This window comes from Setaria italica, chromosome VII (assembly GCF_000263155.2).
Source record: "Setaria italica strain Yugu1 chromosome VII, Setaria_italica_v2.0, whole genome shotgun sequence".
Classification (NCBI taxonomy): Eukaryota; Viridiplantae; Streptophyta; class Magnoliopsida; order Poales; family Poaceae; genus Setaria; species Setaria italica.
Genome location: NC_028456.1, coordinates 17356866 through 17497030, shown reverse-complemented (window position 1 = coordinate 17497030; position 140165 = coordinate 17356866). Strand labels below are relative to the sequence as shown.

The following is a 140165-nucleotide window of genomic DNA, read 5'->3' as shown; positions in this document are numbered from 1 at the left end:
CCCAGCTCATTATTCTTGCTTACAGCCTTTATCGAATACACAATTTCGTTTGAGAAGAGAATGATAAAACTTTTTATAATGCATAGTATCATGATGTTGTTTGTTAGGAGTCACAAGTCAATTAATTATTATATGAACTCTTTCGTGAAAAAAAAAACAAATTTATTGTATGAATTATGTCTATGACAATGGGCCCAAAATGTGTGGGGTCTACAATAAGTTATTTTCGTACTCAAGCTATATATCTATCAAGATACCACTTTCATCTCTCTTCTTTAACTACTTGGCATATCATCAAATGTTCTAGGTGGCACCTAATAATTAATGCTAATGATACTATTCACCGAGAGTGACCTAATCTATCTATAGGTGCCGCCCATCCCAGTCAAAGTTCCCTATGCACCAAAATTGCAGGCAGCTGCAATAAAGTCAGCTTAGTTATAATCGATTGGAAGCGATTTGTTCAAACCCTCCCCCCTCACAACGGAAATTTCAAATGGTGGAACAATTTTTTTGCAATATATATTAACTTTATTGTTCGGGTAACAAACTGGGTTTCTTGATAGCACTTTTTAGATGACTTGTGCAACAGTTTTGCATTGCTTGAATGATATGATGAAATTTTATTGTCTAATAATACAATTCAATTGTTCTTCTTGATTTCCTTGAAGTTTTCATGTCAATTCTTTTTCCATTGAAGTACTATTGGACACATAAATATGAATCAATGGAATATTGACCATGAGCTACTTGAACATTGTTAATAAACAACTGTAGCATTTACCTCATACCATTGGTACATGGTACATCAATGATGGATTAGCTAAACATTAGTAGAATGTAGAAAAATATTTTTCCTTTGTCCACTTATGATTTTGCGGCAATATGGTATTCCTGTGTTATTTGGATCGTGTCATCGTGATATGCCATGCAAATGGCTCAAAAGCATAGTCCAGTATGTACCATATGAGTTCTTTACGTGGACGAGGAAATTAGGTTTGTAGAGGACGAGGAAATTAACCACGAGCCCACGACGGCACGACCCACAGAATAGTACAAAGTACAAACAACAGCTTCATCAGGCCAACTAGGCCTAGTAGGGTGAGTGAGGAGGGTGTGGGGCTAAAGTGCACGAGCCTAATTTTGTGGGCAGCCCAAGTAGAGCCCAGTCGCCACCAAAATATTGAATTTTTAAAACTTTTTATATGCCGCTTTAAAATATTAATAAATACTAGATCCTAAGGCTAGTCCCAGTGCAAGGTTTCATTGCACTGTTTCCAAGGATGCCACATCATCCCATGAGGTGTATTCTCATGAATGAAACAGAGAGTCCCAGTGCACAGTTTCATTTCACGATTTCATAGGATGCCCATAACATTTAATTGTGAGGCATGTGATTGGATATGGTTAGATGAAATGAAACTCTATAGCCCCCAATGCAAGTTTCAATAGGTTTCATAGTCTTGGAAACAGTGTATACACAATTTCATCCTGATGAAACTCCTTCCCTCTCTCACTTCATAACTACCATGCCATGTCATCACATATGCTGATGTGTCACCTTATTTAATATGCATGAAACCTCTATGAAACTACCACTGGGATTAGCCTAAGGTTGCCGTCACGTGGACGATCTATATAAATATCCTACCAAGAGGATAATCTTTCCTTCTGCGTCAATAATTTATCTCTTTTCTATGAGCACATCTTAAAAAATCGTAACTTTCACATATATAAGTGGATCGAGAGTATTTTTTTTATCTATTTTTGAAGAGTCGAAGGTGTATAGTGTCTGATTTTAGAGTTGAGGGAAATAAACCAGATTTTGGCGATTACTAAAGGAGTCAAAATGGACTAGAAATCTCACAAAGTTGGCAAACTATTCTTTGTGATTTTAGTTCAGCCCTGCACATCGACTGTAACACACATACAGGACGTAAAAACCATGGAACTGAACATGAATACACCAGCCCCATAACCCCAACTTTCAAGAGCACAAGACATTTACCAGAGGAAACTCATCCACAAAGAACCTTGACTATATATATATGCTGTCTTGAACACTTCGATCTAGCATCAAACAGCGATCCATATGACACAGCACTATTAAATTTGTGTTCATTTTCATTTATGTTACAAGCCACAGTACTCCCTTTCATCATTTTCTCTACCCTGTGACAGGATGAACCCTGATCCAGCCAGCATCTGCTCCCTTAGATTCTTGATTGCTTGATACCTCTCCTCATCATGCTCAAAGTTCAGCATCCCGTTGCTACACCCTTCTGCCCAGTCTCCCTCCAATTCGTCATCCATGTCCCGAAAGCTTCGCTCTAAGCGGCACGAATTGGCACCATCCATCCCTCTATCTGAAAAGGATTCATGCCTCTGCCTGCCTTTTGAGGAAGGAGTGTAGCTCCAGGTGTAAGTCTTGCCAATGCCATCGACATTCAGCTCAATCGAGTGCATTTCACTGCCTTCTGATGCATCGTCTGTGCTGCCTTCGCTGCAGTTTCCACCATTTCTGCAAGCAACTGCATCAGCTGCAGCTGCGCTAGTTTCAGATGCATGGGACAATTGCATTGGATCAGTTACTGGTTCCTGCTCTTGCCTAGTATCCAGATACGCTTGGAGCTCGTCGCGCAGCTGATTAACAGCTGCATTCTTCTCCTCAAACTGTAGCCGTGCTTCCAGCAGCTTCATCTGAACTCTTTGTTCGCGCCACTCATCCGCTAACTGAAGCATCTCACGCTCTTTCTGAAGCTCTTCTTGTGCCTTCTCAGTTTCTCTCTTCAATGCCTCCACCTCGGCCTTGTCCTCGTCGATTCCTCTGATGAGCTCGCTGCAGATCTTCTCAACCCTTTCTTTAGATTTCCTCTCCCTTTCAAGTTCTTTTGTCACTGCCTGCAGTGAGGTTTCAGTGTTGGCTAAGGCAACGCTTAGTTTCTTGTTTGCCTTCTCTGCTCTTTTCCTTGACTTCTTCTCACTGTCCAGCTCCGAAACTATGAATTGAAGAGCATTTGCAGCCTTTTCCTTTTGTTTGACCTTCCAAGATTCCATTTCTTCTGTTAGTTGCTTTTTTAAGCCCTTGATTTCGTGGGCATCTGATTTTTGTTCTCTCATAAGCCTCCTCACATGAGCACGAGCAACATCAAGCTCAGAACGCAATGCAGAAATGAGTGATACAGTTGACGGATTCAGTTCTCCAGGTCCCCAGATGTGGGCTAGTACTTTCACAAGTTCTTTAGATGCAATCAAGCTGTTCTGCAGATCCTGCAGGTTGAATGTTTTCTCCTCAGGACATCTTGAAACATCATCTTGGGAGCATGTACCTACCTGAAAAACATTAACAAATATTTGTAACTTCAGTGACAAGTGCTATCATTATTAGAGAACAATGAATTTACTAATATGAAATGAACAAATTCAGCAGTTTTTCCTAAACCACCAACTAGTGACTGTCATTTTACAATGTCTAGATTGTACTAAGCAAGAAGAAATACATCATATTCGAGAAAGTTTGTTAGACTTTTAAAGCCTCATAAACTCACTTATGGTAGATAAACAGTGTGATACTGTACATCTAGTAAAAGTAATATACCGGTATACCGTATACCAATATTATGTCTTCAGTAGTATTCGTAGTTGATATAAAAACACCAAGTAAGCACAAATCAGACGCATACTGATATCCTTTATCAAAAAAAGGAAAAGGCAGCATGACTGAAATTTAATTCCCTGCCCCGGAGAAGGGAAAAAAAACTAAAAATGAAACACATGTTAACCACATAATCAAAGATCTCTGAGATTGTCCTGGTCCTCAAGCATCAGGTTGGATTATTTTTAATTGAATATTAGCTTCAACCAACCTTGCAACCCCATCCAATTTGCTTTCTCAAGTTCCAACTTCCAAGGTTGTTCAACTCTTAACCAATGTGTTTACACCCCATATACCTAAAAGGCAACTACTGCTCAATAACTAATCCTCATTCCTCCCTAACAGCCTAGCCATGAACAAAGTATCATTGACTCGTGCTGAGCCACTTCATCAGTATAATAAACAATTAAGCTGGTACAAGCTAGCTCATAGCCAGTTGCAGAAGTGGACAAGATGCATGTGCATATCAAAATGCCTCCTTGGAGACGCGCCTCACATTTCCACTGCTTTCATGCTTACAGAATCAACTTGCACTTAAAGGTGTCCTATGTCTGAATGAGGCGCCAAAAGTTTTCACCTTTCTGAAGTGAAACATTCCTTTTTACATGGAACTAGGTCGCTGTTCTCTAAATTTTTAAGTAGCTTCAGAACTCAAAGTCGGCACCTATGCAGTGCACTATCCAGAGAGCAACTATTAGGAAGTCACAAACAAGATTTCTTGGAACCTGGGAATAGCATATTGAACTTATGGAAACTAACTTTGGTGTCAAAAGATATATTACCTTTTTCGAGTGGAAGATATCTTATTCTTACAACTAGCAAGGTTTATATTAAATACCATGAGTAGCTTGATAACTCAGACTCAGAACCTATTCAGACACAGCACCTTTATCTTCTTTGGTTAAGTTACTTCAAATTTGTAGTAATCACTTCAATACTGACTGAATCAAGAAAATATATAGCTTTGGAAGCTGGCTAAGCATTCATCTTCAGAATAAACTTGCCCCTGATGGTGTACGGCTATGAATGATGTGTGAAAAGTTTTAGCCATTCTGAAGTAATACACTCCTTTCCTTTTACTTAAATCCAGGTTGGCATTGCTCAAATTCATAAGTAGCTTCGGAACTCAACAGTTAGCAGTTTAGCACCTTCCTACGAAGCCTACTATTCTCGGGTGGTCAAAATAATGCTTCCTTAGAGCATTGGAATAGAGCACAACAAAATTATCAAAACCAACTAGTGTACTACATTGGGATAGAGTGTTAAAAGCTATCACCTTTCCAAAGCTAGAGATTACTTTTCTTCCAATTAGTTGTTTTTTTATGCATCATAGGAAGCTCGAGGACTTCACTTTTTTTAGATCATAGCTGGAGAACTCAGAGCCTATGCAGACACTCCATCCTTTACCATTTTGGTTAAATTAGTGAAAAAATAGTCACTTCAATAATGACTGAATCAAGAAAGTAGCTTTGGAACTTAGCGGTGTTGTTCATCCAAACAAAACCATTTTCACAACATGACGCAGAGTAGCATAATGCATAGAAGTTTTCACGATTTTTCAGGCGACAATTTTCAGCTGAATTGACCAAATTGTGATTTTGCAAATTGTAATTGCACTACAGTCAGAGCTTTGCAAATTGTAATTTCTGGTTTTGTTACCTCCATCGTACTGCCGTTGCTCATCATATCGGCCGAAAACCACCGGCCATAGCCGCTGCGCCGGCTACCCTTGCCATCTGCCTCCAAAATCTTGCTCCGGCTTCTTGACCTCTTGGACATCTGAATCACAAGACAGAAAATACCAACTGGTGGTCACTCACAAATGCCCCCAAATAGCGCGACGAAATCATCAATTTGCTGAACCGATTCGATTCGCCACCGCTCACCTCCGTGGACCCGCCGCTCCAGGGAACCAAGCTCCGGCGCGCCCCCGCGGCGTCCGCTTCAAGCAGCATACCCCTGTCCATATTCTGCCAGAACGCGTCGACGAGCCTCCTTGCCGACGTCGACGCCGGCGGCGGCCGCGCCCCGTCGGCACCGCCACGGCAATGCCGGCTCCGGGACGACTCTGACATGTCCCCGGCGCCGGCCCGGCGCCGCGGCAGCAGCACCGCGGGCCGCCTGGACCGCAGCCTCCTCCCGGCCGCCGGGTCCGAAGCCCCCGACGACGACACCGCGCGGCGCTTCCGGATCTTGTGGGCCAGCCTCACCGCAGCCGCCGCGGCAGCCTCGTCGCCGGCAGCTCCCTCCCCCGAACCCCGCCTCGGCATTGCAATCTCCCAAGGTTCTTCTCACCTCCTCCTGCGCAGCAGCCAAAAACAAGCAGAGCGCAATGCGGCTGGTGTCAATCAGTGCTCAGTCTCGCTGGCCACTACTGATGCGGTCAAGAAGATGGGGAGATGCTCATGATGAGAGACTGTCACATCAGTCAGAACGATCAAAGCGGAAAGAGGGACAGCGAAAGCAAAAGCGGTAAAAGGATGGAATCGATGCAGCTTTTTTAAAAGAAGGAATAAGAAGCAAGCAGGGGAGCAAGAACTGGCGAGCGAAAGCGGTCGATGTGACCGTCACACACAGAGAGGAACACACCTTTGTTAAGCTAAGCACAGGAGGCCATTGGGATTTGGGAACCAAGATTCGTCCTTCCTCCCCCGTCCCGGCTTTGAACCGACGACGACTGAAGATGCGGCTGAATCGTCTCGAAAATGCGCGAAAAAGGAACCGAAAATCACAGGGGCGGGCGGGGGATGCTATGGATTAAAATGTGGAGCTGAAAATGGCAAAGAGATAAAGAAAAGGGTGAGGGAAACAGCTTTCGCGGAGGCCGAGGAACACACAGTTCCAAGGGCCAAGAACCAAACCAAGCGAATACGCGATGGAAGGCAATGTGTGGTGCCCCCCAAAGAATGGCAGCAGGACTGAGCAAGAACCTCGAGATCGCAGGGGGAAAAGCAGGGGAACGCAAAAGAAAAGGCGGAAGAAGGAAGGAGGAGGAGAAGAGAGGAGGCAGGAGAGGTGAGCCCCGAGTGGCGTACCCATTGATGAGCTGCCTGGCGTGCCTGCCCGCCTGTCCGCCCGAGCTCGGCCGATCAGCCGCTGCTGCTGGCTCTGGCTGGTGCCGCCATCATGAGGGCTTTGGAGCTTCTGCTCAGCTCGCACGGGTGGGGGTGATGGAATGGAACGGACGGAGGGGACAGGGATGATGGGTCAGTGCGCTCGGCCGGGGCGTGTACGCTGTGGTGTGTGGCGTACGCGTGCGTGTATGTGTCGACGCTGCTCGAGGCCAGGGGCGGGCAGCGCGCGTGAGCTGTCGTCCCGGCCCGGGGTGGGTGCCTCGTATGATTGGGGCTTGTCGGGAACGGCTGGCCGGCCGGCCGGCCGGCCGATGGTGGTGGTGGAGCGTGGGCGTACGCGACGCTACGGCCGCCGAGGTGCGGGGCACGAGTAGGAGGAGTAGGGCGGCGGCGTGCGGCGGGGATCCTGGTGCACTGTACGCTTCCAAACCAGGGGGGCCAGAGGAAGAAGATGGGGGCCGGCCGTGGCTCCGTGGCTGGCAGGCTGAGCACATGCGCCGTGCCGTTGCAGTTGCGGTCCTTGTGTTCTTGGTTTTTTTTCCCCTTTTCCACCCACTGCGCTATGCACGTGTAAAGATGCTTTTACGTAATATTTTTACAGATATGCATATTATGACGTAGTGTGTATGGGTATGAATTTCAACAATTGTCAAGTGGCATCTCTCAGTGAGATTACATTGATCGGTAAGACGGTAACGCTCAACACAAGCTGGTGATATGCGTTCCTTTAGTAATCTGCTGGGTTGCTCCTGAGCCAATGTATTTCTCAAGTAAAATTAGCTTTTTAATTCACATATAAACCATGAAGTTAGATTTATTACAAGAGGCACAGCACCCCCTTTTGATTGATTCCGGCTCCGCTCCTGCCTCTAGTTGATAAAAGAATTCAATTCTAAAATTATCCTAAGTCAAACTATACTTCATGAATACTGACATTATAAACATTGGTATCTTTTTTACATAAACTTAGTCGTTCTTTAGATAGTGTGACTTAGGATAAAGTTATATAGTTTTATTTCAGTTCACAATCTTATCCATCTATCCGTCATCTAATTGTTCAGCTTATTACATACTTAAGGGCGTGCTTGTAAAAGTGTAAAACCATCTATTTTGTTGCTTCCTGACATGCCACAGCTCAAGATTTTCTCGCTACACTAATAAAGATTATTTTGTTGCTTTCCAATATGCCACAGCTCAAGATTTTCTTGCCACACATTTGGTGCTGGATTTTTGTGCCATGGTTTTGGTGCCACCGTGTGGCGTGGCTGGATGCCGCCAGAGACCAAGCACGCCCTACATCTCCCTCAGGATGGCCAAATACTATACATTGGCTTTCCTAGGCAGTCGTGTTCCGCCAATGCATGCATATGAATACCCATACTAGCACCATCCAGCCACAGATGATCCTAGATCTTCTACCATACCCCTGTGTCCCAGTCTCCAATCCATAGTGTTTTCTTTTTCCCGGTACATACTTTTAGTTTCATTCCAGTGCAACATCTCCATGTTCTGATAGGGCCAGCAGTAGTTGAGGCTTTGATCACGGTTCAGATGAATCTTGCAAGAATGCAACGCAAAGAAAGGACTTTTTCAGTAGCGCGTTACGGACCAAGGGGGAACACCCAAACGTGTGACCCTGTGGCCGGCGTACTTCCAGCACATGCCCTACTCTGCGTTCTGTAGCAGGGGCAATCAAGCTGCAACTGCAAATAGTAACTCAGGAATGTTCAGGGTTCACATGGCAGTAAGGCCACATGCGGAATGAAGCCAGGGAGAGCTACGAGTACCATGGCTAAAGTTTGAAGAGCCAAAGCTAATTGTAACGTAGGCCTTGTTTAGTTGGGGAATTTGGGAGGTGCCAAATTACTGTTACAGCACTGTAGCACACTGTAGCGTTTCGTTTGTATTTGTGAATTATTGTCCAAATATTGACTAATTAGGCTTAAAAGATTCGTCTCGCAAAGTACAACAAAACTGTGCAATTAGTTTTTAATTTCATCTACATTTAGTACTCCATGCATGTACCGCAAGTTTGATGTGATGGGGAATCTTCTTTTTGCATAGTGTCAAAGTTGGGAGTTAGGAGTAACTAAACATGGCCGTAGCATAGCAAGCAAATATGTTCCGGAGTTCAATCTTTTTTAAAAGAATGCAAGTACATGAGAGATGCTCCACCCGCCCCCGCATTGCTCGAGCCGGGCGACTTGGGCGCCCACCGCACCTCCCTGCCGCTAGGCCCGCCTCCACCGCTCCCTGTCGGATACATCCCCAATACCCGCAAGGAAGGAAGAAGTCAGACTCCTACTAGGATTCCCCTGTAATCCTACTAGGACTCATCCCGTGTAATCCTACTAGAACTCCTTGTAATTCGACTAGTACTCTGCCCCCTGGAGTATATAAAGGAGGGCAGGGCTACCTAGCTCGGCAGGTCACACCTCAACACCCAAGCGCAGGTCGCCATATACGGGCACCTCCAAACAGGACGTAGGGTATTACGCTACTCCGGCGGCCCGAACCTGTCTAAATCCGTGTCTCGTGTCCTCGCTTTTACCTTCAAGTTCCAGGTCCGGCGATCCCCCGCTAGACATTCTGCTACCTCGGGTACCCCTTGGTAGACGGCCGGTATAAAACACCGACATTGGCGCCCACCGTGGGGGAGATCGTCGAGATCACCGAGCGAGCTTGAAGGACCTCATCTTCAAGCCGGCGTTCGCTTTCAAAGCAGGCGCAACCTTCGTCTTCGACTCCTGACTTTGCATCACCGACGACACTGGGTCCTTCCAATGCTACATCATCGACAACCAGGAGAAGAAGCGCCTTGACGGGAACTCTCTTCCACAAGAAGCAGAAAATCTCGTCGAGAAAATCGACAAATTAAACCTCGGATCAAGGTTCGACTGCAAACTCGTACTCCGATGGCGACTTCGGGTTCGACCGCGATTCGAACTTGAACTCCGACGGCGGCTACGGGTTCGACCACGACTTGAACTCGGAGTCCGACGGCGACTCCGGGTTCGACTACAACTCGGAGTCCGACAGCGATTCCGGGTCCGACTATAACTCGAAGTCCGACGGTGACTCCGGGTCCGACTACAACTTGGAGTCCGACAGCGACTCCGGGTCTGGCTACAATTCCGAGTCCGACGGCGACTCCAGGTTCGACCGCAACGCGGAGTCCGACGGCGACTCCAGCTTCAACTCTAACTCGAAGTCTGACAGCGACTCTGAGTTCGACTACAACTCGAAAGTCCGACTACATCGCGAGCTCGCCAACGACTACGGGCGGCTCGCCGATGATTTCTTTGACTATGTCGCGGGCACGCCGACGACCACGGTCGGCTTGACGACGACTCCGTCGACTACGGGCAACTCGTCGACGACTTCAACTACATTGTGAGCTCACCGACGACTACGGGCGGCTCGGCAACGACTTCGACTACTCTCCTCGACTACTTCGCTCGGCAACACACTGACGACTACTTCGTCATGACACTCACCGACGACTTCTCCGAGTAAGTCGCGGCATTCGCCGACTACTACGGGCGGCTTACCGACGACTACTCCGACCATATCGCGACACTCGCTGACGACTACTTCTACTACTCGTCTCGACTACAAGGCTAGTCGAGGGCGAACTACTCCAATTCATCGTCTCGACTAAAAGATTAGTCGGGGCAAACTTCGCATCATCGACAACTAGTCAGAATCTCCTCCGACTAGTCGACTTCGTCAACAACCATTACGGCTTCATCAATGACCATCACGGCTTCGTCAACAATCATCCACGAATCAAGCTAAGTTACTTTTCTAATTATTTTCCGGCTTACTTTCCGCTTGCACGCGACATGCGCTCTACTCGCCGCAAACTCTCACGTACAACACGCGCTCTATTCGCCGAAGGGCAGCAAACTCTTTTCGCGCTACCGCGCTCTCTTTTTATCGCAACAGCGACTACTCCTTTTTGTCTTCTCTTAAGGTCACTACTCTTCTCGAGCAGAACACGCCTTAACTCGTGAAAGCCTCGGGTGCACCTGTGACGCCAAATGCTAGCACACATACACGTGCAAACAGCAATGCCCATACGCGTACACGAGACACAGCTCTCATACACGCAGCGGCTACGGCTAAACGGGGACTGAGAGCCTAAAACGTAACAGGCTAACTACTCGGGAAGAGTATGACTGGAACAAGAGCATGACACACAATGTTTACATTGATTGCTGAATAAATTTCAGCAGTTTCAATATCCTACAAATATGCTACATAATGTACGCATCTTTTCTTTCAGGACAAGCTTTGGCGACGACGCTCGTTGCGACACCAAGCGTGCCTCCAGAGGCACAGACTAGTTCCCGAACTCGGGGGCTAAGCACCAATCACTACTCAGAATATCTCCAGTGGCTCAGCTAGCTCCCAAGCTCGAGGGCTGAACGCTGCAAAGCTACTCGACGTGGCTCCTACGGTTCACTTGGCGCATAATCTCGGGGGCTGGACGCCGCAAGACTACTTGGATGATGACTTCCATGAAGATTCAAGACCCTCGGGTTGATTATTCAATCAATCCAAGGCTCGAGGGCTGATAAGCTACACCCAACAATCAATTTTTTCAAGTCAAAAGAGGAAGATTCAAGATTTTGACCCTTAGCCTGATTCTACGATTCAACCTAAGGCTCAGGGGCTACTCCATATGGAGTGCGACTTTTATCGCCCTCCATACATGAAGACTACAATATCATATTGATCAAGACTTTGAGCACACCATAGCCTCATGGCAGCTTTAAGAAGCATTGAAAGATTCAGCCTGACAAAGTACTCGAAGAGCACCAAGACTAGTCGGCGAATATCTCAAAACTACTCGAAGATTGCTGCATTCGACTATGAAGTGCTTGGGGGCTTGTCGGGGATACATCCCCAATACCCGCAAGGAAGGAAGAAGTCAGACTCCTACTAGGATTCCCCTGTAATCCTACTACGACTCATCTTGTGTAATCCTACTAGCACTCCTCCTTGTAATCCTACTAGCACTCCCCCTAGACTATATAAAGGAGGGCAGGGCTATCTAGCTCGGCAGGTCACACCTCAACACCCAAGCACAGGGCGTAATATACGGGCACCTTTAAACAGGACATAGGGTATTACGCTACCCCGGCGGCCCGAACCTGTCTAAATCCGTGTCTCGTGTCCTTGCTTTTACCTTCAAGTTCCAGGTCCGGTGATCCCTTGCTACACATTCTGCTATCTCGGGTACCCCTTGGTAGACGGCTGGTATAAAACACCGACACTCCCTGCCTCCACCACCGCCGAAGCCGCGAGTTGGAAGTCCGGTGAGCGGCGAGAAGGGTGGTGGCAGGGCCACCTCTGTCTCTCCCGAATCCCACTCCTAACCCTAGATCCCGTGGCTGCCACCACTGTCGTCGTGGCTCGGAGCATTGCTCCCCCCTCCGCCGCGCCATTGGCCCTACCACCTGCCGCCGCCTGGATGCCCTCCGGATCCCAATCGTGCGGGCTGACCTGGCGCGGCGGCATAGGACGCCGCATGGGGGCGCTGCTACCGCGGCACGAGGAGGACACGGGGGGTGCGGCGGCTTGGGCGGCCGCGGCCAAGTCCGCCCTCCCAGCTTCCTGCCTCCACCGTCGACGGGCAATGCTCGGCGGTCGGATTCCGGTGGGGCCTTGCCTCCGCCTCCCTCTCCCCCTCCATCGTCGCTACCGCCGTGGGGTGGCTCGCAGGCACAGGAACCGCCTGCCCCTCCTCCGCCACCATGCCTGGGGCCGGTGGTGGGCCATGGGACGCGTGTGTGGCGTGCTGCGGGTTCGGGAACCCGTACACCATCGCGGCCGCCTCTGCAAGGCTCAGCCTTTTCTTGGGCGTGTTGCCGGATGGTCGTAGGAGTCGCCATTGGTGGAGGTCGCGGGGGTCGCCGGGCGGCCACACGCGGGTATGGAGGCAACGCCCTTGGTGGGGTCATGCTCCGCCCCTAGATCTGGTGCGGCGGGACTCACAGGCATAGTCAATCTACGCAGTGTGCTCGTCGGTGGAAGACGTCCCCTCACCCCACACCATGGTTGTTGGTCGCTCTTCGCCGGCTTAGGCTCCTACCTGCCACACGCGATCCTAACCCCTTTGCCCTACCCTTCCCTTCCTTTCCCCCGTCCCTTCACCCCACCTCACCCTCGTCGTGCTCTGATCGCTCTTCATGGATGGCCCATGGATGAACCACTTGCTGCCGGAGCCTCTGCCCTATTGCAGTGGGTCGCTTGCTCTTCTGCCGATGGTTGTCATCGAGATGGCGGTCGTTGACATGTTCCCCATTGTTGTCGTCGTGGATTGCTCGCTGCCATCCCATCGATTTGCCTCTCATCCAGGCCTTGGCAGTCCACTGCGTGGAGTTGGTTTTGGAGGCCTTAGTGAAAGATTTGCCCGGCATTTGCTGGTGCTGATAATGGTTGCGTTCCTTAATGTAGATCACCTCGCTGGGGGCGTTGTTGCGGCCACCAAATCCATTTGGTTTTGCCAGGTGAAGACTTGGTCTACTCCTCCGTGGGCAGACGAACGATGGCGGCGTTGGCATCGCTTCCCCCTTGGAGGCATCGTCTTGCATGACATTCGATGCCTCGCATGACATTCTTTCTCTACCTCCGCTAGCTCCGGGTTGTTAGGCTATCGGTGATGTGCGTGTGTTCATGGTGTCCTTATCTCCTGCAAGTTTCAGTCGTCTTAGGTCATGTTTAGTGTAGTGGCAATGTTGTGGTCTCCTTTTAGTATTGTTGTTTGTCGCAGGTGGTGGTTCTTGTAACTCTGCGCTTTGGGGTCTCTCCTAAAGTTGCATCGTTGTAATTCTCTTCTTAATGAAAAATATGATATACACATCTTAAAAAAAAAGAATGCAAGAATGCAAGCACAGATCTGGTACAGATTTAATCTCACAAAACTTGTATTGCAAGGGAGTATCTATGGGCAACCCTAGCATGGATACATAAGGTTGCAAAAACCAAACTGACGTGATATCTGCTGAAACATACAAAAGCATGATCTGTGTGATACTTCTGTTGTCAAACAATGAGGGCATAAACTAAACACATCAAAACTCATGCTGGAAGGTGCAGCACGGTCTAAGCAACATTTGCCCGGAAAAATGGGCTGCCGGACACTGAGTATTTACAATGCCATGTCAACAAAAACTCACAGCATGGATGAAATAGGCAAGATAGGATGACCCGGTACATGAGGGAAACTTGCTATCTGTACCTCGACCTGCTATAACTGATGGACGCAGGAGCGCACTCGCACATCATCAATCGTCGAAGAAAGGGAGAGAACACCATACAATTGCTGTACGAGGCGAAGCAGTACAAGTGGTCCTTCCCTATCGGCGGTTCTCAGGCGGTACGGTTGTCTGGCTCACTATGCCCTTGCTAAAATAGTCTGCGATCACGGAAAACCCATCCTTCGAACCCCTCAACTGCCTGAAAAATAGCTTCTGCTTTGTTCTAGCTTCTGCTTTGCCTCCATAACAGATCTATATTCAGGTGCACATTCCGGGCATTCTTTTTCATTGTCCCCAAGGCAGCGGAGGTGGAATGAATGCATGCACATGAAATGGACAGCTGGAAGATCAAGGGTGAAAGTACAAGCAGTACACTTGCTGAGTTGGAAAACTTTCGCATTTGTCTTGAGATCTTCAATCTCCCTTTTCATCAATTCCGTCTCCTCCTGTAAAAAAGTATTGTTTGAGAGCATGTTCGATTTCAATCATTGTAGACTAATTCTTGCTTATCACAAATCATGCTACATCTGAGAATGATTATGATAATCCCTCTTTTATACACGAGAAATATAAAAGATTTACTTGTGCATGTGCTTGATATAGGACTATTAATCTTTAGACATGCTCAAATTGCTGTATCAATAGGACATTCTTCTATTCAAGATTTCAAGTGAAACTTTGGAGTGGGTCATCATTAATTTCAAGAATTTCAATGCTACAATGCAAGCAAATTTTTAATCACATATTCTGATTTCAATGTCATACTGCCAAAACTAAAAGAAAGGGGAAACTCAACCATCGGGAGAAAATGCCCCCCTTTGTCTCAAGAAAGGGGAGTACCGAACCATTTAGGGAGGTACTCACGTCACAATAAAGGGGAGTAGTGAACCACTTAGGGAGGGATACTCACAATAATGCAAGCACCCAGGTTCGATTCAACCCCTAACCATTTAGGGAGGTACTAACACACCTGCGAGCACCCAGGTTTCACGCTACATCAACCGGAGCCCTACCTCGTCCGCTTCGACAACGCAGCCCACACGGCGGAGGCGCGCTGCCACGGACGCTTCACCGGTGGGGGCATCGACATCTACCTCCGCCCGTGGTGCAGCCTCATGCACGCCCTCGGCTTCCGCATTTTTTACAGGTTACGTCTCTATCTCAACAGTATTCCGTCCCACGCATGGACGCTGGAAATCGTTGAGAGAGTCATCGGCCATAAGTGCGCTCTGCAGCACATCATCACCGACCTCATCCAACCGGCAGACTCCAGGCACATTGAGCTTTGGGCATGGACGGTGGACCCGAGCGAGATCCCAAAGAAGGTCTGGCTCGCCTTCACGCACAGTTCGGCGGCCAAATCCTCCATCTTCTCCGTGTCGGCCGAGCCTCCATCGGCATATTGGCAACAAGGCACTCGTTACGAGGTCTTCATACATATGCCTCTACTGGAGGGCTACACGGCTGCTGCATGCAATCTCCAGCAGACCGTCCCACGCTCTGCTTTCAGCCCAAGAGGCGGACGCCACAATGGGGGCCTGGCTAGGCCTGCTGGCACACGCCGCCTAGCCACGCAGGCCCACGTCCGACACCCAGGCCATGACCAGCGAGGCCAACACGGCCCTTGCAGCCGATGAAGCCCAGCAGGAGGGGCAGGGTGGCGGAGACCAGGACCTGAGAGAGATAAACTCTCTGTTTTGCACCCCTTCTCCGCCACTGCTCCAGGAACCAGGACAGCGTCGCCAACATCACAGACACACTTTTGACATGACAGTTGTAAGAAGTGCGTGGCTAGCGAAGAAATCGTCCATCCCGACGTCCAAAAAAGCGCAAAGGAATTTATGGCGCAAGCTGGGGATCTCCAACGACGAGATGGCACCCATCGATGAGGTTCTGCGTGACTTCCTCTCCATGTTCCGCGGACCCCTCCTGGAGAACATCATGGCAGCCATGACGGCCATCTTTCACCTCGATGACGAAGGAGCGAACATGCTGGATGAAGCACTAATGCATCATGCAAGTATAGCCGCGGTGGAGATACAATAGGTAAATGGGGAGGCTACAACATAGAGATGTGACGACGACTTCGAGCGTAAACCGGTACTACATGTATCAATTCCTTTCATCTTTATCATCAGCTGTACTCCAAAGCTCTGCTGGCTGCGACCTTCGGGCTCGTAAACCTACACGCCCTGCTAGCTTCGACCTTCGTGCATCTATGTGTACCGTGAACCTACGAACCACTATGCAATTAGGACGACCTACTGCCAACGTCAAACAAACGCTACAAATAGCAACCGCCAACGACTACGAACGTACAGCCGCCAACGACTACGAACGTACAGATGAACTAAGCGGTGTGTAAGATGGGAGACAAAACACTGCATCATGTCGAACGGCAACATAGATATTTTATCATGGAATGTCCGAGGTCTAAACACGGCAGCCCGATGCCTAACCGTACACGAAATAATGAATTCAATGCCGTGCCAAATCACGTGCCTACAAGAGACGAAATTACAATCGGTCAACTCCACTTAGGCTACCTTTCTGGGAGCCTACAAACTAAACTGTTGCGTATAAACCGGCGACAGGCACGAAAGGAGGAATCCTCCTGCTATGGAATGACACGACAGTACACATTTAGAACGTAACGATCGGACATTATTCAATTCGGCAAACGTAACAATTCGACATTGCATGACAACCTTCATGCTAACCACTGTATACGGCCTGGCGAGACGACCCGAAAAAGAAGCGTTCCTACGACACATGCGGACGCTCAAACCACCTAACGACACAAAATGGATAATACTAGGGGATTTCAACTTAATCTACTGCGCAAGAGATAAGAACAATATGAATCTCAATCGGAGGCTAATGAATAGATTCAAAAATGCCATCAACTACAGCGGTCTAAAGGAGATAAGCCTGCAAAATAGAAAATTCACATGGAGCAATGAGCGAAGGACACCCACGCTAGTTCGTCTTGATAGTGTTTTGCAACCAAAGTTGGGACGTCCAATTCGACAATTGCCTCCTCCACGCGCTATCATCATCCCACTCCGACCACTGCCCCCTACTACTAACCACCCATGTCACCCTCAGATGCCCTACACCTTTCAAATTCGAAAATTTTTGGGTACGACTGCCCCATTTCCAACAGGTGGTTTCCACGGCTTGGAATGCCCCGACACATCACACGGAACCTTTCCACAAGCTGGGCCATAAGCTATATGTAACATCGAAGGCGCTAAAGCAATGGAGCACGTCAATGCTATCCGACGCAAGAATGAAGATGCACATGGCTCAGGAGGTAATATTGCATCTCGATGAGGCACAAGATGTCAGGACGTTGTCCACTGCAGAAACACGACTAAGGGGAAAATTAAAACAGCGACTTATGGGATGGGCAGTCATCGAGAAGGCCCAGAAAAAGCAATGCTCCAGGATCACATACCTAAAAGATGGAGACGCCAATAGAAGGTTCTTCCACTTAAAGGCAAATGGAAGAAGAAGAAAGAACTTCATACAAAGACTACGGTTTCTGGGTCTTTTCCCATAACAACAAACAACGAGTTGTGTAGGAACATTTTGACAGTATCATGCAGGAACTGCCACTCAGAACGCTCGATTTAAACTGGCCAACACTAAATTACCCACGGTCGACCTCTCTTCACTCGACAACCCTTTTACAGAAGAGGAAGTCCCGCATGCCATCACACAAATGCCAAAAAACAAAGCACCGGGACCTGACGGCTACACAGGTATCTTCTTCAACACCTGCTGGGAGACGATCAAGTACGACCTCATGGCAGCAATCAACTCCCTACACAACTCTCACTGCGCAGACTTAAAACTTGCTAAACAAGGCCACAATCATCCTAATCCCCAAAAAGGATGGCGCGGAGGACATCGCAGACTTCAGACCCATTAGCCTAATTCACACTATTACGAAGATCATAACAAAGATCCTAGCCCTACGCCTAGCTGCATTCATGCACCAACTGATCTCACCCTATCAAAGCGCCTTCATCAAAGGAAGAAGCATCCATGACAACTTCCTCTACTACGAAACATGGCACACCGATTCCACCGAAACAAAGAACCGGCTTTGCTCATGAAGCTTGACATATCCAAGGCTTTCGACTCAATACGGTGGGACTACCTACTCACGATGATGCAACACAGAGGATTCCCATAGAAATGGAGGGACTGGATCACGGCCATCCTGACCACATCAACATCGTGAATTTTGCTGAATGGGATCCCCTTGGACCATATACAACATGGAAGAGGACTTCGACAAGGTGACCTGCTCTCACCGCTACTTTTCATCCTAGCGATAGACCCGCTACAACGCCTCTTGACGGTCGCCACGGAGAAAGGCCTGCTTAACAAGATGAACAGCCAAGCGTCAAGAATGAGAACATCCATGTACGCTGACGACGCGGTAATTTCATCAAACCCACCACACGAGACGTCACGAATTTGAAGAACCTACTACAAAATTTCAGGGAAGCGACCAGCCTCAAGACAAACATCCAAAAAAAACAAGCGCCGCACCGATAAGCTGCACCAACATTCACATACACGAAGTGCTACGCAACCTCCCGGTCGCGCGGAGGAACTTCCCGATAAAATACCTGGGCCTACCTCTAACGGTCACACGCCTACTTCCCGACAAAGCTTCAGAAGGGTGTTATGAATTTCTGTTTGCGCAGGCGAGTCCTTGACCGCTTTGATATAATTTTCCAGAAATTCCATCAGATATTGTGGGCTGTGCACAAATATATTCACGAAATCCATGGGCGACGGTATCATAAGCAAGTGCATGCTGTTTGAACCTCTTCTTGTCGTAGGATCTCCAACATCCGTGCAGAGCCTTAACAGTATTTCAACTGTTTCAGCAGGTCTATGTTCCACAAAAATTTTCCCATATTCTTTTACAGTAAGACCTGCTTGATTTGCCTCAAGGCTAGATATATATTGCAGTGCCTCATCATATCTACCCAGATCCTCAAGTAAAATCTTCAAGTACAACTCATGCCTCCCAGCCTTTTTTGCCACAAAGCATGTTCATGATATCCAGCAGCACGGCATACTCTTATGGCAGTTTCCACATCAAACTTGATTTCACCTATCCCATCTTCATCTTTGATGAAATCATTAAGTTTCTCCACATCTTTCAATTTGGTATAGCAGTTCAACAGAAGGGTGGTGTGGTCTTTGGATGCTAACCCTCTATCATGTAACTTCTCTAAATAATTTGTCAAGTTGTAGATGCGCTTTGCATCAAGGAACTTCTGCATAACATATGATGGCTCAAGATGACCAATAGTGTGGATATACTGGGACATAGCCTCATCATATTCCTGTTTCCCATACAGATGGTCTTCCGCAGCACCTCAGCAGTTGAAGCAGGATCTGCCTGCTGATTTTGTACAAGATTGATTGCAACTGTATAAAGATTTTTCTTGAACAACATATCAAGCTTACTTTCCATGTCTTTTTCTCCAATGCACAGAATTTTGTTGTCAGCCATAATAAGGATAATATAACCCCATTCACAGACCAAGTGCGAAACATCCCCCACAGGCATGCAACGTGCAATAAGCCGATTCTTAAGATCATAAACATTAAGGGTACCCTTCTGAGTCCTCTGATCTTCCATAATGCAAAGTAAATAACCTCGAAACCAACCTACAAACTTCTTCTCACCATCAAATGCCCAGCAAGGACCCCTACCATCGACTTCATAGAAATACACAGCTTCAGGTCTACCAATAATCAGATCCTGTTGATTGAATATGGAATAGATAAGGTTTGCAGCTAAAAAGATCAAATTATAGTAACAAATGTATTAGAATAACACAGGTATGATGGATAAAGAAGTACATGAGCAACAAAATAACTGATTGCCCGAAACTATAAAACCAGCCTAAAGTTTTCTAAATTTGTTGTATACATTGTCTTATGGACAAAACCACATGGCCAACGTCTGTAACCAACTGGATAGTGATTTTGTGGATTAGGACCCCGTTTTTAGTACTGAGCCTATTTGGACAATGCACACACGTTACCCGCCAAGGGTTTGTTGTTGCTGCAACAGCGTTGTAGTTGGCAGGTTACAGCAAATTCAAGGCTAGACAAATTAACCACAAAGTTCCTGCTAGTAAAACATCTTTTGGTCATGAACTGCACCCTAGTCTGTCTAAATTATTTGCAAGTCAAGCAACTGACCAAATAAGTCCTAAAGCATATTAAATTGCACAAAAGTTTGCAAAATGAACCGGTAAAGCTACATGATTAGAAAATTAGCAGAGGAACATGTGCAAACCCCTACCATTCGGTCACTCATTGCCACAGCATTGGTCTGGCAACCAATCTGATCAAGTGTTTGCCTCCTTGGTGGTTGAACATGCAAGCTGAACAAGGATACAGAGCTAGGAGTTACAGCAAAGAGCTGATGTGCTTGCCCCTCAACTCGGAAACCAAGACCAGTGATAGGCAAACTAGTGCTGCCATCAGCCTCAACCTGCAACTTGAAGCGTGTAACACGCTCACGTGCGATGTCTCCTTTGATGCAATAAATGAAACCATTGTCCAGTCCAATGGCAATCAACACTATAGTGGTGCTTCTTCTAGAACCATAAACGATGTAATCTGCAAAAGTCAGCAAAATAGCCAATTAAACTAGAATCGTATGCAAACATACATACGTATAATCCATACAAATCCAGTAAAGATCATCTGAAATGCATTACACTGCGGTCAGAATGAACTAGGACAATTTACCTTTGCTTGAGGAAATTGGTCAGTGAAGACGCGCAGAATTTGAACACAGAAAGGAGTTGTTGTACTTGATCCCTCTTCTTGTACTTTATCAGGGATATTTACATATTTGCCACCGTTGCAAATGGCACTCCTTCATTTGCCACTTTTACGGGAGCTTCTACGTTTTTGTCATCGCGAACGAAACGAAGCAACAGACCGCGACAGCATGTAAAAGGGGTGCCAAAAGACCTGTGTGCCCTCGCCTTTCTCCTCCGTTAACCTCCTGCTAACAGACCCGACGCCATCCATCTACCCTTCCCCATCTCCACTTCTCCCCCAGGCCTCCCTCCTTCCTGCCTCCCCGACGACAAACCCTAGGTCAGAGCGGCGGCGGCGGAGGCCATCAATCTCCCCTTCCCCATCTCCCCCGTTCCCCATCTCTGTGGTCTCCGTGTGCAGCGGGTCAACAATGGAGCCTCCTCCCTGGTAAGCCGCAAACCATCCCCTCTTCATTGAGTATAGTGTTTGCCACAAAGGAGTTGGATGTTTCTAACTCCGTATTTTCATTATTATACCAGGATTGATCCTGGAAATGCGTTTAGAATAGTGGTTAAGGTTAAAAAGTATAAGGCATTTGCGGAGTCTGGTATTGTAGAAATTGATGAACAAGAACATGTGCTGTGGTTTGATAGATGCAGTGGCTATAATCTGGATAGTTTTGTTATTGAAATGGCTAGCAAGATATACCGGGGATCTAGTCAGACAATTTCAGTGTGGTCTGTGGATGTTGACAGTGAAGCTGAGTGGAAGGTTAGGAAAAATGAGCATTTTGAGTCAATGATTAAGCACAGATGGAATGTTGGATCGGAACCACGCCCGTTGCTCGTCCCTTCTTCCCCCATCCGCCACACGCAAGCCATGTCGCTACTCCAACATTCCATCTGTGCATAATCATTGACTTAAAATGCTTATTTTTCCTAACCTTCCACTCAGCTTCCCTGTCAACATCCACAGACCACACTGAAATTGTTTGACTAGATCCTCGGTATATCTTGCTAGCCATTTCAACAACAAAACTATCCAGATTATAGCCACTGCATCTATCAAACCACAGCACATGTTCTTGTTCATCAATTTCTACAATACCAGACTCCGCAAATGCCTTATACTTTTCAACCTTAACCACTATTCTAAACGCATTTCCAAGATCAATCCTGGTATAATAATGAAAATAAGAAAATACAGAGTTAGAAACATCCAACTCCTCTGAGGCAAACACTACACTCAATGAAGAGGGGATGGTTTGCGGCTTACCAGGGAGGAGGCTCCATTGTTGACCCGCTGCGCACGGAGACCACGGAGATGGGGAATGGGGGAGATGGATGGCCTCCGCCGCCACCACCGCTCTGACCTAGGGTTTGTCGTCGGGGAGGCAGGGAGGAGGGAGGCCTGGGGGAGAAGTGGAGATGGGGAAGGGGAGACGGATGGCATCGGGTTTGTTAGCGGGAGGTTAACGGAAGAGAAAGGTGAGGGCACACAGGTCTTTTGGCACCCCTTTTACACGCTGTCACGGGGACGTGGCGTGCCGCGTCAGCAAAAGTGGCAAATCTGTTGCTTCATTTCGTTCGCGATGGTAAAACGTAGAAGCTCCCGTAAAAGTGGCAAATGAAGGAGTGCCATTTGCAACGGTGGCAAATATGTAAATATCCCACTTTATCAAGGTCGAAAACCTTGAGACATATAGCCGATGACTGCGAAGATGACTGATCATCATCTCCAACCGTGACAAGAACATTTTTTTGCTGATCACACAGACAGATAAGTTGTTGATTAAGTATATGATGTAGCTGTAGGCTCACAATAAAACAGTGAATAAATGTTTCACAGAGCAGGAACAGGTCGTACCTAGTAAATGATCTATGGTACTGGCACCAATACTGAACCAAATGGTAGTTTTACCCCGAGAATAGGGAATTCGATAGGCCAAAACAAATGAAATCACTGATGATAACTGTTGATGCAATCAACTAATTCAACAAAGGTACTGTCCAATTTCAGACACGATTTTCTGGCAAGCTCAGTCACAATGCAAGACCATAGAGGATTGGCAAGCCTCACGTCAGTTGGACATACTGAACAGCTAATTCCAAGTAGTAAGAAGAAACATACCATCTTTTCTTTTTTGTTTTTAATGCACCCTAATTACACATGACCCAGGAGTAGACGACACTAACTAGTACAGTAACAAGAAACCTATCAACAAATTCAACAACTTTCCGAAGCGGAGAAGAACCCCGCCGCATCAGATCGAGTCCGAGCGCCCATACCTTGAGCTGCTGGAGGAAGAGGACGGAGGAGGCGTGGGCCTGAAAGCCGTAGGAGAGTCGGAACCCGCGGTCGAGGAGGCCCACGGTGCCATCATCGCACCCCACCACGACGCGGCCGCGGCCGCCCGAGGAGCAAGTGACGCGGCCCGTGATCTCGGCCAGCACGGCAGCGGACGACGATCCCCGCCACCCCGCCACCGCGGCTGACCGCCTTCTCCTTCAAAAACTCGAACTTGCACCACTGGTACATGCCGGGCCGATGCAAGGCGGGCGGATCGGGCTCGGCGACGGACAGTAGGGGGAAGCAGGAGGGGAGGGGAGGGAGGCCGCGCGGTCGGGTGCGACTGCACCGGGTGCCTACTGCCTACGCCTACACGTGCGGCGTGGCGGTGCGACCAGACCAGGAGAGGTTCGGGTCGGACCCGAGCGCGACACCGGACACGCACGTAGTAGGCTACTTCCTCCGTTTTAAATTGAAAAGGTCGTTTTCACTTTTGTAGGTTCAATATTTGTATGCATGTAGATATACTCCCTCTGTCAAAAAAAAGAACAAATTAACAAAGAAGACAAATAACCATGCAACCCTGCTGTTAGGCAGTGGCGGAGCTAGCGAATTCTCACGCTAGGGCCACTATCTAAGCACGTAAACCACCCAAAACAAGCCACATAAGCATCGTAATAGCATATAATATATGATTAAGAGTATATCTCAATTTCAAACCTAAGTGTACAACAGGCTCAATAAAAACTTGAAGCGGTACAAAAAGAAATACATAAGTTGTGCCGATTTAGTTCATCTCCACCAATTTAGAAGCATGTGAACATGAACCTACGTATACAAATTGGAGTATTGGACTATTTCATACTGTGCCATTGTCTTTAATTGTGGTTGAATATTGAAGAGTAGGTTGCCTTGGTGGAATTATAAGCGTTAGAGAAAGGGAACAAAACGATTTCGATGTCTTGGTGGTCCTCTCCATTGTGTAATTCTAGTAGAAGTCTACAAATTGCAGCATAAATAATCAATGAATTCAATTTGTTCAACTAAAGTAGAGAAAGGATTGGGACTGCCGGATTGTGGAATGAAGAGGGACGATCTCCCTCCTGCATCTCACGCACGGCCGCGGGCCGCACCGGCACCCGCTCGCTCCTCGCCTCGTCGAACCCGGCAGCACGGCATAGAGGCGCATTGGCCGCCGATCTGAGAGCCGGGAGCGCCGTGCGCCGCCGCTTGCCGATGGGTTTGCTGAGAGGGAGCGCGTGAGCGCAACCGCGCAGGGCAGGGCGTCGGGCGGTCGATCAGGCAGTCAGGACGATGTGCATGGTGCGCCTGCCCTTTTGCCCCGCAGGGCTACTGCTGTGCTGCCCTCTGCTGGGCCACGTCTGCCTAGGGCCAGTCCTTAGAAATACAACTGGGCCAAGGAAAATGAAGTTGTGGGTACAAGGGATAATCTGGGCCACGCCTAGGGTGGTGGCCCTAGTGGCCCTAGGCCCTAATCCACCCCTGCTGTTAGGAGTCACTTTCAATAAAAACGTTTACGTTAGATTCACGATAGCACTAATCAAGGAGCATGGCGGCATGCAGATTAGTTGCCCCTGATATTTTTCTTGGGCTATGAAGAGTAGTTGCCGCTGGGATTAGGCTGGGTCATTTGGATCTGGATTTTCTCTATCATTTGGATGCTTCAATACCATAGAATAATCCTAAATACCATAGCTTGGTTACTTAAATATTATAGCTTGAATGCTCGAATATCATGACTTGGATACTTGAATACCATGACTTGGATACTCAAATACCATAACTTGGATGTCAAAAATACCATCATTTGGATCTTGCCATGATTTGGTTTGCATTCTTGGAACCTAGAAAACCTACAAAGGTACATGCTAGACAAAGCATTAGTCCTAATGATTACGTTATCACTCAATCATCAAAATCACAAATTATGGCTTAATGAGACCATGCTCGCTACATATGCTTATCATCATGATCTATGGGTCCATGCATGAATTAAATAGTTTGTGGACATTGTATGTACTTAACGTGACACAACAGTCGTCTACACTAGCTCGAAGGTAGTAGGTTGTTTCCCACTATTTTCTAAGACAAAGACGAGTTCGAATAGTTAACGGTGTATTTAGTTTGTTGGGTGGATATGGATACGGAATCATCAGAACCTAGTGGCGGCGTTTGGCGTTTGGTTTGTATCACATGACCAGCCCATCTATTGTCAATCTATTTTGTGTGGTGTTAATAACAAGCAGTAGTAGGATCAATCGATTCCACGACAAATCATCATATGACCCGTGCGCTTTACATATGGGATAGACCTCATCCGTCAAATCAAACGCGTCGTTATATATCATGTCTCAAAAAACATTACAACAATGATATATGTAAGGGGTACTACTTTCTTACAGCATCTAAGACAGATGACTCCTATCCATCACCAATACAAAAAAAACTATTGTTTTGATGATATAAGTGCTCCAGCGGATTACCAAACCTATCCCATTACCAATTTTTTTTTGCAATCACCAAAAACACTCTCCCACTCACCCAAATGAAGGTGATGCATATCCCCTATTCCCCTTACCCATCCACCATTATTCTTGGCGCCAGGACATTTCACCACCGCTCCGCACTGTCGCTTGGCCACATGGAGGATGCCTCCCTCATGTACCCTACTTCGTTTCACCACCACGCTCTACTAGAGGCCATGGACGACGACACTGGTCGGTGAATCAAGCTCCAACATGGCCGGATCAAGCAACGTCTGCGCAGCCCATAATGTCACGATGCTGCTGGTGAAAGCTGAACCCAAGCCTGAACCCAAGCCACTGTATGTCAACCGCCTGCTTGAGCTCTTCATCCCTGTCGGTTGACGCATCCACTGCCGGCCTCAAGTCCCAAGGGCCAACACCAAGAAGCCCCACCTTCAACTCCTCGCTTCCCCCAGCCTCCGCGCTTGCGCTCCTTGTCCTTAACCTCAGCCAAGCTCGTGTGCTGCCAAGAAGCACCCCGTCTTACTGCGACCTTCGCCACCTCCATGTCCCTCCACCTGCCCTGACTCAGCAGGTGAGACCGGCCATGGAGGCTCGAGGCCCACGTGGCGTCAACAAGCTCAAGGAGGAAAGGTGGGGCTGCGCTAGAATTTGAGGAAGGGAGGGGGCAACGCCGGAATATGATGGAGGGGCATCACCAGAATCTGATGGAGGGGTGGCATCGGAATATGAGAGCGGAGAAGGAAGAATCAGCTATGCCGACATGTAGGATCCACAGGTTGGGCAAGATTTTGCGTATGCGTTTTTGGTAGCCTACGGCAGTGATCACCGAAAATGCAAGACTAGTACTCTCCCCATTTAATTTCAAATTATAGGTCGTTTTTATATTTCTACATGCATAACTTTCACTATGTATCTAGACATAATATATATCTAGATGAATAGCAAAATCTTTGAATATCCAAATGCTAAAATGATCACAATTTGGGACGGAGGGAGTATTGGGTACGGAGAGAAACTATTTTGGCTATGAGGCATGAGGACTCTGCTACAGATGCTCTTATTTAGTACCTTTTAGGGTGTGATTAGTTGTCTTTGAGGGCGTCATTCTGTCTGGTGTCTTGCTACATACCATCCCAGGCTAGAATAACATCACACAAATAGTCATATATCTGGTTTTGTTTTCTGTTTTGGGCTTGTATACCAATTTGCATGTGTTTGATTACAGCGCCAAAACTTTGGGTGAATGACAACTTTGGGTGAATGACACATGGACCCTTACACCCGATGGATCTCCCACACCGCATTGCATCATGCTAGCCCATGAAGAGAAGATTTCGCATACCACTCGGGGCTTAGTAAAAGTGATATTAAATACCAGAGTACATGGACCGGCCCCATTAACATCCGGTCAAGCTCCGCCTCTCGAAATGGGGGATGCTTAATCACTAGTTTGTGATTTTTCTTATCTACTACACCAACACACATGCTATCCATGCTATTTTACTCATCAATCCATTGCTAAGCAAACCTACCTCCTGATAATCTCGATATTTTTGAAAAGCCGGAAGCAATCAATAATCATACCTCTTCCAAAAACCATATGTTCATATTGATTTTTTTCGTTAACCATAAGTAATGATGGTTTGGTATGATTGAGTATAATAAGCGTGATGTGCATGCAGTTAAAAACCTATAAAGTACGAAGTACATTCTTTTAAAACATAGCTCGTAACTGAAATTTGAACTAGCCACTGCCATAATATCATGAATTCAATTCTTTTCTAGAATAGCTATTCTTCATTATCCTTTTCCTACATATTTTCAGGACCACTCTAAACACCCATACGATGTTGGTGCAAATATATAGTCGCCTCTCGCTATCCTAAGCAGCAGCATCGGAAGTAGGCTGCGACACGACAACATCGTAAAAAAAATGAGATCTGGTTTGGGGGCTTAGAATTTCGCTAAAACGATCTAGGGATTTCACTAGAAAAACCCTTTCATTGGAGATAATATGCAGTGGTGGAGGCAGAACCGAGCACGCACCGGGGGGGGGGGAGATGCACCTGCGGAGCATGGGTTAAAGTACCCCGACTCAAGTGCTATATTATCCAAAGCTAAACTAATTATTTGCATTGAAAAGTATGCATAACGCACGAAGTTGTAAATGAATTGCCGACAGGCATAAACTACCTTGCATACCAGCAGACTAACCGTGAAGGGAGAGAGATTCTGTATGTATGTGTTATGTTCCAGCCTCTGGTTAGGGCGGACGGGGCAGCCGCTTTGTACAATGTGCAAAATGGTCCCCACGTACATATACGAAAAGTGGTATATGTATTTCATACGGCCTGACAGAAAGTACCATACTGACGGGACATAGGCCCCCTTTCGCAGGGCTTCTTGAGCGGCTTCTCCACCGACTTCTCACAAAACCCTGCCCAACAGGTAGAAACGAAATGGCTCCGCTCGAGAAACCTCACGATTCCCGCTGAGAGGAGCCAGGAGAGGAAGGAGAAGCCTAAAAAACGGGCTTCCCGCGGCTTCGCCCCCGTCGTGGGGCCAAAGTCCCCATCTTGCCCATGGGCGCACGGGGGCCAAAGGATGGCGCGGGCGCGGGTGCAGGGAGGTCGGAGGACACCGTCGGTGGCGGCGCTGGTGCGGGGAGGGCGGAGGGTGGCAGCGGCGTGGATGCGCGGGGACCAAGGGAGGCAGCGGCGGGGGGTGTGGGGGCCAAGGACAGCGGCGGCGCGGGGCGCGCGGTGGAGGACGGCTGGCGGCGGCAGGCGCGGAGCGGAGGGGGTCAACAGCGTGCGCTGGGGCGCAAGGCAAGATGGAGATGGAGGGCGATGGAGTAGAGGCGCGGGGCGGTGGTGGCCACGGGTGAATATGGATAAGAAAGAGAGGAAGGGAAGGAAAGGGGGAAGAATAGGAAGAGAAGAGAAAAGGAGAAAGGAAAAGGAAAAAAAAAGAAAAGGGAGAGAATGGGAAATAAAGAGAGGAGAAAAAATAGGAAGAAAAGAGAAAACTGAAAAATAAAAAGGACAAGGCTATTATAGACATTTTCTCATTTTTATCCATGTTACACAGCTACGAGAAACCGTTTTGCCAAACACTTTTCCATCCAGACAAGCTGAAGTCAAAAAAAGCTGCTTCACTGAAGAAATCGCAGCCGTTTCAGCCACAGCCGTAGCCCTATATATGCACGGCCCGCCTATGACCTACAATAGCGAGATGGCGAGCAAGTGTGAGACGGTGAAGTTTCATGACAGCTAGTAGTTACTTGTAACTTATGCCCTTGTCTGAGAAAGAGAAGCCAAGCAGTGCTCAATCCAAACCTTAAAAACGCGGCTAATTAGACCAACAATCAGCCGTGGGTGTGAGAGTATAGATATGCATGCATGTTGCCTTGAAAATTTATTGCAGCTCTGAGTAAGCATGCAGTAGCTTCTTCACCTCTTCAGAACTTTCCATGATAATATGCGTGGGCATGTGTTTAATTCTTTGCAAGATGGCAATTTTTGTATAACCCCTCCTGTACTACAAAGAGTTAAATGCAATGCATTAAAACTTTTCTTCAATGGAGCACACTTTTTAAAGAGGAACTAGATCAGCATCAGTAACAAAATTCTTAACTTTTTAAAGAGGAACTAGATCAGCATCAGCAACAAAAATTTTGCAATTGGTCAAGGACTAGGGGCTACCTCAAATCCAGCCATCGCCAAAGCGTAGGGTCGAGTCTCGTCTAGCACTAGTAGAGAACTGACTTTCGATCCACCTCCTTTTATCCCGGTTTAAAGTTGGCCCAGGACAAAAGGGGGTGCGGGGGGTGCGGAAATTTGGAGGGGAGCATTAGTCCCGGTTGGTAATTGCAACCGGGACTAAAGGCCCCTTTAGTCCCGGTTGCAACGGCTAGCTGGGGGGCGTCGGTGGCCGGACCCTTTTATCCCGGTTGGATCCTCCAACCGGGATAAACTTCCAACCGGGACAAAAGGTGTTTCCTTTTGTCTCGGTTGGAGTTTTTAACCGGGATAAAAACTCATCCCCTAACATATCCCGAGACAGAGACTTTCTTCTTCCTCCAGCCCGAGCCAGTCCAGCACATTGGTAGAGAGCTGAGCTTCACCTACTCTCCGGTGGTGCCCAAGCAAGGGAGGTGCTGCCCGAAGTTTTTTCCCTCATTTTCGTGGGAATTTGACTCAGCCAACAAGTGCTGCGAAGGTTTGCTACTTCATCCTTGTGTTATGCTTTGATTTATGCTTTGGAGATGGAAAGATTATTTGCTACAATGTGATGATGAAGTAGAAAAATGGAGAGGTATTTTGAGCTAGAATGTGAGGGAGATTGATGTGTCATATATAGTATGCATTATTTCAGTGGTTTAAAAATGATGCTACCTTGTCTAGACGGTTTATCTTATCAAATTCAATATGGTTTTTTAAATCCATATACTTGTTGAACTTGCATACCGTGTTCATTTCTGCGACGATGTTCTCCGCCGAGTAGCAACGTATGTCAAGAAGGAGGTTCGATTCTACGAGAAAGAGTGGATACGGACATCGTGACCGTGTCCCCTTTTCCGTAGCATCTAACCTCTTTCATGACGAAGTGCGGTGCCGCCTAGCTGAGGACATCCTCGCGAAATGAACACGGTCTTCAAGTTCAACAACTTCTGTAGTGGTAAGGAAAGAATTTTTGTACATAGATGACTTCTGCTACTTGTTGAACTTGCATACCGTGTTCATCTCGCCGAGGATGTTCTCCGCCGAGCAGCAATGTATGTCAAGAAGGAGGTTCGATTCTACGAGAAAGAGTGGATACGGACATCGTGACCGTGTCCCCTTTTCCGTAGCATCTAACCTCTTTAATGACGAAGTGCGGTGCCGCCCAGTTGAGGACATCCTCGCGAGATGATCACGGTCTTCAAGTTGAACAACTTATGCAGTGTTAAGATAATAATTTAAATATGTGTATTTGAATGTTCATGTTGTTGTATTGTACCATGTTGTTTGGATCTTTAATCGATTTTCACACGTAATCCATTGTCAAGTGTAATCCATTTTCATGCGTAATACGATGCAGATGGACCGGCAATGGATGTATAATGCAGACAGGCGGAGCAAGGTGTTTATTGATGGCTTGCATTATTTTCTCGAAGTGGCAAAAGCGAACAAGCCAGAGAATGGGTTCGTATGTTGTCCATACTTCCAATGCAATAACAGGAAGGAGTATTCAAAGGATTCCTGGGGGACTATTCACAGCCACTTGTTTAAATACGGTTTCATGCCTAACTATTTGGTTTGGACCAAGCACGGTGAACTAGGGGTTGTAATGGAAGATGGCGAGGAGGAGGAGGAAGATGACACCATTCCGGACTGGGTTGCAGGCCAAGCTTTTGCAGGTACTACAATGGGCGAGGCTGATGAAGATGAGTTTGCAGAAAATGACCCTACTGATGACCTTGGTCAGGTGATACGAGATGCATACAGAGATTGTGAAACTGAGAAGGAAGCAGCAAAGTTGCAGCGCATGATAGATGATCACCAAAAATTGTTGTACCTAGGTTGCCAGCAGGGCCATAAAAAACTAGGTACGACACTAGAATTTGTGCAATGGAAGGCAAAAAATGGTGTGTCCGATAAGGCATTTCAGGGGATGTTGAACATTGTCAAGAAGATTCTCCCCGAGAATAATGAATTACCGTCCACAACATATGAAGCTAAACAGATTATTTGCCCTCTCGGATTGGATGTTCAGAAGATACACGCATGCCCTAATGACTGTATCCTCTATCGTGGTGATGAATACGAGAAATTGGATGCTTGTCCCGTCTGCGAAGCCCTGCGGTATAAGATCAGGCGAGATGATCCTGGTGATGTCGAGGGGCAGTCTCCCAAGAAGAGAGTTCCTGCGAAGGTGATGTGGTATTTCCCTATAATACCACGCTTGAAGCGCTTGTTCAGGAACAAGGCGAATGCTAAGTTGATGCGATGGCACAAAGAAGACCATAAGGAAGATGAGATGCTGAGACACCCCGCAGATGGGGCACAGTGGAGATCAATTGATAGAACGTTCCCAGACTTTGAAAGTGAAGCAAGGAACATAAGGTTTGGTTTAAGCACTGATGGATTCAATCCATTCGGTGAGTTGAGTAGTGGTCATAGTACTTAGCCTGTGACCCTTTGTATGTTCAACCTTCCTCCTTGGCTGTGCATGAAGCGAAAGTTCATTATGATGCCGGCGCTTATCCAAGGCCCAAAACAACCCGGCAACGACATTGACGTGTACCTAAGGCCGTTGGTTGATGACCTTTTACAGCTCTGGAAGGAAGAAGGTGTACGTGTGTGGGATGAGGATAGACAAGAGATCTTTAATCTACGAGCACTGTTGTTCGTAACCATCAACGATTGGCCTGCATTGAGTAACCTTTCAGGACAGACAAATAAGGGATATCGGGCATGCACCCACTGTTTAGATGACACAGACAGCATGTACTTGAAGCACTGTAAGAAGGTCGTCTATATGGGTCATCGTCGATTTCTCCCTGCTCACCACCAGCTGAGAAAGAGCGGGATGCATTTTCAAAGGGACGCCAGACCATCATAAAAAACCTGCACACCGTAATGGAAAGCGTGTGTTCGAGATGATGAAGGATGTATATGGAGTCTTCGGAAAGGGACTTGGTAGCCAACCTGTTCCGAACGACGATAACGGACATGCACCCATGTGGAAGAAAAAGTCAATATTTTGGGAGCTACCTTATTGGGAAATCCTAGAGGTTCGCAACACAATAGACGTGATGCACCTGACAAAGAATCTTTGCGTGAACGTGCTAGGCTTCATGGGTGTTTATGGAACCTCAAAAGATACATTAGAAGCACGACAGGACCTGAAAGCCATGGAACAATGAGATAACCTACATCCGGAAAAGAGAGATAATGGACAGCACTACTTACGTCCTGCCAGTTACACTCTCAGCAAGGAGGAGAAGGATAGCATGTTTGAATGCTTGAATAGTATGAAGGTCCCGTCTGGGTACTTCTCGAATATAAAGGGAATAATAAATATGAAACAAAAGAAGTTTACAAATCTCAAGGCTCATGACTGCCACATGTTGATGACCCAGTTGCTTCCGGTTGCACTGAGGGGTGTTCTACCAGAAAATGTCCAGTTGCCGCTCGTAAAGCTATGCGCGTTTCTCAATGCGATTTCGCAGAAGGCAATCGATCCATCCAAGCTATCAAAGCTACAGAACGATGTGGTGCAATGTCTTGTCAGTTTTGAGTTGTTATTTCCACCATCCTTCTTCAATATTATGACGCACTTACTGGTTCACCTAGTAAAAGAGATTGGTATTCTCGGACCTGTATACCTGCACAATATGTGGCCTTTCGAGAGGTTCATGGCAGTCCTAAAAAACTATGTTCGTAATCGTGCCCGTCCAGAAGGAAGCATCGCCAGGGGATATGGAACAGAGGAGGTGATCGAGTTTTGTGTTGACTTTATTGATTCAATTGACTCGATTGGGGTTCCAACTTCACGCCACGAGGGGAGGCTCCGAGGAATGGGCACCCTTGGAAGGAAATCAAGTTTGAGCAATGATACTAATTTGTTCGACAAGGCACACTACACTGTTCTACAACAGTCATCCTTTGTGTCTCCGTATATCGAGCAGCACAGGCAGATGGTAGCTTCCAAAAACCCGACCAAATCCGATGCTTGGCTTACCCGTCATCACATGGAAACTTTTCCCTCCTGGTTACGCCAACAACTTATGGGTAACTCTGAGATTCACCCACAGCTTGCCTGGTTAGCCAGGGGACCTGCTACCACAATCGTCAAATTCCAAGGCTATGAGATAAATGGTTACACATTTTACACGAGAGCCCAGGACCAGAAAAGCACGAACCAGAATAGTGGTGTCCGCATAGATGCCATGGACAGAAATAATAGCAAGGAGTCGTATTATGGTTTCATACAGGAGATATGGGAACTCAAATACGGACCGCTGTACATCCCTCTATTTCTTTGCAATTGGGTGAAGCTAACTGCCGTCACCAAAGATCAGTACGGAATGACAATAGTAGATCTGAGCAAGATTGGATACAGTGATGACCCATTCGTACTTGCCAATGATGTGCATCAGGTGTTCTATGTGAAGGACATGTGCAGCAAACCCAAGAGGAATCCAGAAGAGATATGGGAGCCAAAGTGCCACATAGTTCTTCCAGGTAAAAGAAAAATCGTGGGAGTCGAGGATAAAACAGACCAATCAGATGATTATGATCAGTTTGATGGCATGCCTCCATTCGCCGTTGAAGTTGATCCAAGCATCCTGCTATCCAAAGAAGAGGCTCCGTACTTACGCCGCGATCATGATCAAGGAACTTTCGTGAAGAAGAAATTTTACAACGTTGTATTGTAATGCGTTAAATGTACATGACCTTTGTGTATTAATTGATACAATTTGTAATTTACCCTATGTATGATTTCATGTGTTATTAAATTTGTTAGGTGAAGATTTTTTAGATATACATGAACATTGTTAACCACATACTAACATGGATTTTTTTGCGCATTCAAATAATTTAATTGAATAATTTATTGATCACAGCAATGCAGTAAAATAAATATTTTACAGGCTACATGAGTTGGTATAGAAATAATGATTACTTCATACTTATTGTCAATTAACTCATTAATTAAATATATTTTTGCATGTACAAAATCTGAGAAGGTTTTGTTTTTCATCCTGGAATGCAGTGAAAAGGTAAAAAAAATCCATTTCCAAAAAACAGGCGGGAGAAGAAAAATAGGAAAAAAGACCTTTTGTCCCGGGTGCTAACAGCAACCGGAACAAAAGGCCCCCCTTTTATCCCGGTTGCAACGACGAAACGTACCCTTTTATCCCGGTTGCCGTTTGCAACCGGGATAAAAGGCCCCTCCATTTTATCCTGGTTGGTGACGAGACCCGGGATAAAAGGGTACGCTCCCAGCCCCACCTGGCGGGGGCACCCTTTTGTCCCGGGTCCCATTACGAACCAGGATAAAAGGATGGGGTTAAAAGGCACTGTACTCCCTTCTACCCCCCGCCAGTTCCACACTTAGCGAAAATTTCGCAAGTCCCGCGCTCTCCGCCGTCGCCGCCCGTCCGCCTCCCTCGCCGGCCGCCGCCGTCGTCGTCCCCCATTGCGCCGTCGACGTCCCGCATTGCGCCGTCGTCGTCCCCCGGCCGGCCCTCCTCGATCCCCTCCTCGTCCGTCGACGGGCCCAGCCCCCGGCCACCTCGTCGCCGGCTGCATCCTCGTCGCCCCTCGTCGCCGTCCCTTGTAGCCGCCGTCGTCGTCTTCGCCTCGGCCGCCGTCGTCCCGCTGTCGTCGTCTTCGTCCTCGTCGCCGCCCCGGCCGCCGCTGTCCCGCACGCCGCCCGGCCGCCGCCGCCCCGGCCGCCGCCGTCCCGCCGACCCGGCCGCCGTCCCGCGCACGAGAGGTCTGCCGCGCCGGCCAGTGCGCCGGGAGAGGGTTTTCTTTTAATTTTGTTTTTTTTAGATAGAATTGTAATTTTGTTAAGTTAGATTTTTAGATTCCTAATTTTGTTAAGTTAGAATTTTAGATTTCTAGTTAGTTTGTTAAGTTAGATTTCTAGTTAGCTTGTTAAGTTAGAGTTGATACAGAGATCGCCGAGTAGCCGTCGTGATCGCCGCCGTCCCGCCGAGTAGCTACCGTGATCGCCGCCTTGTAGCCGTCGTGATCGCCGCCGAGTAGCCGCCGTGATCGCCGCCATCCTGCCGCCCATCACAACGTAGTAGGCACCGCCCGTGGTTCCGGTGAACCGCCTCCGCCGTATCGCCGCCCGACCGTCGCCGTCCCGCCTCCGCCGCCCTTATCGCCGCCGTAGAAATTCGTCAAAATTCGTAGAAATTCGTCAAAATTTGTAGAAATTCGTCAAAATTCGTAGAAATTCGTAGAAATTTGTAGAAATTCATAGAAATTCGTAAAAATTTGTAGAAATTCATAGAAAATCGTAGAAATTTGTAGAAATTCATAGAAATTCGTAGAAATTTGTAGAAATTCATACAAATTCGTAAAATTCATCAAAATTCATAGAAATTTGTAGAAATTCGTAGAAATTCGTAGAAATTCATAAAAATTTGTAGAAATTTGTCAAAATTCATCAAAATTTGTATAAATTCATAGAAATTTGTATAAATTCATAGAAATTCATAGAAATTTATAGAAATTTGTAGAAATTCATAGAAATTTGTAGAAATTTGTCAAAATTCGTAGAAATTTGTAGAAATTCGTCAAAATTCATAGAAATTTGTATAAATATTCCGAACTTTGTACGATTCATGTTATTTTATGATTTCATTATATACATGTATGATTCTGGACTTTGTAGGACTTTGTACAAATTTGTATTAAGACGATTTCTATGACTGTCATGTATGATTCCATGTATGTTTCCAGCAATAGTTGAAATGGCAGACGATGAGACCGCAAGGTATATCATGGAGCAGATAATCGCTGGTGATGGTAGTGGCGACAACGTTCCACTATCATACACGGATGAAGAGGGCACCCAGGCGGACATGTTCCTCAACATGTCTGCCGATGGGAATGAAGAGCAACAGCCGCAGCAACAACTTGCCGTGGCGGAAGGTTCCGGCGAGGTATATACAACCATTCTTGTATTGTTTCACGCCACCGCTACTACTACGTACTAATTAACGAACCTTGAACTGTTAGCCCTCCGGATCGACACAAGGGCAGAAGACCCGAGGTCGTACAAAGGTGATGGAAGGGAGGCTTGTCATCACCGAAGTTACAGAAGAAGGCAGGCCGGTTGCTCCTGAGAAAGTAGCAAAGAAGTACGTTAGTCAAATCGGGGCAATCGTCCGGGACAACGTGCCTATCAGCATCAGAGAATGGAAGGGCAGAAGCGATAATCCGTACGCCCTTCCAGAGACAGAAAAGAATATGCTGTGGGAAGACGTGAAGAGACATTTCACATTCCCCGAAGGATATAGCGAGAAGGATGTCAAAGCGTGGACGCTTAAGAAGATGGCTACTCAATTCCAGACATTCAAGAAGATGCTGGACACCCACTATATCAAGAAGGGCAAAACTCCAGACTTCAACGCGTGGCCAAAGTTGAGGGACCACTGGGATGCATTTGTTGAATACAAGAGGAGTGAAGAAGGTGTGAAAAAGATCACGACCAACGTTGCAAATGCTAGTCAGAAGGGCTACCACCATCATTTGGGGTGAGGTGGGTATGGCTCAGCAATTCCCAAGTGGAGAAAGATGGAACAAGATCTGATCGAACAGGGAATCATATCTGCAACTATTGAATGGCCCGAACGATCAAAGAACTGGTACTACGCTCATGGAGGCTCCCTAAGCCAAGAGGATGGGACGCTGATTTTCAATGACACAATACGTGAGAAGGCCGAACATCTCATGAAGAACATTGAAGATTCCAAGGCTGGGAGGTTGAGGGTGGACCGAGAAAATGATGAGCTCACATTGGCCCTCGGTAATCCAGAGCACCCAGGACGTTGCCGAGGGTTCGGGGTGGTTCCGTGGAAGTTCGCTTTCCGAGGCGACAGCGCCTCTTACAGAAGCCGGAAGCGAAGAAAGGAACAGATGGAGGAGAGCTGGCGGCAGATGCTAGAACAAAGAATGATGGATGAAATCAATCAGCGGGTGGCCGACGCAGTTGCGGAGTTGGCGCAATCTGGAGCAATGCCGAATCCTCACACCGCCAGCCCTTCTCAACGCCTCGGGAGCAGTTGTGCTTCTACAGGGGTCCCCGATGCGCAGACGCCCAGGTTACCCGTGGAGGAGCAACGGTTCCCCGTGGATGCCATCACGCAACGGACCTCATGTGAGATGCATGCACCGGTCGGCAACCTCACTATTAAGGTATACTTATACATAATATTTATGCAATCTTGTCAATTGATCCAGGCCTCGAGATCGGAGTTCAACTTGTTTACTTCTGCTATATGTACAGGTAGCGTACGGGAGTGCGTTACCAACCCTGGCAGGGCAGAGCAGTCATGGCATGGACATTCCAACAGGCTACGCCAGCGTCTGCGTCGAGCAAATAGTAGATGCCCAGTATGAAGGTCTAGAGCTCGACTTCCCGGGAGGCGACGGGGAAAAGACATTGGCAGATGCGCTTCATGGGATCATTCTATGGAAGAAACGCTACATCATTATTCCCCGCACGGAGCCATCTCCTCAGACCTCAAGACCGCTCCCCGTAGATCCCGAGCAGCGACCTTCTCCTCATACCTCGAGACCGGCATCTCCTGCTCCAGGACCGTCTCTTCCATCTATATCAAGGTCTCCATCTCCACCACATCCTGGTGCTAGGAGCGACGACGACAATAACAACACCCCTCCCCGATCACCGTCGCCGGCACCAAGAGCGGCCCCCTCGAAGGAACCTGCAGCACCACTCAAGAAGTCACGAGCACCGCCTCCCAAGCAAAGACAGCAGAGAAAGAAGAAAACAAAGGTCGACCCTGAAGTGGCTCGCAAGGAACGCTTTGAGGCAATGTCTCATGCGGAACAGTGGGCAGAAATCCAACGAGAGCCAGTGAGTGGTTCAAGAAACAAGCCGAATTAAAAAAGGCAAGGGAGATGGAGCCACCGCCAGTAAGTCGGCGAGATTTAAACTTTTTTATCAGGATGGAGGAAGGAGCCAATAAAAGGATACCACTCTTGTCAAACTATGAACGGGCTCTAGTAAGGCTGATGAAAAGGATAAAAGAAAAGGAAAATCATCCTCCAGCGGTCCAGTCCCCGACCTCAGGCATTTATCAAAAAAAGATGCTCAACGGGTAAAAGCAATGCCCTTGGATCAACAAGCAAATATATTGAAGTTCATGGAAGAAACAGGTCTGGGACTTGATGAATGCATAGGGCAAGTCGAGACGCCAACTGCACCGCCCCCTGAGCCGAGATGGCCTTATGAGCTAGGCAAACCTCTAGTAAAGCCTTTAATGCTACGGAAGCTATCAATAAAGATGTACGAATTCCATCAATGGTACATGACGGCATCCGCCAACTCGAGGGAGATGATCGGCATGAAGGTAAAACCGATAGATTTTCACGGTGAAGGGGAGAAAGTGCTGTGGCTAGACTTCAAGGATATATACGAAGTGTACCATCATGATGCCCTGGACGTCTCTCTGATCAGCGCTTGGATTCTGTAAGTGTCCGTTTATTATCTCTACATGTAAATTTTGGCGTGCGTCACCGTACTAACTTCATCTTCCATTTCATGTAGGATGCTAATTCAGACATGCCGCCGAGAGGCGTACCTACATGTAGGCTTCATAGATCCATCTGTAGTTAACCAACAACAGATACAATTAGCGCTGGAAAAAACCTTTGCGGAAATATACAATTTCCTACACAAACAAACATTCAAGGATTTCATACTACTTCCATACAACTTCAAGTAAGTGTGTGTATACCGTCTATTTTCGATGTCTTTTTCCTTATCTCTACATGTTAGTTAGCTCTAATATGCATGAACATTTTACGCACGCAGCTTCCACTGGATACTTATTACAATTGAGCCTGAAAGAAGCCACGTCACTGTCTTTGATTCGTTAAGGAAAGATCCGGTGGACTACCAAGAATTGCAAGACATGCTAGGCTTGTAATAATTCTGGACCTTTATCTCTATGCAAAAATTTATTTCCTAAATTTTATCCCTGTTACACTATGTCATTCATTATTCTAATCCGCAACGCATGGAAACAATTCATAAGGACACACAAAGGTCCATTCAAAGAAAATCTTACATGGAACACAGACTTCCCGGTACGTATGAAGTCTGCACATTTATTACATTGTATAACACGAATAGTTCATAACTTATTTTTTTCCGCACTGAAGTGCTTAAGACATGAACCCGGGAATAATCTATGTGGCTACTACATCTGTGAGCACATGCACAGTTTTTTGGGACCCAAGGGACCGAAGATGACGCCGCACAACTTTAAAGTACGTAAAATAAATATATTACTAGTTAATTATTTTCTAGCTCCTTATATGTATTTGTTCATGTAACATTCACAAATTTCCAAATTATAGATGTTAAATATTCAACAAGGACTCTTGAAGGAAGAAAGAGTAGCGGCAATATGTGAAGGTCTCATTGGATTCATAATGGATGAGGTGGTAGATCCAAGAGGAGAATTTTATTACGATGGACGACAATTAGACACTCCGATCAGCAACACCACGACAGGAAGATCGTAGGAAGATACTTTGATTTATTTGTATATATAATACGCGCTAATTATGATCGATTTGTACTAAGCTAGTTGAATTGTGTATATGAATTGTGTATAAGGATTGTGTATATATATAGTAATTGTATAATTACAAATCCCATTCATTTAAATACTAGTTGATTTCGTTCTAAAAAAATCTCAACTACAAGGTTAACAAATTAAAAGGGCCGCGGTACTACTATACGTATACGTGATGCATGCATGAAAAATTCAGGCGTCACGGCAGTGCCATGCAAGCGCCATTTAGTCCCGGTTGGAATCGAGCCGGGACTAAAGGGGACCCCTTTAGTCCCGGTTGGGAAATCCAACCGGGACTAAAGGGACCCCCTTTAGTCCCGGTTGGATTTATCAACCGGGACTAAAGGGCCTGTCCCGCGCCTGGCGTGGCAAAGGGGGTCCTTTACTCCCGGTTGGTGACACCAACCGGGACTAAAGGGGGTCCTTTACTCCCAGTTAAAAGACCCGGGACTAAAGACCCCCCTTTTGTCCCAGTTGGTTTATCCCGGATGGATATCCGAGAGATATGCACCCTACCAACCGGGACTAAAGGTCAATTCTCTACCAGTGTAGGCAGCATGTTGCGCCTTGTTGTGGTGTTGTCCGATGTTTTATAGGGGTAGGGCAGCAGCCACCTGTGGCCGCAGCTGAAGGAGAAAAGGGCATAGAGCAAGCTAGAGCAAGCTGCAGTAGCGGTAAGAGGTGAGATCTAGCGCAAGAATAACTTGGAGGAGTCCTCATTCTGACACATGGGACACCTGTGATGAGTTTTAAAATCTAAAAATTACATTTTGAAAGTTTGGGAGTCGGATGACACCCGGGACAAATTCAGGAACCTAAAATAATTGCGAGAGTTTAAGGACATTGGTGACATACCAGGTATAAATTTAGGGTCCTAAAAATGCATTTTGAAAGTTTAGAAATCTAAGTTTTGGGACCCCGGTGCAATTTACTCTTCTTCTTAATTTGTCAAATACATGAGGAATACTTGATAACCACATGATGATTACTACCATAAAATATGAATTTTATTATATGGAGAGAAAAAAAGGGTCAAAAGGTAAATCAATCTGGTAGCTAGTAACAAATAAATACAATCCCTAATTTGGCGGCATCATCACGGCCCATGCATGCCAAGCTAGCTTCTCTTCCACTATTTAAGCCTCTGGACGATTTGCTTCACAGAGCTGTAAGTCCCTAGCACAACAATGGCCGTTCCGACCACAGCAATAATCACGCAGGCCGCCGTCTCGAGCCACGGCTTCTTGTACCCGACCTTGGCGCGGACCCGGAGGTAACACAGGCTCGGCAGGAGCATTGTCGCCGTGCAGCTGAGGAGCGCGCCGGTGAGCGCGACGACGTCGGCGAAGAAGGGCACGGCGAGCGCGATGACGGCGGTGCCGACGACGAGCGCCGTTCTGACGAGGGCGCGGAGGAGCCGGCTCTTGCGGACGCCGAGCGTCGCCTCGATGGCCTCGGCGATGGGGGCCATAACCAGCGCGTACTTGGTCAGCGGGTTCACCAGCGTCGTGTAGATGGCGACCTTGGAGCTCACCTTCCCTGACGGGAGGTTGAGGGTGACCTGCGACATGAGCTTGTCGCCGTACATGAGGTACCCGATGATGCCCATGAAGCCGTAGCTCAGCGTGCTCACGGCGAAGCAGATGAACAACACCTGCATGCACACGTGCAAATCCATTCATCAGAAAATGAAGATCCTTCATTATACAGAAGGCTGCTGTTAATTAGAAAGTTGATGAGACCTACCATTGGGAATCTTTTCCTGTCTTTCATGCCATTGTAGATCATGGGGAAGACGGCATGGCCACTGAAGCAGAAGGAGTAGAGGCTGACGGCGCTGGGCATGCCGGCCCAGTGCACGAGCCTGCCCCGCTCGTGGAATCCGACGCCGTCGAACACGGCGACCCACATGACGGCGGCGATGAGGACGACGGACGCCAGCGCGCCGCCGGCGGCGACGTACGCGAGAACGCTCAGGTTGCTGAACCACGTGGTCGGGAGCACGGCGAGCGTGGCGGCGAGGACGAACCCCTGCTTGGCGCTGACGCGGAGGCTGCCGAGCCGGAAGTCGGCGGCCGGGAACAGCTTGTGCAGGTTGTCGCCCTCGAGGATGAGGAAGTCGACGGCGACGAGGTAGAGCTCGAGGTACATGAAGGCGGCGACGGCGAGGCGGCCCCGGCGGCCGAACGCTAGAGCGCCGACGTCCGGGTAGGTGGCCACGACCGGGCTTGCGTCCATGCAGCGCTGCAGGAGGATGCCCGTGTAGCAGCAGATGGCGGCGATGGCGAGGAAGACGGCCAAGCTGGACCAGCCGCCCTGCGACAGCGCGTAGGGGATGGACAGCAGCCCAATCCCTGCAGCATATATACAGTTAAAGAACATCAAGCAATCATCCGATCTAAATCGTTACATGTGTTCATGCATGGCAAATTAGGGCTGATGATGATGCAGCCATGATGTGTGTCGTACCTGAGAGAGCATTGATGCCATTGAAGCAGGTCTTGAGAAAGCCCGTCTTGGCACTTGAAGACGACGACGACGGAGGAGGATCGATATCGGTGTTGCTGGTGCCGGTGGTAGTGGCCATTGTTGAATGCAAGGCTTGCAGTTTCTCGAACGAACACGAAGCTAGTCACGTAAGGGAGAGCTAGGTATCGTTGGCCACATGCACATGTACTAGAACCTGTTGGATCACCAGCTAAGCTTCGCCCTCCTTTTATAGGCGAGAGAAGGGAGATCTGGAAAGGTGACGGATGCGGTCAAATTCTGCGACCATTCGTCGTAGCATCGCCGCCGTTGAAACGAACCTCAGCTCAGCTGACGAGCGAATGCGATCGCCACCTGCAAGAGAATGGTATCGCCAACGGTCGGTATCGTATGTGCAGTAGTAGTGGTGAGCTGCTCTTTTTAACCGAAGCGATCGATTCGTCGAGATATGGTCGTAAAGGTGTGTGGTAGCTGAGAGTGAGAATCTGGGATCGCAAGAAACCAAGTCATGGTGCTGAGGTGCGACGACTGGGCCAAGCGCGTGTGTTTGGTGAGCCATGTTGCTAGTCACTGCAACTGTCTAGAACGTTGCTGGTTTCATCTCTGTGCCACGGCAGGGGGCATGAATCTGCAGAAACATAGCAACAGCATATTTAGGGCGAAACAGATTCGAACAAGCTAGCGGAGTCGAATTGAAAATGACTCGAACCTGCGAGCTGGTCGAGCTGAGTGTGTGTAATGGTTGTTGGTTTCCTCGATATCATCCTGTAGAGCTGCTGACTAAAGCAGTCAAGTCCTCCCAGTTTGCTGATTCAAACTTGATCAACCATGGATTCGAAGTGACAAGCACACATGTTATAGCTGTGCATCTGACGAATTCATCAAAGAAAAACCGAAAGAGTGAGCTACACGCCCGTCTATACATCGCTGTCACGTTGTGGGAAAAAAAATATGTGTGCAGGGAAAATTAAGAAGCCACGTCTTGGCCACTACGTACTGATTGATGATCGAATGTTAATGAGGGAAAATCTCACCACCGTTAATTTTTTATATACATTTTCCTTGTTAACGAAATGATAGGGTCATTTTTGTCTTTTTCTTGTTTTGCATTCGGCGAGGAATTTCTTCTTCTTGCGCTACTTTTGTTTTGTAGCAAAGGTTCCACACGGCTAGCTGCACGAGCGGTCGAATTTTCTTTGATTGGACAAGGGACTCACGTTGATGATGTAATGGCGTCATTGACGAGTAATTACGCGTGCACGCAAAGTCCGAAATTACCGTCAGTTGATACCTGAACAAGTAAACACACTTGTCTTGCGTTGGCTGATGAGTGGCTCCTGTCGTCCTTGACTAGCTTCCATACTATGGAGGCTTCTTTTGATCTCTTCCAAGGGCAAAAAAGAAGGAAGAAAAAACAAACAGCTTTCGGAAGGGGAAAAAAAAAACAAAGTGTGTGCGTGCGTGTTGTGGTGTGCTTGTGCATAAGAGTCTGCTTCTGTACTACATTTCTAAAAGAGACTTAAATGCATCCATTATACATGAAGTTGTATCTTTTTTTTCACTTTGTTCTAACAAGTTGCTAACATTGTCCCCACCATACACAAAGTTGTTCGCTACGTGCATATACAGTCCACTATACACCAATTATGTGTATTCCGCTGATGTGGCATAGTAACAGCTGACAAGGACATGGAAGGGTTTAGCGTATGCCGAAAGCACATGAGGGGTTAACACAAAAATTGGCATGTTGCAAAGAAACACATGCCCATATTATCACTGGCGGAGCTAGGTGTCAGGCTGTCAGCCAACCTGAGGCCATGCTCCAGTGAAAGTTATAAAGAGGTGAAGAGCTCAGGAACTAAGCTACTGCATGCTTACTCATTGGACTACGGGAGTATATATACTCCCATTCTCTACGAACCAAGGTGTCACATCCTGAATTTTTTGAATTTCAGGATGTGATTAAAAAGGAATAATTAAACAACAATTTTCTTATAATTTTAAATTTTTCCCAACAATTATTTTTCTTTACAGGAAATTTAGTGTAGAAAAAATAATTATTTACTTTTCGGAATTTAATAATGTTGTTCTGTGTCTGCGCATTCATGCTGATGCATCTTGGTATTTCTTGAGTGAAAAAGATTTTAATATGCGTTTAGACGATGTCCAAACTCTTCTGAGAATTTTTCAACTTTTTATAGAATTTGTTCTCCTTTTTCTTAGAGCTAAATCTATTTATTAGAAAGCTCTAGATTCTTTTTCATGGGTTCCAAGTATTTTATTTGGACTCCCCATATCCCAATATATCTCTATCTCTAGGAATTTTCATGAAAGTTTTGGGATTTCAGAATATTTTTTGCGGATTTATGAATTATCTAAATTTTTCTGGATTTTTCCTTTCATGAAAAATTATTTCTGAAAATAATCTAACATATCCTATCCTACCGGGCCGAGCCCATGGGCCGACCCGCTCCGACCGGCCAAGCCGCAAGCCCGCCTAGCCCATCCGAGCCAAGCCGCAAGCCCGAGCCATCCCTGACTCGGACTCGGCCATGCGCCGCCGTCGCCGATTTTTTCGGCGTGCGCGCCATGCTGCGCCGCCCGTGCCCTGCCCTCGCCATCTGCGCAAGCCGCGGTTGCCGTCCGCCTCGCCCAGCCATGCGCCGCACCCCGCCGCTTGCGCCGCCAGCTGCGCCGCACCGCCGGCCGCGCCACCGCCCGCCTAACTGCTTCCTGGCCGAGCCGCGTCGCGCGCCGCACCGCCCGCACTCCGGCGCCCTGCCTCGCGCCGTCCTCACCCGCTGCCGCCTCGTTGCCGCGCCGCCGCCGCCCGCGAGCCGCCGGGGGACTGGAGCATCGCCGCCGCCCCTGTTCACCGCCAGAGACGCCCTCGGGATGAAGGCGATCCCTTCTGGAGCTTCGGGATGTCGCCCCGCACGCCCGTCGCTGCACCCCGTCGCCGTTTGACCGCCGGAGCGTCTCCGAGACGAGAGGCCCGAGCTGCCGCCGTCCATCGCCCGCCTCCGAATCCGGCCACTCCGGTTCGTCTCCGCCCCTGGTGAGCACATCTTCCTGACCCCCTCGACCTCCTCTATCGTTTCCCTGCCTCGTCCAAGACACACACCGCCCGGAGCCCCAGCGACTGGAGCGCCAGGACCGCCCGGCCGCCATGGGAGGAAAAACTCCAAGCTTTTGCGCTTAGCCCCTGAGAGCAACTCCAAGAGGCTGCTAATCTTACCCCCAGTACCTTTTTAAGGAAAAAAGAGAGAAAAAATAAACTCCAACAATCCACCTAAACTTTCCTAATTTTTTAGCGACGCTAAAAACAGCCTGCCACCGCGTATATTTTAGCGTTGACGTTCCTCCCCCAATTCTGATTCCCGCACGCCCGCACGTCCCTTCCGATGGGTCCAATACGATGACGTGGCCTGTGTTTGAAATATTGGGGGCTATTTATTAGCGATCTGCTGTGGACTGATATGTTTTTGGGGGAAATTTTTTTTGGAGAACCCCCAATATATAGTTTTTGGGAATAATTTTTTAGCATACTCTTGGAGTTGCTCTGAAAGGCCCTGTAATCTTTAGTAGTACTAGTAAATATGCCCGTGCGTTGCAACGGGAACAAACACTAAGTCAGTAGTAAGTTAAACAAATCGTGGGCTCAGGTGTAAAGTACAAGTACTCCCTTCGTTTCAAATTGTAGGTCGTTATAGCTTTTCTAAGTATATAGGGCTTGTTTGGCAGTGTTGTAGCTGCGGTTGAAGTGACTCTGGCCGTGGCTTCTTTGGTGGAGCACAGTATATCATTTCTACATATATAACCACTTAACACCAAATTTGTTACCTCGGGAACCACCTATCCAGCAACAATTGTTTGTGACACATGAACTCATTACTGGTAGCAGCACACTGCAGGTAAAAATAAAGATCTAGGGGGAAACATGAAAAAACATAGCAACTTGATGGGTAGAAAATACAGTCACAAACCAGATATGACAGCAGCCTGAAATCTAAATGGCAGATAGTATAGAATGCATGTTAGAAACATCACCAGGCAACTTAATTGGCAGCACAGCATTGCCTTCTATTCATTGAAAGCAGCAGTTGTTCTATCTAATCTGAAAAGTGGGAATAAGTTATTCCAAAGATAGTTCCTGTATTAAAGCATGTTACTTCTGACTGATCCCTTTAACATTTAGTATTTTTGCTTATGCTCTTTTTTCTCAACTATGACTTTCTCTCATAGTTATGCTTCAAAACTGTAGTAGGACCCTACTACACCTTATTGTGGAAGCCTGTATAGCCAGGAACTTATTTTTCTCTAGTTCATATATCACTTTCACCTTGTCATAGCTGGAAACAACTTTGTTTTTGTCTATAGAAGGCAATGCAGGGGACATTGATTTTGCAACAGCTGCAATTGCGTCTCCACAGGTCACCACTTTGCACACCGCTGATCTAGATACAGTAACTTGTTCTACCTTACACTGCTGCTCTTATGCATCAAGCATAGATAAATTGCTGGACTCAAGTGAACTTTGCAAATGCAGAAAATATCGGTATCAGAATTTGCTTAACACAAAAAAGCAGTTAAAACAAGAAATAGGTAGTCAATCTTTTGTTCAGGCAATACAACAAGCAACTGGTGTGCATCAGAGCTGAAGTAGAAGGAAGGGCATGGACCTATGAGCTTTCTCCATGGTAGGCTCATCCTGATACCCTTAGTTCACCCGATAAATCTCGTTGTCCCAGGATAAACTTGACGAATCAGCTTTCTCATCACCAAATCAAGCACCTACAATGACCAAATCGAAACAAAACAAACCAAAATGGAATACATATTCACAAAATCAAACTGCAGATCAACCAAATCAATCTATGGATGCATCAAATTGAGGGGGCTGCGATAACCTGGAAGGGAGGGCTCTGGGAGGTGAGGATGCCGGAAGGTGCGGCCCATGGATGTGAGGAGATGCTGCAGTCGTGCCGCATCTTGCCCTTGCACTGCCATCTCCCTTACTGGGAGCACTGAGAAGAGCATCATAGAGGACGTACGCGAGGGAGAGATGGTAGGGCAGCGCTGCGATGGGAGGAGAGGCGGCAGTCCACCGCTAGCGTCTCTGCTCCACCGCCACCTCCAGAGCTTCCTCCCTCCACCAGCCCCTACTGCTTCCGCTCCCGACGCCACAGTCCGCTAGCCCCACCACCACCTCCCTCCATCTCACGTCCCATGGCCCCAACACCGCACGGTGGCCCGCACCTCCGTCCCGCGCCGTTGTTGCCATACGCCCCAGGCCGGCCAGCCTCGTCCACGCTGCCGGTCCCCTCGAGTCTGCTCATCAGCGCATGCCGTTGGCCCGTGCCCCAGCGTTGCTGCTTGCAAGCCTCGTATTCGTTCTCTACCCCCTCCCGCACCGCCAAGCACCCGGCCGACCTCATCGCCGAGGCCGCGCGCAGGGGCAGCACGTGGTAGCGGCGGGACGTCCCGCTCCGGCCGCTGCCCGCGCCTAATCCCCTTCGTCGCCTCTTAAGAAAGGAGAAGCTTTTTCTCATTTAACCCCCTCTCTTCCCTTCTTTTTCCACCTGAGCTCCCCTCTCTTCAGAATTGGACTACGGGTTGATTACTAAAAACTTGAGGGGGGTTTTCGCAAAATGATCATGATGGTTGAAGGATTGAAAGAAACATCCTCTCTTTAATATTAGGTATAGATTCTTGTGTCATGCATGTTCCCAGAAAACCCCCTAGATATTACCAGATCTTTGCAAACCAGTCCTAGCCCTATCCTTTAACATATCTAACCTTGACATTTACCTCTTTCGCGAGAACTATTCCATGTGTCTCGGGAATTTTCCTTGCTAGCCCCTGTTGTCTAGGGTTAATCACGTTAGGTCCTTACAACCTTGTTTAATCCATATCTTTCATGTTTTAGCTCCGTTTCTATCCGTTCAAGTTGCGTTAGATTCATAACAACATAAATTGCACGTTAGTGGTGATATTGTCCATCATTGCGTATCTTTGAAAATAAATTTAATATTAATTTGATTAATGCTTACTCACATATACTTTTCTAAATAAAAGCTAATTAGAATCTACACCTCGCCTTTTCATGAACTAAATGTTAATTTGCTTAATGTTCAACATTAGATCAACTTCCCTAAATAATAGTTGATTAGGATTCTACCCCGACTTTGATAAATAAATATTAACTTGATAAATATCAACATGAATATGTTTTCAATAACAATTTGACCGACTTGAATCATAAAGCATACGTTTAGATGTTTCATATAGTTTAGCCTTTATAAAGTCAAATGTTAAATGGTATAATCTATACTTCAATATTTGTAATTAAAATATTGTTAAGTTATAACTCGGTTTTTCTTAATTGTTGATAAAATGACTATGTCAATATGAAATGTGTTTTCTAAATAAAGTTGTTTAGTCAACATGATATATGTGTTTATTCGAGTAGTTGTTCTCACCTTTCTAAATTTAAGTGTGTAATTGGTATAATTTATACATAAACATTTATGAATAAAACTTGACTAGGATTTACCTCAGTCTTTGCAAATAAAATATAATTTGCATTAATTCCAACTTAGGGTATTTTCTTTCTGTAATATCCTTTACATATGATAAACCTAGCTTACAGTCTTTTGTGCTCTCATAATTGCAAATCGTTCGATAGCCGTTCTTTGTCAGCTTTACCCTAGAATCTCTTCTGTAGATCTAATCTTCTATAAAGATTTAGATCTTTCCAGTTTCAGTTCAAGTTCAGAGCCTGTTTCTTTCATAAATCTAACGAAGCCTTTCCCTTTCGAGCAAGGTTTGTGTGCCTTAGTAAACCAAATAGTTTTTCTTAGAGTTTCTATTCTGCCTAGTAGGTCTCTATCTTCTTGAGTAGTTTGGTGCTGCTCATTTTTCCCTATCTGAGTAATCTCATCATGCTTGTTTCATGTTCCTCTAAGAATCTTGTTTCATCGCTATCATGTCTCAGTTGTCTCTTTGTGAGTCAACTATGTTCTTTTAGTTCTTTATGCCCCAAATCTTTCGCAACCATCTGTTCAGAGCCAATCTTGTTAATTTGTTTCTCCGCCAACTTGTTCAATTTAGCTTTGACTAGTTTGTTGTCCCTGCAACCTAGTTGTTCTCTTCGTAGACTAGTCTTTCCTAAACCATAGTTTACGCTTTTCTTCTACGCTCTAGAGTAGTCTATTTTGTTGTTCTCATTCATTTCACCTTAACTTATGCGCTAGCAATGTGAGTTTGCCAGTTGCTAGTTTTTAACATCAAAGTTAAATGTGAACTTGACTAATTCTTATTCAATTAGTTTTCTAAATAAAAATTGGTTAGGTTCTATCTCGTTTTTCATAAACTAAGATTTAATTGGTTAATTTCTAATTATAACTAGCTTTCAAAATAAAAGATATATAGTGTTAAACATCGGTTTTCATGAATAAAGTTATATATGCTTAATAATATTATAAATGCTTTTTCCACATTAACATGTCTAGTTGAACCTGAAATACAAAGTTATTCGATTAGATGTCTTATACATGCTCTGAGTTTCTAAAGTTAATTGTTAAATTCGCATAACTTGTACTTGAATATTTACAAATAAGATATGATTAAGTTTATCGTGTTTTCAATGATTAAATATAAATTGATTAATTCCAAATAGGGTATTTCTCTTAAATAACCTATGCGCATATTTTATTTAATTAAAATGGATCAAGCATATAGTCTTTTTATTTCTTTTATAAATCAAACCTCTCGATAGTTTTGCCTTGTCGATCATAGTTTCGTTCTCTGCGTTTCTTGCGTTCGCATAATCCTAGAATCGAGCTCTATCCTTTAGTACATTTTTTAAAGTCTTTCTTTTGTTTTGGTGTATTGTTCTTAGTTGTACTTGTTTGCTTGCTTGTATGTTTGTACCGATGCTTGCTTCGAATAGAAGGATCGCTGTTCGAAAGATTTGAAGAGTAAAGGTTTCAAGAGAGCAAGAGCCGAAGAGTAGTAAGAGTACCTTTTCGTTGGAGAAAGGCAAGCGTGTGTCCTTGTGCTTTTTTCCCAATAACTTTATTTAATCACTATTGCATATACTTGCATACAATTTGATGGGTCCTATTAAGGTTTACCTTATTTTTATGATCATTTATTGTCAACCTGGGTTCATCTTTCTGTTGGGTAGCTATGCTTAGCTGCTATACTTGGGTTATGGTGGTTTTAATGAACTCAATCATTACACTTGTTTTATTTATGCTATATCTTTCATTAATACAAGATCACAATGCTTAATTGGAACATGGAGAACCACCTAGGAAAATAGTGCAACCACAATGACTATCATGGCTTTGGTCTTGGCTAATTAATTAGAAACCTTAGTCTTGGGTAACCTTACCGAAACGGCAAGAGGGGTGGTGGCAAATGGGGTATAGCCCGGTCCTCTTCGGAAGTGGGCTTGGCTAAGACACTAAACCCACTAGGGAGGGCTATGCTCTCCTACTGATCCAGAAAATCTTAGCGGGTTACCACTTACTAGGGAATCTTTGTAAAGGCCTCGTAACGTCCCTATGCAATCACACCTCGAAAGTGTGGTATTGTGCCCGATCAGCACAGCATGATTGGGTCCAAAGTTCTTTGAACTTTTACGCGATTTGTGGGTAAAGTTGTGCGACCTCTGCAAAGATGTAAAACTGATCAATCAGCCGTGCTCATAGTCAAGAGTGGCATGGGCCCTCACATGATTAACATACTTGAAAATGGACTTAAATCGTGGTTATGGTTGTGCCATATGCTTATGGCTAATGTTTATGTTAAATGTGGATTGGTATACACTTATTCCTTAGTAATCAGGTGCTAATAAAATTGACCAACTAAAATTGCTTATCGCAGTAAACCAGTAAACTTTTCCTTGTTTAAGCCTTGCATACATATTTTCTCCACACTTGCTGAGTACAACATGTGCTCATCCTTGCTATAACCAACGTTGCTCAGAAGAAGAAGCTGCTATGAAGTTGTTGTGAAGATGGTGCTGAGTTCTAGGTGTACGCAACCTCCAGTCGACTGCTTGTGAAGTTTGGAGCCTTCGTTTCCAGGATTAAGCGTAAATCTCTGATATGTTCTCTTATTCCTTTACGTGATCCTGTTACTGTTATTCACTTATGATGTCACTATATGTATGAAATTGGATCCTGACATACATATAGGTAGCACTTGGTTTTGTTTTAAAACTGGGTGTGACACAAGGGAGTCCATTCGCAGCAGAAGTCGAGGAGCTTGTGGGACAACCATCTACAGAGAGCTGAGGACCGCACAATTGTCTGAAGGCTAGCTTGGGCTAGGCTCTGGTCGGTGTGATCACCCTGCGAGGAAGATCCACGCTGGAATTCTGGAGCTAGGAGTCACAAGTCATAGGTATGGTCTTGGTGGAGATCTTGTGATAGACAATCATTCATGGTAAAGTAATAGACGTGTTCCAATTCAATAGTGATCCATGTTTCTCCTTTTATAAGTTTCTACTACGAGTTTGCTTATTCCAATCTATAGTCGACATAGATTGTATAGGGTGTTCTTGTAGTCGCAGTGACTAGAATTGCATACCCAATCTTTCATAATAGCTAGACGTGTGGCTTGTGTTCATGCCCTTAAACTTACACTGAACGGTATGTAGGATCGTGACAGGGTCTTATGCCTAGTAAGGTACAGTTTTCAGGAGTCAGACCGGAGGTGGAGATATAAAGATGATTTGAATCATGTGTTGCTTACTATCTAGCTAGAACTATAACATATGCATAGTACAGGCTCTGCTATAGAGGAGTTACCTCTTCATATACATACATACATACATACATACATACATACATACATACATACATACATACATACATATATATATGCTCATATCTGTTCATGTCTATTCACATGTCTTTCAACCTAAATCATGATTTCCAGTCCTTCGTTAGTTTAGAGCTTATGATCTTATTTCCGCGGATTGATAAACCTTGGTGGAATACTTTAAACAAAGAGCTACAATGAATCCATGTGCTTGCGGTTCACAAACTGGTGGCTAACTGCTGCTAATAATTGACAAGTAATATTTTCAATACAAAAATATGGGAATGAAAGAGTACGATTTCCACATGTAATTATTAACACTTGCAGAAGTATTACTAATTTGTACAGCTAACCTCGGCACAACACATTTGTATAAGCTAGTACACTATGGGGACTATCGGTAGGTTGGGCTAGGTGTTGACGCTCATTATTGACACACTTTTAGTACCATTTGAAGAGCTTTTTCATGCATATTCTTATACTAACCCACCACTTGGCACCTGAAATAACCCCATATTCACATATGTATTGTGCTTTGGACCATATTGCAAAATTACAGGAAATACGATATAAATGAAGGGTTTTTGTATAAGTTGGATTTGGACCTGGACTTTGGACAATACAAGAAATCTACACGAGAAAGACGAGGACCAGCGGAGACCAAAAGAGGGTAGGCCGATTGGGGACCAATTCATCGTCCAAATGCGTCCACATTCAATGAACCATCATTTTAGATGACTTAGAGGCGAAGCACGTGGTGATTTGGCAAGTCAATCTCGTACCCAAGCCCGTCTTTTTTGTTTTTGGCCCTTTTTGTGAAAGATTCTCACAAATATGTCCCTGGTAGAACCATTTCAAAATCTGGACCCTCAGCTTGGCGCCATCCACGCTGACGCCAAGCTTACATGTCTCAACGCCAGCCATCCTAGCGCCAAGATCCATGCGCAGCTGCTGATGCGGATGCCGACGTGGCGGGGGCTTGGCGTCATCCTTAGCGTCGTGGATCTTGGTGCCAAGCTTGGCGCCGAGCAATTTACCCCATACCTCTTGGGTTTCGAATGAAACATGTATAATTGTTCCGAGAAGTATGCAACAAACTATGCTGCGGTTCAACTGGTTAGAATGTGGACTTCTTATCTTAGAGACCTAAGTTCAAACCTTTGTGTTGAATCTTTTTTTCTACATTTTATTTTTTTCTCCCTCCCAGATCGTGCGGCCCAGTCTTCGGCTCCGGCGGCCAACACCTGTGCGGCGGCCGTGGCCGAACCAATGGCGACCGGTCGTCGTCACACACAGCCCGGATCGAACTGCTGCTGCTCACTTTTGGCACCTCGTTGCTTTCTTTTTCTAGGACCTTCGTTGCTTTACTAGTCATGCGGTTCTTCACCTGTGCGGCGGCCGTGGCCGAACCAATGGCGACCGGTCGTCGTCACACACAGCCCGGATCGAACTGCTGCTGCTCACTTTTGGCACCTCGTTGCTTTCTTTTTTTTTAGGACCTTCGTTGCTTTACTAGTCATGCGGTTCTTTTTATTTTTCTCCTTTTAAACACAATTATTAACGCATGCATGTTCTAAGAAAAAGTGCGGTGTCTGTACGTACCTACCTGCTGCATCAATCCGGAGGGGTTCAAACTTAGGTCTTTGAGATAAGAAGTCCACATCCTAGCTAGTTGAACCACAATGTAGTTTGTTGCATACTCCTCGGAATAATTATACTTGTTTCATTAAAATAAAAGGTACGAGGTAAATTGCTCGGCGCCAAGATCCACGGCGCCAAGGCTTGGCGCCATGATGGATGGCGTCAAGCTCCCGCCACGTCGGCATCCGCGTCAGCAGCTGCGTATGGACCTTGGCACCAGGATGGCTGGTGTCGAGACGTGTAAGCTTGGCGCTAGCGTGGATGGTGCCAAGCTGAGGGTCTAGATTTGAAATGGTTCTACTAGGGGCGTATTTATGAGAATCTTTCACAAAAAGGGTCAAAAAAACAAAAAAGACGGTGCCCAAGCTAAGGAAACTTAAGATTAGAAGGTCAGAAGGCCCGCAGAAGCAGCATACCTTGCATAAAGCATATCTCCCTCGTCTGTTCTCCGATTGGAGCAAATTTGGTATCTAAATTGCATGGCTCAAAAAGATCTACAACTTTCGTATAGAAAGTTTTGACGTTTGAGATCGGGAAGGTGGTGAAATTGTCTAGGCTGATCGGCCCTCCAATTTTCACTTCAAACCACTTGTATTGGGACTTTGGAAGAGAGTGGAAGTCCTAATCGGGAAATTTTGGTACCACCCAACCTTACCTTACCATTATGTCCACCCAGCCATGACATCCGCAAAAGCTTACACGGCAACAAAAATGATAAATCCTCACAAAAGTGCACTTTTGTCAAAGAAATTATAAACCTTTGGTGCTATAACACTCTAGTATTGCCACGACAGCATTCAAAAGCGTGGCAAGGCAGTCGTGCCGCATTTTTGTCCCAATAATGTGACAGTGTTGAATTGGCCAGCAACAGGAGCTCACAGAGTGGTGAAAATGATTCAAATATGGAAACATAAGATACCGGTGAGCTTATTTTTGCATACCATAATTACCCATATGCACACAGACATAATAAGGTCCCTCAATTAATATAATGGTATATTAGAGCCCTAGTACCTCAAGGAAGCATGGCCCATGAGAACAAAATGCACGGAAAAAAAAAAGAAAAGATCCCCACGTACGGCACTGTGGAATCCTGGCTTGATCACACTATGCTTGAGCGGCGGTCCAGTCATGATGAGTCATGGTGCTTGGGCCTTGTTTAGTTGCCCAAAGTTTGGAGGTGCAAAATTACTGTAGCACACTGTAGCGTTTCGTTTGTATTTGTGAATTATTATCCAAATATTGACTAATTAGGCTCAAAAGATTCGTCTCGCAAAGTACAACAAAGCTGTGCAATTAGTTTTTAATTTCATCTACATTTAGTACTCCATGCATGTACCGCAAGTTTGATGTGATGGGGAATTTTCTTTTTACATAGTGTCAAAGTCGGGAGTTTTGAGGGAACTTAAACATGGCCTTGATCAGAATATCCAAAAAAAAAAAAAGGGGAGGTCTGAACTGCGTGCGTGCACGGGACTTCTGCTACGTGCGCACGCAAGTATGCCTTTTTTTCTTAATATATATGCTCCATATATTAGATAGACCATGCATGCGCACGCACATATATGGCTCTAATGAAGCGTGTGTATGTAATAGGCCCTGAACAACGTACTCGATCAATCAGCTGCATGCTTTTGTAGATGTGTTCGTACGTACGACCAGCATCTACAGTCTGCCTGCGACAGTGAACATTTTATCTGTTTTCCCTCTGGGAAAGTGATTGTTATTCGCTAGAACTTCGAGTCAGCGAAGCATGTGCCTACGAAACAGAATTGTTGCAAATGTGTGCCATGCTTTGAGTCCCAAATCCAACAAACCTATGCATTACGCTTACGCCCTACTGTCATGAAAAAAAATGCGAAGATAATTCCTAGATAGCACGTATTTAATTTCTATCGTCTTGAGTTTTCCGGCCTGCCTGTTATATTATATTATTGAAACACACGAAAAATGTAGAGGTAAATATAAATCCTAATAAAGGTACTATTGTATTGTCCCAAGCGATGAGTACTAACATGGATTTTTGTATTTTTCACTCGGTTAGCAAGTTCACATGGAGTAATAAAAAGATTCGCATCTGCTCTTTCGCAAGGGTAGGCTCTCTGATCGCTTTATTCGCATCCACAGAAACTATGGCCTTTTCCTGCTCCGGGATGCTCCCAAATGGGCACTGGGCCACTGGCCGGCCATTTGGCGCGGTGGAGTGGGAAAAGGCGCGCGCGCGCCGCGCCGCTGCGTGCGTGACCACGGACGGAGGGCAGCGGCTGCGTGGGGCTTTCCGATGATCTGAGCAGCGTTGGCTGGCTGGCTGGCCGGCTGCCCACAGGAGCCTTAGCGGCGAAGGCTTTCCCTATGCGTGGAGTAGTGACGCTAAGCTAGTCCGGCCATCCAGTGCCACTGGCACTAGACGTTGGGTACCACTAGTGCCTTTTCTTTCTTTTTTTTTTTGAAACCACTAGTGCCTTTTCTGTTTGTTATTTTATTTAACAGCCAGATCAAAGCTAGGGAGGGCCAAGTTACTGGTTCATTTCACCTGCACAGTCCAGTTAGTTTCTGAAGCATTTCACCCCTGCAGTTTCCAGAGCAGGATGGCTCCATCTCCATCTGAATTGTTTTCTGCTTCATTTTCTCTGAAATTCGCACTAAGACGAAAGGCTATTTTGTTCCTTCTTGCCAATGCAAGGAATTTACGTACCATGCATATCCTCGGGAAGAAAAAAACACACGCATATCGCGCGTGTGAAACTATCGAAGCAAGACACAGTCCTGCGATGGCATTTGCATCAAAGTAGAGGTGCTAAATATAATAGTAGATACCTCACCGAAATTGCCAAGAACAAACCAAACATGGAAACCAGAAAGGATAAAAGAAACTCTCTTGCCCGCTTTCCTTGCCAACTGTTGCGCACGAGCTGGCCGCCGCCGCCACCGGCCGGCCGGCCGTCCGCATCACAGGGCCAGGATGAAATCGGCCGGCGACCCCACGGCTGGGGATCGGCTAGCTTAGCTTCTGGTCCTCCGATATTTTCTCACAACACAACAACGTGCAGGCACCACGCATCCATCAACCTTAGCTTTTCCCATGCATGCACGCGTAGGTGCCCACAGCCACCTTTAGTTACGGCTGCCTTTTGCTTTCGCGAGTTTTTGCCAGCGCCTTTCCTCGATTTGCCCGTTCCTTAGCCGCCCTGTAAACCTCCCTGCTGGCTGCTGCCGCTTTCGTCTTCCTTCGCGTGACGATGAAGCTTCTGGAGCACATGCAACGCAACCCTACTTGCTGACCTCCTCCTCCTGGCTCTCCTGCTCACCGGCCACCACACCGCCACCCTCCTCTATATAAACCCCTGGCGCCCCACAGGCCAAACTCCATGCCCAACCATCCAGCAACGCTCACCTAGAAAACTGTTACCCACCTATTAATTTGAAGATCATTTGTAGACACCACCACACTCCTCTGCTGTTTCTTAACAGCTGCAATTGCAACCTGCATATACCCAGTGTGAGATTCTGAGCGAGCGGCGTCGATCGCTCGCATCGCATCGCAAGCAAGCGAGCAATCAAGATGAAGACGAAGGCCTCGGCGTTCTTGAAGCAGATGGTGTCGACCATCGTGGCGGCGGTGAAGGCCAAGTCCACGGCGGTGCGCGTCAAGACCAGCGCCCTCAAGACGCGCCTCCTCATCCTCGGCATCCTCCGCAACAAGAAGATGCTCATGGCCGCTATCAACCACAAGATCCACGCCATCATGGGCAACCAGCACCAGCAGCAGCTGGCGGACAAGGACGCCGCCACCGGCGACGGCGACGACAGCGCCAAGAAGGCCATCGTGCTGTACGCCGCGCCGAGCTTCTCCGACGCGGAGCTCGTCGCGCACGAGGTGGAGGCCCAGGACGAGGAGGACAGCGACGACTACCTGACGCACACGCTGTTCGCGGAGGAGGAGGACGAGCTGGTGAGCGCGCCGGGGTCGGTCATCGACGTGATGCGCGACGCCAGGGAGAGGGAGGACGGCGAGGGCGCCGAGTTCCGCCTCGAGGACGAGATCGACCACGTCGCCGACGTCTTCATCCGCCGCATCCACCGCCAGCTCAAGCTCCAGAAGCTCGACTCATTCAAGCGCCTCTGCGAGATGCTCGAGCGGGGCGCCTGACGATTGATCAATCAAGCATGCATGGAGGCCAAGATTCGTACTGAGCTGAAGCTAAGATCAAGTTTATATAATTATCAGTTACTTAATTAACGTGCATGGAGTGGTGGATTAATCCCGTGCATGTAATTAATGTAAGTAGAAGGAAGAATAAAGGTGGGCAGGGCGAGAAGATGCTTTCCTTAAGCAAGGGTTTACATAAGTAGTAGAGGGATGGCAGCTGGGTTTAACAACTGTAGTCTTGTTCTTTGGTTCTTTTGGGGGAACATTGGTCATGTGCTCAAAGCTTTCAAGGAATCAATAAAAGCGAAAAAAAAAAGAGAGAGAGTGTATAGATTGGACAAATGTGATTGGATGAACCTGAGGGAGTTCTTTCTATTTGCTGCACCTAAATATTTGGATGCACTGTCACAACTCACATCAAGGCACCGAGTCATCATCTATCGATTTATCTGAAGAGGGACAGCCGGATACAGATATTTCTTAGGGAATATTCTTGCAGCATAGTAACATGAATCTCTTTTTTCCTTTAAGAAGCAAAAGGAATAAAGCAAGCACCGTACCAGTGAGCCCACCAGAGAGCTTCTGATCAATAATTGGTTAACGCGCGCGTATTACTTAATAATTGATCATAATAAAGGAGTTTTATTTTGCTATGTCCCTATGCATAATATATATATATATATATATATATATATATATAGGCCTCTGCTATTTGGTACCCAGGGTACAGAATAGCCTATTCTGTACCCCAGCCCCCCACCGACCCAGCGCGCGCCTGGCTTCCGCCCGCCAGCCGCGTCTCCCGACGGTTTTTGGTTTCTCTCGCGTGCGCTAGCGTCCGATAACAGAGAGCAGATTGCAGGTCAGTCAAATAGAAGATAACAGGCGACAACAACCGCGCGCGCTGAAAGTCCGTCTACCGTGATCTTCGGAGAATACGTCGAACGGCGACCTCCGCGAGACGCGCGGGTGGCCCAGGACGCGCCGGAGCGCGGCGAGGTCCAGTTCCACGGACCGGCGCGCCGCCGCGGCGTCCTCGAGCGGGCACGGCGGGTGCGGATTCCGGACGGCCTTGACGGCGACGTGGACGCCAACCGGCGCGCCGCCGCGGCATCCTCGGGCGGGCACCGCGCGCGGGACGTCCACACCATCGGCGTCAACGCTTCAGAGAAAATCACCTCCACACCATCGCATAGGTAACTTTGACAGGGAAAATCGAAGTGGTATAGGCCCCGAGACCGGTTCCGTAACTTGGAGCAGCGCCGGCAAGGACTATTACCTGGGCAAGCATAGAACCTAGGGTCCCAAAATAGAGAGCACTAAGAGCCCAAATCGGAGGGGAAATCGGCATAGATAGGACCGGTGTAGCATGGAGAGCAGCACGGGAGTGCCCGGTGGAAATTTCCACCGTTGCTAGAGGTGGATTTGGAGGCGGCGGCACCAGCAGCTGTAGAACAGAGGGGTGAGGAATGAAGTAGAGGTAGGAGAGCTGTTGCCTGTGCTGTGCCCTGTGCGTGTGCAGGTCCAGGGAAGAGAGAGGCACCAGAGTTTATAACATTGAGGCTTTTCATCATTTTAGCTTCTTTTGCTAAAGCAGTCACTGACAATTTTTTTTTGTTAAAAGGGACCTAAAATCTTAAAAAGTTCTAGTAATACGATGCACAAGTAATAAATAGGACTTCATTGTTCAGATTGTGATGCTGAAGTAGTTCTGCTTCGTACAAGGAGATGAATGGGGACATATACCTGTTCAAACTATCAGTCCAATAGCTGACAGTGCCTGGCTTCGAGTCATTAACTTTTGCCTTCTTCAAGCTACCTTGTGATATGCAATGTGTTATTACCTTTCAGACCACCTTGCCCGTGATGGGTTGTCGGAGGATATTGTTTGAAGAAGCAGGGCCGTCCGGGCCGAGTAGGGACTCTGCGGATAGCCCTTCACCGAAAAGGCTGGAGATTAACGACATGAGAGTCGCCGTCGACGTGAGAAGTACAGAAGTGCCGGAAAGGTCACCGCGACGATCTGAACCGCCCCAGCCGGGCGAACGAGACACTATTGACTCTTGCATCAAAGTTCCGGAGATGATGGAGAGCTCCAGCACTAGATTTCGAACTCCGCCCACACAGATAGGTTGCCAGCAAGGGAGTAATGAGGATGAAACCAATACAACGGGAAGACAGGGTGTTGTGTTCTTGCCTCCGGATACTTTGGACGCAAACCAGATGATTGCTTCTGAAGAAGAAATTCCACCACAAACACACGTAAGTGATGCATGATAAATCTTTGTTTGAATTGTTCAAAGCAGTTACATGGTCAGTTAAATAGCACAAATGCATGAGAGTAGTCAGTGAACCAATATATTATGTCATATCTGTAAGGCTGTGATGATAATTGAATTTTCTACGCAAATATTGGTTCATATGGCGGTGCATTAGTATATCATGTTAATTGAAATTAATGTTATTTGAAGCAGAATGAAAGCATGGATCCAAATATGATTCCCAGAGAAGGGATGTCATTCCACACGGAAGCTGAAGCAAAGGCGTTCTACATGAGATATGCACAACTGGCCGGGTTCGGCGTGAAAATGTGCAACAAGAAAAAATTCTCTAGAGTGATGAGGTGTAGCTGTGAAGGAAAAGGAGATTTTTATAAAGGTGATGAGGCTCTGCGAGTACGGAACAAGACAACAATGAAGACGAAGTGCAAAGCTCATCTGAAGTTTACGAGAGTGTATGACAGTGAAGGAAACGAAGTAGATATGATTATAGAAAATGCAAACCTATTTCACAACCACCTGTTGCATACGCCTTTGAAAACCAAGAAAATGAGGTCACACAAGAGCACGGAACCAGTACTTTATCAAATAATTGATGAATTGCAGGAAGCCGGTGTGAGTACGCAAAGTATAAAGAATGTATTGCAAAATATGCATGGGGGTGCAGAGCTTGTTCCGATAACATCGCGGGACATAGAAAACAGGTAAAAGAACGTCACACAGTTTGTTATTCTTGAATAGTAAGGTTCATGCCAAGCTAAAGTATATGATCATTGCTGTCGTTAATGAAATGTACTTAAAATTTAGAAGGATAAAATGTTGAGGTTTTTTTAATCTGTTTTATAGGAAGGCCACTAATGTACGGGAAGAACACGCAGATGACATAAACAAGCTTATTGAATTCTTCAAGGATTGTGAGGCTCAAAACCCGCAGTTCCGATGGGAACCAAAGCTGGACTCTGAAGGTGTTATACACAGCTTATTCTGGAGTCATGCAAGCATGCAGGGCGATTATGCAGATTTTGGTGATGCAATGAGCTTTGACACAACTCATAAGACTAACATTTATGAGAAGCCACTAGCAATGTTTGTTGGATCAAACCACCATCTGCAGAATACATTGTTTGGATGTGCATTGGTAGGAGATGAAACAGCGGAAACTTTTGAATGGGTGTTCAAAGCATTCAAAAAGTGCATGGGACAAAGTAGAACAAGGTGTATCCTCACAGGTAATATGTTCATCATTAATGTTTATGATAAAAATATTTGATACATGAGCATATACAACAATTTAGAGCAATTAAAGAACTAACAATGATGAATTTGCATCTTGTGATAGACCAAGACCAGGCAATGGGAGTGGCGATTGCCAAAGAGTTCCCAGGGGTTGTTCATAAGATTTGCAGATGGCATGTGGTGAACAAGCACATGCCACATCTAACCAACCTCTTTGGGATGTATGCGAAGAAAAATTTCAAGGACAAATTTTATTCTGTGCTAAACCACCCACTCACCCCTGTGGAGTTTGAGGCCGCTTGGCAGGAACTATTGGATGAGTTCGACCTACAAAAGGATGGCACTTTAGATAGCCTTTACTGCCAGCGACAACTGTATGTGCCGGCATATTTCAAAGACCAATATTGTGGCCGGATGGCATCGACACAGAGAAGCGAGAGCTCAAATTTTGTCATGAAGAAGTGTTTTGTTAACAAGCACACGGCTTTGCACAGGTTCGCCAAAAAAATGCTTGACTTCATGCATTCACGTAAGATGAAGGAGTCTGAAGAGTCGTACCATGGAACGGTAATGTAACCAGCGTATCAATTCATATTTATGGAGTTCGTGTATAAACACCATTTCCCTTAACTAACTGTTGCTCTTGTACTGTGACAGAGCAAAAGGCTCACAAGAAGCAAATGGCCATTTGAAATACAGGTTTCAAGAATTTATACTAGAAATGTTTTCAAAGACTTTGAAAAGAAGATGATCGATTGCACGGCTTACGATATAGAAGACAATCCAATAGAGGGTGAAACATGCTATCTGGTAACTCACACAAATAGGTCTTCTAAACTATCTTGGGGGCAGCACCAGTTCAAAGTCCGTGCAAACAAAGAAAATGGTGAGTTTCATTGCGAGTGCAAGGAGTGGCAGCATACAGGTACATGATAAAACTGTTACAAAATTTATAGCGTACATCCCAATTTCTTATTAACAGTACATATACTCTCTTGGTTGTTTAGGTTTGTTCTGCGTGCACTTGTTGAGAGCCTTCATGAGAATCCAGCTAAATAGTATACCACAACATTACATTCTCCGTAGATACACAAAATATGCACAGCAAGAGTTGGGATTCGACAGGAATGACAAGCTCCTAGTTGGAGCTGATGGAGTCACACAGTTGTACAGAATCAAAGATCTAACGTCCCTAGCAATGGCTGCAGTCAGGTCTGGGAGCATGTCGCGCGCTGCGCACATTAGAACGAGAGAGGTGTTGGCAAAGCTTGACAAAGATAACAAAGAAATACCCCCTGACATCGGGCCAAGCACAACAAACATGCACCAAGAATCACCAGGAGAGGTAAAAAATCTAAAATGTTGCGTGAAGTGAATGTTGCATGGCAAGGCACTTAACCGCATACATCTGGGTTTGATTTTGCAGGAGTTATCAGATTGTAGTGAAAGTGATGATGGCTATAGTGACAACACAAATGATGAACAATTGGCGAAAAGGGTTACCCAGGTAGGCTTGTATCATGATACAGGTGTATGCAAGTTAACACACTGGGAAAATAGATTTTCACAATAACAATGATGCAATGTGAAGCAGGAATTGGGACAAGCGAACGTGGATGGAAATGAAGCCAGGGAGAGTATAAAGGGGAAAATGGTTCTTGCAACAAATCTGGTATGATTTGTGATGGAAGTATTTTAAATACAGGAAAGACACAAGTTAAATTGAATATCAGCAAGAAATATTAAAAGAGATGTGGTAATTGTATTACAGGATGCTTTTGGCGGAGAATTTGTGCGAAACGAGGTTGTGCTAACCAACCAAAAAGACATGACAACTAAAGATGCAAGAGTGCATGAAGGATGTGCACCCCACAGTGGCGAGGTTAGAAAAATGAGTTTGGAAAAAATTAATGCCATCACCATTGTTGCATTGAATTTAAAGTTTGTGCAATAATCTTTGCAGTATCATGCCAATGATGATAGACTGATCAGCCGAGTCCCACCTACGAGATCCAAGACTAAAGGGCGGAGCATACCACCATCTGAAAAGAAGGAAATTACGCTGGGAGCCAAAGGTGTGAAAAAGGGCACAAGGAAATGCAGTATTTGTGGGTACTACGCAACACATAACGCGAGAACATGTCCCAAACTCCAGCATAACAAAGAGCGCTTGGAAGTATTGAAGAACAGAATGAGAGGCAGGCCACGAGGAGCACAGCATAAGAGAAGTACCAGCCAGCATGATAGTGGAGGAGAAGAGCATAACATAGGGCGACAGCAGGACACAAAGAAGTGTAAAGAAAATAAATATATTGATTACGAGAGCAATGACGAGCAGTTTAGGGACACGGATATGGAAGGGTGAGGACCAGATACGCGTTGTACATAAATTTAAATATTTTTTGTCAACAGTGTATTTCAGTCTTTGTTGTCTACACATTTAAATAATTCAATGTTATCCGTTAGGGTATCATGACAACTACTCAGCTAGGTAATGTTTGTTTGTTTGGTTCGGACAAGGTTTTGTTTTTATTTTTTGGTGTGTTTGTATGTGTGTGATGATTTATGAATGTAACCAGACTAAAGTAGAAAAAAGGAAGCTCCAACTGAATCCTTGAAAAAAAATATCTGTGTGTCCTTCTCAACGTCCTCGCAACCACCAAGTGCGATTGAGTGTGTGAACGAGAAGAAGTCAAGTAAGGATGCAAGAGAAAAAAACGGATCGACGATTTGAGGCCTCGGCCAAACTCTATGCAGCGCAGGTTAAATTGAACCTTCAAGAAGCTTGCAAAAGGCTTGGTCTGTGATCACCAGTGGATATGCACCATGCAGCACGGAGACTATGGGAAGTTTTTTTCATGCACATGCAATGGAATGCAATCTCTGAAACCGTGCATGCATGGTGATTAAGGAAAGGCTGGAAATGGGTGGAACAAAAATCATTGGTATGACTCCGTGCATGCATGCCTTAATAGAAGAAGCTGTTAGTAGTGAACAAAAGATTGTGAGGCTAGCCGCATTCATTGCATGCCTAGCATGCCTTAAACCCCGCTTAAGTGTTGACCTAGATTAAATAGTTTTTGCGGGATTCGTCCGGTGCTCATTGTATATAAAAGGGCATTGGATGTCTCTGTAATATATAGGGAACATTGCCAGTAGTATTTCCTCTGAGCACGCCTCCGTGTGCAACGATGCCTAAACGCAGAGACATGTCCTTTGAAGATTACTGGGAACATTATCGGCAACGAGCGGTCTTGAAGGATGTTCCAGACATCTGTGAAAGTAGTGTAACAACAAAAGAAGAAGGCGGCAAAGGAAAGGTAATCATTAAGAAAGAGAATAAGGTAAGGTGTATTTACTCGGAATAATATTTTTGTTCAGAAATTTTATTTACTAGATGTCACATATTTAATTATCAAATGTATCATTGAATAGGAAGTGGCAACGCCGATAGAAAAACAGACTTCGTTCCAAAAGGAACACGACAAATTTATGAGCGATATAGTATTTGAGGAGATGTGCCTTGTGGAAGGGGAGCTTCCGGACAAACTAGCGAGGAATGGGACAACAGAAGGCGAGATTAGCACGGTAAGTTTTGAGTATTTGAAAAGAATATGAAAGACAGTAGAAAAAGATTATTATATTGAAGTATTATCATAGTGTGGTATAATACATTTGCAGAATGGGGAGAACACGGAGGAGGAGGTTTCCAGCAAGATTAGAGGGTGAAAAACAACATCAAGGAAGCCAAGTAGCGATTAAATAATTTACTTAATAATCGAGTACAGAGGATGTCGACCACACACCATACTTGACAGATTTGTGAATATCAGCCTCATTGTAGGACTTTATAACAAATAATTTTGCATTTGTGTACACCACTTGGAAATCATATCTGTTATACTGATGAGTCCTAATGATTATTCTACCCTCTGGGTTGCCAATAAGGAGCCTTTATGTATAGGATTTTCCAATTATTTCTGAGGACAATGAACCTATTGGCATTTTTGCTTTACTTATGTTCTATATCGACAAATGAGGTATTCACATGTCAGTCACAAAACTAAGCTTAGTTCATATATGAATCATGAGAATGTACAATATGCACAGCTACAAAAGAATAAAAATTAAATAGTAAAGGGTTGTAATGAACAAAAAAAAACTAATAGAAAAAAGGGTGATGATCATCTCGACGGTACTGAAGGATTTCATCGGGCAGCGCCACAACCTTGTTCTGCTTATGAAAAGTGAGGTAGTACAAGGTCTCAGCACGCAACTCTTTAGATCGTTCCTGAAATTAAAGACATATAGCCATGAAAAGTAAGAAACTGCATGCGAATGGGAAAAGTCTTGGGAAAAGACTTAGACTTACAGCAGCGATGCTAGTGTGTAGTGAGCCATGGCCATCACCATCATAGAACTCGAGAAACTTCATGGCAAAGAATGCACTGTCCGACGTGGCCTTCTGGACGGGAACCTTGACCGGGACATGTCTCCAGTTCTTGAATGATTTAAATTTGAGAGGTGCAGCAATGGAGAGTGCATCACTTAGTCGGTGCATGATTTTTTTCCCAAATTCCAAATGATAATTGTCCCAATTGTTGTCAGACTCAGGATTGTACAAAAATGAGTCAAGCACATCAATCCGTGATTGGCCAAAGTTAACGCAATAAACAGACCAATGGTGCTGATGTAGAACTGGTAGAAGAATCTACACAGTGTGTAAAAAGAAGAAATGACTTATTTTAGCAAAAATATAATAACAATGACTTATCTACTTAACTAAATTCGCGAGTACAACATATGCAGAAGCTACTCAAACACAAACTCATGGCCAGATTGGAGGACCAGAAAAAAATGGACAAAAGCTAAACAAAAAAAAATAGTAGATGTACCATCTTTGTCTTCTTCAAGTCTGTGAAAGGAAGAGAGCGTTGGATGGCTGTCACTGCAGCAAACTGGCTATATTTGGGTTCGGAGCTGTCCCTTTTGTGCCACTCAACATTGAGAATTGCCTTCAAGAAAAGAAATGCCATTGAATAAAAAAAAGTACGAAAGAATGGAAAAATTTTAATAAATCTATTGTCAAAGAATGGCAAAATAAAAGCTTACTGAGAGGTCAGCATCAAAAAAAATCCTATAACCATGGCACTCGGGTCTGATCCAATAATCATCATAGCTAAGACAGTTGACAAATCCTGTGATAAAAGTTGAGTCTGGGATTGCACCATCGGCAAATGATTGTGCAATCATGTCACAAGTTAAAGGGGTGCTACCAAACTGGATCACCGGCATGCTGTGGATATTACAATCAGCAAATGGAGAAATAGAAAGTGTGGCTGTTATAAGATTTAGAAATAGACAAAAGCTAACATTTTCAATGTGGAGTCATCAGCGCACATGTGTCCAAAGAGACTCATTGCTGCGTCCACATTGGGTGCAGGACGGGACATAATTCCATACTTGAAGGGTGAAGAATATTTAGCAGGCTTCCGTGTCATGCGTTTCCCTGTTCTCTGTTCGGACACATGTAAAGTGCCTGACACCATGTTATTTTGATCCTTTGGAAAGGTCAAAATAACATGTAGTTGGAAAATAATTAGCTGGAAGGATTGCAACTCGAATCGAATGGAGTGGGTGGTAATCGTGTCCAGTTAAACATACAGTTTTGGCCTGGTCTTCAAATTGGGTAGTGCGTGGTGAAAGGAGAGTATGCATATGATTTGATTGCTCTTCACAATAGATGGCATCAATGAGATTGTTGATTCTATTCATATCATGGTTGCTGTCAGGCAAACTAGAAGAGGGGGGTATATGATCTGAAAAATTAATGACATGAATACAGCGTTAAGCAAGAACATAAATGACTCCTAAACAATTAAAGGCTGAGCATATGGGTAAAAATCCTGACAGCTGCATATTGTAATGTAAGACTGGATACAACCTGGAAAAGAGATAAAGAGAAAATTCAGACTACATAGTGCTAACCTGAGCAAGTAGTAGTACGTGCAGGGTCATCCCTGCAAGCTTCTTGATGAGGTTTAGTGCAAGGTGAAGTGCCACCAGTTTTAGATGTGGCGGGATCTGTGACCAAGATTTCCAAAAAAACTGTTGTTAAGCTTTTATGGTAAAGGGTCATTACCGAGCATTTTACTGGTTGTAGAATGCGATAGGCAGTACCTGTGGTGTATGAGTTTTGGCCGTTGCCATCCCTTAATACATCATCTCTATAGCAAGAACTTGGGGTCCTGAAAACACCGCAGTTTCCATGCTCGAATAGTTGATCTACAGAAAGTAATGTACAGAAAAATAAGTTGAAACTTTCAAGAGCAATTTGATTGGGAATTTAAAAAAAGTACATAATCAGAATGGATTGTGGGGATCGATGTGTGCCACCGTTGTGAGGATCGACAAAGTCATCTTCGGTGCCTGAGTTGTTCCTCCGTGAAGTCTCCCCAATATTGTTAGGGTCAGAAGCCGACCTCTGGGCAGCAATAAGCTCCTCTATTACCGGTCCACACTTTTCAGCTAGACGATAAGGAGCTCTAGCAATGTTGCATAGAGAAGCTTGGATGGCACAAGTGTTCTCAGATAAGGTTTGGTCAAACTGGTCGAACAATTCATTAAATGCTTGCAAGGGGTGACCAGTGAGACAACCCAATGGACGGGCTAAGAGATCACGCAAACGTGGAATACGAATCTTAGGGACGTTGGTCATGTCATCCAAACCAACATTGAAGTTCCTGGGTCTTGGTGGAGCCTGGCATGTGTACTGATGTGTAAAATTGAGTATATACAAGGAAAGAGGAAATGACACTAAAAGTAAAACATGTAAAAAATAAGGAAACTACATGGAACATATGTCAGGTTTTAAAAGTGAGTAATGTACACAGAGCTACAAGAAGAATAATACAACACCAGGAATTACTGCATATATATGTGCATAGATATTGTGTGTGTATTTGTAACATGACAATTCAATTTAATATTTGGCACATACCTCTGTGCCATCCTGGGCAAGGAAATAATCGGTTAATCGCCTAGAATTATCAGCTGCACTATTCTTTTCCTTTGAAGAGCGGTGAGAGGACCGAAACTTCTTCCTACGGCGATCTACAACCCCGGTGCGATCATCAGCAGCATTCCTCATACGGCGAACAGATTTATTGCGCCCCGGAGCATGGTCAACCGCAATAAAATCAGCGCCAGGATCATCAGGAACATAACTCTGTTGAGGAACATTTCGGTTGGGTAGCTGTTGAAAAGACGATCCAGGGCCACCACCCACTGGATAAGATGATCGCAACTCGGGTCGAAGAAGTACCTCGAACCTGAAGTGAGAAAAATGAAAGTATAAAGTATAGACCATGAATCAATGAAAATGCAGTGGACTACAGGATAGGCGGTGAAATTATAAACACGCGCAAACCTCTCCTGTGTGCTCTCGAATACAGCTAGCTTCGGGTTGATAGGCATCCTATTCACCAACCGCTGACAAGTATCTGTCCTGTGAGACAAATCAAATTGAACATACTCTGTGTCAGTAATAATGAATACAATGAGTGGTTAGGATCCAAATATGTTGTAGTTGTTTACATGGAATATTTACAAACTGAAAAGAATAAAAAGATGTAAACGTTATGACAGGCATGGGAAAGCGGAAGAGATGAGAACACAGACAAAAATGAGTCACATAAGACCTTCTAGTTGAGCAGATCCGTGGAGAACCTTGCTGAACACCTTCTGACTGTAAGGGAACCGTATCTACACATGAAAGAAAATAATTAGAGATAACTACAAAAACTACTCTATCTTTACTCGTTTTCTAAATATTTAGCAGATACCTGAAGACTCCATGAGTAGGTATGAAAAGGAAGGAAACCACAGCTCGGATGGATGATGGCAGAGCTGCCTGGCATGGGGGAGGAAAAGAGTTGTTAATTATAGACGTGCATTATACAGGGATACGTATTCTTTCACTGAATGAACTAGCATCTTTATTAATGGTATAAAAACTCTACTATGAGGGGTACTGAGACCACCATTAGGTTTGCACACTTCTCAATTTAATTCTTTGATCTCTATTCATTAACATAATATCCTGAAGAATACAAAAGGCACACATCCATGTCCAAGCATCAAATGTGCTAGCCTGGTACTATCAGGTAAGAAATTAAAAGAGTTCACAACATGAGTTATAGCCTCACTAAAATGAGTTTACATCTCACATAAATTAAATAAGTTCACAGCCAAATTGAAATTATTCACTTGTCACATAACTACAGAGATTCTTTATCCAATTTGAAGCTTCCTAATTGGAACCATCTTCTTTGCTAGAGATGTAATGTCCATAATTTGTGGAGTAATTGTTGTGGTTAGGGAAGAAGTGCCCTGATCCAACAATAAAGCAAGACGGCTGCACATATATGTTCTCAGATTTAGATTTTTTTTTTGTCATTTCTACATTGCGAATATATACGGGGTACCTAATTCAAGGCAGATACTAGAGAACTAATCTTGACAATTGCTCTGCCACATAAATGACCAAACAGCAAGGAAACAAAAAGAAGCTCCAGTTCCAACAATAATTGTTCAGATAAACAACGTCAGTTCAGATTTTCTCTAATAGCAAGAACAAAAAAACACCATCTTTTCCAAGGGGCGCACAAGAGTTTGGAATGATTGAGTTGTCTGTCTGCTAGTAGCAGATGAAGATTGATAGGGGTTTTCGTCATCATGATTGTGAATACTTCTAGTGCTGGTCCATACCATTAATATCAACTTGATACAGCGACTGATGCTGGTGAGGTTTGCTGGCTGGCTGGCTTGGGGTTAGCATGATGATTATTTCGAAAGCAAGCAACAAAAATTGGTCTAATCGATCCTGATGGACGACCCTCCGCAGCAGCTCTTGGTTTTACTGTCGCCATCAGCAGCTGCAGCTGTGCACTAGCATATATATCTGAAGGAATCCCAGCTTCAGAATTCTGTCACGTGGATGAGCAATGCTAGATGCATAAACTTTTAAACAATTCGTTGGGTTCAAACCAATAAACAAATATGCCAGCTGACCACACAATTAGCTTGGATACTATATAACCTTCCCGCACCAACTGTAATATGCTCAAACACTTTTCCGAGCGAGCAAATGTTGCCCAGCTTCACTAACAATTAATTCAACTTCAGTGACTGCTTTAGCAAAAGAAGCTAAAATGAAGAAAAGCCTCAATGTTATAAACTCTGGTGCCTCTCTCTTCCCTGGACCTGCACACGCACAGGGCACAGCACAGGCAACAGCTCTCCTACCTCTACTTCATTCCTCACCCCTCTGTTCGACAGCTGCTGGTGCCGCCGCCTCCAAATCCACCTCTAGCAACGGTGGAAATTTCCACCGGGCACTCCCGTGCTGCTCTCCATGCTACACCGGTCCTATCTATGCCGATTTCCCCTCCGATTTGGGCTCTTAGTGCTCTCTATTTTGGGACCCTAGGTTCTATGCTTGCCCAGGTAATAGTCCTTGCCGGCGCTGCTCCAAGTTACGGAACCGGTCTCGGGGCCTATACCACTTCGATTTTCCCTGTCAAAGTTACCTATGCGATGGTGTGGAGGTGATTTTCTCTGAAGCGTTGACGCCGATGGTGTGGACGTCCCGCGCGCGGTGCCCGCCCGAGGATGCCGCGGCGGCGCGCCGGTTGGCGTCCACGTCGCCGTCAAGGCCGTCCGGAATCCGCGCCCGCCGTGCCCGCTCGAGGACGCCGCGGCGGCGCGCCGGTCCGTGGAACTGGACCTCGCCGCGCTCCGGCGCGTCCTGGGCCACCCGCGCGTCTCGCGGAGGTCGCCGTTCGACGTATTCTCCGAAGATCACGGTAGACGGACTTTCAGCGCGCGCGGTTGTTGTCGCCTGTTATCTTCTATTTGACTGACCTGCAATCGATGGGGAACGGCGGCGGCGGCAACGGATAGGGAGAGGCGACGGCAGCTGCGGATGGGGAGCGGCGGCGAGAACGGGGGGACAGCAATGGGAGGCGGCGGCGGCGGGGGTGGTTGGCGAGAGAGACGGCGGTAGCGAGCTGCGGGGCGGCAACCGAACGGACGCACGACTGAAGACGGGAAAGAATCGGAAAAAAAAAACCGGAACAGGGGAGAGGAAAAACCGGCGGCGGGGTCAGGACCGGAGGTCCGATTGGGACGCGCGGGTGAGCTCGGGTACGGAATAGCCTATTCCGTACCCTGGGTATTGTATAGTATAGTTATATATATATATATATATATACATACATATATATATACATGTAGTATATATACATACATATGTGTGTATGCATAGCAAAAGCTGCGTATTTAGAAAATCCAAAACGAATAATAATTTGGGAGTAAGAGATTAATTAACAATCTCCTCCTGAAGGACCCTCTGGCCAGTCACGACGAACATGACAAGCCTGTTCCAGTTGTGTTAAACAAAAACAAAAGCAATCATGGAAGGCATAAAGCTTCAAGATAGCTGCTGCACATCGCAAAGAAACCTGAAAGTGCCCCTGTGTTCTCCCCTGCTTTTGGTACATCTCCGAGCACTACTCATAGCTGTACGCCGGCCTGTACGATCGAAGCAGCGTCGGGTCCTGCATCGCACCACACACAGCTCACTCCACGCCCATGGGTCCACCGACACGTTTGCATTATTGTCCGTTCACCAGGGCTGGAGGGAGGAAATAAAAAGAAAAGATGGAAATTTAGAAAAAATGGAGAGAAACCCTTAAATCAAAACAATTCGTGTGAGGAGTGTCAAATATTGGAAGGCAGGATGTCAAATTCAGTGAGGCGTGCGTATGAAGTGTCAAATATCGAAATTTCTGAACGCTGCTACACACTTTTTATGGTTATTTTACTTCGTAGATGTCTGTTACAAAATCTAGAATGTGTGTGATAATAACTAGAATCCGACACATCGCTGGTGTGTCCATCTGATGTGATGCTGCCGACGCCGAGCCTGAACCTGCTCTCGGAGAACGCCCGGGTCACCTGCCGGGAATAGAAGCGGCTGCTCGACAGCGGCGAGCCCCACCTCCTGCTCGACGTCCGGCCGGCGCACCACTTTAGGATCGCCTCCATTCCCCGCTCTGTCAACATCCCGCTCCCCGACCTGGAGAAGAAGCTGCCGCTGCTCCGGGAGGGCCTGAGCAAAGCGGCGGCGGCGCGCGGTGGCAAGCAGCACTGTCAGTGTCCTCTGTACGTGGTCAGCGGTCAGCCGGCGCGGCAATGGCTCCCAGGTCGCCGTCGCCGTCCTCCGGGCCTCGAGGCGCAGTCGGCGGAAGTCGATCCCAACTTTCTCGTGTAGTATTGGTGAAACTCGAGTACTGTTCGTGTTCATCATGTGTGCTTGGCTCTGCTCTGATCCTTGCCTATCATGAATGAACATGTCGGAATTGAACACGAACGTGCACAAGAATCAGTCAAGCGTTATACGCAGGCACGTCCTGTCCAATTTTGAGTTTTCGACGCAGCAACGTGTCGAAATTGAAGCAATTCATGGATCAGAATATATACAGTGTTATCTATTTAATTTCACGCAAAAACACCTAAAGTGACACGGTGTCAGTGCCGGCGGCGTTTCCCGCTGCCGGAGGCCGCCGCCCTCCATGCCGCCACCTTGTCGTAAATCGCCCTCAGGTCGGCGTCTACCTCGTCGTCGGTGAGCGGCCGCCAGAAGTGGAGACTCTCCTCCTCCACGGCTTCCGCCTCCTGGTTCCTGTCGATGTGCTCTTTCACCATCGAATGTAGGGTGGCCATGTCCATCTTCGAGGCCACCTCGAGGCCCACGCGGAGGAGCTCGTCCTCGCTGGGCTCCTGCGGCGGCGTGGGGGCGGAGGACGAGGGCGCCCCGTGGTCCTTGTGCGGTTTGGGAGGGCGATGATGCGGCGGCGGCGGGGCGGCCGGTTCCCGGATAAGCCTCGAAGAAGAGCTCGACGCGGCGGTGTAGTCGTCGGCATAGTAGGCACCGCCGCCGCCGCCGCATCCCGACGAGCTGCCGACGGTAGCCTGATGGTATCTGTGCTTGCCGCCGGTGACGGTGCCGTTGGGCCTCGCGGTGACCGACGGAGAATCGTACCGGCCGAAGCCACCGGTGAAAGCCCGTGCAGAAACGCCATCCGCGGCGGCAGCGTACGCCCCGTTGGGCTTGGCCGGCCTGTGCGGGCGCGGCGAGGCAGGTCGTCGTTCCCGGACAAGCCTCGACGAGGAGCTCGACGCGGCGGCAAGGTGGTCGTCGCTGGAGTAGTAGGAATTGACGCCTCCCGTCGTCGAGTAGCTGCCGGCAGCACGGTGCTTGCGCCTGCTGCCGATGACGATGACGGCGGGCCTCGCCGTGGCGGGCGCGGACTCGGAGTAGTGGACGACGGCGCTGAAGCCTCGTTCAGGCCGCACGGATGCGGCGTCGTACATAACGGAGCCAGATTTCGTCCCCTCCGTCGCCGGCGCGCGCGGCCGACGGTGGTGGTGGCTGCGGCGCGCTCCGTCCGTAGCGCCTCCGTCGGCGGCGGCGGCTTCGATCTCGGACGACCGCGCCGCGGCAACCACTACTCCAGAACCACCAGCATCCTCGACCTCGTGCTTCCTCCTCCTCCGCTCCTTGCCGTGGCCGGTCACTGCCGGTGCCACCACTGGCGGCGAGTGGTGGCCGTCGACGACGACGGCGGCGTTGTTTGTCGCGGCGGCCGCGTGGCCCTGCGTGGGCACATCCTGCGGCGGCATTCCGATATACCTACCGATCGGCGGCGCACAACACGGCGGAGGGCGTCGATCTCGCAGCTTCGCGAGCAAGAAAAATGTACTCGATCGGGGGCGTGACGCGCTGCAGTCTCTTGTTCATTTATAAAGCTTCTCCTCGCCGACGCGGTGTCCGATTGCGTCTCGCGGGGCAGGCGGGCGGAAACGAATCCAAGGCAGGTATGTAACGGAACGTGTACGAGAAGCCACCGAGTCGCGGTCGGAACGGGAGACCTTGTGGCCTGTGGGGCTGTGGGCTCTGGGGGATGTGGCCACGCGCGCAACGCGCGCTCTTCGGCCCAACGCGTACGTGTGTTTCGGCCGAGCTTACAAAGGCCCACTAATATTTTTCTTCGTGTTTGAATTCGGATGGGCTGGCGCGTTGTCAAAATTCCAAATTCCTTTAAGAAAACCAAACATTATAATAGTCCTCTCGTAATAAATATATAAAATGAAACATGAAAGGAATTGACGTGAGATGTCGTCGTCTCGGCGTCCATTATCAGTCCATCCTTTGATCGTGTGATGGGAACATGGAGGCAGCACCGCAGCAGAGAGATGGGAGATATTTTTAATTAGAGAAGAGGATAAGCATTAAGCCGCCGATGACGCTGCAGATGGCCCACTTGCCCCAGACTGGCCCATCTCACCCCAGCACGCACGGATATACTGCTGTTAGTAGTTACTACGTGTCTATATCAAAAAAAAAAGAACAGAGAGAGAGTCTAAACTCCTATCGAGAATTGAGATCTCGGGGAAAAAATGTTACGTTTCTGACAGGCGGGGCTTTCTGTTTAATTTTGGCTATGTTGGCTTTAGCTTATCAGCTGGCTTATCAGCCACCGAATAGTATTTTTCTTTCATAACAAATCAGCCGTTTCAGCTTTTCAGCCGACTTATAAGTCCAGCCGAAACAACCTCTTGGTTTTCTCTACGGCGTGTCGCCTGACTCTTTTGCAGTTCACTTGTAGCAATATTTGAAACTCTGTTGTTAGCATTGGTTTCAAACATTTGTATCGTGCCTTCATACAATACTATTTGCTTTATTGCGTCTGTTAAGTATTTTAAATATAACACTGGCTGGTGTTGATGAGTTCTTCAACAGAGGATACACTAAGATAACATATATGGGTTTTAGATTATGTATATTAATTAATTTTACGTATTTTGGCATATTAATGTTTAGACGACTTAATATACAGGCTTGTGCTATCAACAAAGTTAACAAGTAGTTAACTCTGTAATCTCTTAATTTGTTCATAGATAAGAAAATAATAAGATCATAACTTTGTAATAACACAACAACAATAAGTTATTAGGACGTTTCAAAAAAAAATTCCTGCAGCAGCTAATTGTTGCCTTGCAAAATAATTTTACAATATGGTAAAATTATGTCAATATTTTAGGAAAAGTATTTATTGTCGTGAGTCGTGATGAGCTTGGAGGTTGGTGTTCTTTTTTCCCCCCGAAGGAACATTGTAGATGCCACTGATGCATGTACCGAGAAGGCGAGAAGGAAGCAGGAAAACCAGCAAACCGCCACGTCGTCGTATACTGCACTCGTATGCCGGGGTTTAGTTGGTGCCGCAGCGGTTTTCTTTACTCCTACCGGGAGGAAACCTGCCGTGCGCTCTGCCTTCGCGTCCACCGCTTCAATGACACGTGGGCCACACCATCAGACGCCCCGCGCTGTCAGTGACGGTAGCTGCGCAGCTCCCACGCGAGCAGCCCCCGAGGCCGAGGGGCCCTGCCCTGCCCCGCCTTCGTCAGCTCGTCCGCCCTTCCGTTGACGCGGACAAGGACAAGCGCAGAGAGAGCACACTCCACCTGCAGCCTGCGCACTGCCGAGAGCAAAGGCGGCTGGTATTTTTCCTAGCACCAGCAGTTGATTGCTTGGCATCGTTATCACCAGCGCACGCTCGCGATTGGGTCCTTCGTAGTTATCTCTAGAAGTTGGAGGTGGAACAGCGGAAGCAGCAATTGAGAGAGAGAGAGAGAGAGAGAGAGAGAGAGTTCTTGGACGAATCCATCCAAGAAGTCCAGAGGGGACAAGGAAGTAGGGGAGGGAGCAACCATCGTTTGGAGCTGGGAGTGGCCGAGTGGGGCAGGGGATCGATGGAGATGGAGAGCCCGCGGAGCCCCGAGGCGGAGATCGGGCACCGGGTGGAGGACCTGTGGGAGGTGGCGGAGCCGCAGCTCTCGCCGTCCGAGAAGCTCAACTCCTGCTTCGAGGACATCCCCGTCGCGTCCTTCCCGAGCACGCACCCGTCGCAAGGTATTGCCTGCTATCTTCCTTATCAGTTTCACCTCCGCTCCGTTCCCTGCCTTGGTTCAGAGGTCAATTCCAGCTCCATGCGAATTCGACCAATTTTTTTTTAAAAAAAACTTTGATGCAGCGAAATTCACACACCCAATTTATCTTGCTTTATCATCTTTGATCCGCTCCCATTCCGGTCCTGGTTACAGACCGTTAGTTCGCTCTTAGTGCAGCGGAACGCAGAATACTGAAAGTAGCACTGCGTGTGAGCTTGGATGCAACTGGATGCAGACGAACAGTTCTCTCGGTGCCAATTGCATTTACCTCTGTCTTATTGTTCCTATTATCTTGGTGGTGTTAAGAGCCCCTTGCTCCATCTGTCGCTGGACACTGGGGTTCTGATAGCTCCAACACATGAAAGAATCAGTCCACTTCTTGAGTTCTGTCATCATCTTTCTTTTCATCCTTTTCTAATAACTTGCACTGGACAAACAACTATATCCTTCTTTGTTGCCTTATGTGGCTCTTGTGTGATCAATTTAGTGAGTGTGTCTTTTCTGAAGCAAATGCACCATGTCGAACTATTCTTGATAGGGTGAATCGTGTGGTAGTTCTATTTCTATGAGATCAGGATTGCAAATGTACTGTTTCAGTCTGACAGAGAAAGTTCTATTTTCTTCCCGAACCTCTACAGCAGTTTCACTGAACCTCAGAAAGAAAATAACTTTCTTTGTTGTCATGATATGTGGCCGAACATTGTGATTCTGGTTGTTGGTTGAGGGGTCCTTTTCATCTCTTGACCAACTAAGCAAGTGCCGGGGATCACTTTCTTTGTTGTCATGATATGTCTCCCCACTTTGTGAGTTGATGTGGATAATTATCAGCTTCCTCAGAAATGGCCCAACTGACATGATTGCAATAGATATCTTCTCAAACAGTCAGGGTCCATGTTACCTTTTTTTTTTCTGTCCAAGTTGTGATCTTACCTGGTGAATTGTCTTAAAAGAGATCTCATTTGAGCTTTTCTCACCCATGTTCTTTTGTTTGCATAGAAATGCACGTGCTTATATATGCTGGTCGGCATGGATCATTTTGTATGTGTTGTGCCGATACAGTCATGCAGAAATGTACAAAGATGTGTAGGTTTCATGGTGTTAATAATCAACTTTTTGCCTACCTGGTCCCACATCTGTTCCTTTCTTGGACACACTCTTCTGTGATCAGTTTAGTTATTCTGGTGATGCTAGCCTGAACAACTCCCACTCAAAGTCCAAGCAAGTTGGCAATGACAAGGCCGGACCCCCAAAACGAAACTGAATAGCACCAGTGGCCTGCCAAATGTTCTTAGGTGTTGCTGTTCCATTGTATGTCCTAGAGCAAACATCTTTACTCCTTGATGTCCATGTATGCACTTATCTTAATTGATAATTTTCATGCATTTGGATTACCTATGCATTCTTATCCGTTAAATAAATGCATGCTTTCTTGAGTTTGCACTTAAAACTTCCAGATCCTTAGATTTTCTTCAAACATGATTTCAGCTTCTTAGCTAAAAATAATCAAGTCCAAAGGAACAAAACTATTAAACTTCAAACGTTGTTTATGGTACTGGTGGATATCTGGGTGAATATTCTAGGTGATTATTTTGAGGTGATGGGGTACTGGAATACCTCAATACTTTTTTTTAAAAAAAAATTCTTTATGTAGCCTATGCTATTATTTTTACAGCGGTGAATTTATTGATCATCACACAATTGTATATACTCCCTCCATTTTTAAATATATAATGTTATTAAACATAATCAGATCATAATTTCTGGTTTTGAATGTCAAATGTGATGTTTTTCGTGCAGTAATTGAGATACCTTCAGATGCCAGTCTTGCTGAAACTGTCGAAATATTATCCAAAAACAAAATCTTGAGTGCACCCATAAGAAATGTTGAGGCTCCAGAAGATGCTAGTTGGATGGACAAGTACATCGGTATTGTGGAGTTTGCTGGTATTGCCATGTGGCTGCTCAGTCAGGTCTGTAACCATGGCACTGGAACATATATAAGCGTTCTCAGCTCACAAAGTAGGTAGATTGGCCAGATATGTATAATTAACCTGGTAGTAAGAATATGTTGATCCTCTGGATCTCTCTATGATTTGATGCATTTCTGTTCAGTCCGGATACCATGATTTCAAATATTGGATTATGGGCTAAATTTGAAGAAAATAAGTTCAACGTTGGACTGCATACACGCAGCTAAATTAGATATAAGCTACATAGAACTGTCCATCAAGTCATTCTCTGCAGCTTAGCCATTCTATGGGCTTGTTAGTATAATTATTCAAGTTGATAAAATCTTGGGCCCCCCTTTCCTTTTCTAGGGGAAAACAGTAAGGGACTACTGTATGTAATTCTGACCATTGGCAAACATCACATATTTTGAATGAGAACACAGCTCAGTAGTGTAAAACAAATAGCACTTATGATGGGAGCAGCTATTATTTTTAATAGTATCACCATCACCTATGTAAGTATGTAACTGATATTTTATTCGACACTCATCTTTCTGAAATGAATTGTTCTTCTGCTTGGCAACAGTCTGATGCTGCAGCTAATGGGACGACCGGTTCTGGAAATGGAATAGGATCACCTGTCTCCAATCTAGTTTCTAGACTGGGCTCTTTCACATTCAAAAGGACATCATCCGGCAGGGTAGAAACTACTACTGATTCAGAATCAGATGAATCTGCATCGGTTGGTGGAAGCTTTTTCGAAACCCTCACTTCCTCTGAATTCTACAAGAATACAAAGGTGATTTTCTGTTGCGCCATATTTAAATAATTATAACCTGAAAGCTTGGATCAATCCTTGACACAAGTTCTGCCATTATAGGTTGGTGATATCTCAGGGAGCTTTCGGTGGGCACCATTTCTCGCACTGCAGATGTCTGACACATTCCTTACCATGTTGCTGCTTCTATCCAAGTACAGAATGAAGAGCCTGCCAGTTGTAGAGGTTGGCGGAGATAAGATTGAGAACATCATCACGCAATCTTCTGTTATGCACATGCTTGCAGAGTGTGTTGGACTTCCCTGGTTTGAGAGCTGGGGGACTAAGAAACTTTCTGAGCTTGGACTCCCTATCATGAAGCCATCGAAACTTGTCAAGGTGCCTTTGAATGACCTTTGTTTTCAATTCATACAACTGTCATACATCTTGATCTGCTTTTTTCGCATTCACTTTCCTTTCTGCTCACTATTAATTCAATTGGAAGTTATCCAAATCTAAAGGAAGATCAGATTCATTAAAACCATGCTGTGCTAACAAACCTGCCTGTAAACAAGCACGACTCATGTTTGTGTATGATATGAGACCTATAACTGTAGCCTCCTCTTTTACAGGTAAATGAAGATCAACCGGTTCTAAAAGCCTTCCAACTGATGAGGGAAAAAGGGGTTGGTGGTCTACCAGTCATGGACACAAGTGGAGCAAAAGCAATTGGTAACATCAGTATCAGAGATGTCCAATATCTTCTAACTGCCCCCAAGATATACAAAGAGCACAGGTTTGTAATCCTGATACATCCTTTGTGGATACGGTTGTTGATAGGCTTCCTTGTGTATGATAAGCAATGCCAAAAAAGAAACCCTTCGCTGCTGTTATTGCGCACCGTGCACACTTCACCTGCATTGTAGGAACTATGAAAACCATTGCAACTGATACCCGTTTGAACTGTTGAATGCAACACAGGACGATCACAACAAAAGATTTTCTCACTGCGGTCCGACACCATCTTCAGGAGCAACATGAGGCCTCGCCCTTACTGCACGATGTAATCACTTGCAAAAAGGACGATACGATCAAGGACATTATGCTGAAGCTGGACTCTCAGAAGATTCACAGGATCTATGTCGTAGATGACAAAGGAAACACTGAGGGGGTCATCACATTGAGGGACATAATCTCAAAGCTGGTGCATGAGCCGCGCCACTACTTTGGGGATTTCTTCGATGGTGTTGTTCCCCTGCCTGCAAACAGCACTGTATGACACCGCATCACGGTCCAGTTGCACTGATATACCTGCGCAAATGTACATTATGAACTGTTCTGGAGGTTCCTTGCTGTGTAGTCCTTTTCTGAACCTCCTCAAGTAAACAGAGTATTACCGACAAGGACGTACAAAAGACTAAAGCGTTAATGAATGGAAGTGGTGTACCCTGAATAACTAGGGGACTACCTGAGCCTTTTTTCATTTGTTTTTGTACAATCCTGTCTCCACTCTTCTGTTTTGCTAAAGATTTTCACTTGATTTGCCTTCATCTTCATCATGCTGCACGCCAAAGCAAAATTCTGTAGGGCAATGTTGCTTTTAGTGTTCTTTTTTAACCATTGAGCCAGACTCTTTCGCTGTGACATGCTTGGTAAATTCATGCTGCTGGTAGACTCCAGCTTGATCCAAAATAAAAATATCAACTCCATGCTTACTCCGATATTCAATGCTCCATTTCTGTTGCCTATGCATCATAACGCAGTACTTTACAAATTCAGGACCCCAAGTAACTCTAGAAAATTGAAATTCAGTATCAGTATACAACACTGGAGATTGTGGTTTCAGTTTCACTATCTAAGTTGTTACTCCTTAGCTTTAGTTTTAGAAAACATTTGAATACTGACTAGAAATGCGAATCCGCAAGCCGAAGAGCAAATAATGCAGCACTACAGTACTTCAATATTAAAGAACCAGTGAACCACCAAGGAACCAAGCATTGTGCTGTGTGAAATTCAGACATTGCTTTGCAACTGGTAGCTAGTTCATACTAAATTGAACCCCAAACAGACTTGCATAATCAGGTAAAACCCTTGTACATTTAACTCACATCCACATTTAATAAATGATAATCAAGTTTACTTGTTCAGTAAGGATTAAATTTGCATTGTTGATACTCAAATTCCTCGCTTCCCCGCATAATGGTAATGCCAGAGAACTCAACCTCCATCTGTCTCTTGCTTGGGAGTCATGATGCGCTTGAGAAATATGAACTGGAGACAAATTTATTTGTTGGTGCATATTTACATGGAGATTCAAGCCAGAAAGTGACAAACTGTGAAGCTGCAATTAACTAAGAAAGCCCTTATTTGGATGGTACAAGCCGAGGGTGAACAATTCAAAATTATGTGGAAGAAAACTGAACAGAACTAGGTGTAGGTTACAATTTTGATGGGCAGTAACTTGCTGGTTTACATTCAACTCATCTTGCAGTATATATTCGAAGGGAACATTTGGAGGTATCCAGTGAACTGGTGATCGTTTAACTTCTAATTTTCTGTCGGAAAAAAACTGGCGACGAATTTTCCTGCAGTGAAAACAGTCAAAGCACTAATATTGTCAATAGTTCAGCTCCAGCCTTGTCCTTTCAATATTTAGTTCAGAAGCAAAATACGCTGTTCTAGCATACACAATAATAAAAACAGAACAATATGGCTCACGTGCATGAAAAAAATGCAAAGAAGAGAGCTTCTCAACTCTTGAGTTCAGGCATAAAGGGCTGGCTACCAGTATGCAGCAAACTGATGAACTTATTGATATCTCAGAAGTTGAAAACCTCTAGTTCTAGTTGAACTTACTAATATCCCAAAACCTCAAGTTCTAGTTGAATTAGAGCCTTCTTTTTTCCAGAACAAACTTGCTGATGTTAGGCATGGTTAAGAACAAACATTAGAATTAAACAAGAGTACATGAAGATATGGACTAGGTATTTTTGGCATAGAACATTAGCACTAACAGTAAAGCTAGCCAATTTATAACATTGGCAAACAGCTTCCAATAATTATATTTCCATATATAGCCTAAACCAAAGAGTAAAATTTAGCAGACCTATAAGTTGTCAATGGATTCTTAGAAGAATATCAAATGGGAGCACCTTAATGACATAATCATCCAAAAATTGTCCATAATCCTTAAGACGAGGGAAGGAATTTTACTTGGTCTTGTCTGCAAAAGGCTAAATACCGAGGAGTTCCATACAAATATATAACTGCACGTAAGATTTATCTTGGTCAATACAATAAGAAAAGTGAACTACATAGGAGAGTAATGGTAAGATTGTAAGAATATATGTTATCTTTAATGCAACAGGATCTTGCAAAATATAAATCCAGCTTAGCACTAAACCTCATTCCTAAGGAAGCAATACAGCCTTGCATAATTGGTACAGATTAGAAGGGGTTTCGCTGCAACAGGATTTTTGCAATATAAGTTGCTAATAATGGCACACTTCCTAATTTTGGAAGCTCAAATCCATAAAAGTCACCATTCTCTCGTTTAGTCAATTTCTACCAGATCAACAACTAATGAGCTTCCATTTAGGTAACTGTTGTCAACATTTCTCCCATTGGAACATGGGATATCCTCTGCTGCAGGAGTCGACATTTCTACTCACACATTCATTTAATAGGAGCAATATCGGTGTCCCCATAAATTTTCTATATAACATGGAAGTTCATAAGGACCTGATTAATCCACTTAAGTAAACTGCAAGTTGACTTAGCTGAGGCTGAGGCAAGGGCAAGCATAAGCAAGGAAAACAACAAATGGATGAGATGCTGCAAATGCTGTCTACTGTCTTCTCATTTTACATAACAGTTTCCAACAAACATATACAAACATTCAGACCCCAGAGAACAATCAAAATACATAATTTTTTAACCTTCACTTGACTTATGGTAAGAATGTGTATGTTTAATCCTAATAGCATTAACAAACTAAGAACAGTTATTTTCGTTTTAAATAAAGAAATAGTCTGATGCAGTATGTGGAATGCTCAAATACAGACTTAAGAGACACCAACAAGCCAACTCTTAGGTTTGCATGATATTGGCACCAGAAACAACTAAAACAACAGAGCATTTATTCCCTAGCAAGTTCAGGTAGGCTAGAGGTGAAATGCATTAAGAGGCACCAAAAATAAACAGATAACAGAGTAAAAAAGATTAAAAAAAAAGTTAGTAGTATCAATAATAGTAGCAGACTAGCTAGTAATAAGGGGACAGATAATCTAGGCCATGGTTCGAGCACCTAGGTTGCTGATTTCCATGCAGACATATCTGAAACTCTCAAGTTTGCAATATCTTGGTACTAGAAATACTGGGAAAATATCTATCTGAATGTTGCAAGGGATGCCAGCCAGCCATGCAGGTGTATGAATTTCATTTCTATAAGTTTACTGCCTTCATTAACCTTTCCAGGGAGCGATTTGACTTGGCACGGTCTTCAAATTATATTTGGAAAGCTCATTTCAGGCCATAAAGATATGGCCCTAATAGATATTTTTTTAATATGATAAGTGTTACCATCTTTTTCGTTTGTAAACTGTGCTGTTAAAATATTATTGATAAACAATTACAAAGTTTGAATATTGAAATGCACAAGCACCTCATATGAAAGGAGGTGGTATGGTATTAAGAGATTAAAGACCACCGTTCCTACATAGTAGCCTGCAGTCCAACCACACTAAACTTTGTTTGTGGATCTACAAGATGAAATTAACTAATATCAGTATCTTGCAAGAGAAGACTTGGAGCCCGCCTTAGGCTTTATCATAATAAATAAACGCAAGTAGATTTAAGACAAGGTATTCCACTGAATGCTTGTCATTACTTTAACATGACAATGAAGCAGATTTAGCAGACCTGTGTCAATTATGCAATCCATAATTTCAAGGGTTTTATAAGATTTGGCTGTTTCACTTCATTATTCTAAAGGAATCTTGCAATCTCAAAATTCTCTTCCTATTTCAGTACTAAATAATCCATTTTTTGCAATATGTGAGTCCAGAGGTAGAAGCGCATAATATTTCTGATATACTCTAATAGGCAGTACCTTCTAAATGATGTAAAACTAATATAGCTTGGGGCCTTGGACAAACAAACAAGAAAATATAAGAATATACTGAAGACAAAAAACATGTACATCCTTTAGTAGTACACATAAACCAATTGTGAAACAAAAGGGTCCTGTTTTGAACTACATCGCAGTACATCTAATGGGACAAAAACCAATTCAGCACATGTTCACTCCAGCATTTGAGCATCATGGTGTCCCTTGTACCAAAAGCATACCTGTAGCCAAATCCCTTCATAGGAAATTCTCATCTTCTCCTGGAATGGTTGGCAGAACCTAGTGACCCCTCAAATAGATCAGACAAATGATTTTCCAAGTCCTCTGGGGTGTACTTTATGTATTTTCCTGAATTCCTTCCACTATCCACTAGACTGCCGTATCTTCCCGTAAAAGCACGATAAGCTGGGATCACATTTTCAGATATAGATATCTTGAGTTCTTCTCGGAGCTGAGGGTCTGGTACCTTCCACAGTGTTTGACTCCTGTATATCTCATCAAAGGCTAAGTTGAAGTTCTTAATTTTTTCTTTGATCCTAGAGCTAGAGCTCCCACTGCTGCCGAAACTTCCACTCCCGCTACTTCCATGACCATCGTCCCTCAAATAAGATAAAACTCTGGTCCATGAAACCCTGAGGTAGCTCTTCGAATTTTGCCGAATCTTGCCACGGCGCCTCCGGATCCAATGATCACCCAAAATCCTACCAAGCTCGGAATCCTTCACCTTTTGGACAATATAGAGTATATTATTCATGGAAAATATGCACTGCAACGCAGGATCCTCATAGAGTTTGGATTTTTCATCCAGATTCGCCTCCAAGTAACATATCAGTTTGACCATACGGCGTCCAAGTGGGGTCAAGCTCTTGAGATACTCCTCATCCTCATCGGTGCCATTATGTAAAGGATTATGATCTACATCTCCAGCACCAGTGTCATCCAAAAGTGTGTCAAGTGTATCACTGTAAACGACCAACAACCTAAGATAGTTCATCACATAACGCGTCATTGGGTGGATCTCACCAGCCATCATTGGCCGTCGTGATGACTCCTGCTGTAAGACCTTCCCAAACTCAAGAAGGGTACCCTTCACTGCATCACCAAGCCTTTCAAGAACCCCCTCTAAATCATGGATGACATCATCACCATAACTCCCAAAGAAGAGCTCCTTCAGTTCAGGGATCACCTCAGCAAGCGCCTCATACATGTCAAGAATCCGGGAAAGCTTCTCTGGCGAGCGAGTGCACACAGCCACCGCATCCCCAAAGTTGCGGATCTGCATAATGCAACCCTTGGTGGACTCAACAAAGCACTCATCCCGGAGATCATCGGACGCAGCAAGCACCTGGTCGCAGAGCCGCCGCTCACCGGTCAGCAGGGAGCGGACAACCGTCTTGACCCCATGGACCCACTTCTTCATCTTGTCATTCAGATGCCTCCACTCGATGCGCTGCACCTCATCGATGCTGAGCCGCTCGACACCGAGCACGTTGAGGCACTCTTCAAGCAGGTCGCGGCGGATGGCACAGTACACCTGCGCGAGCTCGCTGGCGTACCCCGCGCGCACCATCCGGTCCGCGATGGCGCGCAGCTCGTCCACGGCCTCCGGGCGCACGAGGTCGAACACCTGGTCGTCGAAGGGGTTGTTCCCCGCGATGCCGGCGCTGCGGGCGGTGTCCGGCCCAGCGCCGCCGTCCTGGCTGTGCGGGGTGGCTGGGTCGAACTCGGAGGAGGTGTCGAGGTCGTCCATGGATCCGAGCGAGAGGCGGCGCAGCGAGCAGAAGAGTCCGCTGGCGTCGAGCGGGACGGCGTGGCGGAGCATGAGGTGGCGGAGCTCGTCCTCGAGGCGCGCCATGGCGAGCTGGACGGCGACCCCCGCGCGGCCGGAGACGGCGGGGGAGGAGGGGGAGTGAAGGTGGTCGACGGCGACGTCGACGGCGGCGAGGTAGTGCGCGGCGTCGTCCTCCGGGGCCTCGAAGACGAGCGCCTCCAGGGTGGTGTCCCAGAGGTGGATGAGCTGCTCGGCAGGCTTCGAAAGGCCGCGAGCGAGGCGGCGGGGTCGGCGGGTTCCTGCTCGGCCGAGGCCTCCGGGTCGGAGGCAGGGGAGGCGGGGGACGGGGACGGGAAGAGGTCGGAGGTGATGGAGGAGAGGCGGTGGTCGAATCCCGAGAGGATGCGGATCATGTCGTCGGCGGCGTTCTTGGACGTGGCGAGCGACTTGACGATGTGCTGCGCCGCCGCCAGGACCTTGTCGTCGCCGACCACGGCGGCGGGAACCGGCACGGGGAGCCCGCCGCCGTCCCCCACCCCCTGCTCCCCCTGCGGCGGTGGGGGCGGGGGCGACGAGGGCGCCGACATCGCCGCCGGCGGCGGCGGGTTAGGCTAGGGTTTGGGAGCGCCGGCCGGGTAAGTAAGGCAAGTGGATGGGGTGGGTACGGTGAAGCGAAAGGAATTGCTGGTGGTGGTGGAGTAATTGACGGCGGGGGCGGACGGATTGAGGCGGGGGCGGCCGGAAGCGGGCGGCGGCACGGCAGTCGGCGGGCGAGAACAAATGGGGGGCCGAGCTGAGCCTGAGCTGTGCCGCGCGGCGTGTTGTCGTGGGAATGCCGGCGGGGGCGGGGGATCGCCTGCCGCCTGTTTGTTTGATGGGAAGAGGGCGCCTCCCAGAAAACTAGACTAGTCAATGGATAGAGAGCGCCAGCCGCAAGAGTGGGGGAGTTCTTGCTCCAAGCAACCCGTCTTCTAGAATAATTGGCATTTTCTGATAGAGTTGGACCCTTTTTTTCGGTCTGCTCGCTTCAGCTTATTCAGTCGGCTTATCAGCCACCAAACAGTATTTTTCTCTCATAACAAATCAGCCGTTTTAGCTTTTCAGCCGGCTTATAAGCTGAAGCGAACAGACCCATTTATCCCCAAATTCGTAGTAGCAAGCATATTGCGTGAAGTCCTTACATTTCTGAACACATTTTATGAAGAAAGTCCAAAAGCTGAGATTCATTCGGTATGATGATGATGACGATGGATGGGGCACGCACGGCCTGCACTTTTATAACGAGGTCGATGACGCCAGCCAAATCTTTTCTACTCAGGCGAGGGCTATTCCATTCCATCGGATTGGATCGGATCGGATTTTGCAGCGTCATGGAATTGTCCGAGCCGAGCCGCCGGATGAGCTCGTCGTCTGCTACTTTCAATTATCCCAGCTCGTGATTCGATAATCAGCAATCACAGGGCCTAATGTCTCATTAAAAGGCACGATTATTAAAAGGACCATGAGCCCATGATTGATCGCCGTGCACCTGCTCTAGGACGGTCAGATGAGGCATCTCGTGACCTTGGACGGAGACAACAGGCCGAGCTCAAGGAACACGGGGATTGTAATAATAAGATGGCGTGATGAGCTGGCACCCGCGCATCTCCCCTTCACAAGGCGAGGCAGCAGCTGTGAGCCGGGTAACTAGCGAGTGTCGTGTGGTTTTCATGGGAGCAAGTTCCGGATCTTGCGGGTGTCGGTGGGGGCATCCTAATTAGCGCGCGCCAGGAGTGCTGACCATCGATCCTCGACAGTCCATTTCCATCCGCACTTTCCTTTTTATTTTTGAAAATTAAAAATCCTGCAACTTTCTATTTTTGAAATATCATAACTTATATATATAACTTCGATGCATAACTACATAATATAACTTATAACTTCATAATATATTTTTTTATAAAATAATTTTTTAACACAACTTTAATAGCGTACAGAACTTATATGTACAACTTCTAGGTACAATTTGTAAGAATAACTTTTATTTTTTAGAAAGTTGTAACCTATATGCACAATTTGTACACATAACTTTTTTCCTAACAACAATTTAGGTGATAAATTTCGTAATACAACTTTCATAATATACATAACTTATATGCGTAATTTTTGTCATAACTTTTCAAAGAATGGTCTTAAAAAAATTATGCACATAATTTTTAAGACTTATACGTATGTATAATATTTACATGGTATAGAAAATTTTGAAAAGAAAAAACAAGGCGCAGCACTTGGGCGAGGTCCGCGTGGAACCCACCGGCCCAGCAACACATCGTGCTAGAAAGCGTGCGGGGGCTAAAATTAACAGGCGTGCTCACTTCTGCTTCTGCTGCGGCTGTTGCTGCAACTGCACAGCTGCTCGGCTGCAGCTTGCAGCTCATGCAGTTCCAGCTAAAAAAACAACTACGCAACCTTATCTTGAGGCATAAAAAAATTGCATGGTAAAAATTACATCTTGAGGCATAAAAAAATTACATGGTAAAAAGTAATTTTTACTCGCATGCTGGCTGCAGCTGCTCTTGGCTTTTTGTTACAGCCACGGCGCGCAGCTGCAGTCAGCTGTTCCGAACAGGCCAACATTGCGGTGTCGGTGTTGCAACCATTTTTTTTAGAAACCGAGATGTACGGTACCAGAGCCGTTCAACGGGATAAACTAAGGTTTTGTGACTGCAGGTCTGCGGATGCACACCATCCATGTGCAGCAGTTCAGCTGCTCCTGAGATGATCTTCCAGCCTTCCACACACACTAGTGCTCACACGTAATTTTCAAATGGACATGCTTCATTTCAATATGTTTAAGATGGTAGGCCTGCAAAGGGAGCGGGTCGAGCCATTTTCGAGTTCGCTCCGAATCCTGAAATTAGCGAGCGGATCGAACCGGTTCGACCCCAAACGAGAGAGGGGCAACAGGGTCACTGACTCCATCGAGTCCAATCGACCCTAGGTTCTAACCTCGCGGCGTCGCTGCACCTGCCGCCTCGGTCCCCTCCCGATTCCTGCTCGTCGCCGTCCACCAGATCGGGCTCGCCGCCGTCTTGAGCGCGAGCGGCCTGCCGACCACCCGAAAACACCTCCCTGCGAATGCACACCATCCATGTGCAGCAGCTCAACTGCTCCTGCGATGATCTTCCAGTCTTCAACATCACTAGTGCTCACACGTCATTTTCAAATGGACATGTTTCATTTCAATATTCTCGTCAATTGGTTAAAATGCACTCGATACAGAATAGTAGTTATAAGTCTTCAGAAGCAGAATAACGGGACCTGGTAGCATGGCTGCTGAATCCCGGCCACATTCCTGTCCAGAAGCATACTTCACTGAAACCGCATCTGTCTAAAGAAAACAGAGGACAGAGAGGTATTGTATCATCAATCGCTGTTTGTATTGTCTTCTATTTGCAAATAAAATGGAACTGATAGTTTGTATCCTAGCTATTAACGTGGAAAATAGAGTAAAATTTAGTTGATGACACACCTAGCTGGAGTGCTTGCCTTTCCTGCTGATTGCAGATCTTATTTTTGTTGCAGCAGCTGGAAGTGGATCGGAGGATTTTCACCTGCCCTGAGGAATCAAACAAAAATGCAGGAAAATAGTTAACCGCGCTATTTTCCAAGCATCGTAGCTAGGGAACACACTTTGAGCTATATTCAAAAGTATACCTTGGATAGAAGTAGACTCGTCAGTAACATAGTTTTTGACTTTGACGATTACCGGAGCTTCATCACCTAATGGCGACTGATCAGCACCATCCTCAAACAAGAAATGGCATTTTACGCATAAACGTAAACTGTGTCAATAGAGCAGTCCATATTATCAGGACAAATGAAGATCACGGACCATTTCATCCTCATGCCTTGGCTGCTATATCAGAAGTGTTTCAACTCTCTTTTCTCCAGCTTCAGCTGAAAATGCCAGGGCCTTCTTAGCTGGAATGCCCTGCAGTTACATATGATCATCAATTTCTACAATTCAAAATATGTCAGCATTGTAGATAATGCAGAGAGTAAATGAGTGATTCAAATACTTACAGTTCGAAGTAAACGCTGTTTCTTAGGTGATGGTGCATCACAATCACCAGATATGGTCGGCAGAAAAGCAGCAAGGGCAGATACATCTGAAGGAGTAGATACTGTTTTTGGAATATATGACTGTTTTCCAAAAAGAAGGCAGTAACCGAGTTTAGTTGCAAAGAGACATTTGTCTGAGTCAACTTCTCTGTGTCACTGAAACGGAGAATGTATACTTCTGGGATGCAGCAAACTGAGGAAGAATATGTACAGGAGAAACTTAAGAGCTTCCACTGAATCACTGATCTGGCTCTTATTTGCAGGTTGAAGTAGAGATATCAGTTTTTTCCAACAACTTGTCTGGTTACTATCCCAAACAGAACGATTTCAGCGGTACCTGATCCATCAGTTCCAATCAGGCAGCATAACCTATATATGCAAAATCTAATACACAAACTGTTTATAAAAAAGATAGTAAATGTAATAACCGAGGTGCAACGGGGTAATATGCTATAAATAAATATTATACTTAGGTTCAGCAGTAGTAGATGGACAGCCTCCTGAGCATTTGTATTCAGAGCCGCAGAGAGTAGATGCTCTATGACATTTTGTGCAAGAGAACCACCAGGACTAATTTGGACTAATCCTTGATTAGTGACGGTGCATAGCCAGAGTTCTGCACAAAAAGTCTAAAATACAAAGAAAATAAAGTAGTAGGATACTGCCTCTAAATTCAACGACATTTTTTTCCCAAAGGCATTTCTGCTGCTCAAGTACCCCGAATTAAGAGCAAGAAAAAAATTGTTACCAGCATATAGGGATAGAAAGTGGATACTGGATACCCAATGGGTAGTTCTGAGACACAACTTTAGTTCATGGATTGTGTGACAAAATGACCTAGATAAATCAAATTGCATCCCTACTAGCAAGGGTTGTGTGGACACACAGTTGTGATTAATTATTAACCCCCCGAGGCACTACTAACGACAAGGACAAGGACACCGCAGACATCTCTTTCCATTTCCCTCCACTTCCACATTCAAACACAAAAGGCAGACTCCATCAGTATCAGGTCCCCTCCACCAAACTATTTCCAGAGTCAAAACCATCAGCACCACAAGTAGCACTGCTCACTTACCCATTGACAAGTGGCAATTAGTGCAGCGCCATTCATAGCAAAGTTGTGGCCTGTCATCCGTTCAGTCGGTACAATGACCGACTCACAACAATACAACATCATATGCTCAGTTCAGCACTTGACATTATATTTCCACAACAATTAAGCAATATAGAACACAACATACAGTGACTAGCCCGAACATACTTTCACCGCACCGAACAAATCTCCTCACTAACACCGCCGACTTTTACTACTAATAAAGAAAAGACAATTTGTTCCTATACCAAAAGGGCACTAGAGAATTCCTCTCCTCAAGAACCACCAGCACCACCGCCTGGTCCCTCGCTAGCTGGTTTACGGTTCAAGTATCTTATAACGGCATCCTCGACCCTATTTCATTGTGGAACCAAAAAACACCTTGTTAGAGCATGGATACATGATGCTCAAGTAAGAAAAAACCAGGTAAATCACAGGCACTATTAGAGCTTACCATGGTTGGTTGTAGAAGTCTGCACGTCTCTCCCTCTCAACGTTCCTATTCGCTTCCCCAGCAACCAGCTTCAAATCTTTGCTCTGAGAAGCTATCAGGGCGTTGATGAACTCCACAGGGGACTGACTGAAACCCAGGAAGAATGCTCTCCTCCTGAGGTGCTCATGGATCTTCTTAATCGAGGTGGATATCACCTCGTCGCAAGCCTCAATGTCCTTGTGCTTCTCTGTGTTGGCGAGGAATGCCATCATCTCCTTCTGCAGCGGGAAGGGTATATCCACCAGCACATCGTAGCAAGCACTTCCGGACGCTTCATTCCCTGAGAGCTTAATCTTGTGCTCCAAGTTGATGGGCGGTGGGGCAGACAGATGCTGAGATATCTTCTGCGACAGCATTGCAAACTTCAGCTTATCCTCCCCAAACACCTTCTTCAATTGAGGGTCGCACATGAAGAAGGAAGGGTCATTTGGGTTCTGAAGCTTCTTTGCCTTGATGTACTGCCAGAGGGCAGCAATCACCCGCGCGCGAGTGTCCACCTCAACCCCGAGCACCTCCATCAGCGGCTGTGACAGCTTGAACTTCTCTGGGTTGTAGTTCATCTCCAGCCGGATGTTAGCAACAAACTCCTTATCCCCTTTCCTCTTCACCTCGAACCCTTCCTGCTGGGCGGCAGACCGCGCATTTTCCCAGACGATCACTGGATTTTCAGGATACAGGGACCGGTCCAGCGCAATGGTCACCCTCTTGAAGAATTGGGAGAACTTGGGATACACCGGGTTGTGCTTGGGCACAACGCTGGCGGGATCTAGCTCGGCGCCGTCCTCCAGCACGCGGCCGATGATCTTGAGCGACCAGGTCGGCGGGTCGGCGTTCTGGGGCAGCGGGTTGCTGAGCGGCCTCTGGTTGGCGAAGGTGTTGAAGACGTAGATGCGGAGCGTTCGCTGGAGCGAGGGCGGCGTCTTGAGCGCCTCCTGGATGTCCACCTTCTTCCGCGCCAGCGCCGCGTCCACGCGGGCCTCGAATTCGAGCAGCTGCGTGTAGAGCGCGGACTCCGGGAGCAGCGCGGCGACGCGGTCGGGGAGCTGCTTCTCGGGGAGCTTGCGCTTCTTGTTGCGTCGCGCGGCGGGGGTGAGGTCGACGCCACCGGAGTTCGCCACCGCTGCCGCCGCGGCCGCTGCCTTGTACGCGGCTGCCGCCGAAGCCGCCGCGGCAGACCCGGGAGCCGGGGGCCGGACGGGGGGCTTCTGCGGGGGCCGCTTGGCCGATTGCGCCGCCACGGCGGCGGCGGCGGCAGCCATGAGCGGGGTCTGGGGAGAGGAGGAGGCGCCCATGTGGATCTGGAAGGCGGGGTTGTGGGAGGGCGGCGTGCGGAAGAGACCCTGGAACGGGGAGCCCGCGAGGGAGGGAGGTCGGAGGTGGGTCATGGGCGTCGCCGGAGAGCCGCCTGGCGGCTGCTGCTGCTGGGGATGCGGCGGGCGCGGCTGGGGCGGGGCGCCGGTCGGGTTGGGGTTGCCGCCGGAGGCCATGGCGGCGACTGGCGAGTCCGCGAGTGACAGAAGGCTGCGACTGCGCCTCGGAGAGGTTGGAGGGGGTAGTTGGGCCTTAGTTGTGGGCCGGGCTGAGAAGGGGAGCCTTTGTAAACTTAATTTCTGTGCTGTTTATATGCTTCGGTTTTTTTTTTTGCAAATTGTTCCTCGGGAGATATGAATATATTTGTGCTCAGGGAAATATAAACGGTGGATATTATCATATGATAAGGATAAAATGAAGTAAACTATAATTTTCCATTGGTGTAGTGATATTTTATGAGCTAGCTCCAGTTTTGAATAACGTATTTAAATGGGTTACTCAACGCCATGAACCAATTTATACTGAGTTATTGTTTTTAACGAATATGCTGAGTAATTGTAAGCACAGCTGGTTACACTCGAAAGCAAAAAAAAATCAGTGAAATAATATGTAAATTGCTATATTATATTTCGTTCTTCTTTGATGTAACCTCACTGAGCTGGCTGCGATCTACCCAAAGTTTGGATAGCGAAGTCAAACATGCACCTCTTATGTAATTTTCAACGTTGGTAAAAAGCAGTGTCCAAGGACGGGGAAGTTTCCATTTAAAATACTCAAGTTTTGGCTCTTCAAACAGATACCTCCGTTCTCTATTGGTTAGCTTATTTTTTAATCTAATCAACATCATATATTAAAGGATGGAGGGATCAACGTCATATATTAAAGGATGGAGGAACTATATTGGAAGTTTTGGGGTTGAAGTACTCGTACTTTGGTGTTGAAAAAAAAATCTAATTTACACCCTCCAACAATAACAGCAGTTCTTTTCAACTTTGAACTACAAAAATAGGACACCAAGCAGCATTCAATTGTTGAAATCGGACAAGAAAGTCTAATTTACATCCTCTGCCAATAACAAGTTAACAACAGTTTGACACGGAGAGGTTGGACTTGGAGGGCTAGTTGGGCCTGAGTTGTGGGCCGGGCTGAGAAGGGGAGCCTTTGGAAATTTAATTGTTCTGCCGTTTGTATGTTTTTTTTTCCTGTCCAAATTGTGAGATGTGAAAATGTTTGAACTCAGGGAAATAAGAAAAAAGTCCATTTTGTTCACTTAACTCCCTAAGCAAAATTTAGGCTTAATTTGCTCTCCCAAACCATTTCAGTGGCTAATGTACTCCTAATGAGTTTTTTCTTTTTTGTTTCTCTATGAGTTGAATTTTAAGTTCAAATTTTGTGAGCAGACACAGAACATGATGTTTTACGTTAAGCAATTTTACTGTAATTTTTCATGGTTATTTTCATAGGCTAAGAACATTTAATACGAAATTGATCTTAGATATACAAATCTGTATGAAAAATAATTATGAAAAATTTCTAAAATATTTTTCTACCGTAGGGTATCATGTTACAAGTCAACTAGCAAAATTTGAAATTAAAACTCAACTTGTATGCATAGAAATAAGAAAGATAAATCTAATTATGGGATAGATTGGACCAAGTGAAATAGTTTGAGGGTGTAAAATGAGTCTAAATTTTGTTCAGGGGGTTAAGCGGATAAAGTGGATTGGTGAGGGGAGTAACATGGATTTTCTTCGGAAAATAAAAAGGGTGGATATTATCATATGGTAAGAATAAAATGAAGTAAATTATATTTGTTCCATTGTGTAGTGATGGCTCCAGCTTTGAATAATGTATTTAAATGGGTTATTATTTAAAGGCATCGAAGCAGTGAAAAATTAAACATATGGTTACACCTGACACCGAAAATTCAGTGAAAGCATGTGTAAATTGCTAAGATCTAGCCAAAGTTTGGATACTTGGGTAGTGAAGTCAAACATGTACTGCTTATGTCATTTTCAACGTTGGTAAAAATAGTGTCCAAGGACGGGAAAACCTCCATTACTCTAGTTTTGGCTCTTCTCGCTATGAAGCCATCTCGTCCAGGGTCCATATTGTAGTTACTGTAGCTTAAGGTCCAAGGTCCAGCTAGCTCCATTTAGTCCATTAGTGACCCTAGGCGTCAGTCTGGCCCAGCTTTGCTCCTAACCTCATCCACCTGATCGACTTAATAAAAGTCAGATATAATGGAAATTTGTGTTTCAGGTTGAAGTGCCCATACTTCGGCGTAAAAAAAAAAAATCTAATTTATACCTTCCAACTATAACCCTAAACTATAAAACCAAACACCAAGCAGTATGTAATTGTTGAAACTAAACAAATTTGATCCTCTAGCTACTTTCGAGGGTGGTTTTCTATGTTTGAAGATATAAAAAATAGCTTAATTTTTAGAAAATCATAACTAATTCATAAATAAAAAATATAAAAACACTACCAATTGTTTTCTGAAAATGAAACCTATCTATTGGTGGTGATCTATTTGAAGTTAATTGGAGCTTATTTATTCCCACGCATATTGTTTTTTTTAAGCCTCTGCCCATTTTATTAAACTTGCATATCGACCTAAAGGATCTAATGGAATGTAATGCAATGCAATGCACCAAAGACAGGGAAGACGATACCAACGTCACCAGATGCCATGCCCCACCTGTCCACTGCACCACATAAAGTTAGGAAATAACAGGCATGACTAGAAACAACAAAACGTTAGGAAATGAATGAAGAGTATCCAAACATGCACCAACAGGTAGAGGATTTCTTGTCAACGTAGTGGTGCTAATCGAGTGTCAATGGAACGAAGGACTGAAAATCAAGGAAATGTACAGATTTACGTTAGGCAGGGGGGCCATAGCTCCGCCCATGATCCGCTCATACACGAGTCACATGACGTACGAATGCATCTGCATTTCTATTTCCCACTCCCCATTGTGTCGCAGAATATATGCTACGGTACCATTGGTTTCAACAGGACACTGCACACAGGTACCGGGTAGGTGGACGGTCCAGATCACACAAAAGGGTTGGACGAACGAGAACACGTGTCACATCACCCTAGAGCACGACCGAGAGATAACAAAATCAGTTGACACTTAACTTGTTTTACAAACAAGAGTCTGAACATCAGTTGATCGGTTGACAAGTGGACCGTGAGGAGATCTCGACCGTCGGTTCGGGCCGGAAGCCTTCCTTGAGCAGAGCCGCCATCACCCAGAGCTTCACCGAGTTCTCGCCGATGATCGTGTCCCCTACTCGCTCGCTCAACTGCACGATGAAATCCACTTGTTCGTAAATGATCAATCCTTGATTAATTAAAACCAAGTTCTATTAAAGGGTACATTTGGAAGAGCTCCAGTTCTAAGAATAATTTGAAGCTGGATAATCCGAACTAAGGTTTCATGGAGCTCGAGCTAGGGATACATTGAGATTGTTTATGTTAAATCTTTTTTGTTCAAATTTAAAGTATATTATTTTGATTAATAAAACTTCAAACTTGACTTGGGGGCAGAGAATTGGAGCTTAATTGTTAGTTAACGGAAAATTAGCTACTTGGCGCCAAGCAAACTTGAACGTGTACAGCAACAACAATACCTTGAGCGTGAGCGTTGACACGACGCGGTCCGGTCCTGACCGGGCGAGGCTGGAGCTCTCCACCCGGAAGCACGCCAGCGACTCGGCGGCCGCGCAGAGCGGCGCCGCCACGCCGTCCCGCCGCTCGCACTCCACCGTCACGAAGAACCGGCCGTCGCCGACCTGCACCACACCCACGTGGCTCAGCCGCGCGCCGTGGCCGGCCGCCGCGGGGCGGTGGTGGCGTCGGCCAGCAGCAGCCGCCGCCGCCGTGCGGCCGCCGTGCTGCTCGTGCCCGGGCCCGGCGGGCGACGGCGACCTCGGGCGCACCTCGAGCGCCGCGACCTCCTCCCTGAGCTTCCTGGCGTGCGCCTGCAGGTTCTTGACGTACACCACGGCGTCGGCGATGATGGAGGCCTTGTCCATCTTGGTGATGTTGGGTACGAGCGATCGCAGCTCGTAGAGCTTCTCCTTCATCCGGACCCTCCGCTTCCGCTCCGACACCATCGTCTTGGACCGGTCCCTCCGCTTCCGCGTCACCGGCGACGCGTCGTCGCCGCCGTCCTCGCGGTGCGGTTCGGCGCCTTGCTCCCCGGAGGGAGGAGGGCTCCCGTAGCCGCCCGGCGAGACGCTCGCCGGCGGCCCGTCCGTGGACCCCGACCCGCCGCCGCCGTCGTCTTCGTACCACCACGGCTCGTGGTCTCCCGTGCCGGCGACGGCAGCGACATCGCCGCCGCCGAACAGCTCGTCGCCGAGCTGCATGAGGTCCTCCACCCACGCGCCGTCCTCGATGCCGGTCGCCACGACGCCAACCGGCTCGACGAACTCGCCCGTCTGGAAATGCGCGGAGTATCCGGCGCCCACGGCGAAGAAGCCCGGCGGGCTGGCCATGAAGTGCTCCTGCGGCGAGAAGAGAAGCAGCTGGTGCTCCATGTCCATGGTGGCCGGTTGCGATTGCGATTGCGATGCGTCTGATCCCTCTCTCGGTGGCGTGTGAGTCAAGAGCCGCGAATGGTGAGCTCATTAGTAGATTATATAGATCGAGCCTCTCTCTCGAGGTGTGAAACCACTAGGATTCCATTTCGCGATGTGTTGTCAGCAATTAGGATGATGCTGACTGGAGGGATGTGCACAGTACACATTCGTTGCTATACTGTCGAGAGATGCTACATTATTAAAGTATAAAACATTGGGGAGTGCTAGTTAAGACCTGGCCGAGTTATGAACGGTAACAGCTTGTCACGAAGCAACCGGGGAACCTTAATAATTTATTTAAAAGAAGGTCGACGGGGATTTAGATAGTCAGTGGCGGCATGCAATGAGCATCTCCAGTGGCCGGTGGGGGTCGGGATGTTTTTTTTTTTTATAGGAGCCAACCTTGGCTAGCTCTTACCACTGGGCTGCAAGCCCATTCGCGGGGTCAGAATGTTAATTTGAAATTTTTTTATACTCCATCCATTCCTAATTGTTGCTCATTTTAGATTTCCTAGAGATTGACAGGGCCAACAGCCAGTGCACATCTTATCTGCCACCACTATGAAAAGAGAGAGATAATAATAAGAGAAGATTTCAATCAAACAAACAAACATGGGAACTAACTTTTAAACAAAGTAAGATCAGACAAGGGAGGTGCTGCTCTTCAGGTGCTTGATTATGCGCTTTCCTTCAGGCCACCATTTTACACTGCCAGATCATCTTTGTGACAGACGACGCCAACCATGGAAACAACCAGAACTGATTACGCTCACAACTAGTACAAAGAACCAAGAACGCAATATTACATAGAAGTTAGGTTTATCTCAACAAAAGGAGAAACATTAAATTGGAAAACGGAGGCGTGCAGGCAGGACCGGGAACAGGGACCTCTATGGCCTCTTAGCTGTTTGTGGCGGTTGCAATGGTGCTATACCATGATTGGTGGTAGCCTTGTGCAGCTGAAGATCGAGAGGCGAGGGAGTGAGAGACTTGGATCGGAGGAGGTGGAGATCAGGTAATTCGGAATTGTCCGAACCCGGTCCCGGAATACCAAGTTCCTAACTTGTCACATTTTCTTTTTTTAGGCTATTCTTGGTGCCAATTTAATTATATTCTTATATTTTATGTTGATGGAAGTTGAGAGAGGAGGCTATTTTTTAACCCTCCACTGAAAAACTGAACAAAACATCGGCCAATTTAATTACTTTGCATATTCAGTTTTTCATATATTTACTTTGCAGTTGTGATGTCTTTTTTGAGATGAAATAGGTCTAATCAAATTTTTCTGTGCATGAATCATAACTTTCAGTTGATGATGTTGTAATTTCTAATTGTATCACACACGAATCAATTGCTGGTGGCACATGGAAAAACCAAATAATTATATGTAGTGGAGATCATTAATTAGGTCACCTCTAACCTCTTTTGAATGATACAGACAAGAATTGGGCTGAATCCAGGTCAGTAGGACCCACGTGTTAAAAGATGGTTCGCCAGAAGGAGGATAATCTTTCAAATTAACGAACCTAACTGCCGCGCCCTTCTCTGTTTCTGTTCCAGTCTGCATGTGGTCGTCCGGGTCCACAGCAGTGGATCACATGGTGAGCAAGTGCAATGCAACAAACAAATGGTACTCTACCGGTTCGTGTTACAACGGGAGAAGGGGTGCCGATGAGTCATAAAAAGAATAGATACAAGTTACATTTTGAAATGTTTCTCTACTCACATCGTCCCTAAAAATTTACAATTTACACGTCCAGTGGAATCTGTCCACCACCTAGGCTCTATTAATTGGTGACGAATCATGGTTTTGTTTACGTGGCACTGAAATAGTATACAAATTTACATGAGGTACGAATCATGGTTTAATTTCTCTCGTGATCACTACTGTGATTTGAAATTATTGTTAAGTTACCTTCCAACCTCGTTTTTTCCAAGGAAAGAAGAAGAAGAACCTCGTTTGACTAGAACCGGAATTCAGTGAGATCCAGGCGTCAAAAGATGAATCGCCGCTGAAGGAACAATGGTTTTAAATTAACGAACGTAGATATCAAGTGATTATTTAGTTACCTACCAGCCGTGAAAAGGAACGGAACGGTTAACGCGCGACGCGGACGGCGGGGTCCCACCATGTGCTGGCCCGCGCCTGTTTTTTTTATTTTCAATTTTTTTTCTATAACATGTAAATATTGTATATGTAAATATTGTATATATATGTATAAGTTATGTGCATAAATTTTTTTAACAACATTCTCTATGACAAAGTTATATATATTATAAAAGTTATATTACGAAATTTATCACCTAAATTGTTGTTAGGAAAAAAAATATGCATACAAATTGTGCGTATAGGTTACAACTTTCTAAAAAAATAAAATTTGAAGTTATTCTTACAAATTGTACCTAGAAGTTGTACGCATAAGTTCTGCACGCTATTTAAGTTGCGTTAAAAAATTATCTCATAAAAGTTATATCATGAAGTTATGCATTAAAGTTATGTGTATAAATTATGATATTCTGAAAATGGAAAGTTGCAGGATTTTAAACTTTCCAAAAAGAAAAGTCGTGGCTGTCGGGGATCTAACGCGCACTGATTAGTAACGCCCATGGTTAATGTATTCATCTCTCCCTGTGTTCTCCATGGCACTTCCCTTCGTGGAGAACACAGATTCTTTTGAGCCATCAAACAGTGATGTGCTCACAAAGCCAGTGCGACATGCTTCTGTTCTGTACTTCTGTACCACTGATTCCAGTTCCAACACACACACACGGATCCACGGTACGGTATGATACAGTGATTTTATGCTTAGACATAAAGTGGCAGTTGCAAGAGCTGATCACATGGCGTTGCATCTCACTCACTGGTACACAGGACGGATCGAAACCGAACAACGAAACCAGCGTGATCGATCGACATTCATGGCGAGATCTAGACAGAGAGAGCGGGTGGATGATGATCTGAGACCTAAGTTGGAGATCTAAAACCGAGCCTGAACATCAGCTGGTCAGTTGGCAGGTGGATCATGAGATCTCGACCGCCGCTTCGGGTCGGAAGCCCTCCTTGAGCAGAGCCGCCATGACCAAGAGCTTCACCACCGAGCCCTCGCAGACCGCCGCGTCCCCTACTTGCTCGTTCACCTGCAGCATCCACATGGACGATGGAATCATCAGCAACTATACTACTATTTGCACAAACAATATAATTAATTAACTGATCCACAACAACTAGCTCAAGTTAATTACGATTATTAGTTGTCCACAGGCCAAAGCATTCGTGTAGCTAGAACTAACGGTACCTTGAGCGTGAGCGTTGACACGACACGGTCCGTCCCGGACCGGACGAGGCTGGAGGTCTCCACCCGGAAGCACGCCAGCGACTCCACGGCGGCGCAGAGCGGCGCCGCCACGCCGTCCCGCCGCTCGCACTCCACCGTCACGAAGAACCGGCCCTCGCCGACCTGCGCCGCGCCCACGTGCGTCACCCGCGCGCCGGAGGCTGCCGTGCCGTTGTCCTCGTCGCGTTCCTGGCGGCGCCGGCCGGCCGCCGCAGCCGCCGCCGCCGCGCGCCGGTTGCGCTGCTGCTGCTGCCCCTGCCTGGGTGACCTCGGCCGCGCCTCGAGCGCGGAGACCTCCTCCTTGAGCTTCCTGGCGTGGGCCTGCAGGTTCTTGACGTACACCACCGCGTCGGCGATGATGGAGGCCTTGTCCATCTGCACATGAATTAAATTTGTTTGCAAATCAGCGAACGAGTTTCACAAGATTAATTCCAATCAGGACACAGGACTTTTTACAATGAGTAAACGTGCAATCCATCATTTGCAGAAGCTCTGGCTGGCTGGAAAGAAAAACAAAATCCGTGTTTCAGCAGACCGTACCTTTGTGATGTTGGGGACGAGGGATCTGAGCTCGTAGAGCTTCTCCTTCATCCGGACCCTCCGCTTGCGCTCCGACACGATCGTCTTCGACCGGTCCCGCCGCTTCCTCGTCACCGGCGACGCGCCGTCGCCGTCGCCGCCGTCATCGTCGCGGTGCGGCTCGGAAGCGAGCTCCCCGGCGCCTTGCTCCACGGAAGGAGGGCTCCCGTCGCCGCCGTTCCACTGCCACGGATGCCGGTTGCCCTCGTCCATGCCGGCGGCATTGTTATCGTCGCAGCCAGCGCCGGCGCCGCCGAACAGCTCGTCGCCGAGCTGCATGAGGTCCTCGACCCAGCTGCAGTCGTCGTCGGCGACCGCCCCGGCAAACCCGCCGCCGCTGCCCGGGAAATGCGCGTCGCCGTGGACGTCGAAGAAGGCCGCACTGACCGTGAGGTGGTCCTGGCCCAGCTCATGGGGCGGCAGGTGCAGCATCTGGAGTAACTCGTGCTCCATGACCGACGAGTTGTTGGTGCCTGCTGCTTGGTGGTGACTTTGCTGGTGGTGGTGGTGGTCGTGCGAGAGCAATGGTGGCAAGTAGAGAGAGGTCTTTATATAGCTTGGAGCAGCCGAATTACCAACTCTCGGCTAAGACGAAGCGAATTGGAGGGAAGCAATATTTATTTGAAAAAATAATCTATTTTAATCTACCATTTTATAACTAGCCCAAGCTAAATGACTTTTAAAGACAACCCTTTCGCCGCGGCAATCATCATGGTTAATTTTAAGAGAAGTTTTAGAGTGCTTGGAAAAAATGAAAGCCGTCCATCGGGTTAAATCAAACGGTGGAAACAAATGAAGTATCATGAAATACCTAAAAGAGAAGTACTAGTTTGGTGGGACCAAGTAAAAAATTAAGTGAAATTACTATAATACCCTTTTAATTATGTGTAAATCTATTTAATTTTTTTTGTTAAAAATGATAAGAAAAGAAAGTACATGCAAATACTGCTGGTACTTTAAAAGCATTGTAACAAAGCTCTAATTTTAAAGTATGTTATATAAAAATGATTTTAAAACTCCCGTCCACATCTCGTCTGCCATCACTGCCTGAAAAGAGATAAGAGTAGCTTAAGTTAAAACATTAACTTACAACTAATCATCACTAGTAAAGACAACTTTGATTAGTACGCTTTATCATAAGATATTCATAAAATATAGTAAGACACTGTACTTTTATGAGACTACACATTTCTAATGAATAGACGCCATACCATTTTTCAAATATCCAAACACGACATATTAAAAGTAATTTACAACTGCAGTTTGAAAAGATTGAATTAAGGCTGGGGTAGCTTAGTACTATGAAGTTGCCGATTTAGTACTCTCCTGGTGTGCTTTGTGCCAGTTTTTTTTTTAGTATAGTTGTTTTGCAAGTTTTTAAGTAGGCAACATTTCTTTTACCTAAGTGTAGCCATTCTCAGCGGAATGTCTCTGTTAATGACGATGTAAAAGATTATTAGGTAGAGGGCATGCATATATTCGAATATGCCATATGGACATCTGCATCTCGAAGGATCCTGGCAACTCTTCAGCTCATTAGATAAAACTCTATCGATTACGTAGATACTAAGGTCAGGGTGTGCTAGTGTTTCTCTCTTCTTCTTTTTTATCCGACGTCCTGTAATGCGTATTATCAAAACCAAACAAATAATTGATTGGAAATTAATAAGCAGTATTCGAAGTTACATCTCTTGGCAACATTAGAAAATAGCAACGCGTTGCAAGGAATCACGATTTGTATTTCCCTTCCTCATTTGAGAATTCCTGCTAGTATTGCTTTGGCTTATTTATTTCTTACCTTAGGGGGCGTTTGGTTCCTCGAGCTAAACTTTAGTCCGTGTCGCATCGAATATTCGGAGACTAATTATGAGAACTAAATATGAGTTAATTATAAAACTAATTGCACAGATGGAGGCTAAACGGCGAGACGAATCTATTAAGCCTAATTAATCCATAATTAGCAAATGGTTACTGTAGCAGCACATTGTCAAATCATGGACTAATTAGGCTTAATAGATTCGTCTCGCCTTTTAGCCTCCACTTATGTAATGAATTTTGTAAATAGTCTACGTTTAGTACTCCTAATTAGTATCTAAACATTCGATGTGACAGGAGCTAAACTTTAGTGGAGGAACCAAACACCTCTAAATTGCACAGAGCATAACGAGGAAGAGTAAATGGCACAGAGACCTTCAAGCATTCCCCATTGGCTCGCTTAGTGAGGTCTTCGAACTATCAATTAACTATACTGTACATGTCACAAAAAACTATCAATTAACTATACTCATGAGAGTAATTAACGTACTGTAGTAAAAAGCGCCACTTGATAATCTAATATATTAATTTAATTCTACAGTCCTTTTCTAACCAATATGTCCTGATATCTTATGAGAACATATCAGGTGCTCTCTCTTCATTCAAACGTACTACGGCATGAAAGCAGCCCAAAAAGTCATAAAATTTCTGGAAAAAAAATCACAAGATTTCTAGGGCATGTATTACTTCTCCATGAAAACAAGAAAGAGGAATCAGGCCCAAAACGAAGTAAAGTGAGTGTTAACTTTTCACTGAGTGAGCAATTTCTGGATGTGTTATGATGACTGATGCTGATTCAAGGAAGCCATGCAAACTCACTTTTATATGGTTTGGGATCCTTTTCGTCCAATTTTTTAGTGAGAAGATTGTTGAAAGAACCGAGCTTGCTAGCAATCCCAAATAAAACTTGAGTGAACTAGACGTGTTTCATCTAAAAATGTTGCATGAAACATGTTGCGGTGGGAATCTTCTTCGTAAAATCGGTTGCAGCAGTAAGCTACTTTCGATACAGGCTTCCGATAGTTTTTCAGAAAGTGACTTAGCTTTATGGTAAGAACGGAACAGAAGATGTGCGAAAAGAGGCCGTAATAAACTAAACTCGTTGCACGGATCGGAGCTGCGTGACAGTTACTTTAAAAGGAGGCAACTGAACGGATAAAAAAAGGCCAAAGCTAAGAGATGAACGTCTGTTGTACATGTTAAAGACCAGTGATTTGGTAAGAGTAGTTCTCATAGTTTGACCACTCTGACCTAGTTGTATGCTAAGAGTAGTGACAAAGAATAACTACGCTCTGACCTTAAATCGATTGGGCCATTTCATCTCCAGCAAGAAGCAGCTCAGGACAGGAAATGAGATTAGGCACTAAAATAAGGGGTGTTTGGTTTCACGGACTTAGTCCTATCACATCGAATATCTAGATACTAATTAGGAGGATTAAACATGAGCTAATTATAAAATTAGAAGCTAATTCGCGAGATGAATCTATTAAGCCTAATTAGTTCATGATTTGACAATATGATGCTACAATAAATATATGCTAATCATGAATTAATTAGGCTTAATAGATTCGTCTCACGAATTAACCTCCATCCGTGCAATTATTTTTATAATTAGTTTATGTTTAATACTTCTAATTAGTATCGAGATGATAGAAAAACTTATTTAGCCCGTGGAAAACACCCCTGCATGTCACCGTCGCCACTACGTTGGTCAGAAGATAGTGCCATGAATATTAAACACTCGACGCCAACCCGAGGGAATCTTTGGTTTGTTTACCAAAATTTTATTGTCCTTGCCATCGTACTATTAAGTCAGTAATTAAAAACTTGTGGGCACAAGTTCGTAACAATGTCTGTTGTGTTGCCGATCTGCGTAGATTGACTGTGTTAGAAAGAAGCATACGACCTCTCATGAAATAAAAGGGTACTTGTTAAAATCTCTTAATAAATTGGGAGAAAACACTAAGAAAGACATGCATATATATGAATAGTCTGCATATATAGTCGTCCTTGTCTCCTTGAGGCAGTTATGCGACTTGCATACTAAGAAAAACATACCGCTCATCCTAATAATCTAAATAGCTAACTATATATGGCCCTATTTGAAACAGCTTAAATTCTTCTTATGATCAAAATAAGCTGAAACTAGTAGCCAAACAACACGTTTTTTCAGCTTCTCTTGGCTGCGCTTCTCCCCACAAAATTAAAACGCAGAAACTGAACTAGACCCACTTCTCAGATAAGCGCTTTTCCCATATTAGTGCATCTTATTTGAGAAGCACTTTTCCCGTATTAGTACATCTTATTTGAGAAGCGCTCCCTGCTGTTGTGCCAAACAAGACCTATAATGCATCTCAGGTATGGGCTGTTTGGGACAAGGACCACGAGATAGATTATTTGTCTGATGTACATAACTACATGTAGTGATGTATATAACAGTTCTTGCTTAGGAGAGAGAACAAACGCTACTAAAAAAACCATTTTTGCAGAAGGGTGGTAACCCATTTCCACAAGTGTTTAGCCATCTGCCTGTGAACTAAGGTATATGGAAATCTACGCTTTTCACATGCACAAAGCTTCCAGTTGGCAACCAATTTTTAGATTATATTTTTCTAGAGATGGGGACTAGACATGATATGTTCCCCCATATAAAATTTTATTAACAAACTCAACCTAATTAAAAAGGTACAAATAAGAAAATTTTACCATTTCATTTTCACTAGTTCTAAAAGTTTGCAACCATTTTATAGTTTTTACTAGATATGGGGAGTAGACATGATACATCCCTCCATAAAATTTAAAATTTATTTCCCAACTCAATGTAATTAAGAAGATACAAAAAGCAATTTTTTTACCATTTCCAAATGAGGTTCCATTTTTGCATTTCCACAAGGGGCTCAAGATGAGGGCCTCCATCAACTTCTCAGGTGCCTGTAAATTTTATTCAGTAGTAGTGAAAAAAACATGTGGGTAACTGCGAAAATCATTTCTTAGTAGTGGATTGAAGGTACTTTCTAAGACCTTTATATAAGTGGTTGTGAACTGATAGATAAGTTGAATGGCTCTCTCCACTATTTTATTCAGTAATATGGACCAATGGCACAATCATTTTCTTGAGAGGGAACTGAATCCTAACTACTAATCGCATGGGTTTACTTAATTGGGTTGGTTCCTACATTTTCTCATAGTTTTGCTCCTTTTTAAATTGTCTTGGATGACACTATATGAGGTAACCACATTTAGTATAGGCTAACATATAACTTCAGGTGGTAGTGCATATGCTGGACTATATACATCCATCTCTAGGTTGCTACCACAACCAAAACGCGAAATCTGCTTAACAACCCTGTTTGTTAGGGTGTTCCTATCAAGGGACACCTTGTTATTCATATTCTAAAAGGTGAGACCTGGCTAGCTTGGATTATGAAATCTTGCAACGATGGGGCATTATCATTTAGTGGCGCTGCGCATTGTCCTTGTACTATTCAAAGGTCATATAATTAGGTCTCACTTATAAAATCTTGCAATGTTTTGTCTCGTATATAAAACTAAACATTGCAATGCTGACTCACTGTTTTCAATATCTTGTGGCTCTGCGCTTATTGTTCTCATACTAAAAGTAGAGAGCCTTGGCTACAAAAAGTTTGCAGTGCTGAGTCAGTTCATCCTTGTGGCTCTGCGTTTTCTGATGATTTTATACGACACTGTATTGGTACTAGCATTTCGTGTTGCATTGTGATAGATCACGCTCATCTTCTGTATGGTGGAAGTGATGGCTCATAACAGTCGACCGATTAGCATGCATGAATCGTCTGATCACACTTAACCTAACCATGATGTTATATATAGTCCCAAAAGAACAACGACGATGAGCACCCTGAAAATTTCCAGGATATTACATTTCAACCACTATATTGACGTTACCATTTGCAATAATAATAACCTCATTAAAAGGAGTATTATTCCAACTTGTTTTTCCAAAAAAAACCCCCTGTATATTGGCTTTACTATTTACACTGGCTGTACTACTTGTGACTGGAGGGCTAGGACGAAGTTAGGAGGATTGAAAAGATTCAGCTGTGGTACGGTGAAGAGCTCCACTTTCCGCATCCTTTCAACTTTCAAGGCCCGCCCGCCACGTAGATAGGGATGAGCATGCATGGGTACCGTACCAGTCACCATCATCCGACCATGTCATACTCTGGCCCTTCCTTTACATTTTCTTTCTTTCTTTCTTTCGTTCTTTCTTGCTTAAATGACTCAAGGCCAGATGTTCCAAAACTAGAGCTCAACCACTTCAAACAACGATATGGGCCGGGGGTGTACGTCAGGTGCGTGTGTGTGACATGGGGGGAGGCAGAGACCAAACTTGTGACCAGAAGCTTCCGGAACAGTTCCCGGTGCGGCGCACATCGCACTGCGACCGTGCTAGTTTAAGCTTACAGCTGAAACGACAGGACATAAAGATTAGAGAGATGCGTGAGCTCACGCACCTGATTGACTACTCTTTAATTTCCATGTCGCCAAGCTCAAGAGAGCCAGCTGGCGAACACCGCCGGAAGGCCAACTTTGAGCCACAAGATTAGGGCTGTCGCTGTGCCAACAAATTAATCGCCAGGGAACAATGCATAGATCAGGAATTATACTATTGCAATCAATAAGAAAAGGAAAGGAGAGGAGCGCTGGATGGCATGGCATCACCGGGTTGGCCGGATCCATCATCCAGCCGGAAACAGGGCCGGATGCAGTGTCCGGTCGTCAGGGGGCTTTGTTTAAGTGTGCGCCCCCTGAAAGCGATGGGCTCGTGCCGCTACACCCAGGGCACGGGCCTCGCACGGGCATGCCGCAGGCGCGTCCGCGGCGTCCGCCGGCCGCCGGGGGGGTTGACCCTGCGCGACACGCGGCCGGCCAGGGGAGGCGCCACCTGGCCCTGCGCGTGCAATTCTTTTCTTCTCCTTCCGGTGGCAGGTAGCCAAGGCCAAGCAGTGGCAAGCTGGTAGCGGCAACGGCAGGGGCAACAGATAGAGCCTTGGCGAGGTGACGGCTGCTATCTCGTCTGTTCGGCGTCCGGTTACCATGGCACGCGACAAGAAAAGCTATCTAAATCACCGGATGTTACTGACTATTTTATTTACCATACCTGAACTCCTGAGTGCTGGACTCGGGCAGGTCCTGACTCGAGCAGGCCAGTAGATAAGGGGAATGAACCTGGCACCGTGGCACGCTCGATTCAAGCCGTCACAAGCCTTTTTCTCGTACGTTTGTGTCATTGTGTGTGTACACAAACGAATCTTCATAGAACCTGTTGGATTCCATCTAGGTTCCAAACGGAACCCGACATTATACTTGAGCAACTTCACCTCCAACAACGATTATATTAAAAAAAATAAACAAATTAAAGGAGCCGTGAAAGCCTTCCTCTTCTTTACCTGCTCCAGAATTTCCTTGCGGACCGTAGACTCTGCGCACAGTTACATGAGTTAACCTTTTGTTTGTAAATGCTAACTTTCACCAATCAGTTCAGTTTCTTAGAAATAGGAGAGGTGGCCTGGACTCACCGGAGCTGCACATTGCACAACTCACATCTGTCACACTCAGCTCCTTGGTCAGGCAAGTATTACTTTACTGGTTCCTTAATATCCTCACAGCCAACCTCTAGGCTCTACTAACGGAAGTAATGCGACTCTTCAGGTGAAGCAATCATATTTGCACGGCTAATGCCTGTCAGCAGGTGTTCCTGACGCAGGCACAAATCCCTCAAACAATTGGACAGACTGATGAAACGGTGCTGCTGCTGGAGGCACGAAACCATGAGCCTTCGTAACATTCCTTCCCACTGTCTTGCCGCGATGAAATCAACAAGCATGTTCATCACCAACATCAGGAGCACCCGTCTACTATCAGGTCCCCTGCCAATGCACTTCAATTTAAGCTGAACTGCACAAGGGCCGGTAGCACCACAAAACCAAAAATGTACAGCACCCATATGTTCCTTCGAGTAGTCATCAGGTCATCAGATGAGAACCAGTTATCATTTCCTAGAATGTTGCTTGACATCGAACCAGTAGTCATCATCAAGGTCATCAATGTCATCTTCAATCTCATCGAGAATCGATTGGCTAATTTCTTTCTAGACACAATCTTCTTTCTAGACACCATCCTGTGCTCCGCTTGCTCACGCCCATAATACCTGTTTTGTACCTGAATCAAGACGTATGTGTTTTGATGTTAGGAACTTAAAATTTAGCATCCATCTTGGCACAAGCACTAAACTTGTATGAAAATATTCTCAATAAAAGGATATTAACAAATATCATATGCAATTTAAGAAAATATTTCATCGTTTAGTACAATAATCTTATGTCACTACTAGTTACGTAGTTAAGGCTAAAAGAAAGATACGAATAGAATGTTATATATATTCAATTTAAGTAAATAAATGACCACATGAGTACATGACAAGCGGTTAATCAGATAGTGTATTGGGAAAATAACTTTACTCTTTACAAAAGTATTTATCAACAGAATCATCAAAAAGCAAAACCCTACAGTAGTGTTCCCTCCTTTTCAAAATGTAAGACGGGTCTGACCCGGTGTTGTCTCCAACACCACACTTTCATCGTAATCTTATAAACTATAATGCTCAAGACCATGAAATTGGCATCATATGAAAGTGTTTTCAAATATGAATCCTAACTTGTAATCTACAAATTAATACTCCATCCATCCCAAATTATAGGTCGTTGGCTTTTTCAAGGTACATAGCTTTTGCCATGCACCTAAATATACACTATGTCTAAATACATAGTAAAAACTATATATCTAGAAAAGCCAAAATGATCTATAATTTGGAATGGAGGAAGTATATTAGAAGATTTGAATCTTTGGTTGCTTGTGTGCCTTAACAGAAGAAAAGGAGGGAGTACCGTATAACTCAGCTAGTGGCCATTATTGCCACGGGCATCACCTGAGGATAGTATCATATTGTAAACCCATTGAGCCTGAGCAAATTAAATACTAGCTCAAATAGAGAACACGAAAGACTCAGCAGACCATTTTCTTGCTTTCCTCAGTCACTGTCAACCCCAGAAAGAACCTACCAACCCATCCTTATTAAAAATATCATTTGTTTGATAGGCTGTACAAGGACAAATTGTCAAGTACAGTAACAGTGCACATTTTTTTGGACACAGTGCACAATGCTTTATTAAGTTAAGAAAAGCTTTGTCACTTACCAAAACAACTGACATTTCCTTAAGGGAAGTAAACTTTCGAAAACGTAAATATGTAATTTCCAAAAATCCTCAACTCCTCATCTAGTCTTTAGATGTCTAGAATACAGTATAGTGCTTGTAAGCAGCATCATGATAGCATACCTATCACCTCCTTTTGTTCCAAATGTTCGTAGCTAGAATGATTCTCTGATCTTGATCTGATCAAGCATCTGCAGATAGTATGGTACCTTTCAGAGTCACCTTTCACCACACATCCATACTCACCAAGGTGAACAGTCATTAAATAGGTACTTGGAGGGCTCATTTTCCTCGAGCATCTTTCTTCACTGGAGTACCAAATGAACATTACAAGTAAGAAAAAGGCATAACAAACAGAAATGCTGCTTTAAAAGCAATGTTGTACACGGTCAGATGTTACAAATGAGCCCACTCTCCTTTTATTTTCATGGGCATATTAGGATTTGAAACGGTCTTCAAAAGTATGCTTTTACCATTAATTTCTGCGACAATATACCATCAATTGCTACTAAATCAATATTCCTGCTAAAAGGTTTGTGAAACATGAATCTATCTATTAATACAAAATTCTCTTGTAAAAAGGTTGACCTTTTTCAAACCGTAATACACCCTGTAAAAGGATAAGTAGGGAGTAGTTACTAAACAGAACACAATTAAAAACAGTGCCTGACAAACCTCTGGAAATGTTTCTGCAAGGAGAGTATCTGTTTGGTCACTTTCAGCAGGCTAGGTTGGTTAAATCCAGGTGTATCAGCAAGGAAGCCTCCACCAGTTGTAGGAAGCAGCGAGACATGGCATGTCGTGTGCTTTCCTTTGCCACATTCCTTGGACATAGTTCAAAAGCGTTGCTCACCAAACCATTTACTATTCTGGAAAGCGATGTGCACAACCAAAGACTTCAGTGTTGTCATCGATACAGAAATTAGCAATTTGGAATTTACTGCAAAAACTTGTGAAACTTTGTGATGGAAGCAGTGAGACGCGGCGTGGCGTGTGCTTTCCTTTGCCGCTTTCCTTGGACACAGGTCCAATGCATTGCTCACCAAACCATTTACAATTCTGGAAAGCGATGCGCATGACCGAAGACTTCTGTATCGTCATTGATACAGATATTAGCAATTTGGAATTTACTGCAACAAACTTGTGAAACCTCATGACAGTGACAAGAGTTTTCGACGAGTTCAAGCACAAAAAGTACATAATAGTGATGTGATTTGAAAGAAGCGACAAACACGTGCATATCAGGACCTAATAGACCAGACTGCCCTTTTTTCGCTTTTGAAAGAAGCGGGAGCTCTGCAAATCACATTAGAAGGAAAGAGTGTTTCAACATGTTCATTACCAGCCAGTGCCCTGTATTAAGCACAAAAGCAAGACAACTAAACAAAACTCAAAGACAAAGTTGACCAGAGCAAAACTCTACAGTAGTGTTCCCTCCTTTTCAAAATGTAAGGCATGGTCTGACCCGGTATAGTATCCAATGACACACATTCATCATAATCTTATAAATTATAATGCTCAGGACCATGAAATTGACATCATATGAAAGTGTCTTCAAATATGAATCCAATGATTCCTAACTTGTAATCTACAAATTAATACTCCATCTGTCCCAAAATCTAGGCAGTTTTGGTTTTTCAAGGTACATAGCTTTTGCCATGCACCTAAATATACGCTATGTCTAGATACATAGCAAAAACTATGTATCTGGAAAAGCCAAAACGATCTATAATTTGGAACGGGGGAGTACATTAGAAGATTTGAATCTTGGGTTGCCTTCACGCCTTACAAAAAGAAAAGGAGGTAGTACAGTATAACCCAGAAAGTGGCCATCATTGTCACGGGCATCACCTGAGGATAGTATCATATTGTAAACGCATTGAGCCCGAGCAAATTAAATAATAGCTCAAACAAAGAACATGAAAGACTTGGCAGACCATTTTCTTGCCTTCCTCAGTTCACTGTGTCAACCCAGAAAGAACCTTCCAACCCGTGCTTATTAAAAATATCATTTGTTTGATAGGCTGTACAAGGACTAATTGTTTGTTTAACAAAATCATGTACAGTAACAGCGCACAATGCTTTATTAAGTTAAGAAAAGCTTTCTCACTTACAAAAACATTTGACATTTCCTTATGGGAAGTAAACTTTCAAAATGTAAATATGTAATTTTCACTATGGAACTACAAGAGAGAAATCTTCAACTCTACATCTAGTCTCTAGATGTCTAGAATATAATATGTTGCTTGTAAGCGGCATCTTGATAGCATACCTGACATCACTTCTTTTTGTTCCAAATGTTCGTAGCTGAATTGATTCTCTGATCTTGATCTGATCAAGCATCTGCAGATAGTATGGTACCTTTCAGAGTCACCTTTCACCACATATCCATGCTCATCAAGATGAACAGTCATTAAATAGGCACTTGGAGGGTTATTTTCCTTGATCATCTTTCGTATCTGGAGTACCAAACGAACATTACAAGCAAGCAAAAGGCATAACAAAGTAACAAACTGAAATGCAGCCACGGTCTTCAAAAGTATGCTTTTAGCATTAATTTCTCTGACGATATACCATCAATTGCTACTAAATCAATATTCATATTAAAAGATTTGTGAAACATGAATCTTCCTATTGATAAAAATTTTGCTCACTTACAAAGCTTGACCTTTTTCAAACCCTAATACACCCTTGTATAAAAGGAAAAGTAAGGGGTAGTAACTAAACAAACACAATTAAAAACGGTGCCTGACAAACCTTTCGAAATGTTTCTGCAAGGCTCTGTTTGGTCACTTTCAGCAGGGTGGGCTGGTTAAATCCAGAAGTATCAGCAAGGAAACTGTTTCGTGGCGGGTGGCCTGCTTCTTCCCCGGCATTGCCTTCCTGATCCTGACCACACTCAACTTCTACAAGTTCTACGACAACTAGCAATCTCCAGAGCCCAATGGTGTGACATCTTTATCAATTCATCACCCGAGCAAAGGGCATCAATAAGACCACGTTCCTTCCCTTCCTTTGCTGTAATGAACTTTGATTGCTTGGAATTCAGGATTATTGAGATGCTAATAGTGGAGACATATATATAGAGAATATGTGGGCCATGGGCCTATAGTATATGGGCTTTAACAGAAACCTCCACCAGCTGTAGGAAGCAACGAGACGTGGCGTGTCGTGTGCTTTCCTTTGCCGCTTTTCTTTGACACGGTTCCAACGCGTTGCTCACCAAACCATTTACTAATCTGGAAAGTGATGTGCACGAACAAAGACTTCAATACCGTCATCAATACAGATATTAGCAATTTGGAATTTACTGCAACAAACTTGTGAAACCTCATGACAGTGACAAGAGTTGTCGACGAGATCAAGCACAAAAAGTACATAATACGTGACGTGCTTTGAAAGAAGTGACAGACACATGCGTACCAGACTGCCCTTTTTTGCTTTTGAAAGAGGCAGGAGCTCTGCAAATCACATTAAGAAAAGAGTGTTTCAGCGTGTTGATTACCAGCCAGTGCACTGGATTAAGCACAAAAGCAAGACAACTAAACAAAACTCAAAGACAACTGATATGTAGCTGTCCAGAGCAACTTCTACTAAATACCTTCACACAGAACACCAAGAAAGAAAGGAGACCACTACAGTACCACTCTCACTCTTAATTCTATCTCCTCCCTGATCCCGTGGAAAGCTCAGGCACACCCTAAGTACTTATGCTTAAATTCAGAAGGCTACAGTACAGATCCCAAAGGCTAACTTTTGTATCTTGAAAATAGAATTAGTCCTCAGTTCCACATGAAACAGTAGTTCAACATACTATTAAAAAAAATCCATATACCACAGGGTCAAAATGGAAAAGGGAAAATTCTATAGGAAAGCTAATAAAACCACATAACTAAGAAAACAACTGCTAAGTAGCTGGCTAGAACACCTTGACAGAAGACACCAAGAAACAAAGGAGGTCTCTACTGTTGTGCTCCCACTCTCAACTCTATATCCTCCCTGATCCTGTACAAAACTTGGTCACACCCTAAGTATTGATTCTTAACGATTCACTTTCTTTGACAGCATTATCCACCACTTCTTCAAGCCAAACCAAATTGCAACTACAGTACAAATCCTGAATTTTAGGCTTTTGTATCTTGTAAATCAGAAATATTCCTCAGTCCCACATGAGAGACTAATGTAATATACTATCAACCAAAAAATTCATATATCAAGCATCGACAATAAAACGAAAGTGGGACAATTTTATAGGAACGCCAACAGACCACAAAACTGAGAAACGTTGGGTACAGATCTGGATGCTAATTAAAACTCCAGAAAAATGGTACAAAAATGGAATCATGAAAAGAGGCACAAATTATATATTGATTAGATCACCTGCACAAGAAGCTTATGTATTGGATCTTCTGAAATGTTCTGGCTGTGTCTCAACGCATTGATTAGACTGGGCTTCCCAACGCCACTTGGACCAACAACTACGGTTGTTTGTCCTTCTAAATCTCTTCAAGAGCAGCAAATCCAGATTGCTGATCAACACTTAAAAAGAGTGGATCATAACCCCCAACTCTTCAGACATCTCTCCAGTTTTTCATGGTCTGTAGGACAAGGCGCAAAAGCTATCACCGAACCATATAAATAAAGAATGAGGAAAATGTAAATATGATACAAAAGATTGTACAAATTAACATTAAAAAATATGCAGAAAATAAAGGATGGATGAATGACCATCATTTTGCTTTAGCAGCCTCTTGAAAGCTCGAAATGCATGCCATCATCCTTGATGATGATTTTCTGAAACATTTGTGTAGTATTATGCATCAGTTTTTTCTGAGAGTACACGTGCTTGTATTTGTATGTTTTACCCATGACAGAACTGAAGCTAATGCCTAGAACTTATCACAACGACTATACAAGTAGAAGGCAGATGCTCTTTTGTGTATCCAAAGGGAATGGTCCCAAGGGTATTCACACATTATACTGTAGGACAAATAATTTAGTTGTCTGCAGTAGGGGAACTGTTCCCAATTCATGCACCATTAGTGGTGTTATCGACCACTTAATTGACAACAGGGCCTCAAGTGACAGCTTCAGGTTGGAATCCTTCTTAGTTGAGAGAGATCGCTCCCTTAAAAGAATTAGTTCTTGAAAAGGGATGCTCAATGCTGGTACTTGATACTGATAGAAACACTGCTGTGGAGGATAGGTTAGCCCTGCAAGTTAAACTGTTTTTTCCTGATACCATTACGGAATTCGAAATTCGTTCATAACCTTCAATTTTTCACAAAACCATTTGTGCACCCTTCCCCCCTTCACTAAGCACATGACATTGAATCGTCGATTGAGCTTTAAAGAACCTTATCCACAGACCAATTCATATCCTAGTGAAATGGATAATGTGCTACACTAGAATGTACAATCTAGGCAATCGAACTGGAATGAAAAGAATATACGTACCTGTTTGTCGACAAGCTCGATCTTGTCGAAGAAGAGCACGAAGGGGATCCCAGTGGCCTCTGCCTGGGCGAGATAAATGGCATGCACGAATAGACTTCATAACAACTTCAAGAATATGTTTTTGAATTTTTCTATCAATGAGTTTCAACTTTACACAGTAAAACATCTATGTGTTGACATTTTGTTTCCAATTTGTTCATGCACACATCGGTACCATCCATTCATCCAAACTTACAATCAAATATATTCTTTCCATGTACAATCACTGTGTGCCATTTTAATGGAGTAAACCACACGCGCACAGCACATATCACAATTAGGTTAAAGGCTATGCCACTGACCTCGCCAGCAACATGGCAGTGCATGAAACCAATTCGTGGGAGATAAGTTAACTAAACTTTGGTCTTACTGTTCTGCCACGGGCCAGGAAACAAAGCACTCAACATTAAGGGTCAGGTGCAAATGTCTACGGTTTCCCCACTAGACTGCTAGTGTGCATCTATTTACAGTGATCAGCTCAACCACTCAAGGGCACAGTACAGCACCGCAAACAAACTATGACAGCACCCATAGATTCCTTCATGCCAATGATTAGACTTGTGTAGTCATTAGATCATCAGATGAAAGACGATTATCGTTTCCTAGAACGCTGCTTGACGTCATCAAACTGGTAGTCATCATCGCGGTCATCAATGTCATCCTCAATTTCATCAAGAATTGATTGGTTAATCTTCTTTCTAGACACCCTCCTGTGCTTCTTGAGTTCAAGACGAGGCTCTGCTTGCTTCACTCCCATGACACCTGTTTTGTACCTGATTCAAGATGGATACACTATATTGTCAGTTACAGAAAGAACCAACAGATACCTACTAACACTAGGTTTTATTGTATCAGAGATGGTTGTTTATTTACCATAATTCAGTCTTAGTGTTCACCAGTTTGAAAAGTAAAAGAAAGCAACATCTCCTACAAAGTTGCCAGCATATTTGCTTATGGGAGTAAACTTTCTAGGAAACTGACTTTCCACAGGTACAAAGTTAACAACTATGCAACTACAGGAGAGGGCTCTACCATACAAGATAATGCTCACAGTGACATCTTTGTAGCATACCTGACATCACCTTCTCTTTTTGTTCCAAATGTCCGTAGCTGGATTTCTTCTCTAATTTTGATCTCATCAAGCATCTGGAGATAGTATGGATACCTTTCCCAGTCACCTTTCACAACACATCCACGCTCACCAAGGTGAACACAATCATTAAATAAGCATTTCGAGGGCTCATTCTCTTTCAGCATCTTTCTTATCTGGATTACCCAATGAATATTACTAGTAAGAAAACGACATAACAAACAGAAATATAGCCTTCACAACACCATGCTGTGACTTGTGAGTACGCAGACGCTGCAATTGAGAATTTATTAAACAGAACAAAATTAAGAACAGTGCAAAACAAACCTCAGGAAATGTTTCCGCAAGGCTCTTTTTGGTCACTTTCATCAGGCTAGGCTGGTTAAATCCAGGTGTATCAGCAAGGAAGCCTTGACCAGGTATAGGGAGCAATGAGACATGGCGTGTTGTGTGTTTTCCTTTACCGCTTTTCTTGGACACAGTTCCAACACGTTGTTCACCAAACCATTTACTATTCTGGAGAATGATGCACACAAGAAAAAGAAATCAGTACCCTCAACAACACAGATTCTATATTTTACTAGCACTATGTTGTGAAGCTTTGTAACAATGAAAAGAGAAGACATGAAACACAAGCAATATTCAGATTGCAAAGTGCTTTCTAAAAACAAAGAACATGTCTATATCAAGTAACAGACCACATTGCACATCTTTGGCAAGTCTCGTCCCACCAGTTCTTCAAACCAAAGTAAATTGCAAATACAGGTCAATCACAAATGCTGTCTTCTCAAGTAAGAATTAGTACTTGATTCCAATTCCACATAACATGTACTAGTTCAATGCAATATTAACCTAATAAGCCGTTCACCATCCACTGCTAAGAAGTTATGTGATGAAAGAGGGCCAATTTCCACAAAACAAATCAAAGTTTCAGAAAATGATTAAAAAAATTAATCATGCAAATGGTATATGTACGATTGTGTATAATGCGTGGGTTGTATTGCTTGAGCCCCATGGGCTGATTATATAGGAGTACATGGCTTGGAGGGCAAGTAGCCTCTCCTAGAGATAAGGAAGGTTATTCCGGGATTACAATCAATCCTAAACTAACCATATCCAGAGTTGCCTAATATACTCTAACAGTATAAATGATGAAATGACTAGATCACCTGCTCAAGGAGTTTATGTATTGGATCTTCTTCTGATATGTTCTGGTTGCACCTCAAAGCATTGATCAGACTGGACTTCCCAACACCACTTGGACCAACAACTACAGTTGTTTGTCCTTCCAACATCTCTTCAAGAGCAGTAAATCCAGATTGCTTATCAACACTTAGAAAGAGTGGATCATAACCCCAACTCTTTAACCTATCTCTCCAGTAAGCTATTGTCTGCAGCAAAAAGCAAAAGAATACCAATCAACCATATAATATAGAAAACAGAACACATAAAGAGTGCATGCAATGAATGCAATAATCTACATATCTTATTACACATTTACAATTGAAGAACACTGAAAGTCGAGCAACTGCACATGCAGACATGCTATTTGTTCAGATCAGAATAATGGACAAGGAAAACAAAATCATGAATGCATAAGTAGAATGGCCCTTGCTTTGCTTTACTAGCTCCAGGTTAGCTCCAAATACAGGACACCAACCTCGATGATGGGGTTTCTAAACGATAGATATATCTTCAGGTACGTATTGTGTACCAAGTCTCTGATAGTTGATTGTTCAATAAAAGGTAATGTGCTTGGATTTGTAAGTCTTTACCCATGACAGATTGAAGCTGGAGAATACTGTCAGCATTTAGCATTACTGCATATACAGGTGACCTTTTCTGTATCTAAAGGAGAACGTCCCCAAACATATTTACAGTGTACAGGGTGGATCAACTTAATGAGTTGTATGGAGGTCTAATATGAGCACATTAGTGGCATTATTGACTATTTGATTGACAAAGGAGCCACCAATAACACCTTAAAGCAGGAATGCTGACCCCTATTATCGGGGTTGAAATTTGTTCGGCATCCTTTTTTTTTTTACAAAACCATTCTCCCCTGTTCCCACTTGACCGAGCACATCACAGCAAATTGTCAAATGAACTAGGGAAATCCTTATTCACAGCCCACAATTCGTATCTCCAATGCAATGTGCTATGCTACGGTCCAGCCAATCTGATCCGTTGAGCAACTATCCGAGTGAATAGCCACACGGGGCACCGGTTGAAATGGTACCTGTTCGTCGACGAGCTCGACCTTGTTGAAGACGAGCACGAATGGAATCCCCGTGGACTCGGCCTCGACGAGGAACCTGGTGAGTGTGGCGGGCTCGGGGCGTGGCTGGTCGAGGGAGAAGAGCACGACGAGGCGGTCGACGTTGGCGACGGGCGGGTCGGCGACCTCGGACCTCCGCTCGAAGACGTCCTCGATCATCCCGCGGCGGTCGGTCCAGTCGACGGCGCCAACGAGGACGCGGTCCCCGACGAGGACGCGGCGGCGAATCTTCTTAAGCAGGGCGCGGACGACGCAGAGCAGGTCGGAGCCGCGGTGGTGCTCCAGCCCCGGGGCCGCGGCGTCCACGATGACGCGCATGAAGTTGGCCTGCGACGCCGCGACGAGCCCCGTGGCCTGCGAGGGGAGCAGCTCCTCGGGGGGTGGGGGAGGGAGCGCGGCCGCCAGCGGGAGGAGGCGCGGGTGCGGGGAAGGGTGGTGGTGGCGGCGGAGGGGCACGAGGGGGTGGGGGCAGTGGTGGCGGGGCGCGAGAGGCGGGAGAGGGAGAGGTAGCAGCGGGATGCGGAGGCGGAGGCGGAGGCGGAGGCGAGGCAGCGCCGCCGCCGCCGCGGCGGTGGAGGGGAGGGGCGGCATCTCGGAGAAGGTGGGGGAGTGGGAGCAGGGGCGCAGTGGATAGACTGACTGGTGGGCGGTTCCCCGTGGGCGCAGGCGCAGTGCGGTGGACACGCGGAGGGCGGGGGGTTTCTGGAGGTCCTGCTGCAGCGAATTCGCGTGGGCTAGTGGCGCGAATTCAGCCCAAACTTGATTATTCCGTGCGCGCCTGAGCCTATCTTGGCCCATATGCATAGCTGCTAGCACGCTACAGAGCGTCCGCCACGGGCTAGCCGATTTGAGCCCTCACGGTTCTTTTCCCACCGGAAAAAGTCGTTTCAACGTCCCTCAACTATCGGCGTCGTTCAATTTTATTCCTCCATCTACAAAACCAGATATCTTACACTCCAAACTTTTCAATACTGTGCCAATCGCATCCCTTGCTGTTTTTGGTGGTTGTTTTACATGACGTGGCAACTGGGGCTCACATGTCAGTGACATGTGGTGGTGGACCCACATATCAATCGTTCGTCTCCCATCTCTCCCTCATCTCGGCGGCGGCGATGGCAACGGCTCTCGAGCTCCTTGGGGCCGGCAAGGCTGGAGCTCCTCACGGACGGGGAGAGGCCCAAGCTCGGGGTGGCGGTGGTGGCTCCCAAGCTCCTTGCTGCAGCAAGGCTGGAGCTTCTCGCGGCGACGGTGGGGTCACAGAGATCTTACTCCTCGGGATCCGGTGGGACGGAGCTTGCTCGTCACTCCCTTCAGGATTGTTCGCTTCTTCGCTGGCGCTGGAGTGCAATGAGATCCAACCTAGCGGCACCACCGTCGACCACTCTGTCTTGACGCAGTACGCCCTTCGATGAACTACAGCGACATGAAGTCGTCATCGTCGTGCTAGGAGCCATGGCGGTGGTAGTAAAAGCTACCTACCTAGAGGTTGAGCAGCGTGTAGGCGGTGGTCAAGAAGCATTCCATCTTGGTCATGCCCGCCACAACTAGGGTCGTCGTCGTCACGATGAGACCGGTGTGCGGTCCTAGGCATTGGTGGCTCGACTGACCGGTCCAACGAACTATCAGCTCAAGAAGTTAAGCTTCACTCCTCGATAGTTGCCTGATATAGGGGCCCATGCCACGTCATGCAAATTCAGCGTCAAAACCAGTGAAAAACTAGCGGGGACGTGATTTGCACGGTATTGGATGGTTGAGGGTATAAAACATTTGGTTTTGCGGTTGGAGGACTAAAATCGGATTACATTGATAGTTGAGGGATGTCGAAAGGACTTTTTCCTTTCCCACCAGCAAGTTACCATGAGGAGCCCAAGGGTCCAACCAGTCTACGATTATTTTTCTCGGAGATCCTATCTATCTTACGAAAGAAAACATTGGAATGATCTTCCAGTGCTTGAGATTCGTACGCTAGCGGAGACCGCATGATCTCTATCATCTCCCGTCGCCTCCCTACCTTTTCTCTCAATCACTCGTTGTCGGATTTAGTGACTGGTAGTCCACTAGGGGGTTACCCAAGTGGTAGATTTGTAGGCGGGGGAGATTGTAAGACCAAGAACTCGAATGGTAACACAGAGATGCAAGGTTTAGACAGGTTTGGGTTTTCGGAGAGTAACTCCCTACATCCTGTGTTCTGGTGAATTGTATTGATGATCGTAGGTACGAAGAGTTAAAGTGCCCTTGTGGGGTGCCCCTAGCCGCCTTATATAGGCTGACGACCTAGGGTTACAAGTCGGATAGGATCTAATCCTAGTCGATTGTTACAAGGAAATCAATCTGAGTTGGTTTACAACAAGTATCCCATGATATCCGAGCTGAATCAGTTCGCCCGGCCTCCAAACTTTTACTTCACGGAACGTCACGCCTTGCCCCGCATGTCATGGTCGGGCAGGACCCACTTGTCAGGTCGGCGAGTATCCTGGTCGATGGGGACCCGTGGGTACCCTTATCCGTCAAGCCCCCAAGCAATGTGAAGTCGAACAGGAGCCTAACGGATGCACAACGAAGCTTGTAGTTAACTCGGTTGAAGTTGCGGTTTCGTCATAGTAATGGAGAGGCTGCCACTGCTCAAAAAAGAAGAAAATATTGTGTTTTGAGCAAGCGTATTGCCAAATGCGCGTGACGCAAACAACTGCTGAGCTTCAGGATGTCAAGCATCCTGGAGATCGAAGGGAAGCACATGGAGGGCGTCGCAAGACGCGTTCCATGTGGAGTAGCCTCTGAGCTTTGAAGCAATTAGAGTATTCGGTCCAAGGGTCAAGAAATATTATAAAGCACCGAGTAGTTGTATTGTTGGTCACCAAAATGAGGTGCCTAGCCCCCGAGCGCGAGGACTGGCAGAGCCTAGGAGGTACGCCAACTTGAAATAGGTGCCCAACCCCCGAGCGTGAGGGCTGGCGGAACCAAGGAGGCATGCCGACCTAAAATAGGCACCTAGCCCCCGAGCGCGAGGACTGGCAGAGCCAAGAAGACACGCTGACCTGAAATAGGCGCCCAACCCCCAAGCGCGAGGACTGGCGGAGCCAAGGAGGCACGTCGAAAATAGACGCCCAGCCAACGAGCGTGAGGATTGGCGGAGCTAAGTAGGCACGTCGATCGGAAATAGACGCCTAGCCCCCAAGCGCTAGGAGTGGCAGAGCCAAGGAGGCACGCCGACCTAAAATAGACGCCCAGCCCCTAAGCGCGAGGACTGGCAGAGCCAAGGAGACACACCGACCTGAAATAGGCACCTAGCCCTCAAGCGCGAGGACTAGCGGAGCTAAGTAGGCACGCCAACCAAAAATAGGCGTTCAGCCCCCGAGCGTGAGGACTGGTGGAGCTAAGGAGGCACGCCAACCTGAAATAGGCGCCCAGCCCCTGAGCACGAGGACTGGCAGAGTCCAGGAGGCACGCCGACCGGAAATAGATGTCCAGCCCCGAGCGCGAGGACTGGCAGAGCCACGGACGCACGCCGTGAGACTTAACGGAAAACCTGCAGATTCCATCCACCGCGTGTGCTGTAAAGGGGGATCCGCAGGTTCCGTTGCTAGGTTTACACCGTCAACTCCTTCAAAAGCTGAAGGGGTGCCATTTCCTTTTCATTTCCACTCCTCTTGCCCCCAAACACCGCCACTGCCAACGCCATTGCTGTCGCATCCACGCACCCTAGGTCGCATCACCGCGGCCTCAGGCCACGTCCTCCACCTTTCGCCCAAAAACGCCAGCCGCCACCGCCACGCCGCCATTTCACGTCACATGCGAGCCAAGAGACCCACCTACATCCGATCTGCACCTCGAGGAGTGGAGACCAAACAGATGGCGGCGGAGCAAGCACCGGATCCATCGACGCATTAGGTAAAGTCCGTGATGATGGAAGAGAAGATCTAGGCCCTTGTGGAGTGTGGCCTTCTTGGCCCCAAGACGTTGCTAAAGTGGAAGGCAACCGCGGGCCAAGAATTCCCCTCTGAGGACCGGACCGAGGCTGTTGTCTTCGCAGCATTTTTCGAGCGAGGATTCGGGATCCCCGCCGAAGATTTCTTCCATGGACAGCTCGACTACTACAAGATTGAGTTAGTGCATCTCAACCCTAACTCAATCCTGGACATCGCCATTTTTATCCATCTCTGTGAGGCATTTCTTGGAATCCCCCCTCCCACTGAAAGTTGTGACAATGAAGGGGAAGATGAGAGTGATTGGTGGTTGTGGATGTTCACTACGCCCCAAGAGGGTCCTCGACTATTTTGATCTGGAACTAAATGACACGAACAAGGGGTGGCACATGGAGTGGTTTATCATCGCCAACCACAAACCCGAGCTTCCACCCCACCTCGGGTTCGCACCCGTGACAAGGGCGGAGTGGTCAAACTAGCCGACCTCCAAGGAGATGGTCCAGGTGGAGCAGCTGTTGAAGGAGACCGCCGAGTTGAAGGGGTATGGGCTCACAGCAGAAGCTATGAGTATCAATTTTTTGCCAAAGGTTGACGCGGCCGATCAAGGACAGGGTCCATCCGACGTACGAGTACTCGGGTCCATTGGATCCAACCCGGGAGGTACAACTTAAGGTTACCCAGGAAGAGGTCACTAGTCGGGTGTCCGAGTTCTTTTGCAGCATGAGGAATATAGGTACCCCCCACCGACCAGGATACTGGTCAGACCAAACAAGTGGGCCCGCTCGACCAGGATGTGTGGGTCAAGAATATGAAGATACTTGGAGCACAAGTTAAGAAGGTCGGGCCATTCAAATCACCCCGGATATTGCAGTACACGTATTGTAGTCCGACTCAGATTACCTTCCATGTAACTATCAAGTAGATTAAATTCAAACTGACTTGTAACCCTAGATCATCAGCCTATATAAGGTGGACAAGGAAGCCTCCCGAGGGCATTGAATTTCTCAAGCAATACAAGCCACCAAGCATACAGGACGTAGGGTATTACTCTATGGAGGCCTGAACCTGTCTAAAACCCTTGTGTCCCTCGTGTTCTCATGATCACTTTCAAGTTCTTGGTTTCACAATCACCTCTACCTACAAATCAACCACTTGGGTAACCCCCTGGTGGACTGCTGGGCTTATAAATCCGACAGTTGGCGCACCAAGTAGGGGTGATTGTGAGATCCTCCCTAGCGAGCTCGATGGCATCCCCCCCCGGGTGTTGTTTTACTCGAGAGCATGAATGACTTCCTCGCCAACCCGATCCAACTCCGCTTCGGGAGCATGCTCATGGACTCTGACTCCACCACCTCTTCCGTCGACTCAACGCCAGCCGCTAGCTCAGCATCCGTCGGATCTACTCTAGCGGAGCAAGTTCTCCATCTAAGAATCATCACGCCGCTTGCCCAGCAGGTCGGCGATCTCTCTCTCCGAGAGGGTTCCACACATCCTTGCAGGACCTGCCCATCCACGCCCTCTGACCTGATCGTGGGGCTAGATCGCATCAGCAACACAATTGTTGAATGCATTAATCTCTCTGAGGTGGCACTACGCTCAACAAGGTCGGCGCAGGGTCCTTCCCTGCGTCCCATTCGGTCTATGGAACTCGGCAGCTGTGTATTCCGCCAAACTCATGTAGTCCTTCCAGATCCAATCTGGAGACCCACCCGCACCCGCCCAGTTTCCAAACTGTGGCGAGTTCCAAGTCCCCCGCATTGTCTTGACGCTGAATCTCTATGGAAGCAACAACGACAGAAACTCCTCCACTCTAGATCGCGAAGCTTTCATGGTCTCCGCTGACGAGCCACCCAGGGATGGCGAAACTTCTTCTCAGGAAGAAGGCCACAACGCTAGGATCCAGGATCATGCGGTACGGCGCCAACAGGAGCAAGCCAACGCCCAGCAGCAACCTGCTACTAACGTGGAGGCAGTAGGCGACCAGCGCCGACCGCCGTGCAACGATGGTAACAACACCGCCAGGACGGTGCTTGGGACAGGCGCAGGCGCCCTGTGCGCACGCGCAATCTACAAGTCGACCTCGAGCAGGTCGACCAGAACATCTTCACCACACCCCAGCCAACCTAGGGGCTATTTTCACTGACTTGGAAAACCTTTCAGACTCGGAGCAACTGCAGTGGATTCGGGCGCGTCTCCGCTTCACCAACACACAGATCAAGTAGCGGGCCCACCGTAGGTCCGCACACTCCCGGTCCACCGTTACCCGCCACTCCCAGAGCCGATCCAGGCACAGCAGATCCGACCACCACCGAGGTGACAACCACGCGGGAGATTAGCTGGATCCAGTTCATGAATAAGAGGTAGAGTAACCCGCCAACAATGACAACCACAACAACCGCCGCCACGGCAGGAGAGGCGATGGTGAGGACCATGGTAGAACAGGTTGGCAATGTGATCTCCGGGAAGAACTGCATGACCTACATGACCGTTGCGACCTCCGCCCCGACCTTAACAACTATCACGAGGAGCGGGAGGAGGCCGAGCTCCACCGCCGCACCGAGTATGACAGCGACTACGATGTTCCTGGACTCAACTGTGACGTGGAAAGTGAGGACCGCCGCCAGAAGATGAGGTGAGTCGTCGAGCCGACTACGACCGCATGTACAACGCACTTGAAGACACCTACGTACCGCCTCAGTGTGACAACTACAGGTGCCCCAGGGCTCCACCCGTTGTATACAACCTCGACGACGACAACAACACGGCGATCGACGGCTTTACCGCCTTCACTCCTCATCTCTGGGCTGTTGAGTGGCCGGCCTCGTTCAAGCCAGCCATCAATGAAAAGTACGATGGTCGCTCCGACCCTACCATCTGGCTCAAGACGTACAACACCGCGGTGAAAGCCGCCCACGGCACCTACGACCAGATGGCCGCCTACTTCCTGATGGTGATGGGTCCTACCTCGCTCCTGTGGCTGGAAAACCTCCTACCTAACAGCATTGATAGCTGGGGTTAGCTCGCTAGAGCTTTCTTTGAGAACTACCAAGCTACCTATAGCCGACCTAGTAACACGGAGAACCTTGGCCAAGTCCGCCAGCGAAAGAATGAATCTATCCACGAGTACGCCAACCACTTCTTCGAGAACCACAACAAGCTAGTCGGCGTCGAGGACCATGACATCATCATGTACTTTCGATCTAGTCTCACGAACCGCAATATGTTCTGTAAATTGCATGAAGCTGCCCCCAAGATGATCAGGCAGATGATGCAGGTTGTCAACATCCAGGCTGACATCAAGGAGGCGGTGCAAGTACAATTCCAGGACAGCAAGCAGCGCAAGAATGACGACCATGACCAGCCGACCCATGATGAACACCAAGCGCGGCTGGAATCCTCCCGATTTCGAAAAAGGGCCCCCGAGGTCCTCGCCGCTGAAGCTGACCCGGCCAGACCGACCATCTTCCTCCGGGAAGAGTTCAACAACACCCTGAACGCTCCGTGCACTTTCCACAAGGATGTACGTCATAATCTTCGGGGCTGCATAGTCCTCAAGAAAGAGCTCAGCACCCCGATGGAGTACAAGCGGCCCCGCCGCAACGACTACCATAGGGATGATAACCATCACGACTACTGCCATCGCGATGACCGCAACGATCATGATGACCGTCGCCGCGACGACTGCTACCACGACGATTGCAACCACCGTCGTGACAACCGCGACAACCGCTAATGCGACGACCGCAACGACCAGCACCAAGAGGAGCTCCGCGACCAGCCATACCCAGACGCCCACCGGCCCGGCGCTGACCAGAACGGGGAATTCTAGCGACTGGAACGGCAGGTCAACATCATCGTGGGCAGCCCCAAGGCTTTCTACAGCAACTGCAAGCGGAAGCTGCACCAGTGAGAGGTGTACTTTGTCTCCATACAGCTAGTCCAGTATCTGCGCTGGTCAGAGCAGCCTATAACCTTCTCCAGAGAAGATCATTAGGTCAACATTCCAGATCCCGGGTCCTACCCGCTGGTGGTCTGCCCGACCATAGACCGGGCCCTACTCCCCAAGGTGCTAATCGATGGTGGCACTGGTCTCAACATCATCTTCACCGAGACCTTGAAGCGCATGGACTTCAACTTCGAGCGGTTCCATCTTTGTGAAGAACCTTTCTACGACATTGTCCCCAGCAAAGGATCCTATCCGAGTGGCCAAGTTATTTTGCCCATCACCTTTGGCATGCAAGCCAACGGTGCACGGAGTACCTCACATTTGAGGTGGCTAACTTCAAGATTTCCTACCATGCCATCTTTGGCAGGCCCATGCTGGTGAGGTTTATGGCGATCCCGCATCACACCTACCTTGTCCTAAAGATGCCGACACCAAACGGTATCCTCTCCGTCTATCATGATGTCGAGACTTCGTACAAGTACGACACAGAGGCGGTGCAGCTCGTTGAAGCCCTGGAGTACTCAACCAAGGCCACCGCTATGGTTGCCGAGGTCCAGAAGATGGACAAGGACCAGCTCACGATCCCAGAGAGGAGCTGACGCCCACAACGCTGCAACCTAACCATAAGGTTAGGAAGCTCTGCCTCGGCCTGGAACACCCGACCAAGACGACCCTCATAGGGTCCAACCTCTTTGATAAATAGGAACTCACGCTCACCAGTTTTCTCCGGAAAAACTCGGACATATTCGTGTGGAAGCCATCTTATATGCCCGACGTCCCGTAGGAGCTGGCTGAGCACTCCTTGGACTTGAGCAGGACTGCAAGGCCGGTCAAGCAAAAGCTTCACCGCTTCACCCAAGATTGCAAGGAGGCCATTAGGGTAGAACTTAATAAGCTCTTAGCCACCGGATTCATCCGTGAATGTAAGCATCCTAACTGGTTGGCAAATCCAGTCCTTGTAAAAAAGAAAACCAGCGAATGGAGAATGTGTATTGATTACACTGACATCAACAAGCACTGCCCTAAGGACCCCTACCCTCTTCCACGCATCGACCAAGTCGTAGACTCGACGGCTGGGAGCATCCTGCTTTGCTTCCTTGACTGCTACTCAGGCTATCACCAAATCACCCTCAATCTTGCCGACCAAGACAAGACGGCATTCATAACGCCCTTCAGCATCTACTGGTACAACACCATAACCTTTGGGTTGAAAAACGTCGGCACCGATGATGTGGTTGGCATCTACAGGAACATCGAGGCCTATGTCGATGATGTGGTTGTCAAGACAAAGGATGTGGAAAGCTTCATAGTCGACCTTGCGGAGACCTTCAACAACCTCCGAGCCTATCATTGGAAACTCAACCCGAGCAAGTGCGTCTTCGGTGTCCCGTTTGGAAAGCTCCTGGGCTTCATGGTCAGCAAGCACGGCATCGAAGCCAACCCCGTCAAGGTGGACACAATCAAAAACATGGCAAAACTATCCAACAAGAAAAACATCATGAAGCTTACTGGCCTGATGGCGGCCCTTAGCCGCTTCATCAGCAAACTCGGCGAAAAGGGTCTGCCCTTCTTCAAGCTGCTCAAACAGGCGGACAAATTCGAGTGGGACGACGAGGCCAGTAAGGCACTCGAAGAGCTCAAAGCTTTTCTCACCACTCCTCTCGTCATGATAGCCCCGGCCGACCATGAAATGCTTTACCTGTACATTTCCGCAACGACGCATGTTGTCAGCACCGTGCTAGTTGTGGAACGCGAAGAGCCCGACTATGCCCACATGTTGCAGCGGCCGGTGTACTACGTTAGCGAGGTCTTCAATGACTCCAAGATCTGCTACACTCAGGTTCAGAAATTGCTCTACGCAGTTCTGATTTCCTCTAGAAAGTAGCGCCACTACTTCCAGGCGCACAAGATCTGGGTAGTATCATTGTACCCCATCAGCGAAATCCTTCATAATAGGGATGTCAACGGCCGAGTTGTCAAGTGGTCCGTGGAGCTCGGCAAGTTTGACCTCAATTTCTACCCACGTCATGTGATCAAGTCGTAGATCCTGGCTGACTTCGTGACCGAGTGGACGGAGATCCAGAAGTCGCCCTCTCTGGAGAGGCCAGAACACTGGACTATGTACTTTGATGGCACCCTCAACCTCAAAGGAGTCGGCGCAGGGGTCCTATTCATATCCCTCCAAAGGTGAGCAGCTCAAGTACGTGCTCCATATTCACTACAAGGCCACCAGCAAGGGCGCCGAGTACGAAGCTCTCATCCACGGCCTATGCATTGCTGTTTCCCTTGGGATCAAGCGCATCCTTGCGTACGATGACTCCAAGGTCGTCATCGAGCAAGTAAAAAGGAACTGGGACTGCACCAAGGAGTCTATGGACACTTACTGTGCGGAAATCTGAAAACTTCAGGCCCACTTCGATGGTCTTGAGTTCCACCATGTCCCCCGGGACCACAACATCGCTGCCGATGTCCTGTCCAAGCTCGGCTCCAAGCGTGCGTAGGTTTTGGCTGGCGTCTTTGTACAAGATCTCCAGAAACTATCCATCAAGGTTCTGGACCCGGACCGGGGCAGCGTTGGTGCCCCAGCTCCCACTAACGTCATGATGACTGAGACAGAAGAAGACTAGCGCGCCCTGTTCATAGCCTTGATCACCGACTAGATGGCGCCAGAGGACAAAATAGAACACAAAAAATTAGCTCGACGCAGTGCAAACTATGTCATCATCGGCAAGTAGCTCTATAGAAAGGCTACATCCATAGGTATCTTGATGAAGTGCATTCTGCGCAACGAGGGCATCGACCTCCTTCACGAGATTCACTCAGGAACATGCGGGAACCACGCCGCCTCAAGCACTTTGATCGGCAAGGCGCTCCGCTCTTGTTTCTATTGGTTAATAGCGGTAGCCAATGCAAAGGAGCTCGTCCAAAGGTGTAAAGGGTGTCAATTCTTCTCCAAGCAGCAACATATACCAACCCAAGCCCTGCGCACCATCCCACCATTCTGGCCCTTCGCATGCTAGGGGCTGGACATGGTTGGACCCTTCAAGACCGCTCCGGGCGGCTACACCCATATCTTTGTGGTAGTTGACAAATTCACCAAGTGAATTGAGGTCAAGGCTATCACCAGCATCGAGTCAGCTAAAGCCGCTCAGTTTATGGAGGAAATTACACACCGCTTTGGAGTGCCAAATAGGATCGTCACTGACTTTGGCAAGTAGTTCACAAGCTCCGAATTATGGGACTTTTGATAGGATAACCTCATCGATGTGTACTACTCCTCAATAGCGCACCCACGCTGCAACGGTTAGGTCAAACACGAGAATGGGATGGTCCTACAGTCCCTTAAGTTTTGCATCTTTGACGACGCATCCAAGTACGCCACCAAGTGGCTACGCGAACTACCCCATGTCATCTAGGGCCTACGAACCCAGAAGAGCCGGGCTACCGGCTACACCCCTTTCTTCATGGTGTTCGGCTCAGAGGCCATCCTGTCATCCGACGTGGCCTTTGGCGCCCCACACATCCAATACTATGAGGAAGGCGAGGCAAAAACAAGTTGGTGGGTCGACATCGACAGCCTTGAAGAGCATCGCATGGCGACCCTGATCCAGCATGCACGCCACGAGCAACAAATACAGCGCTACCACGGTCGGAATGTCAGAGAACGCTCCTTCAATGTTGGTGATTTGTTGCTTTGCCGGATCCAGTCCACCAAGGACATGCACAAGTTGGCCACTCCCTGGGAGGGCTGATTCATCATCAAAGAAGTCAAATAAAGCCTCTTAGGTTCTATGCGTACGTACCACCTTACTGTTCCTATGTTTGAGCTGTTCTTGATGCTCGGGGGTTGTCTAACCTGTTTGATAGACCACTCGCTCTAAAGCTCGGTGGCTTTCCCCAGGCACCAACCTCCGGGTCTCGCGTTGTTCTCTTCCCCCTCTCAAGCCAATACGACTAACGCGTGTGGTTGGCATCCTAGCTCGCGAAACCTAGACAACCTTGCGTTCACCCCTCCTACAAGCTCGAGATCCGCTCTCAGCAGGACGCTGGTCAGGCAAGGCTAGGTGCTTAGCAGATACAGGCCTCAGCTGCACGTTGTCCTGTCATATGTACCAAGGGAGGGATGGAGCTCCTTTCTCCGCATGCGATTAAATCAATTACATCAGATAACCTGTCATACAGTTTAATAGACCACAAAGTTTTATCTTACAAGTCTAAGTCATTGATAATGTTCTCCACTACATTGTGGTACTAGTCGACCAGTTCTTGAAGCAAATCAGAATTGAAGTCGGCCGCGACTCCTATTGCAGCACGCTCCAAGAGAAGCCGCAGGAAGTGTGTCGCCAATAGCGTGAAGATATTCTTGACGCTCTCCACCGCGGTGTCCTTCAACACTTTAGCCGACCAGGTGCGACCTTAAGATGATCGATCAACAGCGTTGCCGCGGTTAGGTTGGCCTCTAGTTGGACCATGTCCATCACATAGCCGGCCGCCTTGCGAAGATCCTCCAGCTCCACTTCCAAGCCTACAATCACATGTTGGTCATGCTAAAGACTATGTACAACAGCCTCTAAGTAGCACTCAGTTTCCTTTCACGCGTTGGCTTCATAAGTTAGCTTCTGCGATATGGTATACTCATGATGGACCATCACATTGTGCTCTTTGTGAAGGTGCACATTGGAATCCTCGCACTCCTTAAGGTGCTGCTTGAGGCTTTGCTCCCTCACCGTGGCATCTACTCATCCGAACAAGTCTACATCAACACCAAGGCCTTAAGGACGAACACGATTCAACAGGTCGGCATAACGTACCTCTCAGGTGCGAAGTGAGAACCTCTTCCTTCAGGGTGTGGTCCAGGTCTTTTCGCATGACATCCTCCTTGGCCTTCTTGAGGTCGTCCTCAAGGCGCACTGCCTTCAGGCGGTAGTGCTTGGCTTGGTGGATCGTGTCTGCCCTCTTTTGTGCATGCTCGGTTAGACCCTGCACACATCCTAACATTCAGGGCTTGACAAAGAAAATGGATTTCAGAAGTTCTCCAGGTAGGTCGGTAGACTTACATTCAAAAACTTGTTAATCTTCAAGGAAGACTATCGTAGCTCGGCAAGAGCTTTCTGGTCTATCGCTGCATCCCCAACAAAGCGTGGCCCGGAGAAGCTCAAAGTATCAGCATCATCTCCACCTTGCACGCTGATGTTAGCGTCCTCGATGGACCTCTCCGGTTGCAGATCATCAGTGGGAAGCTCTTCCTGGTGAGGCTCAGCTCTGGCTCCCTCATCAATTACCTCCTTGACCCCGGAGTCGATCATGTCTACATCTGCAGCACTGGAGCTGGCTACGCCTTGTTGCGGCGGTAGACTTGGCACAACTTCTCCAGCACGACCTTCTTTATCAGCACCGGCCTCCGGAGGTGGCAGCTGTTCCACGGTGCGATCGCTCATCCCCTCGGTCTGGGCTAAGCACTCAGACAACTGCACGCCAGATTCGACATTTAGCACGACAGTCCTGCATTGTCGATGCGAGTTGTCATTCAAGTAAAATAGGCGGCAACAATAACCACAAGACAGACAGTATAAGCAGACCGCACTTACATGGTGCTCTTCTTCTTCACCCGAAACTTTGGGCGTAAGGGCGCTGGTAGCATCGACGCATCTTTGCTGGATCCCCCGTGGATCTTCGCCTTCAATGCTTCCTTGACACGCTCCGCATCGGCTGCGATCATCTCAAGGAGCTCGGACTTTGTCTTCTTCGTAGGAGGGCTCGGCGTGTCAGACTCCTCGTCCGCATCGCTAGCCGACCTCGCCATGGAGGTTGCGCTTGAGACAGCTTTCTCCTTCTTCTTGCCGGCCATCTTCTTCCTTTTGCTGCTCGACTGCTATGACTTGAAGGCAGGCTGTTTGTGCATGGCTTGCCGTGTCCGACGTCCAACCAGTGCAGCGTCTATGGCTTGGCTGACCTCTTTTCGCACGTTTTCGTCCGACCCAATGGAGGAGTCAGACTCCCACTGAAGGCTGGCAGGCAGCTCGTTGGAATCGAACCATACCACCCTTCGCATGAGTTAACATACGGAACCTGCGCACGTATGATAAACGTGGGCAAAACAACCGCGATGATAGGGTCCTTTGAATAGAACTCCCTATCAACCCTCGCATACTCGTGATGCGGAACTCGGCACACGTATGATACACGTGGCGAAGTGCTGGAGGTTAGCAAAATAACCAATAAGTAATAGCCACCTAAAATACCCCAAAATCCCCTAGGGCCTCTGTGGCGGAACCGCCCAACTTAAGCTGGTTTAAGTGCGCTTAATCGCCGTTGGAACGGCGATTATCCGAAACGCACCTAAAACAGCATAAGTCCGGTAGTCCGTCGAGTGTCCCTGGGACTCCTCGAAGAATCCACGGCGTGTCTCATCACCATACATCAGGATAATATCCGCGATGGGATAATATCAACAAACATTATATTTTACATACATAAGTAGGAGGTACGAGTTATTACAAAACATAAGTTGGGACAAACCTAGTGATGCAGTGTTAGACAAGCTCTAAGATTAAACATAAATAGTTCAGGAGAAGATGCGTCGATTGTTTTCTAGGGTATTGTGAGACTCAGGTCAATACCCTAGGGCTTCGGGGTCTCCTCCTCGGTAGCCTCCTGTGGAGCTTCTGAAAGATAACCACAAGGGGAAAACCCTGAGTACTGGGTACTCAGCAAGTCTTACCCGACTAACCAATATAATAGTTTTTCTTTAGAATGCATGTCAGCCTTTGGGTGTGCTTGGTTGACACAATTTTTGCCGAAAAAGCTTACTACGAGTGAGGCCTTAGTTTTATCTTTTATTTTAGTTAAGTCATTACCTAACCATTCTAGATGATAACAGAAGTAAAAGCAATCATAGCTGTTAAATCATACATTACTTGACAACAGGAGATTTTATATTGCATGAGTTTATACTACGATGCTTAACAGCGATCAAGTGCATTCATAACCGAGAATTGCGGCGATCCGGATCTAATTACATCCTGCAGGAGAGTACCCCGATCACCTGCATTATACGACTGTCCAGGTCGTACTAACAACCTCTCGATTAGCAAAGTCAATGATTAGGAATACAACTACCCGGACCCAGGGATGCACCCCCACATGGGACCCCACGTCTGGCCTGATCTCCATGTGAGTTTCAGGCTACACCCCTGCCAATCTCCAGCACGTCAAGTGCGGGTACGAAGCATTCCTGATCATAGAATTTACTAATCTACTGGGCTTTACTGGTCCCATACCCAGTAAGTGATCAGATGCTTATCACTTGATCAAAAGTTAAGACACGAATCGGGACTTAACCAGATTAATCTAGCAGATAGAACTACATCTCTAGCTTCTGTCTTCTTCCATATTCCAGACTATCCTTTATAAGCAACATGTATGACTTAAGAGTTTTCCTTAAGGTTGGTAAACCAATCATGTAAGCAAGTAAGCAATTCTAGACTTGGGTAGTTTCTAAGATTTGAACAAGTGGCAAAGATGTCCTTAAAACAAGGCATGATCATACACAAGAATAGGTTTCATTCAACTCCTAGACTTAGTGCATACAATAAACAAATAACCTATAACTAGTCACATGAAATAACGACTCCAAAATAGATAGGTATAAATGCACCGGGGCTTGCCTTGATCGTTAAAAAGATTAGTAGAAGTCGACGGATTTGCTTCACAGGGAACAAATTCAAACACTTCGTCGGACTCCAAGGGTCCTTCTGAAAATTCCCAGTAATCTTCTTCCGGTGCTTCTGGATCTACGGCGGATATATATGCAGGGGTTAGAATGCAAACTTATTGAATAACAGACTATACAACTTTCCTTCATGATAAAGTTGCAAGCCAACAAGGACTATACGACTTATCATGATAAAGTTGCAAGCCAAACACATAAAATCTAAAAAGATTTACCTATAATTTTATTTTTCTTATTCAACCCTTCCTATAGCTTTTCTTTTAATTTTTGAAAAGTGGTAAATATTCTTGTTGGCGCTAGAAATCGGTCAACCGAACCCCAGCGACCGACACACGACCCGGGAGAATCTGCTTAGCTCCTGTTCGGGTGAATGCCCTGGTGCGGTTCGCGCGGCGTGCCAGCCAATCTGACCTGTTGATTGGCAAGGAAGAACACGTGTCAAATTCGGTAACCACGATCGGCTAAGTTTCCGATCGAGATAGCTTATCGGCAGATCAGCCGATTTACTGTGATGATGAAATCGGCTATAAGACAGCACGATCCCTGTAGCTTCGTAAGCAGACAAATACTGAAGCAATCGGTACAAAGCTTATGAAAACAGTACTAGGAAAAGATCTAATCGGCAACGAATGGATCTGACTACAGAAAGCAACGAAAGCCGATACTACCGATTCCTAGCAGGATAACTGATGATAAAAACTAGAAAAACAGGTAAAAACCTATGAATCTAATCGATATCGATAACTGATGAATAAATCTAAACGAAACGACAGCGATGCGCCAGAAGTTAAAGCTTAGATATTACTCGATAAACGGAACTTACAGAATCGGCCGGAGATCAAGATGATGCAGCCCTGCCAACCCGCACGAACTCGTGAGAAGGAAAAGTAATGGCGAAGTCGCCTGCTTGACAGTAAGTACGAAGAATAAAGTAACTTGTTGTATTGATTGATTGATGTCTTACAGATTTACAAAGGTAGCTATTTATAGCCCCGTACAAATAATCTTTCTTAACCGAGTAGGACTCTATCTCTAATTCAAACAGAAAACAAATATCTACAAGCACAATCCGTGTTAAACTAACTACCCCACGCTTCGTGGGCTGAACTCCACCTTATCTTTCCACCTAACCAGGCCCATATAGGCCTACTTTAGTCTTCCTTCCTGGTCGGGCGATTTCTTATCAGCAAAGGGCTGCCGATTGGGAACCTGAAGCGAAGCAAAAGCCACTTGACCGATTCCACACTGTAGCACCTTTTGACCGATTCCCAACTGTATTCTTTCGATTTCTTCCCTCTTTGACGCCGATTCTACTGATGACGAAATCTGACGTCAACACATGCCCCCCAGTTTCGGAGTAAAATATAATCTTTTATTTCGAAATTCTTCATAACTTCTCCTCCGAAACGGCCGCAGTGAAAATATCCTTCCGTTTCGCGGTCTCCCGGCTGATCATTGCAATTTTTTTGAAACGGGCGCCCACGACGGCCACTACCCCGAAAACTTGACGCGCCGGCGCGGTGAAAATCCCTTTTTTACCCTTCTTTCAGGCACCCTATAAATATCACTTCACCGCAACTCATCTTCAAGCTCACATCTTTTCTCCATCGCACGCACCTTCTTCTTTCTTCAATCTCGCCACCGAAGTCTTCCAGTTCTTCCCCTTTCCCTTCAATGGCGACCCCTTCCAGTAACTCCCCAGCACGCGACGCCGCAAGGACGACTCCTCCGGCGGAGGTAGCGACGGTCGTCACTTCTTCAACAGATGCAAGGGCTTCATCAGAAATCCCAATGGCGGTTCCCCTCACAGCCCCATCATCTGCGCCAACGTCGGCGGCTACGCCGATTACTCAGAACTTTATCCCGGAGGTAAATACCGAATCCGCCCCTTATCGGCAATGTTTTAGATTTACTCCTTATATTCATATACCCTCTTTTCCCTTTTTTAGGCGGTTAGAGATAGAATTACCATTCAACTTACGGATAGTCCCGGCCTTGTTTGTCTTGGTCCTATGGGAAACCCAGATCCGGCGATTCTTATAGATTCGGAAACTGACCGGATTCCTTTCAAACGGTCCGATATGAACTTGAATCAATGGGCAAGTACTTTTAGATCTTGGCCGAACGAAACCCCTGGTTGGAGGGAATGGTACCAACGGGTAGCCGCATCAAAGAGCGTTTCATGGGATGAGCTCAAAATCGGCCAATGCATCAACCTTTCTATGTCACAAATGGAGAAAAACGAGCCGCTGGTGATGGCAGCTTCCTATTTTTGGTCTGATGCCCTTAATGCATTTTTATTTGGCCATGGTCCTATGACCCCCACCCTGGCCGATGTGGTCCTCTTGACTGGCTTAGATGTATCCTCCCCTGACGCGCCTTATCAACTTCTGAACGTTCCGTCGCATCGGCTGGACACAAGAGGAATCGGCGGCTGGAAGGGCTTCCTTAGTGAAAACCAGAAAACGGGTACTGTTGATAACAGGGAGCACACCGCTTTCCTGTTAATGTGGCTTGAAAAACACTTCTTCTGTGGAAGAGCCGCCGGCCCAACAACCAACACTCAGCCTTTAGCCGAAGCACTGTCTAGGGGAATCCGCATTCCTCTCGGGAAACATCTTCTGGGTGCCGTGTATCACATGCTCCACCAAATCGGCACAAAACTTTCCAAAGGGGAACCAATCGGCAACCCAGGTGGGCCTTGGTGGTTCGTCAATTTATGGTTGAACCTCTATATGAGCAGGATCACTCGGCAGCCAGTGGACCGTATGTCATTTCCCAATATTGAATCGGCAGAAGACCCTACAGAGCGTCGCCGATGTATGTCTTATGGCGAAGCAGCGTCAGCTTTTCCAGGTTGTGCATATTCTGCCACAAAAGTAGCCGAATACTTTCGGTGCTTTTATAACGGATTCAATGAGGACGCCACTATCTGGTTCCCATACCAACGAGACATCCCAGTCTTCGAACTCCCCTCCTGCTTCGACTCGACTTCTGGCCGATTTGATGAAGGCCTTTATGAAGAGTTGATCAAACCAGGACTTTTACCGGCCAACTTCTTCTCGGGGAAAAATGCCCCCACATATGAGTTCTACAACCCATCTACTGCTGCTCGGCAATTCGGCATGGGTCAACTGCCGATACGAGTGTATTTTGCTGGCCAAATCAAGTTTAGAGAAGCACTCAAATCTGGCCTGGACTATTGCCGGCTGCGAGACCGAATTCCGGATTCCAGTACGATCAACTTGAATGAATGGCTATTATATCCATTTGCAACCCAACCTTTCAAGCTTTGGTGGGCCGAATGGAAGCAATTCTTATTCTGCAATTCAGCATCGGCGTACTGCAACCTTCTGGATCCATCCAACATTGACCCCAACGCCGAGGTATTTTTGATCACTGACTGTACTCTTTTCACCATAATTTGAGCACTTAATGATTTCATTTTTCTTTTAGACTGGGAATCAAGCCCCTCCCACGCACAGCCGCAGTGGTCGGCTAATAGAGAGCTACCCGTACACCACTTACCCTCTCATCGGCTATGACGCTCCATCGGTCGATGTGATCGCTGGCCGATCGAAGAGAGTTCAGAAGAAAGTCGTCAAAAAGACCAGTCGCCGAGTTCGGGCTCGTACAGAATCGGTAGACCCTCCTGTACCCACATCGGCAGAAGCTTTAACTGCACCGTTCCTGGCCACGCAAAGTACTGATACTCAAGCCATTACACAAGCCGGAGCGGCAGCCGCCTCACTACTGCTGGAAGCTTTACAAGTGAGTTCAAGCTTTTATCTCTTCCGATTTGTCAACTCGGTGATTACTCTTGTTAACTCTTTGTACTTCTCAGGATTCTTCTATAGAAATACCACAGTCAGCAACAACTCGACCGGAGGCCATCACGCCCCTGCCTTCATCCACTGAGGTACAGTACTTGTCTTGTGGTCTTCTTTCGAGTATTTGCATAAGATTTTTAACCGATCCTTCGACGCAGACCATCGGCACACCAAGCGTCCCTCAACAACCGATTCCTTCCCAGGGAGCCGGTCCGAGCACAGTGCCGATTGTAGTAGAGTCTTCTTCATCGGATGAACCTATGACTCAGGTCACTGAACAAGGTACAACGGCTCTACAAGTGCAGCACGAGGAAATCCGTTTTAAGAGGGTAAGTTCTTGAACTAACCTCACCAGCCGATTTACTCTGCCCCCCTGCCGATTTACCATTTACTCTGCCCCCCCTGCCGATTTACCCCTTTTCTTTATTCTTTCAGGAACAGGACTCTCCCAACAACAGTCTCTTCTCTTTCGCGGTCGCTCTCTCTGATGATGAGGAGACTTCTTCTCGCCAAGTTGCATTGAGCTCCGTCCCTGACGACGTCCGGGCTAAGCTTATCAATATCCGATCCCTCCTTCAAGGGGATATCGGCCGATTGGTAGAAGATGCTTCGCCGATTCGGCAGCTCTTTAGTGACGTCAGTGGACGTGTACCAGAGGAAGCGGAAGAGGCGTTGGCACCGGCGGCTTTTATTGAGTCCATGAGGATTCCTGTTTTTAGAGCCCTTCGTCATATGGCCGATCGCGCGAAACTGGCCAAGATTCGTGAAGATGAAAATGCTTTCAAGCACCAGGCTCGAGAAGCAAATCGGCGGATCCATGTCTTGGAAGATTCACGGCCGGCGATCATTAGTGAAATAGATCGCCTCAAACGACGGAGGGCGGACCTTGCCAAAGAGATGGAACAAGTAACCAAAGCCATCAGCGCCGAAGAGAGCAGACTTCAAGAATTACCTTCGGCCATTGCCGATTTGACACGGGAGAGGCAGCATCTTGCTCAGGAAGCTCTGAGGCTCCACCGCACCGC

General features: G+C 46.3%; 12 protein-coding genes, 3 long non-coding RNA genes and 1 pseudogene across 17 annotated transcripts; 5 read left to right on the top strand and 11 right to left on the bottom strand.

The window, feature by feature from the left end:
- Positions 1–1871: 1871 nt before the first annotated feature.
- On the bottom strand, positions 1872–7191 carry LOC101761287 (myosin-11). 3 transcript variants are annotated; one of them, XM_022828608.1, is made up of 5 exons: positions 6691–7191; positions 6245–6425; positions 5542–5956; positions 5315–5434; positions 1872–3333 (listed from the first exon to the last, which is right to left on the bottom strand). In XM_022828608.1, the coding sequence occupies exons 3-5, from the start codon at positions 5923–5925 to the stop codon at positions 2134–2136; spliced, it is 1704 nt and encodes a 567-aa protein (XP_022684343.1). In that variant the 5' UTR covers positions 5926–5956; positions 6245–6425; positions 6691–7191; the 3' UTR covers positions 1872–2133. The 3 variants fall into 3 exon arrangements, with proteins under 3 accessions (XP_022684343.1, XP_004975385.1, XP_004975386.1); XM_004975328.4 differs by lacking the exon at positions 6245–6425; XM_004975329.2 differs by lacking the exon at positions 6691–7191 and having other exon boundaries at positions 6245–6659.
- Positions 6562–10126, top strand: LOC101767005 (clumping factor A-like). Its single transcript, XM_004977884.1, has 2 exons — positions 6562–6670; positions 9621–10126. Exons 1-2 carry the CDS (start codon positions 6562–6564, stop codon positions 10124–10126), a joined length of 615 nt encoding a protein of 204 aa, XP_004977941.1.
- Positions 10127–41042: 30916 nt separating this feature from the next.
- Positions 41043–42595, bottom strand: LOC101766589 (amino acid transporter AVT1I). The gene is made up of 3 exons (XM_004977883.2): positions 42420–42595; positions 41697–42304; positions 41043–41604 (listed from the first exon to the last, which is right to left on the bottom strand). The coding sequence occupies exons 1-3, from the start codon at positions 42535–42537 to the stop codon at positions 41083–41085; spliced, it is 1248 nt and encodes a 415-aa protein (XP_004977940.1). The 5' UTR covers positions 42538–42595; the 3' UTR covers positions 41043–41082.
- Positions 42596–57160: 14565 nt separating this feature from the next.
- Positions 57161–58438, top strand: LOC101760883. The gene has a single exon (XM_004975327.3). The coding sequence runs from the start codon at positions 57478–57480 to the stop codon at positions 58063–58065; it is 588 nt and encodes a 195-aa protein (XP_004975384.1). The 5' UTR covers positions 57161–57477; the 3' UTR covers positions 58066–58438.
- A 1493-nt stretch (positions 58439–59931) lies between these two features.
- Positions 59932–63258, top strand: LOC101766179 (protein FAR1-RELATED SEQUENCE 3). Its single transcript, XM_004977882.1, has 10 exons — positions 59932–60074; positions 60372–60378; positions 60540–60655; positions 61191–61573; positions 61684–61954; positions 62075–62147; positions 62238–62505; positions 62588–62925; positions 63007–63087; positions 63175–63258. Exons 1-10 carry the CDS (start codon positions 59932–59934, stop codon positions 63256–63258), a joined length of 1764 nt encoding a protein of 587 aa, XP_004977939.1.
- Positions 63259–64846: 1588 nt separating this feature from the next.
- LOC101760624 lies at positions 64847–65325 on the top strand. Its single transcript, XR_215499.1, has 3 exons — positions 64847–64924; positions 65016–65168; positions 65262–65325. It is a non-coding gene; the product is annotated as an uncharacterized LOC101760624 (long non-coding RNA).
- A 253-nt stretch (positions 65326–65578) lies between these two features.
- LOC105914762 lies at positions 65579–66875 on the bottom strand. Its single transcript, XM_012847421.2, has 4 exons — positions 66693–66875; positions 66476–66595; positions 65953–66291; positions 65579–65871 (listed from the first exon to the last, which is right to left on the bottom strand). The coding sequence occupies exons 1-4, from the start codon at positions 66873–66875 to the stop codon at positions 65743–65745; spliced, it is 771 nt and encodes a 256-aa protein (XP_012702875.1). The 3' UTR covers positions 65579–65742.
- A 416-nt stretch (positions 66876–67291) lies between these two features.
- Positions 67292–67912, bottom strand: LOC105914835. Its single transcript, XR_001164531.2, has 3 exons — positions 67761–67912; positions 67569–67664; positions 67292–67399 (listed from the first exon to the last, which is right to left on the bottom strand). It is a non-coding gene; the product is annotated as an uncharacterized LOC105914835 (long non-coding RNA).
- Positions 67913–67926: 14 nt separating this feature from the next.
- Positions 67927–72996, bottom strand: LOC111257951. The gene is made up of 7 exons (XM_022828510.1): positions 72600–72996; positions 71171–71405; positions 69425–69492; positions 69281–69344; positions 69010–69087; positions 68581–68911; positions 67927–68340 (listed from the first exon to the last, which is right to left on the bottom strand). Exons 1-7 carry the CDS (start codon positions 72994–72996, stop codon positions 67927–67929), a joined length of 1587 nt encoding a protein of 528 aa, XP_022684245.1.
- Positions 72997–76154: 3158 nt separating this feature from the next.
- Positions 76155–80909, top strand: LOC101760215 (SNF1-related protein kinase regulatory subunit gamma-1). Its single transcript, XM_004975326.4, has 6 exons — positions 76155–76617; positions 78453–78625; positions 79191–79403; positions 79485–79760; positions 79994–80157; positions 80343–80909. Exons 1-6 carry the CDS (start codon positions 76458–76460, stop codon positions 80638–80640), a joined length of 1284 nt encoding a protein of 427 aa, XP_004975383.1. The 5' UTR covers positions 76155–76457; the 3' UTR covers positions 80641–80909.
- A 519-nt stretch (positions 80910–81428) lies between these two features.
- Positions 81429–87159, bottom strand: LOC101765355 (annotated as a pseudogene).
- Positions 87160–88876: 1717 nt separating this feature from the next.
- On the bottom strand, positions 88877–90466 carry LOC111258036. The gene is made up of 4 exons (XR_002678663.1): positions 90326–90466; positions 89957–90233; positions 89772–89858; positions 88877–89630 (listed from the first exon to the last, which is right to left on the bottom strand). It is a non-coding gene; the product is annotated as an uncharacterized LOC111258036 (long non-coding RNA).
- Positions 90467–91372: 906 nt separating this feature from the next.
- Positions 91373–93490, bottom strand: LOC101759801 (SWI/SNF complex component SNF12 homolog). Its single transcript, XM_004975325.4, has 2 exons — positions 91915–93490; positions 91373–91814 (listed from the first exon to the last, which is right to left on the bottom strand). Exons 1-2 carry the CDS (start codon positions 93438–93440, stop codon positions 91736–91738), a joined length of 1605 nt encoding a protein of 534 aa, XP_004975382.1. The 5' UTR covers positions 93441–93490; the 3' UTR covers positions 91373–91735.
- A 2600-nt stretch (positions 93491–96090) lies between these two features.
- LOC101759395 (transcription factor FER-LIKE IRON DEFICIENCY-INDUCED TRANSCRIPTION FACTOR) lies at positions 96091–97874 on the bottom strand. The gene is made up of 2 exons (XM_004975324.2): positions 96910–97874; positions 96091–96582 (listed from the first exon to the last, which is right to left on the bottom strand). Exons 1-2 carry the CDS (start codon positions 97825–97827, stop codon positions 96442–96444), a joined length of 1059 nt encoding a protein of 352 aa, XP_004975381.1. The 5' UTR covers positions 97828–97874; the 3' UTR covers positions 96091–96441.
- A 2807-nt stretch (positions 97875–100681) lies between these two features.
- Positions 100682–102280, bottom strand: LOC101764958 (transcription factor FER-LIKE IRON DEFICIENCY-INDUCED TRANSCRIPTION FACTOR). Its single transcript, XM_004977880.3, has 3 exons — positions 101739–102280; positions 101160–101573; positions 100682–101001 (listed from the first exon to the last, which is right to left on the bottom strand). Exons 1-3 carry the CDS (start codon positions 102228–102230, stop codon positions 100885–100887), a joined length of 1023 nt encoding a protein of 340 aa, XP_004977937.3. The 5' UTR covers positions 102231–102280; the 3' UTR covers positions 100682–100884.
- Positions 102281–116407: 14127 nt separating this feature from the next.
- Positions 116408–120356, bottom strand: LOC101758312 (small ribosomal subunit biogenesis GTPase RsgA 1, mitochondrial). The gene is made up of 5 exons (XM_004975322.4): positions 119671–120356; positions 118601–118822; positions 117759–117947; positions 117414–117607; positions 116408–117114 (listed from the first exon to the last, which is right to left on the bottom strand). The coding sequence occupies exons 1-5, from the start codon at positions 120298–120300 to the stop codon at positions 116934–116936; spliced, it is 1416 nt and encodes a 471-aa protein (XP_004975379.2). The 5' UTR covers positions 120301–120356; the 3' UTR covers positions 116408–116933.
- Positions 120357–140165: the final 19809 nt, after the last annotated feature.

What these genes read in the sequence shown, in the direction of transcription:
- LOC101761287 (XM_022828608.1), bottom strand. Translation starts at nt 5,925, where the DNA reads ATGCCGAGGCGGGGTTCGGGGGAGGGAGCTGCCGGCGACGAGGCTGCC. An exon ending in GGAGCGGCGGGTCCACGGAG is followed by an intron (nt 5,435 to 5,541) that starts GTGAGCGGTGGC and finishes CTTGTGATTCAG; the next exon opens with ATGTCCAAGAGGTCAAGAAG. An exon ending in GCAACGGCAGTACGATGGAG is followed by an intron (nt 3,334 to 5,314) that starts GTAACAAAACCA and finishes AATGTTTTTCAG; the next exon opens with GTAGGTACATGCTCCCAAGA.
- LOC101767005 (XM_004977884.1), top strand. Translation starts at nt 6,562, where the DNA reads ATGGCAGCAGGACTGAGCAAGAACCTCGAGATCGCAGGGGGAAAAGCA. An exon ending in GAAGAGAGGAGGCAGGAGAG is followed by an intron (nt 6,671 to 9,620) that starts GTGAGCCCCGAG and finishes CCTCGGATCAAG; the next exon opens with GTTCGACTGCAAACTCGTAC.
- LOC101766589 (XM_004977883.2), bottom strand. Translation starts at nt 42,537, where the DNA reads ATGGCCACTACCACCGGCACCAGCAACACCGATATCGATCCTCCTCCG. An exon ending in TGGCATCAATGCTCTCTCAG is followed by an intron (nt 42,305 to 42,419) that starts GTACGACACACA and finishes TATATGCTGCAG; the next exon opens with GGATTGGGCTGCTGTCCATC. An exon ending in ACAGGAAAAGATTCCCAATG is followed by an intron (nt 41,605 to 41,696) that starts GTAGGTCTCATC and finishes GTGTGCATGCAG; the next exon opens with GTGTTGTTCATCTGCTTCGC.
- LOC101760883 (XM_004975327.3), top strand. Translation starts at nt 57,478, where the DNA reads ATGAAGACGAAGGCCTCGGCGTTCTTGAAGCAGATGGTGTCGACCATC.
- LOC101766179 (XM_004977882.1), top strand. Translation starts at nt 59,932, where the DNA reads ATGGGTTGTCGGAGGATATTGTTTGAAGAAGCAGGGCCGTCCGGGCCG. An exon ending in AAGAGTCGTACCATGGAACG is followed by an intron (nt 62,148 to 62,237) that starts GTAATGTAACCA and finishes GTACTGTGACAG; the next exon opens with AGCAAAAGGCTCACAAGAAG. An exon ending in ACCAAGAATCACCAGGAGAG is followed by an intron (nt 62,926 to 63,006) that starts GTAAAAAATCTA and finishes TTGATTTTGCAG; the next exon opens with GAGTTATCAGATTGTAGTGA.
- LOC105914762 (XM_012847421.2), bottom strand. Translation starts at nt 66,875, where the DNA reads ATGCCGGTGATCCAGTTTGGTAGCACCCCTTTAACTTGTGACATGATT. An exon ending in TTTTTGATGCTGACCTCTCA is followed by an intron (nt 66,596 to 66,692) that starts GTAAGCTTTTAT and finishes CTTTTCTTGAAG; the next exon opens with GCAATTCTCAATGTTGAGTG. An exon ending in ACTTGAAGAAGACAAAGATG is followed by an intron (nt 66,292 to 66,475) that starts GTACATCTACTA and finishes CACACTGTGTAG; the next exon opens with ATTCTTCTACCAGTTCTACA.
- LOC111257951 (XM_022828510.1), bottom strand. Translation starts at nt 72,996, where the DNA reads ATGTTCATTCATGATAGGCAAGGATCAGAGCAGAGCCAAGCACACATG. An exon ending in GCCGCTTCTATTCCCGGCAG is followed by an intron (nt 71,406 to 72,599) that starts GTGACCCGGGCG and finishes GACCTCCGCGAG; the next exon opens with ACGCGCGGGTGGCCCAGGAC. An exon ending in CGGATCTGCTCAACTAGAAG is followed by an intron (nt 69,088 to 69,280) that starts GTCTTATGTGAC and finishes TTTGTCTCACAG; the next exon opens with GACAGATACTTGTCAGCGGT.
- LOC101760215 (XM_004975326.4), top strand. Translation starts at nt 76,458, where the DNA reads ATGGAGATGGAGAGCCCGCGGAGCCCCGAGGCGGAGATCGGGCACCGG. An exon ending in GAGCACGCACCCGTCGCAAG is followed by an intron (nt 76,618 to 78,452) that starts GTATTGCCTGCT and finishes TTTTTCGTGCAG; the next exon opens with TAATTGAGATACCTTCAGAT. An exon ending in CCATGTGGCTGCTCAGTCAG is followed by an intron (nt 78,626 to 79,190) that starts GTCTGTAACCAT and finishes GCTTGGCAACAG; the next exon opens with TCTGATGCTGCAGCTAATGG.
- LOC101759801 (XM_004975325.4), bottom strand. Translation starts at nt 93,440, where the DNA reads ATGGCCTCCGGCGGCAACCCCAACCCGACCGGCGCCCCGCCCCAGCCG. An exon ending in GACTTCTACAACCAACCATG is followed by an intron (nt 91,815 to 91,914) that starts GTAAGCTCTAAT and finishes ACAATGAAATAG; the next exon opens with GGTCGAGGATGCCGTTATAA.
- LOC101759395 (XM_004975324.2), bottom strand. Translation starts at nt 97,827, where the DNA reads ATGGACATGGAGCACCAGCTGCTTCTCTTCTCGCCGCAGGAGCACTTC. An exon ending in TGTCAACGCTCACGCTCAAG is followed by an intron (nt 96,583 to 96,909) that starts GTATTGTTGTTG and finishes TTCATCGTGCAG; the next exon opens with TTGAGCGAGCGAGTAGGGGA.
- LOC101764958 (XM_004977880.3), bottom strand. Translation starts at nt 102,230, where the DNA reads ATGGAGCACGAGTTACTCCAGATGCTGCACCTGCCGCCCCATGAGCTG. An exon ending in TCGTCCCCAACATCACAAAG is followed by an intron (nt 101,574 to 101,738) that starts GTACGGTCTGCT and finishes ATTCATGTGCAG; the next exon opens with ATGGACAAGGCCTCCATCAT. An exon ending in TGTCAACGCTCACGCTCAAG is followed by an intron (nt 101,002 to 101,159) that starts GTACCGTTAGTT and finishes TGGATGCTGCAG; the next exon opens with GTGAACGAGCAAGTAGGGGA.
- LOC101758312 (XM_004975322.4), bottom strand. Translation starts at nt 120,300, where the DNA reads ATGCCGCCCCTCCCCTCCACCGCCGCGGCGGCGGCGGCGCTGCCTCGC. An exon ending in TTGCGGAAACATTTCCTGAG is followed by an intron (nt 117,608 to 117,758) that starts GTTTGTTTTGCA and finishes TGGGTAATCCAG; the next exon opens with ATAAGAAAGATGCTGAAAGA. An exon ending in AAAAGAGAAGGTGATGTCAG is followed by an intron (nt 117,115 to 117,413) that starts GTATGCTACAAA and finishes ATCTTGAATCAG; the next exon opens with GTACAAAACAGGTGTCATGG.